Below are 144,179 nucleotides of genomic sequence, written 5' to 3'. Positions count from 1 at the left end.
ATGATACACTTACACTTGGCTAACTGGGTCAAGCTACTACTTTCTAGTAGTTAGCCAAAACCTAAGTTGGACACACGCCCCAAAAGGAAAGTTTTTTTGTCTATTTAGATTATTAAGCTTGGACTCTACCCAAAAGGCCAAACATTTTTTGATTATGTCAAAGGGGGAGAGAATTAGAAAAAGGTTCAAGTTTAATAAAATAAAAAATTTTTAAAAAATTTTTAAAGTCAAATTTTCAAAGTCAGAATATTCAGGAGGATAATGAATTCAGGGGGAGAGTAATGAATTCAGGGGGAGTGTTGAAAAACCACACTTGAATTGCATGCATGTAGAATTTTTTATGCAAATTTAATTTGATCTACTTATGCAGATTTATGGTTTGAACTTAACTTGAAACCTTAAGTTGCCATAATCAAAAAGGGGGAGATTGTTGGTGCAGGAAGCACTAGCAGATCGAACCAGGATTTTGATTATGGAACTAGGATCAAGTTAAGTATATGATTGTGCTAATCATGTTGAACTGAGTATACAGGAGACACAGGTTAAGTCCTAGTGGAAGCTAGGCATGAAGTCTTGGCAGAGTCAAGTGCACCAGGTGAAGTCTGGGCTGGTCAGGAGGACCACGCCGCAGCAGAAGTCTGGGCTTGGTCAGGAGGACCAAGTTGCAGCAGAAGACTGGGCTGATCAGGAGGATCAGTTGCAGCAGAAGACTGGGCTGATCAGGAGGATCAGTCGCAGCACAAATCCTGGGGGCCGAGGACAGAGCCGAGCACAAGTCCAACGAGTCAGGAGGACTCGGTTGGCAATCAGGTAAATTCTCCCGAGAGGAGTGGGTGAGGACGCGTTCCCAAGGGGAACATTAGGCGTCGGTCTAACCCAGGGTCTCACTGGAGATCCGAAGTTAAGACCCTTAGTTGGTTCTGAGAACTGACTTAAAATGATTATACTTTGCATGTTATTTCACTAACATTCTTTGCAGGAAGGAAAAATCGAACGAAAGCTAACTCCGGGTCGAAAAGCTGATTTTTCGGGTCTGGAGTCGACTCAGATGATGGCTGGAGTCGACTCCAGCTGAGTCAGCCGAAATCCGGAAGTCAGCACGTCGATTTTCCGCCAACTCGGCCTGGAGTCGACTCAGGTGAGGTTTTGAGTCGACTCAGGCTGATTCAGAGTCAAAACTTATCGCAGTTGACGCCACAGCGACTGGAGTCGACTCAGGAGGCAACTGGAGTCGACTCAGAGAGGATAACGGGCGGAAGCGATAAAACTTCATCTGCCACGCCAGCTGGAGTCGACTCAGATAGGCATTTGAGTCGACTCAGGTGCAGTATAAAAGAAACCCGCGAGCAGCAGCCGAGCAATCACTTCTTTCCGCATCCAAACTCCGTTCTCGCGACTCCCAAGCTCTTATTCTTCGACGTCGGTGCCGTACACGATCCAAGCACTCCGATTCACACCGAGACGCCGAGATCTTCTTCCGGGGAGCTACTGCGCGAACTCAAAAGTCGGTAAAAGTTAATTTCTTTTACTTCTATTGTACCGAGCTTTTGTAAAAAGATTTTATATTTGTATTTTCGATACACTTGCTGCCGAAAGGGGGCAAGTGCCTTAGTGGATTTGCCCAAAGGAAACGGTCAAGGACCGTGGGCCTTGGAGTAGCAGTCTAGGGCTGTGAACCAAGTAAAAAAAATTGTCTTTACTTTTTTGCACTTATTTACTTTTACGTAGTTTCTCTTCTTATTCCGTACGAATTTTTGTTAACGCTTCCGCACGTACTCGTAAGATTTATGAAAATCGAAAAGCGTGCAACACGCTATTCACCCCCCCTCTAGCGTGTTTTCGATCCTACAAAGATCGGTGCCTCTTCTCAAGGTTCATTTTTAGCTAGTGGCGACTTGGAAAGGAGAGAAAGAGAGGAAGTTCTTGTTGGTGCAGAAAGCACTAGCAGATCGAACCAGGATTTTGATTATGGAACTAGGATCAAGTTAAGTATATGATTATGCTATTCATGTTGAACTGAGTATACAGGAGACACAAGTTAAGTCCTAGTGGAAGCTAAACATGAAGTTTTGGCAGAGTCAAGTGCACCAGGTGAAGTCTGGGCTGGTCAGGAGGACCACGCCGCAACAGAAGTCTGGGCTTGGTCAGGAGGACCAAGTTGCAGCAGAAGACTGGACTGATTAGGAGGATCAGTTGCAACAGAAGACTGGGTTGATTAGGAGGATCAATCGCAGCGCAAATCCTGGGGGCCAAGGACAGAGTTGAGCACAAGTCCAATGAGTTAGGAGGACTCGGTTGACAATTAGGTAAATTCTCTCGAGAGGAGTAGGTGAGGAAGCGTTCAGGGAACATTAGGCGTCGGTCTAACCCAATGTCTCACTAGAGATCCGAAGTTAAGACCCTAAGTTGGTTCTGAGAACTGACTTAAGATGATTATATTTTGCATGTTATTTCACTAACATTCTTTGCAGGAAGAAAAAATCGAACGAAAGCTAACTCCGGGTCGAAAAGTTGATTTTTCGGGTCTAGAGTCGACTTAAATGATGGCTGGAGTCGACTCCAGCTGAGTCAGCCGAAATCTGGAAGTCAGCGCGTCGATTTTTCGCCAACTCGGCCTGGAGTCGACTCAGGTGAGGTTTTGAGTCGACTCAGGCTGATTCAGAGTCAAAGACTTATCGCAGTTGACGCCACAGCTACTGGAGTCGACTCAGGAGGCTACTAGAGTCGACTCAGAGAGGATAATGGGCAGAAGCGATAAAACTTCATCTGCCACACCAGCTGGAGTCGACTCAAATCAGCATTTGAGTCGACTTAGGTGCAGTATAAAAGAAAGCCGCGAGTAGCACCCGAGAGGACATATTTTTTTCCGCATCCAAACTCCGTTCTCGCGACTCCCAAGCTCCCGTTCTTCGACGTCGGTGCCGTACTCAATCCAAGTCACTCCGATTCACACCGAGACGCTGAGATCTACTTTCAGGGAGCTACTGTGAACTCAAAAGTCGGTATACATTTAATTTTATTACTACTATTATATCGAGTTTTTGTAAAGGTTTTGAATTTGTATTTACGATACACTTGCTGCCGAAAGGTGGCAAGTGTCTTAGTGGATTTGTCCATCGTAAATGGTCGAGGACCGTGGGCCTTCGAGTAGCAGCGTTGGGCTGTGAACCAAGTAAATAAAACGTGTCACTTATCGCTTTCATTATTCCGCACGCATTTCCGCAAGTTTAATATTAATCGCTCTTGCAATTAATTAGTAATTGTTTTTAATTATAATCGTTTCTGCACTCAGCTTTGTTTTCGCTTTTGTACGCACTCAAGATTTACAAAAATCGAAAAGTGTGAAAAGGATTCGGCCAAGGAGAAGAAGAGAAGAAGAGGAAGAGCAAGAGTGTCCAACAACCCCTTCATCAAGAGCCTCTCACCCTCTTTTATAGCCCACCATGAGATATAATGGATGAAGGGGAAAATTAATATAATATTAATTCCGAAATTAATATTTTATTAATTCCAATGCATCTCATCCAAAAGATCTTTCTCCTCTTTTAATGAAAGATCATGCATCTCATGCATGGCAATCTTTCTCTTCTTTTAAGGAAGATAATGCAGCTTTTTAATTATCATGCATCTCATGCATGATAACCATTTAATCAAATTCGAATTTGGCTTGTGTGACTTGAGTCCAACTCGAGTCTCACACAATCTGGCTGACTTGAGTCCAACTCGAGTCCAACTCGAGTCCAGCTCAATCCGAATTGACACTAAGGGCTAATTTTAACATGAAACACGCTATTCACCCCCCCCCCCCCCTCTAGTGTGTTTTCAATTCTACAGTTCTCCCTTGGTTAGTGGCGGCTTGGAGAGGAAAGGAAGAAAGGAAGAGAAGAAAAGAGGAAGAGGAGAAGATGGAGACTCTACCATAGGTTCTCCTTTCTTTTATTGTCATCGGTTTGGAGGAGAGGAAAATAAGGAATTGGGTGGAGTCATCTTGGTAGATCATTGCCCACACAACGTCTAAGAAGAGAAGAGGAATACAGCAGAAGATCAAGAGGTCTTCGGGTATGTACAATCATCTACACAACCTATAAAGAAGAAAGGTACAACTACTTCATTCCGCTGCATAGTTGTTATTGTTTTCTTTGTATGGATCCTGAATACCAACACAAGAGTCCAATGATCTTATGCATCGATCAATCACATGATTGATCGAATATGAGGGTTGCTTGAAAAGAATCTGTCTCCAGAAATTTTTTTATTTGGCAAGAATTGAATGGAACGGAATTCCAAGGCTCCATCACTCTTTGCCTTATCAACCAAATTTCTCCAACCTACTTTGCCATCCTGCTAACTTGAACATTTTAATCGAGTCTCGCAAGACTACCGCTCCTTGACTCGACTCGGAGGAGGGGACTTATGATACGGTCATTATCTTGTTGGACCCAAGTCAGCATGATGCACCTATGTGGCCCCACCTTGAGTTGTTGAGTCAGTCCAAGTTGTCATGACCTCTTCAGTTGTCGACTTCCTAACCTCTCGAGATCCCGACTTGCTGACCTATCAAGCCATTCTGACCTCCCAAGTTCCCAACTTGCCGATCTGACCTCATAAGTTCTTGACTAGCCGACTTGTTGAGCAATTTGACCTCTCGACATGCGAAGGAACATGACGGTTACCATAATGAGAAGGGATGTGGTGGTCACAATGGAACTCTTTAAGGAGGTGCATCCCTTAGGCTTCTCTCTTGGATGTTTTTTTCTTGAGCTTCTCTCCCTATATAAGATAAGGGATATGACTCAAGGGAGATGTATATGTGGTGTCATCTATTTTTTCTGCATTTTTTACTTCATTTCAATTTTCTATTATACTCTTATGGGGCTTCATAATGACTTAGGAATTAGAGAGACCTCACTATGTTACTCCCGATGAACCCTTTGATATGTATTATTTTCCGCAGGATCGATTATGCCACGTCACAAGAAAAAAAGCAAAGAGAAAACTTTAATGTTATCATCCAAAATAGATTCCTATAGTCTGTCATTGTGGTGAGATTTCAGTCCATAATTAATGATATTAAAGAGTTTTTAAAATCTTGGTTTTTAAAATTATTTTAATTCAACTGATCATATTTTCAACTATAAATAAATATTACAAAAACGTGCGAATTTCTTTCAGAATGTCTTTGCATTTGTTCAATTAAAACGTCATTTCAAATTTAAAATAATCAATTTTTATACTGAACACACGCATCAAGAAGTTCCACGCTAACTTCTTCTCGTCCAAAATCATTTTTTAGTTAAGTGATTATACCATAAAATTTTCATTTTCAAATTAACCAATTTTAATAACAAACCGCTCATTAAGAAAGATTTTAAAAAAATCTTGACATCTTTTGGCCTCTTTTTTACTTAAAATAAAAAATTTTTATTGGGCAAAATTTAAAAATAAATTTTTTTATTGTTATAAAAGGGCATTCAACTCTAATTTTTATTTCAAAAATATCTATATTAGAACAAAATTAATACATGTGCATAATTATTATATTTAAAGACTATTTATTGAGTTGATTAAAATTGTTCTAATGTGATTAAAATTTTTAACTTTATTAATATCATTTTAACATATTATTTAATAGTTATGAGCAATAAAATTTGGATCATATATTAAAGTGATTTGATTAAATTAAGTAATTTTAATAAAGTTAGTAAAAATTATTTTAATATAATAATATTCTATAATAATAATTTTAATACAAAATATTAAATTAAATTATTTTCAAAACAGCTGAAAACAATATTGTAATATATATTTTTTTAAATGAACAATATTATAGATATCTTTTAAATGGAAGGCGGTTTTTTTATATTTTACTGATTCAGCGCCCGCGCCCTTCGCGTAAGCAAAGTAACCACTAGCCTGTCCAAGTTCAATTTCCACGAGATCCATAGGATTCTCGTGCCTAGGATTGCGATTAGCGAGAGAACCGCGTTTTAAGTAACCAACAAGGAACGTTGTTGAACCGCAATCTTCTCTCCGTTGTATATTACAAGAGAAGTAGGTCCCCATCACACCTTAATGGAATAATTGGTTTTCGATTTTGTTCCCCCCTATCTTTATCCCAGTAGCCCAACTCTATTTCCTTCCACCTTCCATATATTATTTAATTTATAATTTCTATTTATTGCCCTCTCTGTCCCTATATCAGATCCGGCGTGGATGCAGAGTCTCCTGTTTCCATTCCCAGCCCCAAACAATAACGAAGCAACCACCCTCCACCACCGCCACCTCCTCCCTTTCCCTTATATTCCTTAACGCCTTCCCTTCTACCTTCTCGGCAGCGATTTGGTTCTTCTCTCAAGGTATGATCCTTTTCCTATGTGGTGTTGAATTTTCTAGAGGGATTTCGCGTGTGGATTCGATTGCCTTTGGCCGAAAGCAACGGATTGATCATCCGTAAAGATAAAGATTTGTTTGTCTAAAAAGGGTGGAGATTTTGGTGGCCGATCTTTTTGCTGATGTTGATTTTATCTTTGCCAGTTCATAGATCGACTGATCCGGAAAGGTTGGCGAGGAGGATGGCGGAGGAGCAGCGTTTCCAGGAGGGTCACCGCCTTTGCGCGAACAACTGCGGTTTCTTTGGTAGTCCTGCGACGCTCGACCTCTGCTCCAAGTGCTACCGCGATCACTGCGTCAAGGAGGAGCAGCGGCGACAGCTTCAGGATTCAGCCGGTGTTAAGGTCGCCGTCGAGAGCTTTCGCCCCATCTCGGGTCCCTCGATCCCGAACGCATCCACGACCCCTGCCGCGATAGCGGTTGCAGATAAGGTGGAAGATGTGGAAAAGAAGGAAGATAAAGCAGCGGCACCAGCTGCGGCGGGACCAAGCCGGTGCGCTAGTTGCCGTAAGCGAGTGGGGCTGACGGGATTCCAGTGCCGATGCGGCGCCACCTACTGCGGCACCCACCGCTACGCAGAACAACACGGGTGCACCTTCGATTTCAAGGCGGCTGGTCGCACCGCCATCGCCCGCGCCAACCCCGTCGTCAAGGCTGAGAAGCTCCGGAAGATCTGAAACGATTTCCTCCGTCTGCCCCTACCAAATTGACGGTCGGGATATCGCCTTTCCGACGAAATGATGGATCATGGATGAATCATGGGTGGTTGTGCTTTCTTCTCATTTTTATTGTTCTAGTGGTTGTGGTGAAGGAAAAGTCTGATAAACAAACCTGTCCTATTATTAGATTTTTAATTTAGTTTATTGATTTTCTTTTAGAGTATAATTTTTTATTCGATAATTTATCGAACCACGTCGGTAAGATTTCAAAATGCTTAAAACGTTAGGTTACTTTTAAAATTATCAAATCACGTATCCTATTTTTATTTTACTTTTTTTCATAAAAGCTCATCGACATCGCAGTATTGTCCAAACCAGATTTATATGATCCTAACAAGTTTTGTATTTTTTTTATTATAAAAATTTAAAATTTCAATGTCAGAGTCATTTTCTACATGTGCAACAATCTTTTTTTTTTTTCGTCTTCCGATTTCCCATTGATCGTTGTTGGCTTCAATGATTAATCTTAACATTGTCGACCGAGCAAAGCTCCTATACCACTCACTTCTCTATTCTTTATAACCACCTTCACCTCAATTCCTTTGTTCTTCGACAGTATCACTTTCACTCTGACTTTTCTATTCACGGACAACACTATCTTAAACGTTTTCTTTGTTCTCCGTCAGCACCACTTTCATCGGCTTCTATTCACAATCTTCTTTGTTCTCCGTCATCATCACCTTCACCAACTTCACCACCATCAACAATTTTTCGGTTCATCGATTTCACTTCCTTCAATGACTTTTCTTTTTTCTAGGAGCACCACCTTTATCTTCACCACATTTACTTTGGGACAATGTTGAAGTTTGAAGATTCCAACTTACCATTATCTACAAAGCTATTTTTTTTTTAAAAAAAAGTATATGTTATTTATTTTTGCATTGTAATTATCTTATTATTATAACGTTAGGATTGGTGGGATCGAGAGAGTGGGTGAATGTCGATCATTCACTTTTATTTATTTTTTATTTGTTTGACCTTCGAATGGTGATGTGATCCTCTCTGTTTAATCTGATTTGGATTATCAGATTGCTTCGAGCAACTGGATACGGAATCGGATCGTAGATCCTTTTTCGGATTGCTTGTCTCCCCACTTCGACTAGTATCGAAGCTGGGACACGACATGTGACTCAGGAAAGTCATCTCGAGGAGATCTCGGCATAGATACCAGTAGAGGCAACCTTGCTCAAGGTTGCTAGTTGATGTTGTTTCCACTTTGCATCATCCAAAAGATATAAAATTATTTATGTCTTATTTTACCATTATATTTGTATGCGTGTATTTCCTTGAATAGATTTTATCCATAGTTAGTGATAAAATACTTATTATGCTTCTGCTACATGTTTAGTAAAATATAAAAAATTTTAAATTACGCATATCAGAAATCCAATAGCAGTATTAGAGTCACAACGTATTCAACATAGATCGTAGATCTTTGTTTAACATTTATGGATTGTCTAAAATTAGATTTTAGATATGTCAAGATATTTTAGATTAAGAAATTATTTCCTCATCCAATATAAATTTTTTTTACATTTTGAAAAGTTTTCAGATTTATTTAGAAATTTAATTTTAGAAATTATTTCCTAATATGATTAGGAAAAAATTAATTTTTAAAATAGTTTTCTAATTAAATTAAAAATTTTTAGATTTGAAATTTTTTCTAATATATATAATTAAATTTAAAAATTATTTCTTAATTTAATAAAAGAATTGTAATTTATGAAATCAAATTCTTTAACATATTTGTGTCCAAAATTAATTTAAGATAACGAACAACATAATTTGTGCTATAATATATGTCATGTCATATGCATGACTAATATGATTAACGCATGCTATATTAAAATGTCATGATTATGCATGTAAATTTTTTTCTATGTTGCATGTAGTTGATGATACCTAATATGAAAACCTTTGTTTAAATTTTGTAGCTTACACCTTCTATTAATATGGTCAAGAATCAGAATTTAATTTTAAGCATGGGTTGTTGGACTCTGTCTAAGATTAATTTGAAATTAAATATGCTCGACCATTGAGGTATGATCTTATGATTAATGGGTCAGCTTTAACTTGAGCGTTGATTTGTTAGACTCTCTCCAAGGTCAATAATATGAATAGGGGTGAAATTGATATATATATATATATATATATATATTAATGAGTTTACAACTTGATGTTTATACAAATATTAATTAATTGATAGCATAATGTAATAGTTATATATATGTATGATATATAATTGGTGTACTTGATACCTACAACTAGAAATAAGAATGACTTGTTGGGCTCCTGAGATAGGGTTGAGTTGGCTACTGCGAAGTAGATATTACTACAATAAACAAGAGTCGAATCTCAACAAAATTGAGAAAATGCCCTACCTATAGTGGCCAACTATAACTTCTAAATTTACCTCCTTACAAATGGTCATGGGAGCCAATTGTATGGGGCTGCTAGGGTGGCATATTTCACCTTTTGCTACAAAGAATGATTTGTTGGAATCTCTTCAAAGTTATTTTTATCTATAGTGGATATCAATCTACTTAGAGAAAACCTACTATCTCTCCAATTCAAAGTAAGGGTTCTTGAATTTGATAAGTAAGTGAGACTCCCATTTATGTATGTGAATTATTTGTATGTGAATTGTTTGCATTGCATAATAAAATTCATCTATCTTATGTGTGTATTTCTATGTTAAGAGAATCAACATGACTTCTTTAAATTTGCGTTCGATTTTGGACACCAATACATTGACTAAACCAAACTTCTTAAACTGACTTTAAAATTTAAGAATTGTTCTCAAGGTTGAGAAGATAGCCTATGTCTTAGATACACCTCTTTCTTTAAGACTACCTGATGATGCAACACCGGACTAAATGTTGGCCCATCAGAAACATACGATTGATTCTAAGCTTGTTAGTTGCATCATGCCTCCAGAGATCCATGCGAATGTAGTATACATGTTTGATCGAGTTGTTACCTTTATTGCGTGAACGGTGTTGGAATCTCTTATGCGAAAAACAACAATATACACAGCAGAAAATATGATCCATTCCAATAATCCATGCGAAAAATTCATACAAAGTCTAACTAAGAGCTATATCTTTGTTGTGTGCCCTTAGCGTATCCTGCCAATCCTTGATTCACCGGATCTCTGCATTATTAGAATGACGTGTCTCTAATAGTATCCACACGAACACGATCTCAATCTCAGAGATGAACCACCTTAGTTGTGCTAGCAACTTGGCATGGTTTATAAGACAAGAGGACCAAAAACACACCTTGTGTGTTTCGGATAAGAAGAAGGAGAGGAGGAAGAAGAGGGATGATGAGCACTATTTTTATCTCAAAATTGTAAGAAGTCCTTTTGTATTCATCCAATGAATACAAAGGTCTTTGCCCCTTGTGCTTCCCCTCCACTTAATGCCTATAAATCATAATGAATATAAAAACTCTTGGTATTCTTTTTGACTCTTCATCTTCTATTCATCTAATGAATAGAATGTCTATTGGCCGTTTTCTTTAATAATATTTCATTAAACCTTTTAATGAATATTATCTATTATTAAGTAGTTGAGTCTAATCTAAATGAGTCTAACTCGGATTAGACTCAATCTCATAATTCAATTGGATTTATTTGAGTTTAACTCAATTAATCCAATTTCGGATGATATTTTAGTCAAACTAAAATCAACTTATCTCTGAAACTTCATGTTCTTTATGTGTGACTGAATAGGTTCTTGTAACATTGACAATGTATCTAAACCGCTTTAGACACATAAACAATGAGTGGTATCTAGTAATACATCATTGCGACGCAAGTGACGAGAAAGTCGAGATCCGACCTAACCTTTCTGTGTCCATTATAATGTGTGACTTTGTCCTTCTATCCTTGATATTAAGATTGATCAATGAGGCATAGACCGTGTCATCCTCTTATCAATCTTTGTGTTTCTTGATCCCCGAGTAGACTCACTCAAGCAAATGAGCTTAATATCTCATATTGATTTATTTGAACATGATCATGCGTTTTAGTAGTCCTTACTCGATCAAGGGTGCACAAATATTACTCCCATCATATGGGAGGGATAGATCACATCTACATCACTTACATCTCTCCGCATAATTTATTGCATACCTAGTGATCGACTTTATATTCTACCCTGTTACGGATGACGTTTGACGATACCAAAGTATACAACTCATTATGTAGGGAATCGTAGTAACTTGAGGTCTAAGGACTATTCATACTAATAATCACTATGAGAAGGTTTATCACACTCATATAACGGTCCATGATACTTTCTCATGGTGGGTCAATTCAGTATATATTCTCTAATATATATCCAAGTATCAATGTGATATCTCATATCCATGACTTGTGAAATTAAGTCATCAATTGACCTACACACTAGTCTAAATGCATTAATATTGTCCTTGTATATTAATGTTTAACTAGGAATAGTTAAGAATAGTGTTCTCTACATCATCTCACTATTAATTCAACCAATTGATGTGATACATATTAGAACCTATTACCCAAGAACATTATTATACTTATTTATTTGGCACATATATAAGTAAATATAATAACTAAAATTTTGCTTTAATAATAAAATATGATACAAAAAGTTACCTAGTCATTTATCACTTAATTGGATCTAGGGCTAATACTCAAAATGCAACAATCCCGACGGCAACTTGATTTGGTAGATCTCAACACGATCAAAATGGCCGCACCTCTTCGGTATACACATGAACACATCCTTCGTTCATTGTACGAGCATAGCCTTCGGAGAAGAACCACTTTCGTTGTGCTAGCTACTTGAATGGTTTTGCCAAGAGTAGAAGAAGAGGAGACTAGAAAGATCATCCACCAAAGGTATTAAATTGACCTTTTGTACTCATCCAATGAATACAAAAGGTTATTCAATGAATACAAAGAGTTATCTAATGAATATAAAGAGTCATCCAATGAATACAAAAGGTTGTTGTCTTTTGCTCTCCTTTTCATCAATACTCCATTAATCTCTATTAATGAATATTAATTCTCTTTAGTGGTTGAGTTTAATCCAATGAGTCTAATTCGGATTAGACTCAATCCAATAATCCAATAGTTGGATTCATTTGAGTCTAACTTAGATTAGACTCAACCTTATAATCTTCGGATCCATCATATTTTAGTCAAACTAAATTATACTCATCTCCAAATCAACATGTTCTTTGTGTGTGACCCAATAGGTTCTCATAATGTTGGCAATGTATCTAAAATAACATTTTAGATACATAAGCAATGAGTAACATCTAGCAATGCATCATTGCTACTCATGTGATGAGAATGTCGACATCCGACCTAACCTTTCTGTGTCTATTATTTTGTATAACTTGGTCCTTCTATCCTCGATATCTAAATTGATCCATGAGACATAGACTATATCATCCTGACGTCGGGCGGGATAGAGATTATCCCGGGGGCACTATTGAATCCGTTGGTTCGACTGTGAACACCGGAAACAATATTTTAAAACCTATTAATTCGAAAGAATAACAGGAGATAGGGAAATAAACGGCATTGCTGAAGTTATTATTAAACTAAAACTTCTTCTCCTAAACATCAACTCATAACATGTTTATATATACTCAACTCTAAGAAATATTCATAATAAAAAAGAAAATTTTCTTAACAAATTTGAAAAGAAAGATTCCTAATAAAAAGAAAAATTTCTTAACTGACTCAATTCCTAAAAATCCTAAACGGATTTAAAAAATTCTAAATTAAAAAATAGAACTTTTCAAAACTACTCTAAATACCAAAAACTCTAAAAATAAAAATTATCAAAATTAATAATAAAAATCTTTGGATGCTTCTGCATCAGTCGCCCCAGGTTGAAAGAAACTCGTCCTCGAATTTAGAGTGATGTCAAGTGATCGCCCAGGAAGAGGATTGTCTTACACCAAATCAATAAAGTTCACTAGTAGTTGCTGGACTTTAGAAATTCTCGTCGATCCGCTAACAAATATGACATTAGGAGGCCACGCATTGATCATCTTCCTTGTTGGTAGCCTCAATCGTCCTTCTTCAAAGCCCAAAAGAGTGGTTGATTGCCTCGATTTCTTCTTATCACAGCTCAAAGGAGAATATAATTGTATCGGAATACATAAAGTAATCATGTTGCTAGATGCTCCTGCATCAGACGGCCTAGGTTTAAAAGAACTCATCCTCGAGTTCAGGATAGTGTGTTGGATCTCTTGAACACGGCTAGAGAGGGGGGGTGTGAATAGCCGTCCACACTTTTCGCTTTACTTGCTTAATCTTTGGTTATGCAGCGGAAATAACACCTTAATCAGAGGCAGATGAAGATCAGCAAGCTAAGACGAGGATTTACGAGGTTCGGAGATAACTTGCTCCTACTCCTCGGCGTGTCCGTAAGGTGGACGATCCCTTGATCTTTCGGCAGATCAGACCCCGGTATAACCGGCTATATTCTTTCTCCTTCTCGGTGGAGGAACCTCTCCACAGCTTTGTCTTAACAGATATGAAAATAAAGCACAAGACAAAGGAGAACTAGAATGCGTCAAAGACTAAGGATGAGAAGAACAACAAAGACCGCCTGCAACTCAGGCCTATCTCTCCAAAAACCAGGACGTTGCTCTTTTTCTTCCTCTAGCTTCGACTTGCAGATTGAGCTCAAGGTTTCTGAACAGCGCTTACAAAGAATGAACGTTCAAAAGTTACTCCTCAGCCTCTTTTCCAGCTCCTTTATACTTCTGCTTAATTCCAGTACCCAACGGACCTCTGCAAAAAGCTGCAGCTTCCATTTCCTGCCAACTGCAGATTCTGCCACCACCTTGCGTCCGCCGTTTACCTGAAATTCTCTTTGCAGAAAAAACAGCTCGAAAGTTGCCTTGGAACTTGTAGTGTTTATTTGAATTTTTCCCGCAAACTTGTCCTGTATACCTGCACACTCAAAAGCAGCATTAGAACATTCTAATATCAGGACAGAATATGAGAAAAGGCAATGTGATAGTTATGCACGAGACCAGCTACCAAAGCATTCTCGGATCAATCAGGAGACCGAGCCACCAAGGCCCTCCTCCTGAACACTCAGCTGAGCCACCAAGGCTCCCTGAGGAATCTGGTTCTGAGCCAACAAGGCTCCCAGAGGAATCTGGTTCTGAGCCACCAAGGCTCCCAGAGATCGAGCTATCAAAGCTCACGGTCCCGAGCCGAGCTACCAAAGCTCTCTCGGACCAATCAGGTTCTGAGCCACCAAGGCTCCCTGAGATCGAGCTATCAAAGCTCTCGGTCCCGAGCCGAGCTACCAAAGCTCTCTCGGACCATCCCGGCCATTCGCACCAAGCTCCCGGCCTAATCAGTTTCTGAACCACCTAGGCTCCCTGAACTCGAGCTATCAAAGCTCTCGGTCCCGAGCCGAGCTACCAAAGCTCTCTCGGACCTGTCCCGGCCATCAGCACCAAGCTCCTGGCCAAATCGGTCCTGAGCCACCAAGGCTCCTTTTGGATCAATCCGGAGACGAGCTACCAAAGCTCTCTCCATTCGCCCATGAGCACCAAGCTCTCGGCTAGTATGGTCCTAAGCTACCAAAGCTTCTTCTGGACCAATCCGGTTCTGAGCCACCAAAGCTCTCTAAGATCGAACTATCGAAGCTCTCCCAAAAACGAGCACCAAGCCCTCACAAAAACGAAGCCAAAAATCAAGTCAAAGGGGTGGTCGACCACGTGGTCGACCACAAGGGGCTGGTCGACCACGTGGTCGACTAGCATAGCACTGGCTGCTCTCCCTCTCGGCTCTTCTCTCGTCACGGCAGATCTCATTCGGCTCGGCAGATCCCATTCGGCGATTTCCATTCGGCCGAGTTCATTCGGCCAACTCCATTCGGCTAAGTCCCATTCGGCCAATCTTTATTCGGCCGAACATTCGGCTTTGTCTCGCGTCTCGGCAATATAGACCTGGTCGACCACATGGTCGACCATGCCAAGGCTTGGTCGACCAATTGGTCGATCAAGGCAATTCAAATTTCATGCATGCATCACATGCACGTTAACATGTAATTAATCACTCCACATTACATTACTTCCCTACTTAAGTATTCATGCATGCATCACATCAATGCTTGTTCTTTAGATTCGGTGATGCACATCACTCCCATATCATAGTATATAAGTCTTGGCAAACTCGTAGGCTCTCGTCTCGGCCAGACTCCTAGACTCTCGTCTCGGTCAGACTCCTAGATTCTCGGCGAGGAAGTCTCGCCTCGGCAGACTCTATCTCTCGACAAAGTAGTTTTTCTCGACTCATCAAAACCCCTAGGTCGTTCTCCATTCGGCCAACACCATTCGGCCGAGCCAGATTTTCCATTCAGCCCATCTCCATTCAACAAGCTCTCCATTCGGTTAAAGACTCCATGCTCCATTCGGCCATGTCCATTCGGCCATACCACCGAGCCGTCCATTCGGCTATACCGCCGAACCGTCCATTCGGCCATACCGCCGAACCATCCATTCGGCTTTCCATTCGGCTTTATCTTACATCTCGTCAAAACCCTTCGGCCAATCTTCATTCGAGTCTCCATTCGGCCAGATTTATTCTACCGTCTCTCTATTCGGCACGGCTTCATCCCATTCGGCAGCAAGCCCATTCGGCCAACTTCTACCATGACTTCATTTGACTAACTCCTTTCGGCCAGGTTTCCATTCGGTCGGATTTTCAATCGGCCGGTTCTACATTCGATCATGTCCCTATCCGGCTGGCCAGGTTCATACTCTTATTCGGCCGAGTTTCCATTCGGTTCGGCCGATCTCCAGTCGGAGTTTCGGTTAATAAAGTTTAAGCGATAGAGTGGTCGACCACGTGGTCGACCACAAGGACATGGTCGACCACGTGGTCGACCAAAGAGATCTTGGTCGACCATATGGTCGACCAAGAGGATTAATGCTTCACGTTCAAGGATTAACGCTCACTTACAAGGATTAATGCTCACGTACACCATGCAAGAGGATCAATACTTTAAAAAGATTAATGCTTTAAGTGCCTCACTTATTAATACTTTAATTAATGCTTTAAGTACTCCAATAATTAATGCCTCAATTATTAATGCTGCCTCAATTATAATTGCATGCCTCATTTGAGGTTTAATTTCCCTCCTTGAGCAATATTGTTCATTTTACAGAAGGCCTCTCATCTCGGCAGGCTCTCCCTCTCGGTACGGTAATCTATTCTCTCGGTCGAAAAGTTCTCCGCTTAGCACTCGGCACGGTCAGAATAAATAGTTCGGCTCGGCCAGAAAACATCTTGCCGTAAACACTTCTCGTTTTACCTCTCGGCTCGGCTAGACAAACGACTCGGCTCGGCTACAACTAAACCTTTGTCAAACAACAAAACAGACTTACATCTGACTGGGGTCAGACTGCATCAACAGAAATATTGTCTAGGAGGAGAGAAAGAAAGCAGAGAATAGAGAACAAAAACGTTCTCAGAAGAAGCACAAAAGAATGAAAGAATGGCAAAAAGATTGAGTTGTTCTCGTGCAGGCTTCTTTTATAATCTCTGCAACATCAGTCGACTGCTGGCAGGGCCAGTCGACTGATGCCTTCAATCGGCAACAAAATCTCGCATTAAAGCGCATTAAATGCTTGCCTATTTTCTGCAACGTTCAAATAGCAGTCGACTGTCCAAGACCAGTCGACTGGAAACAGTCGACTAATCATAACACCAGTCGACTGACCAGTCGACTCCTGTCTTCCTCTGGCTCGACTGATCTGTCTGTGTGCGTCTGATTTATGAGCAGTCGACTGCTGGCAGGGCCAGTCGACTGGTGAAGCTGAAAAATCCCATTTCAGCTTCTCTTGACCTAGACCTCGGCCTTCAAACACCTCCCACAGCCTCATGTTGTTGGATCGGGTTGGACCGGCTAGAGGGGGGTGAATAGACGGTTTAAGTAAAGTCGCAGAATAGACACTCCTTTAAAAAAAACTTGGTTGCAACTCGGTCGTTGCTTCCAAGGCAATTGACGCTAAAACAAAACTCCTTTAGGCAGAGAAGTCTTTACACTTGTAGAACAGAGACTTAGAGAGAATGACAAAAGTAATTGATGATTTAACTCTACAACTCTAAGTCTATTTATAGCCCAAGAGTAGATCTAGATCGTTGATCGTAGATAAACTTTCTCTTGGTCGTTGATCCGTTGATGCGATCCTAACCGTTGAGCAGAGATAGGCTTGATCGTAGTCGTTGAGTAAATAAAGATAAACTTTATCTTTAATAAAAGATTAGACGTTGGAATAATTCCATGACTTGTCTCTGTTGATCTTCAAGTATCTTATCTTGGGTGCTACGATCACAATGCGAGACTTCCTCAGCCAGAACCTGTCTTTCATAACCATGATCACGAACCTCACGATCTTGCACCACTAGACGCTGGAACAACTCCGTAACTTGTCTCTGTGCATCAAGAATCTCATCTTCGGTGTTACGATCACGGTGTGAGACTTCCTCTACCAGAACTTGCCTGTCACGACCACGATAACAACCTTGATGACGATCCATCGAATCTTGAGAGCTCTGATACCAACTGACGCCGGGTGGGATAGCGATTATCCCAGGGGCACTATTGAATCCGTTGGTTCGACTGTGAACGCCGGAAACAATCTTCTAAAACTTATTAATTCGAAAGAATAACAGGAGATAGAGAAATAAACGACATTGTCGAAGTTATTATTAAACTAAAACTTCTTCTCCTAAACATCAACTCATAACATGTTTATATAGACTCAACTATAAGAAATATTCCTAATAAAAAAGAAAAACTTCTTAACAAATTTGAAAAGAAAGATTCCTAATAAAAAGAAAAATTTCTTAACAAACTCGAAAAGAAAAATTCCTAATAAAAAGAAAAATTTCTTAACTGACTCAATTCTTAAAAATCCTAAACGGATTTAAAAAATCTTAAATTAAAGAAAATAGAACTTTTCAAAACTATTCTAAATACCAAAAACTCTAAAAATAAAAATTATCAAAATTAATAATAAAAATCTTTGGATGCTTCTGCATCACATCCCCTTATTAATCTTTATATTTCTTGATCTCTAAGTAGACTCACTTAATCAAATAAACTCAATATCTCATATTGACTTATTTGAGCATGATCATACATTTTAGTAGTCATACTTAATCAAGGGGCTTATAGTTATCACTTTTGTCATATAGAAGGGATAGATCTCATATCACTCACATCCCTCCGGATAATTTATTGTATATCTAGTGATTGATTTTATGGTCCATCTTGTTATAGGTGACGTTTGTCGATACTAAAGTACACAACTCCTTATGTAGGAAACTATAGTGACTTCAAGCCAAAGGATTATTTATACTAATAGACACTATGAGAATTTTTATGACACTCATATAATGATTTATGAAACATTCTCATGGTGGATCAATTTAGTACATATTCTCTAATATATACACATGTGTCAACTTGATATCTTATATTTATGAGATTAAGTCATCGTTTAACCTATATGCTGTTGGTGCAAGATGCACTAAGATCTTGCCTAGAGTTTCGATGTTTGACAATACACCTAGGTCTGGTCAGTTTTGACCAAGGGGTGATCCAAACAGGACTTGATGTTTGGAAGTGTGGAAGTGAGTAAGAAGATCTAGTCGGTTAGACTAGACAGTGGAAGTCCTAATCTGGAAGATTGGGCAAGGGAAGTCCTGGTGAGAGAAGCTGGGCAAGATAAAGTCCTAGTTGTAGGCTAGGCAAAGGGAAGTCCTGATTTGGAGGATCAGGCGGAAGTCTTGGCAGAGTCAACGTGCACCAGGCAAAGACCTGGACTTGGTCAGGAGGACCAAGTTGCGGAAGGCTGGACTTGGTTAGGAGGATCAAGTTGCAGCGGAGGACTGGACTGATCAGAAGGATCAGTTGCAGTCAAGTAGAAGAGTGGACTGATCAGGAGGATCAGTTGCATTCCAAGTCCTGGGGGGCAACGACAGAGCCGAGCACAAGTCCAACAAGTCTGGGTGACTTGGTTGGCACAAATTCTCCAGAATGGAGTGGGTTAGACTAACCCAGGATTTCGGGAGAAATCCGAAGTTAGACTCACAAGGTAAAGTTAGGTTTGATTCTTTGTATGCATACTTGTCGTTGCAGGAACCATAATGTAGACTGAACTTCAAAAGGTCATAACTTTTGACTCGGAACTCGGAATGAGGCAAACTTGGATGCGTTGCGAAGCTCTTTCAGAGATCTACAAAAAAGGTTTTTTGAGTTTTTTCGGATTCAGGCTGGAGTCAACTCAGAATGCCACTTGAGTCGACTTAGGAAGGAGATAACGACAAGGATCAAGTTTTATCGCTGGAGTCGACCCAGATTGACATCTGAGTCGACTCAGGACCATTATAAAAGGCCGTGAACGTGCAGAAGCAACTCCATTCAAGCCAGAAACCTCCCAAGTCATTCTGTAGTGCTGCGAAACACAAAAGAGGCCAGACGCTTGCAACCGGGGAAGATCCAGGAGGAGTGCGCGGCGCTCAGGACTTCCGGATCGGCAAAAAAGTGTTTGCTTTTAATTTTATCTTAATTGTTCTGTGTATTTTATTTACGGACTGTAAGACGGGTTTCTCCGCCTCCGAACGCCGTTCGGAAAGGAGACCACTAGTGGACGGGCGCCTCCCGAATTAGGCCTTGGACGTACTAACCCTGGGGGGTTAGGAACCAAGTAAATCCTGCGAGTCCTTTTTACTGTGTTTCTAATATTCCACTGCTAGTCTTTGATAGTAAACAAAAGAATTTAAAAAGAAGCCATATATACGCGCTATTCACCCCCCCTCTAGCGCGTATCCTGATCCTACATATGCTAGTCTCAATGTATTAATATTGTCCTTGTATATTAAAGCTTGACTAGAAATAATTAAGAGTAGTGTTATATATATGTATCTATAGTCTCCCACTATCAATTTAACCAATACGTTGTAGACTAGAACCTACTACCCTAGGACATTATTATACTTATTCATCCGACATTGATTTGAAGTAAATATAATAACCATAAACTTTGCTTTTTAGTAATGAAATATGATATAAAAGTTTCTTTGTCAATCATCTCATAATTAGCTCTAGGGTTAACAATAATAATCTCCCACTAGCATTAGTGCTAATCATTGAAATTTTGCAATGTTAGTATCAGTCGATACTCTGCATATCCTCACATCTCCTCTATCGATGATCTCTCGAATGAGATGAAACTGCCGTAGTATTGTTGGTAACTTGGAATTTCGTTCCGTTTAATTCTTGCCAGACAAAAATTTTTCGGAGACGGATCTTTTTCAAGCAACCCTCATATTCGATCAACTATGTGCTTGATCAAAGCATAAGATCATTGGGCTTTTGTGTTGGTATTCAGGATCCATATAAAGAAAATAATAACAACTATGCAGCGGAATGAAGTAGTTGTACCTTTCTTCTTTGTAAATTGTGTAGATGATTGTACATACCCGAAGACCTCTTGATTTTCTATTATATTCCTCTTCTCTTCATAGACGTTGTGTGAGCATCGATCTTCCAAGATGAAATCCACCCAAATCCTTCTTTTCCTCTCTTATATCTGAAGGCAACAAGAGAAGGGAGAAGCTATGGTTGAGCCACCACCTTCTCCTCTTCCTTTCTTCCTTTCTTCTTTTCTTCCTCTCTCCTTCTTCTTTCCAAGCCGCCACCTTCTCCTATCCTCTTCTTCCTTCTTTGGGCGCCGACCCTAGGAAAAATCAAGGAGAAAACTACTAGGTTGGGTGCCGACCCTATGAAGAACCAAGGAAAGCTTTTCCTTTTCTTCCTTTCATGGCCGCCCACCATCTCCTTCTAATTCTTCCTTCTTTGGGCGCTGGCCCTAGGAAGAACCAAGGGAAGGAGAGGCTAGATAGGTGGATGAGGGATTACTTCTTGTAACAACCGCCCTTCTTACCCCAAGGCGATCCGTTACTTATACTTGCTAAAATTTACTATTAATTTAAAATTTCTTGCTATATGATACTTGAGTAAACACATGCTTTCAAATGGGTAATATAAAGTCTAACCATCCTAATATCAATGACCCCAATAAACCTATAGTTAAGTTCTACCACATGTATTAAATGATTCTCGACTATTAAACAAATATCTGCATGGCAATTAAACATACTTTAGCAATTTCTAAACATGGATTTAGAAACCTAGCCAGGGTATCAACTTGGCATTAAAACTAAGCAATGCTAGCATCTGAATTTATCCTAAATAACATGTTGGCATCAATATGGGTAGAGGCACGACCTTGTGAAGTCTGAGACAAGGCCGTGGCTGGGCCGTGGGTATGTGAGGCACGGTCATGCCTGGTAGGCATGACCGTGTTCCACTTTGTTGCTCTTTCTTCTCCATTCTCCATTTCTTCGTGTTTTCTACATAAGAGACTCGCCCATGACAGCGAGCACGGCCAGTGTGAGCCTCTTCTCTCAACTTCTTGCTCCACCATTAATAATGCATCGTTTTAGCTCTAGATAGCATCCTGTCAAGCAAAATATACAAAGAGCAAATCTTCGAGCAAGAGAGTAGAAATATACAATCATAAAAGAATAAGGTGTGACAAAGTAGCATATGCAATGAATTACAAGTAGATGAACGTTAAAATAAGGCTAAAAATCATATATGACCTACGCTCATCACTCGATCCTCCAGATCGCCCAGACTTCACCAACCCTCTAGTCCTCCTGATCGTACCCGATTGGACTTTGGCCATGCTTCCTGGTCCTCCTGACACTGTATAGATTTGCACCTGGTGCACTCGACCTGCTAAGACTTCTACCTAATTCTCCAAATCAGGACTTTCCTTTGCCTAGCCTACAACTAGGACTTTCCCTTGCCTAGCTTTACTCACTAGGGCTTCCCTTGCCCAATCTTATAGATCATGACTTCCACTGCCTAGTCTAATCGACTAGGACTTCTCACTAGTCATTTGGTCTGACTAGACTTCACTCACTTCATCCAAACATCAGGTCTTGTTTGGATCAACCTCTTGGTCAAACTGATCAAACCTAGGTGTATTGTTAAATATCGAAACTCTTAGGCAAAATCTAGTGCTTCTTACACCAACAATCTCTCCCTTTTTGATGTTTGATAATTTCTTAAGTTAATATGGGTCAAGGTTTAACAATCTGAGAAAATTCTATATTATTAACTTAAGTCTCTTCTCCCCTTTTTCACACATCAAAAAAATATTTTAAGTTTAAGTTCATTCTCTCTTGCACCAATAATAATGGTATTCCTATGGTCACAACTTAGTCTTGACACTTCTTGAAAGTCTATAGTAATTAATTTTAAAAATAGTTTTTAAAAAAATATTTGCATAATTTATTATGAATTTTCAAATCATGTTTTGATAAGATATCCCATAATATTTTTCAAAATAATCACTATGATTTTTTTAAGTATGCTTTTCAAAATAGTTTTAGAGCATAAGTTTTGAAAAGTTTTTTCAAAAATTTTAAACTAATTTTGTTAAGGGATTTCATAATTATTTTTGAACGGATTTTTCAAAATAGTTTTCAAAAGTATTTCCAAACTAGTTTTTCAAAAGTGTTTTCAAATAGGTATTTTTAAAATAGATAGTTTTTAGAAAACTAGTCATTATTCTTTTAAGTCAGAATCTCCCCCTTAACCTGACACATCCTCAGAGCTCTTTGTTAACCACAAAATAATCTCCCTATGTGTCTTAGGGTTTGATCAAAATTTAAAAGGATAATGTATAATATTTAAAATAGTTTTTGAAATAAGGTTTTAAAATAATTTTCAAGAATTTTAAATATTTTTTAAAAACTAATTTTGAGAATCTTATAAAAATAGTTTTAAAATAATTTTACTCTTTCGATTTGGACCTCCCCCTAAATCTGACACTTTCTTAGGACTTATTGTTAACCACAAGGCAAACTCCATAAGTGTCTTAGAGGTTAATCTAAATCAAATAGAGTAAATAGTTTTATAATTTTCAAAGTATAATTTTAATTAAACTTTTAAGCTTGGACTCCCCTAAATCTGACACTCCCTTAGAGCTCCTTGTTAACTACAAAGCAATCTCCCTATGTGTCTTAGGAGCTGTTCCAAGTTAAAAAAATATTTTATAAAATATTTTATAAAATAAGATTTTTTAAAATAATTTTAGAATTTTTTTTAAAGTTAGTTTTAAGAGGTCTTTAAAAATAAGATCTTTCAAGAATGACCTCCCCTGAATTAGACACTTTCTTAGGACATCCTTGTTGACCACAAGGATTTTCTACCTATGTGTCTTAGGTTCTTAGACTTAGTGTTGACCTAAAAGTTTGTGTCTAAGTATTGATCAACTAATTTTTAAATAATAATCTAAAAAATATAGTATAGGTACACACAGCAAGTATGAATTTCAAGTAAATATCAAGTTTTCAAAAATAGTTTTTATAAAAAGAATGATTTTTGACAACCTTTTTTTTCAAAACATTATACTTTTTAATTATCCTTATCATCTCACCCATCTTAAGTGTCGCAATACATGGCATACAAAGGTTATGAGTTTTATGAGATGAGTTATTAATTTTATCTTTATTAATTTTAAAGTTAAGTTCTATTGAATGTTTGACCTTGTCTTAGATTTAGGTTTAACCTTCAATCAATTAAGTCCACATTTCAAAAATTAGTTTCCAGGTAGTGGCGAGGCACAGAGCTCTTCTTGGGTATCGTGTAAAATACCGAAACTTTTAGGGGTTAAATTATAAATAATTTAATCCTAATTGGGTATGATTAGAAATTTTATTAGTGGAAGGGAATGAATTCGTCTTATGAAGACGAAATGAACGAAAGTGGTTTCGTTCAAATCAGAGGTCATTTGGTTGGTGAACCAAATGAACCAAGATTGAACCAAATTGAACCAATTTGGTTTGGTTCGTAATAGAAGAGGTTTTGATAAAATAAAAAGGATGAAAAGATTCGTCTTGTGGAGACGGATCAAACAAAATTGGTTTGAGTCAAATCGGGGTTCGATTGGTTAGTGAACCAAGCGAACCAAGGTTAGTCCGGTTTGCTACAGTAATGGCCTGAACCGAACCCGGTCTGAACTCAACTCTTAATAGGTTATTGGGTTATTGGTTCTGGATCCGAACCCGTTAAGCACAAACCGCCCATTAAGAAACCGATAAAAGGCTCGAAGTCGTGATTTTCAAGATCGCGATTCTTTCCTCTGCTTCGTCGCCCTCTTCCTCTGTTCTTCCTTCTTCGTCCCGATCGCACGATTTCCGGCGATCTTCGGTGGAGCCGCGGACGAAGGAGAGCAAGACGACCAGGGATTCAATCACTGAGGGCTTGGTCTCGCCGAGGCTTGGCTGGAAATCCGAGAGGCGACGGCGAAGGTCGGCGAACGGGAGAGATCGGGAGAGGTAAGGACTCATTTGATCTTTGATGCCTAGGGTTTTCTAAAGCCTAGATCGATGATTTCTGCCGGTTTCTATAGGTTTTTGAGTTGGATCTTGATTTGGGATCGGAGCTTGTTGTTGGATCCGGCCGCGAGGTTTGGATTTGTTCGGTCGAAGCTGGGAAGAAGAAGAGGAATCGGAGAAGAACCGAAGCAAAGATCTAGAGTTTCAGATCTAGAGGTAAGTTTTATTGATTCCAATCTGGATGTCTTCGATTGGTTATGGATTGGATGATGAGTTTGGATCGGTTTCCTTCCCACAGCCTTTGGTGTCGGCAGTAAGGGAGAAGAAGGATCCGAAGCTGATTTAGGGCATAGATTGGAGGTAAGATCTTGAATCTTAATTTCCTTGATTGGATTTTCAATGAATTAAACTGGATTTTGGGATTAGGTTGGATGTGTAGAATGGATTCGGTCCATTAAAGTTTGGATTTAAGGTTGATCTGTTGGGATTGATTGATTAGCATTTATTTAGGGTAAAAGGATTTGAGATGTTGAGTTTGTGTTGAACCCATTAAGGATTGTTTGATCTGGTTGATACCAAGAATTGATCAGAATTTATATGATGGGAATCTTGAACCTAAGCTTTGATTTGATTAGTTGATTCGGTGATGTTAATATCTAATAACCTAATGTGGGTTAGCTTAGGGTTGATTAAATAGGAAATTAATTAGATTAATTGATTAATGATATTAATTAATTAATTAATGACATTAATTCCTTATTAGTATCAACCTAAAGATTGGATTAGTCTAACCTAAGGTTGATTGATTAGCTTAGGTTTGATTAAACATGAGGTTAGTTGTATTGATCGATTCGATTAATACAATTAATTGATTGATTAATTAAACCATGTTAATATCAACCTAAAGGTTAGATTAATTTAACCCGAGTTAGGTTAACGAGATTGAGTTAAACTAACCCTTAAAATATAACTTAGGGTTTATCTGATATATTCTGATATTTAGGATGTGATACTGTGTTGCAGGTCCTTGATTGATTTTGGGACTTCGATATTATACGGGAGTATATTTTCTGGAGGTTCTTATTTGATCTACGGTTATCAGGTGGATAGTCTACTGTATTTAGTCAATACAGTCTTTTCTTATTTTAGTGCATGCTTCCTTTCATTTCTAGTGATTAGGTTACTTATCATGCTCTTATACTTGATATAGATTAGATGCTTTCGATACTCATGTTTATCACATGCTTGATCTTATTTCTTTGACCTTATTATCAGTTCTGTTTATACTCTGATGCTTGAGATCACTGTTATCCATGTTTATGATTACTGTCTCTATTTCAGTTATGTTATCATCATGTTGATACCTGTGATCAGTAGGACTTTTCATTAGTACCTACACATGTTAATTAACACGGTGTTAATTAACATGGTAGAGGATGATTATTCGGACTTGATCATGTCATCATGACGCATGAGCTCGATTGTAAATCCCAATAGGGTGTATCGTGCCGGTAGTTGGCCTATAGTGATATAGGTGGTTATTACCATATTTCACCAGGTACGGTGATGAGCTGTATGGCCTTCACGCTGCAGCTGAGTCAGTGGCCTGATCTCGACACCTTGATGGTGTTACTCGGTCTGGCTATCGGAGCTGTATGGCTTTCACGCTGCAGCCGTAGCCCGGTTGTATGGCCTTCACGCTGCAGCCGAGGGTATTTACTCTGGACGAGTAGTGAGGACAGCACTGGCCATAGGTATTGTACGTAGCTCTTGACGGGGCTACCTACTGAGGGTGCTACCAGGCTACTTTGTTGTAGTGCTGGATTCATAGCCCGCTATTGTCTTACACCTCCGACTCATTATACATGAGGCGCTGGAGCCAGTGTAGACTTGTCATACACCTCCGACTCATTATACATGAGGTGCTGGAGCCAGTGTAGACTTGTCATACACCTCCGACTCAGTATATATATATGAGGCGCAGGAGCCAGTGTAGACTAGTCATACACCTCCGACTCATTAGACATGAGGCGCTGGAGCCAGTGTAGACTGATGCATTACATGCACATATTTGCATGATGAGATTTATATACATGCATTGGACCGTATGGGTGTGCATTACATTATGAAGTGATTGTGTACTTGTATTGATACTTGGTTGACACATTGCATATATGATCATGCATATGGACTACTACGTGTACCTGAGATATGACATTGCTTATATGATACCTGTAGGAGTTCTGATACCTTATATTGTTCTCCTGTTACTTACCGTTATGCTTCTTTCATATCTGCTCTGTCATATTTTACCTTATTGAGCATGTACTTCTTTCTGATTATCCACTGAGTATTTTTATACTCACCATTTGGACTCTGGGATTTTTCTGTCTTCCCAGATATCAGGTAGGAGTTTACAGCTGATGCCGAGGAGATTCTGCCAGTCATGCTATCTCACAGCAACTTATGGTTTTTTGTATTCGTGGATGTATTGTATTATTTATGAGCTGTGTAGTTTCGTGATTTTATTTGCTTACCGTTCGAGTTTATGCACTTATATTGTACTTTGGATTTTTGATTTCTTTCATCGTATATGTGTATTACGGATTTTATTCTCTTTCGATTTATCTTTAGTATATTGTGTTTCCGCTGCATATTATCTCTTTTAAAGAATTGACGAGTTTTATTCGTTAATATTTTACGGATGCATTTCACATATAGTAGGATGTGTTGAGTGGCCGTGTGGGTCACATTTACTTTTATTTCCTTGTATAAATCCATAGTCTGTTATGGATTGGCCGTGTGGGCCTTATATATGTGTATGTATCCAGGGAATTGTCATAGATTACAGGGGAGATGCTGCCGAAATTTTTCGGACGGCCGTCTCTCGGGTCGTGACAAGACCGACACCTACTGTTCCCTTTGAGAACGCGTCCTCACCCACTTCACTCAGGAGAATTTACCTGATGCCAACTGAGTCATTCTGACTCGTTGGACTTTTGCTCGGCTCTGTCCTCGGCCCCAGGGTTTATGCTGCGGCTCGGTCCTTCCCGATCAGCCTAGTCTTCTGCTGTGACTCAATCCTTTTTGATCAGTTCAGTCTTCTACTGTGGCTTGGCCCTCCTGACTAACACAGACATCTACTGCGGCCTGGTCCTCCTGACCATCCCAGACTTCACCTGGTGCTCTTGACTCTATCAAGACTTCATGCCTAGCTTCCACTAGGACTTAACCCTGTGCTTCCTACACATTTAGATCACTCGTTTAGTCCAATAACACACTTAACTTGAACCTAGTTCCATTATCAAAACTCAGGTTCGATCTGCTGGTGCTCCCTGCACCAACAATCTCTCCCTTTTTTGATTATGGCAACTTAAGGTTTCAAGTTAAGTTAAAATCATAGGGGTTTATTTGTAAATAAACCTATTTAAGGGGTTAATTGTAAATAACCCTAATTGATTTAAAAAGGTTAAGGGGCTTGATTAATTAGGGATTTAGTTTCTTGATGTAGGTTAATTAAAATCCAATCAAATAATCCCTAAAGCCCTATTAAAGAGATCAATTAGGCTGAGCCCAATTAGCCTAATTAAAGAAGCCTAATTAAGGCCTAATAAGCTTAAAGGGTTAATTGATTAAAGGTTAATGGGTTATCGGATAGGTTTTATACCCGTTAACACTGAATTCGCCCGTTAAGAAACCGCTAAGAAGCCTTTTTCCGCGATCTCCTCTTCCCATTTCGCGATTTCTTCCTCTGCTGCACGCCGCGACTTCTCTGTTCCTCTCCTTCGTCTCGATCGCGCGACTACCGGCGATCTTTGGTGAAGCCGGCGACGAGGAAGCGACCAGAGAGCTGAACTTCCACCCTGGGTCTCGTTCCATTGCTAGAGGTGGCGTGGTTGACAACGAGTAGCGGCGGCAGATGCGACGCGATCACGGCAGGAGATCAAGTTTTGGAGGTAAGATCGGTTTAGATCTTGGGTTCTTAGGTTTCCTTGTTTCGAGATTTCTTTGTGATTTCGAGATTGGTTTCAGATCTGTGATCGGAAATCAAAGTTGATTTGGAATTTGGGTTGATCCCTTGTCGGCCGCGAGTGAAGAAGAAGAGGGAGAAGCCGACTCTCTAAGGTAAGTGCAATGGTTTGGATTCTAGGGTTCATTATAGGATTAAGTTTTTAATTCTTGATTGTATTGAATGGTAGCTTGATTTGAGATCCAATCATTCGGATCTTATTGAAAACATCCGAAGCTATGGAGAAGGAGGAACCAATTGGTAAGGAATTGATTCGTAGATCTTGTTTGTTCTTATGGTTTCCTTGAGATCTTGAATTCAGATTCTTGAGTTGAAATTGAATTCACAGCTAGGTTGAATTCCTTCGGTTGATTGAGCTACATACCTTGATTGTTGGATAGGAAGAAGCAGAGACTTCTTGTTAGTCTCGGGCACAAGGAAGAGGGCAGTGACTTGATTGAGCTAAGCTAGAGCAAAGGATCTAGGGTTAGGCTCAATCTGAGGTAAACCTTCAATGCTTCTTGTATGATTTATTGATTTGATTTTGATTAGTAGATGTGTTATGATCTGATGACGGTATGGAGTTTAAGGTGGTTGGTAGATCTGATTAGAAATAATCAGGTTAACAATTAGAATTGGTTGGTTAACTAAGGTTGAGCTTCTCCCTTAGATTAGGTTATGGATAACCTGAACTCGGATCTAATCAACCACAATTGGTTTGGTTGAGTTAGTGCCTATTAATCTAATGTGGGTTAACTTAGGGTTGATTGAATAGGAATTAATTATATTAATTGATTAATGATATTAATTAATTAATTAGTTAATCCCTGTTAGTATCAACCTAAAGATTTGATTAGCCTAACCTAAGGTTGATTGATTAGCTTAGGGTTAATTAAACATGAGGTTAGTTGTATTGATCCATTCGATTGATACAGCTAATTGATTGATTAGTTAAACCTTTGTTAATATCGACCTAAGGATTAGATTAGTCTAAACCGAGTTAAGGTTAGTTAAAGAGGGTTAAAGTAACCCTTAGAGTTTTCTTAGTTGGATCAGGATTTCTTTGATGTATTATTGCATTTAGAGTTGTTATTACTCGTTTGCAGGTCCTTGATTGATTTGGGACTTTGATATTATACGGGAGTATATTTTCTGGAGGTTCTTATTCGACATACGGTTATCAGGTGGATAGTCTACTGTATTTAGTCAATACAGTTCTTTTCTTATTTACAGTACATGCTTTCTTTCATTCCTAGTGATTAGATTACTTATCATGCCCTCACACTTGTTATAGATTGGGTACCTTTGATATTCATGTTTATCACATGCTTGATCTTACTTCTTTGACCTTGTTATCAGTTCTGTTTATACTCTTTGATGCTTGAGACCATCGTGTATCTATGTTTATGATTACTGTCTCTGTTTTTGGTTATGTTATCATCATGTTGATACCTGTGATCAGTAGGACTTTTCATTAGTACCTACACATGTTAATTAACACGGTGTTAATTAACATGGTAGAGGATGATTATTCGGACTTGATCATGTCATCATGACGCATGAGCTCGATTGTAAATCCCGAAGGGGTGTATCGTGCCGGTAGTTGGCCTATAGCGATATAGGTGGTTATTACCCTATTTCACCAGGTACGGTGATGAGCTGTATGGCTTGCACTGATGTGCTTCCGCAAGTGCACGGAATATCGCCAAGTAATAAAAAGATCGAATCCACAGGGACCGTGGAATTACTTACTACACCTAGCACAATAAGGTGGAGAGAAAACTGTTCATGAGTTGTGTGGGGGAGATCGGAGTGTTCTAGAGTGCTTAATCCTAAAAAGCAGAGAAGGGGATCGACTGTGACACTTATGGGTGAAGCGATCCTAGGATTTCGGACTCCTCAGAGAATGGATTAATCGACTTGGATCCTCTACCTTTCCTCAATAACTGTTCAATTGTAGGAATGTCAACCAAATTATCCAATTCAACCTCGTCAGGTATCCTCGAATTAAATCATTAGGTTTCTTACGTCACTCGCTATTGGTTTGAAACGGTTCTAGAAGCCCGGTTCAAGGCATTCCCGTGTCACTCAGGCGCCCCGGAAATACTAAAAGAACCTTATCCACTGTCACTGGATACCCTTTTACGGATCTCTCCCCAATAACGAATGACCGCTAACTATTCCTCATAAGAATCCACTACGCATTAGGAAACCCCTCGGAATCTCGCCCGGTTCAAGGCATTCCCCATTACAGAGCGCCCCGGTATACGGCCTAATGATTCCCCAATACATAGCAAATTCCTACCCTCATGGATTCACACATACACAAGTTATCATCAATGTACAAGCACAAATCCACAAAACAATGCACAATTACATCATAGAAAACGGTAGATTATCAAATCCAAGTACAATCATCCATTACATCTGATTTATCCTACATCCTAGAATCTAGGGAAATCTACTCCATATCGAGGAGAATACAAACCAAAGGAATGAAGAAATACATTTTGTTCCCAAAGATAAACAAATAAGTGCAGGAAACTAGACTTATCTTCTTCCTTGGAGTGCAATCTCTGCGTAGATGAGATGGAAATGGTCTGGAGCAGTCGGATCGGTGATGGATCGTCGAATCTCCTCCGAAATAGGCGTCGGCGGCTCAAGAACAACTCCGGTGGCTCTCCTAAAGGCTCCCCCCCTTGCTAGGTCTCTAAAGAGGCCTATTTATAGTGCAGGGTTCGGTAGCAGCTCGCCTCCGTGCACACGGCCGTGCCTGGGAGGCACGGCCTTGTGTTGGCTTCGGGCACAAGGTAAGGCACGGCCGTGCCTGGGAGGCACGGCCTGAACTTGTGGGCTCTCGGATCAGAGGCACGGCCGTGCCTCTTAGGCACGGCCCAGAATGGTCCCTCTTCTGTTTGATGGCACGGCCGTGCCTGGGAGGCACGGCCACACACTGGCTGGAGCTGAAATGAGGGACACGGCCGTGCTTATTAGGCACGGCCAGCTGCTTGGGCGCTTCTGTTCTTGCACACGGCCGTGCCTGTGAGGCACGGCCTTCAGCTGAGGCTTGCTCCAGGATGAAGACACGGCCGTGCTTTGGAGGCACGGCCATGAACTGGCTTGGTTCTGTTTTGAAGCACGGGTGTGCTTTTGAGGCACGGCCTCTGGCTGATGCTGAGGGGATTTGGCACACGCCCGTGCCCTTTGACACACGGCCAGAAGCTGAATAGACATGGCCGTGCCTATGAGGCACGGCCCTGTCTTGCCTGATCTTCAATAATACTCCGTTGCGCCATTTTTGCTCCATTTTCCATCCTGAAACATGTAAAAACACGAGCAGATCTCCGAACTAGGAAATGTAAAATATATGCCTAAATGCATGAATATGGGATGCAATATACATAAGAATAGAACAATAAACTTAGAAAGATGTGCAAATAAAGCATGAAAACAGGTATACATCCTACGCACATCAATTTTAGAATAGATATGTTTCCGCTGTACGAATCAGTTTTAACGAGTTTTATTCGTTAGTGATTGTACGGATGCATTTCATATATAGTAGGATGTGTTGAGTGACCGTGTGGGTCATATTTGTTTTATTTCCTTGTATAAATCCATAGTCTGTTATGGATAGGCCGTGTGGGCCTTTTATATATGTATGTATCCAGGGAATTGTCATAGATACAGGGGAGATGCTGCCGAAATTTTTCGGACGGCCGTCTCCCGGGTCGTGACAATTTAGTGGTATCAGAGCAGTTCGATCTTTCAGGATTTGTTGCATTTTTGTGTATCTGATACCAATTTATTTAGTATCAGAGAAGTTGGTTTTAGGTTACACAGTTTTTGTTTGGACTTATCGGAGCTTTGGTTTCCATTTTGACCTTGGTTTATTTCGGATTTGTTATTGTATCAGGATTTATCATTGCATTAGGTTTAGGGTTCATATTAGACTAAGCATTAGGTTTTAGGATTTTCGTCATATTAGTTTTAGGATTCCTATGTAGTTTCTTATGGATTTATCATTATATTTTTAGTTTATCTGATACCAATTTATTGGTATCAGAGACGGTTAGTATTTTTGGTATTTGTCATATCTTTGGTCTATCCGATGGTTTTACGATCCATAGTTTTCTGGATTCGTCGTTGTATCGGGTTTATCGGATTTCGATTTACTCGATTCTGTTGTGAGATGGAGCTGACACGGCAAAAGATCTCCGGGCAATAGAGCTGTAAGTATTTCTGGTATATTTCTGTATTTGTTAGAAAATTTATACTGGTTGTTATATCAGATACCATTTTATTATATGACTCTGATAAACCGAGGACGAGGTCGATTATTAAAACGACCTGACAACCTATTACTCCAGTAGAGCTGGAGACTACCTAGCATATTATGCATAGTTAGGAGATACCTTTTACTGAGCTGGTGCCGGCTATAGTTAGCAAGACTGCGAATTTGAGCCGGTTACCATTATGGGCAAAGTCGGTTGAGGACCGATTAATTTTATTCCATGGGGAATCTGACCCATGGTTTGCTCATTCTTAGATGGAGAACCTGACCGATACCTTTGTGTATATCGTTTATACTGAGGCAGAGAAGGTCAGGTTAGCGGTGTACCACCTTCGTGATCCGGTTGTCACGTGGTGGAAGACTCCGAAGACGATACCGGAGAGCGAGTTTTGACCTGGTTATCCTTCAGAGAGGCATTTTGAAACACAGAATTTGAAATGTGAATTGGATTGATAAGGGGGGAAGCGATGAAAACAAACAAACGGGAAATTTTGATATTTGAGTTTGGTGCATTCCCTTTGCGGAATTGACCATTGGTCTTGCTTCCATTGCTAGTTTCTTTTAGGTGAGCTCTAGACTTGGTTTGTACCTTACATGTGCTATTCTCACCAATTTGATGCTCCGTATTCGTTCCAATCTGTTGAGTTATACTCCCTTTGTCAGAAGTACTGCTATCCTTACAAATATGCTCAGAACCTCCTCCTTGAATCTGTTTTTGAGCCAATGGTGTAGCCATGTTTGGAAGAGGCAATGTGCCAAGGGTGTCACTGCTACCGATCAGTTTTTACTCCTCTGGTCAATTATCTTTAGATGAAGTGTGCCAGGGTGTGCCAGTTTCTGTCCAATTCTGTTCACAGAGAGCTCAGGTTGTGTTTCTCCATCAGAATCCTTTGTTTCTTTCTGTTTCTGGTAGTAGGGATTTGATATACCAAACACCTCAACATCTAGTTCTGAGATTGTTACTGATGCTGAACCTGGAGTCATCTTCAAAGGTGGATCTATATTGTTGTCAGGCCTGGTCTCTTGAAATTGTGATACTATATGGCTATGGAACTGTAACGTTGCTTGGAGAGACTTTGAGGGCTTCACTATGCTGCTCTTGTAGATTCTGTGCAGAAATTGAAACCTTGTTTCCTGCGGCAGTGCCTTTTCTTTTCTTACTATTGGGAATCTGATGGGGAGCTGCTGAGAGGTCCTCTAAAGATTTTGCTGGTTTTCTGTTGGGCATTATCATTTCTCATATAAAATTTGTGTTGGGGCAGGAAATAAATCTAAAACTGCCTTCAAAATTGGTTCAGCAGTATTGAATTTCATATTGTGTGCCTCTTGCCAGTTTTGTTTAGCACAGCTGTGACCCATTCTGTTGGTGTTGATCTTGCCTGTTCTGAATATTCTTAGTGTTTCCTCCTCCCCTTCAACTCCCTAGCAGTGTTTCTGATACCTACACTTTGGGGAGGCTCGGTCATCAGATTCAGATTCAGATTCTGAATCTGTTTACTCCTCTGGTTCAGTGCAGATCAGTAGATTATTTAAGATTGCTAGTGGCTCCCAGGCAAATATTTGATTACTTGATGGCAATGTTGTTGGCATTCTGAAATCAATTTTTGAATCACTTTCTTCTAACGATTATCAGATGCTGCTTCTTTTTCAAACATTTTCTGTTGAAGAAAAGAACGAACTCGCTGAATTTCTTCTAGACCCAAGTGGTAAAGTTTACACTGGTGAACAAATAATTTTCTGATTTAGAGAGCTCAAAGAAATTCTTACCACCTGTTGGCATTTCTAATTACATATTGGAGGATGAAAAAGATCAGTAAACTGTAATATAGAAATTGTTAGTTTTGATGTTGTGTGAATCGTGAAAAGCAGGAAATTCTGTTTGTCAAAGCCTGAATCTGAATTCTGTGACTTTAGTGAAGCTTAATTCTGAAATATACTGCACATCTAAATGGGTTGAAGCTTTGGTAGATTCTGAGATTTACATGAATGTGAAAAAAAAAAATTGAAACAACAGAAATGAGCACTAAGAGGTTGCTGAAACTCTGATTTAGAAGACATGCAACTGAGTTTGAGTGAGAATCTGTACTTCCACCTCGTATTATTGAGTTTTATCTTACAATTTCATTGAATCTGAAATAATAGAGAAGCTGATCAGACTTACTTCTGTCACTGCATTGAAGTTAAATTCTGAATTTTAGAAATACACAGCTTTCAGCAGTTCAGAATCAGAAATGCAGGAACCTCTTTAGCTTGGATTTCTTTGGAATTAGATTGATGTGCCTAGTTTCTGCAGTTTTGAAACCTATGGTAGTTTCCTTATTATTGAGTTACTCAAGTAGAGTTCTTGTTGTCTCATAGATAAAAAGGTGTTCTACTTTTCCTAATCCTTTATGCCTCAAAATCTGTTAGTCCTAGAGAACGGCTACTTACTGCAGTTGAACCTGCCAAGCTGTTAAAGATGCTAAGAAAAACTTTCCAATGTTGGTATGAGTTCCTAATATTTGGAATGAGATGGTAACCTTTCTCCCAAGGAAGAACACTTGATCAGAAAAGGGAACCATTAGCTCTATTTGTGGAATTGAAATGCTAAGAATTAAAAAAAAAAAAATTTCTTTGGAAGCATACAAAGAGCTGTCATCTTGCCTTTAACCAGACAGAACTAAAAGTGGAATTTCCAATTCCAATTACTGCTTGCAATTTCATTATTTAGTTGGAATTTCTTTTATGAAAACCTCCAAGCTTCTTCCCTTGAGTTATTCCGTACACCACCAGTTCAGAGACACAGTATCCTCCATAGTATTATCTATCAGTGGTATATCAGTCATATGTGTTGTCAGCAGCCCACAGTCAGAGAGGTCAGAATTAGTTTCAGTCAGAGAGATCAGAATCAGTTTCAGTCAGAGGGGTTACAGATGATATCTCATTCAGCACCTTCGAGTCAGATTCTGACAGAGTAGAGACTTTCTATTGCTTAGCCAATTACATGGCGGTCTTCTAGCATAGAGGTTAGTCATATCTATGCTACCACACGAGAGGAAGCATAGCAAACCGATAGATCGGTTATTCTGGACATGGTTTCAGTTATGTTATACATGCTGATACCTTGATCTTATTATTGATCTCTGATACATGGTATTAGGATTCTTGTAGTTGACCTATATGGTTGAGTTAGCAATGATACTAAGTAGTTTACCTAGGTTATCTACCTAGTTGATACCTTCTATTGTTCGTTGCTTGATGCCTAATGGTGGACCTCGGACTTGTCCATCCCTTAATATTATAGTCTCTATTCTATAGCACTGCCTGTGTGGGTGCTACGCACTGTCTATGTGGGTGCTATCAGTATATCATTTTAGCACTGCCTGTGTGGGTACTACCATGCATTTGCTGTTGTATTACACGGCATTGTTGCTTACAGTATCATTGATTTATGACTGTTGCATTGTATGATCTGATATACATTGCATGTATTCGCATGATTCCTACACCTGTTATACAGTATTGGCCTTCTTTGATTCTCTCCGTTGATATATCGTGTTATATTACTATAGTATTTTTACACTATAGTGTGAAGATAGCAAATTTGGGGACCAAATTTTTGTTAGTGGGGGAGAATGTAAAATACCGAAACTTTTAAGGGTTAAATTGTAAATAATTTAATCCTAATTGTGTATGATTAGAAATTTTATTGGTGGAAGGGAATACATTCGTCTTACGAAGACGAAATGAACGGAAGTGGTTTCATTCAAATCAGAGGTCATTTGGTTGGTGAACCCATTGAACCAAGATTGAACTAAAATTGAACCAATTCGGTTTGGTTCGTAATAAAAGAGGTTTTGATAAAATAAAAAGGATGAAAAGATTCGTTTTGTGGAGACGAATCAAACAAAATTGGTTTGAGTCAAATCGGGGTTCGATTGGTTAGCGAACCAAGGGTAGTCCGGTTTGCTACAGTAATAGTTGAACCGAATCCGGTCTGAACTCAAAATTTATAGGTTAATGGGTTATTGGATAGGTTTTAAACCCGTTAACACCGATCCGCCGATAAGAAACCGATAAGAGCACAGTAGCCGCGATTTCTTTCTCCCAGCCGCGATTCAGTCCTCTGTTCTGCGCGAAGGTCCTCTGTTCGTTCCCTACTCACCTGATCGCGAGGAACCGAAGGTGGGGGCTGTTGGTGCCGGCAAGGAGGAAGCAACTGGAGACTGGATCTGCAATTCTAAGCTCGATCGTTGCTGGATCCGTGCGGTTCGGGCAGTTAACGGCGACGCCGGAGACGAGAGCGATTGAGCGGATCGCAGAGGAAGAAGAGGTAAGATCGGTTTAAATCTTGGGTTTCTAGGGTTCCTGGCTTCGAGATCTCATTGTGATTTCGAATTAATTTCAGATCTATGATTGGAGATCGTAGCTTGATTTGGAGTTGAGTTGATTCCCTTATCCGGCTGTGAGTGAAGAAGAAGAAGAAGAAACCAAATCTGTAAGGTAAGGGATCGGCTTAGATTTCTAGGGTTTAGATCCTTGTTTAGGGATTTCTTCTTGAATGGATTTTAAACTTGGATTTGATTAGCAGATCAATTAGATTTTGATCGGATCAGGTGTGGAATCTTGGTTCGGCAACAAGCAAGAAGAAGAAGAGGAGATAGGTTCTTGCTATTGAATTGACATTAAGGTAAGCTCCCTTGCATTCGTTTAATTTTGGTTGATGTATTGAGTAGTGATTTGACTAGAGGGATTAATCGATTCAAACAGAGGGGGGTTTACTGTTATATTGGTTTGAGGTGGGGATTCTGTTGAGAAGACTTTGACCTATTCGGTTAGGTTGGTCCATTGATGAAGATGATCACTTTGTAATGGAGGGATCAATTGGTAAGAGTTGATAAATTGGGTTGATTTGTTCAGAGTTCTTAAATCTGTTGGGATATGATAATGGATTAAATTGATTGGTTAACTAAGGTTGAGCTTATCCCTTAGATTAGGTTATGGATAACCTAAACTCGGATCTAATTAACCACGATTAGTTTGATTAGGTTATGCCTATTAAATCTAACGTGGGTTAATTTAGGATTGATTAAATAGGGAATTAACTATATTAATTGATTAATAAAATTAATTAATTAATTAGTTAATCCCTGTTAGTATCAACCTAAAGATTGGATTAGTCTAATCTAAGATTGATTGATTAGCTTAGGTTTGATTAAACATGAGGTTAGTTGTATTGATCGATTTGATTAATACAACTAATTGATTGATTAGTTAAACCTTTGTTAATATCGACCTAAAGATTAGATTAGTCTAACCCGAGTTAAGGTTAGTTAAAGAGGGTTAAAGTAACCCTTAGAGTTTTTCTTGGTTGGATTAGGATTTCTTTGATGTATCATGGCATTTAGAGTTGTTATTACTCTTTTGCAGGACCTTGAGCGATTATAGAACTTCGATACGATACGAGAGTATTTTCTGGAGGTTCTATTCGACGTGCGGTTACAGGTGGATAGTCTACTGTATTTAGTCAATACAGTTTCTTCCTTCTTTACAGTACATGCTTCCTTTCATTTCTAGTGATTAGATTACTTATCATGCTCTCATACTTGTTATAGATTGGGTACTTTCGATATTCATGTTTATCACATGCTTGATCTTATTTCTTTGACCTTGTTATCAGTTCTGTTTATACTCTTTGATGCTTGAGATCATCGTGTATCTATGCTTATGATTACTGTCTCTGTTTTAGTTATGTTATCATCATGTTGATACCTGTGATCAGTAGGACTTTTCATTAGTACCTACACATGTTAATTAACACGGTGTTAATTAACATGGTAGAGGATGATTATGCTGACTTGATCATGTCATCATTACGCATGAGCTTGATTGTAAATCCCAAAGATGTGGGTGTATCTTGCCGGTAGTTGGCCTATAGTGATATAGGTGGTTATTACCCTTCCATCATGGTGATGGGGACTGTATGGCCTGTACGCAGTCCGGCTGTATGGCCTGTACGCAGCCGAGTCAGTGGTCTGATCTCGACACCGCGATGGGGTGGTACTCAGTCTGGCTATATGGCCTGTACGTAGCCCGGCTGTATGGCCTGTACGCAGCCGAGAGTTATTCTCTGGACGAGTATTGAGGACAGCACTGGCCATAGGTATTGTACGTAGTTCTTGTCGGGACTACCTACTGAGGGTGCTACCAGGTTACTTTGTTGTAGTGCTGGATTCATAGCCCCGCTATTGTCTTACACCTCCGACTCATTAGACATGAGGCGCTGGAGTCAGTGTAGACTGATGCATTACATGCACATATTTGCATGATGAGATTTATATACATGCATTGGACCGTATGTGTGTGCATTACATTATGAAGTGATTGTGTATTTGTATTGATACCTGGTTGACACATTGCATATATGATCATGCATATGGATTACTACGTGTACCTGAGATATGACATTGCTTATATGATACCTGTAGGAGTTACGATACCTTACATTGTTCTTCTGTTACTTATGCTTCTTCCATATCTGCTCTATTATGATTTACCCTATTGAGCATGTACTTCTTTCTGATTATCCACTGAGTATATTTGTACTCACCCTTTGGACTCTGGGATTTTTCTGTCTTCCCAGATATCAGGTAGGAGACTACAGCTGATGCCGAGGAGATTCTGCCAGTCATGCTACCTCACAGCAGTTTGTGGTTGTTTTTGTATTGTGGACTTGTGATTGTTTATGTCTGTGTAGTGGTTTTATTTTGATTTGCTACCGTTCGAGTTTATTCATCGTATTGCTACTATGGACTTTATTACACTGCTTTCATCGTATATGTGGTTACGGATTTTATTCTCCGTTCGAAATTTTAGTATATTGTGTTTTCTGCTGCGTGTTATCTCTTTTGCGAAGAATTAACGAGTTTTATTCGTTAATACTTTTACGGATGCATTGCATATATAGTAGGATGTGTTGAGTGGCCGTGTGGGTCACATTTACAGTTATTTTACTTGTATAAATCCATAGCCTGTTATGGATTGGCCGTGTGGGCCTTATATATGTGTATGTATCCAGGGAATTGTCATAGATACAGGGGAGATGCTGCCGAAATTTTTCGGACGGTCGTCTCCCGGGTCGTGACATGTAGGATCGGAAACACGCTAGAGGGGGGGGGGGGTGAATAGCGTGTTTGAACGCTTTTCGATTTTCGTAGAAAACTCGAGTGCGAAAGCGGAAGCAAACAAAGTAACGAATACCGAAACGAAATGCAGTAAAGTAAAGAACACAATTTGTTTTTACTTGGTTCACAGCGCAACGCTGCTACTCCAAGGCCCACGGTCCTTGACCGTTTACGTTGGGCAATCCACTAACTCACTTGCCCCTGTCCGGCAGCAAGTGTATCGAAAAATTCAAGTACAGAAATCGATTACAATATTGATATGAATTTAAGTACAAATCGTTACCAAACTTTCGCTCCCCGGACGTTGAATTCGGCGTTTTCGGTGTCAAGGACAGTTGCTTGAGGCAGGCACAGCACCGACGTCGAAGTTGGAAGGCTCGGGAATCACGGGAACGGAGTTTGGAGGCGTTTGTGTTGAATGCTCTGGCTGCTGCTCGCGGAGGCCTTATATAGCCGGCCTGGGTCGACTCAGATCGCCATCTGGGTCGACTCCAGCTGATGTGGCAGATAAAACTTTATCAGCTTCGTCGCTTATCCCTCCTGAGTCGACTCTGATCCGGTTCTGGGTCGACTCCAGTCGCGGTGGCGGCAGCGGCGATAACTTTTTGACCTGGGTCGACTCAGAAGCTCATCTGGGTCGACTCCAGTCGATCTGGCGAAGACCTTGACGCGCTGACTTCCGGAATTGTGCTGATTCGGCTGGAGTCGACTCCAGAGCTCATCTGGGTCGACTCCAGACCCGAAAAACTGAGTTTTTCGTCCGGAGTTAGCTTTCGTCGGGCTTTTCCTTCCTGCACAACAAGTTAGCTCAAATATAACATAGGAAGGAGTAAGTTGGTTCACCGAACCAACTTCGAGTCTTAACTTCGGATCTCCGGTGAGACCCTGGGTTAGACCGGCGCCTACTGTTCCTCGTAGGAACGCGTCCTCACCCACTCCCCTCGGGAGAATTTACCTGATGCCAACCAAGTCCTCCTGACCCGTTGGACTTTTGCTCGGCTCTGTCGTTGCCCCCCAGGACTTGAACGCAACTGATCCTCCTGATCAGTCCATTCTTCTCTGCAACTTGGTCCTCCTGACCAAGTCCAGTTCATCTGCAACTTGGCCCTCCTGACCAAGTCCAGACTTGTGCCTGGTGCACTTTGACTCTGCCAAGTCTTCATGCCTAGCCACACTAGGACTTAACCTGTTTTCTGCACACTCAATTCAGCCTGGTTAGTCAAACCACATACTTAACTTGATCCTAGTTCCATAATCAAAACTCAGGTTTGATCTGCTAGTGCTTCCTGCACTAACAATCTCCCCCTTTTTGATTATGGCAACTTAAGGTTTCAAGTTAAGTTACAAATCATAATTTAAAGCAAATATCACAATTTTGCATAAATAAGCTAAGTATGAAAATTCAATGCATGCATGTGTGTTACTCCCCCTGAATCCTTTACTCCCCCTTTTTCAGGTAACTTATGCTTTTTCAAAAAGATTTTGACTTGAAAAATTTTGAAAAAAACTTGACTTTAAAAAAATTTTAACTTGGAAAATTCTTTGAACTTGAACCTTTATTAACTTGAACCTCAATTCTCTCCCCCTTTGACATAATCAAAAATATTAGGTTCTATGGGTTGAGTCCAAGCTAAATAAATAATAAATATAGTTAGACAAAAAAAATGTTCCTTTGGGGCGCGTGTCCAACTTAGGTTTTAGCTATCTACTAGAAAGTAGTAGCTTGACCCAGTTAGCCAAGTATAAGTGTTTGATCCCAACTTAAAAGATTGTCTTTTTATTTTGGGACACTTAACTTGATCAATTTGAAATTAAAGTCTAAGCTTTTTGGTTTGATGCACTGACTTAAAGCATCTGTTTAGCTTAGACTAGAGGCCTATACATCTCACACCGTTCTAAGTTTTTGCAATCACAAACAAGGTATCTAGTGTGCTTTGTGAGATGTCCACCTAGATCTATAGGTACATGCTTTCTAGGGGGTTTGCATCTAGTCTAAGGCAAAATCTCCATTTGCTTATCTTTGAAAATAAAACTTAAAAAAAATTATTTTGAAAATATACTTAATAGTTTTGAAAGCATTTTTGAAATATACTAATAATAGATTTGAAAAGCATGAATTTTGAAAACAAATTTCTTTTTCCTACTCTACTAAACATAAGCCTAATTTTCTTCTAAGTCATAGCATAAAAATAACAGATAATTGAGTGCTAGACTTTGATAATGAGTTAGAATCAGAAGCAAACAGTAGTATCAACATCAAGTCTGGCAAATAGGAATCAAGTAATAGCAAAAAGTAGCAGCTAATAGCAAGTAAAAGCTAGATAACCTATCTATATGCAATAGCAAGTCAAATATCTAGCCAAGTCAACTATGAGTCAAGTCAAGTCAAACACAAGTACAAGTCATCAGTCAAAATATCATAACAAGTCTGATAAAAGATGTCTAAAGCTGTGGTGGAGATGGTGGATGAGGAGGCTGCATCGCTCTCAACAGCTGAAGGATCTGGGCGATGTCAGCTCCCTGTGCATCAATCCTGGTAGACAGGGACTGAACTGACTCCTCCAGCCTGTCTAGTCTCTGGTCTGTGGTCATCTGTGGAGGTGGAGCTGGTGCATCAGGAAGCTCTAGTAGCTCCTCTAACTCTGCCCCTATGTCAACCTCTGCTGGGTCTGGCTGAGGCTGATCCTGCTGCTGCTGCTCTGGGGCTGAATGCTGAGGCTGTGGCTGGCTGGAGCTGAGGCTGCCTCCATGATAACCTCCCCTCATCACTAATATCTATATGGGCCAAGGTAATATGCCTACTGCCAATACTGTCATAATCTCCATGGGGAATGATCTCTCCTACTGTGGTATCTACCCCTAGAGATGCAAATATGCCTGTCAAAATGTGACAGAAAGGCATATGTACCCTCCTACTGGTGACTACTGATGATGCATAGATGATGGTATGGAAAATAAGAAGTCCTAAGTCTATGTCTAATCTATGGGTAAAGGCATAGAGTAGGAAAGAGTGAAATGGCCTCATAGTAGTAAGATTTCTGGTGTTGATGGGGAGGATGCAGTTTACTATGACCCTATAAAGTACATATTCCTGAACTCTGAGGTCTGTGGAGGAGAAGTTGATCAAACCTGGGGCTCTATCCTGCTGAAAGAAGTATGTATGCATAACATCTAGAGGTAATCTCCTCATATGGCTCATCAAAAGGCATGCAAGAGTGAGGATAGACTATGAACTGGGAGGCTGATGGACGAAAACCTATAAATGTATTAATCATAGCGGGGGTAATGGTGATGGTCCTACGCCCTACCCTAGAGATAATAGTGGTGTCATTTTGGAGATCAAGATTGTTAAAAAATTCTGAACACAGGGTTGTGTTCATGGGGGTAGTGCAAAAGACTAGGCGATCAAGGTGGTAATGAGTGATCGCCTGTACTGATAATGGGCAGGACCTAGCAAAAAATCCCCTATCTAGTGAGCGGCTGGGGAGTGGAAGGTAGGTGGTCTCCTCAAATCTAAGCCTATGCCCCTCAGTGGGGAACCTAGGGTCTATGGAGGGGGCGTTATCGAAGGCAGCCTCTCGTACCCTCTTTCGCTCGTCTAAATATGAAATGCTTCGTAAATAACAAGAAAAAACTACTAGAAAATACAATAGAAATGTAAAAGATCAAGTTAGAAGTGTTACTTGGGACCCATGTTGTAAGTTGAGGTTTTCCTACGGTTGAATCGCGACAAAACGAGAAGAAAAGGAAGTTTTGGGAGTTTGCGGCGCGTGAAGAATCGGCTTCGGCCGATTCTGTTTTATACCGCGTCCTGGGTCGACTCCAGGGTCTTGAGTCGACTCAGGTGGCGGTGTGGGTCGACCCAGAAAGCGGTGGGGGTCGACTCCAGCAGGCGAAACGGCGTTTCCGCGGGAAAATTCCCGCCGTTTTTGCTGACTGGCCCTGAGTCGACTCAGATAATGATCTGAGTCGACCCAGATCAGCTTTTCGGCCGATCCGAGATGGATTTTCAAGCTTTTAAGGTTTTTAATTAAAATTTAATTAAAAATTTAATTAATTTTAAATTAATTTGAAATTTATTATTTTGATTAATTAATTTTGAAAATTTGTTATTTAAATTTTAAGTTAATTAATTTTGAAAATTTGTTTAATTAAATTTTAAAATTAATTTTGAAAATTGTTTAATTAAATTTTTTGAAAATTTTGTTAATTAATTTTGAAAATTTTTAATTAAATTTTTTTGTTTAATTAAATTAATTAATTTTTGAAAATTGTTTAATTAAATTTTAAAGTTAATTAATTTTGAAAATTGTTTAATTAAATTTTGAAGTTAATTAATTTTGAAAATTGTTTAATTAAATTTTAAAGTTAATTAATTTTGAAAATTGTTTAATTAAATTTTAAAGTTAATTAATTTTGAAAATTGTTTAATTAAATTTTGTTAATTAATTTTGAAAATTGTTTAATTTTGAAGTTAATTAATTTTGAAAATTTAATTAATTTTGAAAAATTAATTTTGTAAATTTTGAAGTTAATTAATTTTGAAAATTTGTTAATTAAATTTTGAAGTTAATTAATTTTGAAAATTAAATTTTGAAAATTAATTTTGAAAATTAATTAATTTTTAAAATTAATTTTAAAATTTTGAAGTTAATTAATTTTGAAAATTTGTTTAATTTTGAAATTTTTAAAGTTAATTTTTTGAAAATTTAATTTTGAAAATTAAATTTTGAAGTTAATTAATTTTGAAAATTTTTTAAGGACGGCTCCCCGAGGCTCAATCCTTATTTAAGTTAAATTTGCAAAGGACGGCTCCCCGAGGCTCAATCCTTATTAAGTTAAATTGATTGCAAAGGACGGCTCCCCGAGGCTCAATCCTTGTTATAATTGAGTTTGGTGATTTGATTAATTTTGAAAACTTGTTTGTTGGGTTATTTTGATTTATTACCTATTCATCTCACCCAGTCTAAGTGGTCAATCAGTTAACCTATGAGTTGAATGTGAGATGATTTCAATTTTATCTTTGTTTATTGTGAAGGGTATCTATACTTGATCAATTTTGAGTTAGATTCAGGTTTAGCCTTCAACCAATTAAGTACACATTTCAAAAATTGATTCCCAGGTTGTGGCGAGGCAAGGGGCCTTCTTGGTTATCGGAGCAACGACCACTTCCTAGACAGAATCAATTCAAGAAATTATGGACTTAATCGATTTATTGAAAAACCTTGGTCTAACTAGTCTAGGATGTGGCGAGGTAGCTTCGGTCAGTTCAGTTCGACTCCGTGAACCAAGTCAGGTACTCCTTACCCTTCTTGACCACTTTGTCTAGCCTCCCTGACGTACTATCATCTCGCCCCACCCTGGTACTATGTTGGCAAGAATTGATCAAGTAGTTGGTCCTTAGACTATCCTAATTTCTAATGCAGGAAAATAAATCTAAGTTATGCAGGAAATCAAGCAAGTTATTTTGGTTCCCCCGGGATCGTGCCCCTTGATTGGTCGAACCAAGTGGACCTGATCCTTGGGAACCAAGAATTGGTTCGGTCCGACTGGGTTAACCAGCCGGGACTTCGGAACCCACGCTTGGACTCGTGTTCGATTTCTACGTGTGAGTGCTATGAATGATCTTTGTTTAGCCGCGTATCCGATGCCCGATCGGTTGTATCCAGCCTTCTGCGATCCAAGCATCATGTCCAGATACTTGGACCCGGAGGTGAATTTTTCAAGCGTTCGTCTGAGATCACCGACTTGAGCTTTCAGTTGAACATTTTCTTCCTCGATTTTAGCTCGAGTCGAATCTTCAACCGAATCGGTCGTAGTCGGTGACTCAGGGGCGACTTTCTCTTTGAGGAGTGCTATCTCCTCTCGGAGCGATTCACCCACGGCCTCGGACTTGGCTAATTTTTTACTTAAACTAATTATTATCGAAAATAATCTATTGTAACTTACAGTGGGTTTCGAACCTTCGGAAACGGATACGGATCCGTGGCTTTCGTCGTCCGAGTCGTAGTCGCTTTCGTCTGGATCGTTTTGAGCCGGAAGCGCGAGGAAGCTCTTCGTTGGTTCTTCGTCCGACTCCTCGGATGATGACTCGTCCCACGTCGCCTTGAGAACTTTCCGTTTTTTCTTTTGGTCCTTCCGCGGGCAGTCGGCAATGAAATGCCCCTTTCGTCCGCAGCCGTAGCATTTCGAGTCTTCTTTTCCGGTCATTGGCTGCTTCGACGCGTTTACAACCTTCTTGACCTCCGATCGGCGGACTCCTCGTTTGTTCCGGAACATTTTGCGAACTAGATTTACTAGTTCGGTTGTGACGTCCTCGTTTCCGTCGGTGTCCGATGACTCTGATTCTTCCGGTACTTTTCGTCTTTTTGGCTCGGAACCTGCAATTAGAGCAATACCTTTCTCCTGCACTTCCGTATTAGACTGTTCGTGTAATTCAAATTCGGAAAACAATTCATCTAATTTAATTTTATTAAGATCCCTGGAAACTTTATAGGCATCTACCATTGATGCCCATAAGGTATTCCGGGGAAATGCCTTAAGTGCGTACCTTATTATGTCGCGGTTGTCGACTCGTTCTCCTATTGAGTGCAGACCGTTGAGGATGTCCTTGATTCTTGCATGCAGCCCGCTTGCCGACTCTCCTTCTAGCATTTTTATATTATATAATTTATTGATTAATAAATCACGCTTACTTACTTTGGTGTCGGAGGTGCCTTCGTGAAGTTCGATTAGCTTGTTCCACAGCTCTTTGGCACTGCTGATCGGGCCAACTCGGTTCAGTTCTTCTTTGGTTAAACCGCATTGGAGCGTCTGGGTGGCCTTTGCGTCTGCCTCAATTTTCTTCATCGTGGCGGTATCCCAGAGCTCGCAGGAGAGTGGTTTTCCATCATTGCCAGTTGGGATTGTGAATCCCGTCTGGATGATGATCCACATCTCTACTTGTGTTTTCAGGTGACATTCCATCCTGGTTTTCCAGTATGGAAAGTCGTCACCGGAAAACAGCGGTGGTCGTGCGGTGCTCGAGCCTTCTTGTTGGGCCATTGATATATGCACACAAGAAAACAAGAGAAAAAGAATTCCAAGACTTGGTCTTGGATTAGTAGTGCGGGAAAAAATAAGCGAAAAGAAAAAAAAAAATTGAAAAAGCGTCTTGAATCAGTGGTTGCACTGTTTTCAAGAACCCCCGCTCTGATACCAATTGTAGGATCGGAAACACGCTAGAGGGGGGGTGAATAGCGTGTTTGAACGCTTTTCGATTTTCGTAGAAAACTCGAGTGCGAAAGCGGAAGCAAACAAAGTAATTAATACCGAAACGAAATGCAGTAAAGTAAAGAACACAATTTGTTTTTACTTGGTTCACAGCGCAACGCTGCTACTCCAAGGCCCACGGTCCTTGACCGTTTACGTTGGGCAATCCACTAACTCACTTGCCCCTGTCCGGCAGCAAGTGTATCGAAAAATTCAAGTACAGAAATCGATTACAATATGATATGAATTTAAGTACAATCGTTACCAAACTTTCGCTCCCCGGACGTTGAATTCGGCGTTTTCGGTGTTAAGGACAGTTGCTTGAGGCAGGCACAGCACCGACGTCGAAGTTGGAAGGCTCGGGAATCACGGGAACGGAGTTTGGAAGCGTTTGCGTTGAATGCTCTGGCTGCTGCTCGCGGAGGCCTTATATAGCCGGCCTGGGTCGACTCAGATCGCCATCTGGGTCGACTCCAGCTGATGTGGCAGATAAAACTTTATCAGCTTCGTCGCTTATCCCTCCTGAGTCGACTCTGATCCGGTTCTGGGTCGACTCCAGTCGCGGTGGCGGCAGCGGCGATAACTTTTTGACCTGGGTCGACTCAGAAGCTCATCTGGGTCGACTCCAGTCGCGTTGGCGAAGACTTTGACGCGCTGACTTCCGGAATTGTGCTGATTCGGCTGGAGTCGACTCCAGAGCCCATCTGGGTCGACTCCAGACCCGAAAAACTGAGTTTTTCGTCCGGAGTTAGCTTTCGTCGAGCTTTTCTTTCCTGCACAACAAGTTAGCTCAAATATAACATTTAAAGGAGTAAGTCGGTTCACCGAACCAACTTCGAGTCTTAACTTCGGATCTCCGGTGAGACCCTGGGTTAGACCGGCGCCTACTGTTCCTCGTAGGAACGCGTCCTCACCCACTCCCCTCGGGAGAATTTACCTGATGCCAACCAAGTCCTCCTGACCCGTTGGACTTTTGCTCGGCTCTGTCGTTGCCCCCCAGGACTTGAACGCAACTGATCCTCCTGATCAGTCCATTCTTCTCTGCAACTTGGTCCTCCTGACCAAGTCCAGTTCATCTGCAACTTGGCCCTCCTGACCAAGTCCAGACTTGTGCCTGGTGCACTTTGACTCTGCCAAGTCTTCATGCCTAGCCGCACTAGGACTTAACCTGTTTTCTGCATACTCAATTCAGCCTGGTTAGTCAAACCACATACTTAACTTGATCCTAGTTCCATAATCAAAACTCAGGTTTGATCTGCTAGTGCTTCCTGCACTAACATAATTAACATGTGTAGGTACTAATGAAAAGTCCTACTGATCACAGGTATCAACATGATGATAACATAACTGAAATAGAGACAGTAATCATAAACATGGATAACAATGATCTCAAGCATCAGAGGTATAAACAGAACTGATAATAAGGTCAAAGAAATACGATCAAGCATGTGATAAACATGAGTATCGAAAGCATCTAATCTATATCAAGTATAAGAGCATGATAAGTAACCTAATCACTAGACATGAAAGGAAGCATGCACTAAAATAAGAAAGGAACTGTATTGACTAAATACAGTAGACTATCCACCTGTAACCGCACGTCGACAACGAAAGAACCTCCAAAAATATATCCTCGTATCGTATCGAAGTCCCCAAAATCAATCAAGGACCTGCAAACATAATATCACATCCTAAATACCAGAATGTATCAAATAAACCCTAAGTTATATTTTAAGGGTTAGTTTAATTCCATCTTGTTAACCTAACTCGGGTTAAATTAATCTAACCTTTAGGTTGATATTAACATGGCTTAACTAATCAATCAATTAATTGTATTAATCGAATCGATCAATACAACTAACCTCATGTCTAATCAAACCTAAGCTAATCAATCAACCTTAGGTTAGACTAATCCTATCTTTAGGTTGATACTAACAGGGATTAATTAATTAATTAATCAATTAATGTCATTAATCAATTAATATAATTAATTCCCTATTTAATCAATCCTAAATTAACCCACGTTAGATTTAATAGGCATAACCTAATCAACCGTTTGCTACTAATCAACCAACTTAAACCCAATAGAACGGTGGATTAAATTAACAGATCAACCAATAACAAATCAATCACAATGATCCTCAACCCTTAATAAACTTATTCATCACATTCCACCACAAAATTCCTATTGGACAGGGATAAACCAAAGGCAAGGTAAAAATCTCACCTCTAATAGCAGTAGATGCCTTAGATTCGTGGTCTCCTACTTCCCCTTCTTCTTCTTGCCGAAGCCCTAGCAAAACTCCAATCAGAATCAAACACCTTAACTCCCTGCAGAATGCAAACCAATCCAACATCACCCACTAATTCCATGGTTTAATACCTATAACCAAGTTAAAATCAACAAGAAAAGCCGGAAACTAGGTTTCCCTTACCTCTCGGCTCCATCTTCACCACACCGCCACCATTTCCTCTTCCGAATCAAAATCTCAACCAGATTAACTCTTCTCAATGAGCTGTGGGAGAAAGAAACAATCAAGATCTAGACTCAAGAAACCCTAGAGATTTCAAGATCGGCTTATCGTTCCTCTTCTCTTCTTCTTCTTCACGGCGAGACCGAAACCCAACAGCCGCTGCACAACCGGCCAATTCCCGAATCGAGCTCCTGATTCAAGATCCGAAATCAAGAAACCCTAGATCTAAGCTCGAGAAACCTAGATTCAAGATTTCCAGCTTACTTACCGAATCTCTCCTTCTCCGCTTCACCACCGCCAATCGCCACCGAGAAGAGACGCAACCGCTCCGAGTGATGCTAGCTCCGGTCACCGGCGTCCTCCAGCTCCGATTTGGCACCGGCGGTGAAGAAGGCGACCACGCGAGCGTCGGAGGCGAAGGAGCAGAAGCTGTCGCGCGCGATCGGGAGAAAAACAGAGGAAGTTGCGGCTTTAAACCGAGATAGCGATTTGGGTTGCTACTGTAGCATTCTTAAAGGGTGGTTTTTATTCTTGCCTTAACGGGTTAAGCTCCAATACCCAATAACCTTTAACCCTATAACCCTAAAGGGTTAATTAGATTAAATCAAGTTAATTGGGCTTTCTATTTTGGGCTGGTTACTTGGCTTTAGGATTGGTTTGATTAATCCTCTTTAACTCTTCCAATAACCCCCAATCTATTACCAATTAAATTAGGTTTTAATTAAATTTAATTGGCTTATTTAAGCTTTCAAAACTTAGGGTTTAATTAATTTTAATTAACCCCAAAATTAGGTTTATTTACAAATAAACCCCTACCACTAGGGATATTTATGAATAAATCCCTAGAAGTTCTGGTATTTTACAATAAGAGTTTGAAGTATCTGTTCACTCAGAAGGAGTTGAACCTCAGATAGAGACGTTGGATGGAGTATCTGAAGGATTATGATTATACCATTAACTATCACCCAGGGAGAGTTAATGTGGTAGTTGATGCATTAAGCCAAAAATCTCATGGGATTCTGACTAGTCAGTGGGTGATAGTTACTAATCTGGTCCGACAGTTTGTTGAGTTGGGATTGGTGGAGCTTGGCCAGACTCAGCGAGGAGTGTTGATATCTATGATGGCGCAGTCACCTATAGTAGAGAAGATCAAATCGGCACAGGCTAGCGATTAGCATATTCAATTTATCTGCAATAGGGTGGACTCCGGACAGCAGTTGGGGTTTTCTTGTGACGATGATGGGATACTTCAATTCCGAGGAAGACTTTGTGTTCCAAAGCAGTACCCGATTGAGGAGTTATTGCAGGAGGCACACCATTCTAGATTTACGATACATCCTGATGGTACTCGTATGTATCGAAATCTGAAACGCTCTTATTGGTGGAACGACATGAAGAGAGGTATCGCAAAATTTATTGTGAGATGTTTAGTGTGTCAGTAGGTGAAGGTTGAACACCAGAGATCAGCTGGGTTACTTCAGGAGATATCAGTACCTGAGTAGAAGTGGAAACATATCACAATGGATTTTGTTACTGGTTTACCCAGAACCCGGAAGGGGTATGATGCGATTTGGATAATCGTTGATTGGTTAACCAAATCCGCTCATTTTCTTTCGATACGTCAGACTGATTCGCTGGATCGTTTGGCGGATTTGTATTGTAGAGAGATCATTAGATTACATGGGGTACCTATGAATATTATTTTGGATAGAGATCCACATTTTACCTCATAGTTCTGGCAGAGTCTGCAGTAGGCACTGGGTACCTAGATTTGTATTAGTTCGGCGTTCCATCCATAGATAGATGGTCAGTTGGAGCGTACTATTCAAACCCTTAAGGATTTACTGAGAGCTTGTGTTATGGATTTCGGTGGCAAGTGGGAGGATCATTTGCATCTGATTGAGTTCGTGTATAATAACAGCTATCATCCTACTATTCAGATAGCTCCGTTTGAGGTTTTGTATGGTACACCTTGTCGATCTCCAGTGTTATGAGAGGAGGTTGGCGAGAGGCAACTGTTGGGTTCGCAGGGTATTCAGCAAGATGCTGAGCTTGTACACGTTATCAAAGACGTATGTTAGATGCTCAGTATCGACAGAAGAGTTATGCGGATCAAAGACGGAGGCCTTTGGAGTTTTCTATGGGGACCATGTGTTTTTACGTGTATCACCCACAAAAGAAGGAAAGAGGTTCTGTTTGAGGGGGAAGTTGGCTCCGCGCTACATTGGACCATTTGAGATATTGGAGTAGATTGGCAAGGTGGCATACTGCCTGGCATTACTGTCGACACTTGCTGGTGTTCATAACGTATTTCATGTTTCCATGCTGCAGAAATACATACCTCATCCTACTCATATGCCAAAGGAAGTACCTATTCATCTTCAATCGGACGCGCCTTATGAGGAGATTCCAGTGTGGATTCTTATCATAAGGAGCAGCAGTTGCAGAACAAAACCATTCGAGTTGTAAAAGTCGGATGACAGCACCATATAGATGAGGAGGCCACTTGGGAGCTGGAGAATGCTATCCGGCCTCGACACCCTCATCTTTTTACTTAAGGTATGATTTTAATTACTATGATATTTCTGCACTGTAGTATGAAAATAGTAAATTTGGGGACCAAAGTTTTGTTAGTAGGGGAGAATGTAAGATACGAGAAATTTTAGGATTAAATGAGATAAATAAACTTTACCTCTAATAATTGTCATTAAGGGCTAAATCATTTATGGGTTTGGGCTCAAACTTAACCCAATTAAGCCAGCTCAAATATAACCCCATTAAAGCCTAATTAAAGTCCCAATTAATAGCCCATAGGGTTAATGGATCGGGTCGGGTTAAACTCAAAACCCGTTAAGAAATCCTTAAAACAGTGATTGCAATCGCGATCACTGTTCTTCCCCTCGCGCGCGACTTCTCTATTCTTTTTCCCTTCCCCGATCGCGCGATCGCGTCATCTGTAGCCAGTGCCGATGTCAAGGTGAACCGCCAGCGATCAAGAGCTTCGGCCATCGGGCTTGTTCTCACCGGGGGGCTAGAACCGGTCAGGTAGCGGCGATCGGCGCAAAGCGACGAAGGAGCTCAGAGTTGAAGGATTGATCAGTAAGAACTCGAATTCTTATTTTCGTTAAGATTTCTTGGATCTTTGGGTTCTTCGGATTCCTAAATTTGGATTGGGATCACAAATCAATTTGAAGATCGATCTGTGGGATTGGTGGCGATTCTTAATCGAATGAAGAAACAAATCAGAGCTTGATTTAGAGCACGACCGGGTCTATCTAGTGTAAGTGCTCTTGATCTGGTTAGTTCTTGTTCAATAACAAGTTTGATAGATTGTTTTGGGATTTCTGAGTGATTTTGATTTCAGTTGGGTTTACTATTCTATTCGATTAGGTTCTATCAGATTGGTTTGTGGTTACTGGGATTGATCAGATTTCATGGATGGGTTGAGATCCCAATTTTGTTAAGTTTAGCTTGATTTCAGTTTGGCTTTCATGGTTGGTCTTTCTCTGTTGGATGTCGAGAATGGTGATTGGGATTTCTTGTTTTGGTCTTATTCTGTTGCTGTTGAAAATCTGTGGAGATTGGAATTGTTCTATTGGGTGGATTATGGTTATATTATGGAATTTGTTGGTTAAGTAGGGCATGAGTTCTAATTAATTTGAATTAAATTGATTTACGTGATTAATTGGGAATGAAATTAACTTGTGTTTACTTAAGATGAGTTGGATTGGGATCAGATTAGCTTGGATCCGGTTGTAACCAATGAGATTATGGATTTAATTGGTTTGATTAGGTTAGATGGATTTTGATGTAACAATTGGATTATGGATCCAATTGAATTATAGTTTTAATTGAATTATGATTAGGTTAGTTTTAGGTAAAAGTAAATATATTGTTATATTTAGTAGTGTTGTATTTTATAAATTTTAGGACCTTGATTGTTGATCTTGCTATATATACGGAGGTTTATATTTTTAAGGGTTCTTATTGATGAAATTTAGCTTTGGTATTAACTTCAAAACTTGTTACAAAATAGAGTAGTGGTATATTTATATTAGGTGGTTATGATTCCCCTATTTCCATCATGGTGATCGTGGCTGTATGGCCTGTACGCATCCAGTCGATGTGCTGGCCTTGACACCGGCGAGGGGTGGTACTCGGAGAGTATAGGAGTGATACTCAGGGATGAGTATTAAAGGACAGACATTGACCCTAGGATGCACGTAGCTATAGATGGCTACCTACTATTGGGCCACCAGGCTACTTTATTGTAGGGTTGGATGCATGACCGTTAGATGTCGGACACCCTCAGTCTCATATAGACACATGAGTACTGGAGCGAGTGTAGGCAGTTGCATTATGCATATGCTTGCATCATGTGCATGATATATATGTATTGGACCGTACGTATACTGCATTTGGATGTATACTTGGTTGACTCTTGATTGATGCATCATGTGTGATATTGTCATTCATACGGATCATTGCATTTTATGAGATCCTTTTTGGTATATATACTACCTGCAGAGTTATTATTGATCACATGTTAATTCCTGTTATTCGTTATATATCTGTGCTCTTGATTATATACTTTGATCATGCATTGTCTTTTCTGATTATTCACTGAGTATCCTGTACTCACCCTTTAGACCCTGAGATTTTCTCTGTCTTCCCAAATATCAAGTAGGAGATTACAGCTGATGTCGAGGAGATTTTGTCAGTTATGTCATCTCACAGTAGAAGATACTTCTTATGTTTTTGTGTGTGGATGTATTAGTTATAAAGTTGTGGAACTTTTTGTTTTGCCTTCTTTACTTTCGAGTTTATGATTTGTATCGGTATTTTTGAGACTTTAGTATGTTCCTTTTTGTGGTGCTTATCCATATTTTATAGTCGTATCCATTTATGTTTCCGCATGCGTAATTTTTGATTTTGTAAACTTTTCGAGTTTATTCGTTGGTGGTTGTGTAGATTTATATTTACATTGTTATGCATACGTAGGATGTGTGAGTAGTCAAGTTGGTCACATTTCTATTGTTTAGTTGTACATAAATCCATATTATGTAGTATGGATAGACCATGTGAGCCTTTATATATACATTTATTCAAGAAAATTGTCATTGTTACTAGGGAGATGCTGTCGAAATTTTTCACACGACCGTCTTTCGGGACGTGACACAATCAATATTCACCCCCTCCCTCTATTGATCCACAACAATCCTACACACAATATAAGAAAGGTAATAAAATTGATATGAGTCAACTACGAGTAAGTTAAAACAAGTTCAAACCTCAATATTAAGTCATGTAAAGTTAGCAAGTAAGAATAAACTAAATTCAAATTAAGTTAACGACTAAGAATTAAGTAACTTTGAAGCAAAAAGTGAGCAATCAAATAAGTAAGTCAAAGCTACTCAAACATAGTCATCAAATAGTAGTCAAGACTAGCACAGCTAATCAAATCAAATTAATATCTAAAATTTATTTGATTATGCATAAGTTGAATCTTCTCCTAAGGTTACTAAATTTAGCTTCTATTAAAGACTTGGTAAAGATATAATCTATATTGGACTTAGATTCAACGTACTTAAGTGTAATATCATCATTTGTTATATGATATCTAACAAATGATGTTTAAATTCTATGTGTTTAGTCTTAGAATGATGCATAAGATTTTTAATTAAATTAATTAAATTAATATTATCAATTAATACTTAGACTTTTTTATAGTTAAATCCATAGTTTTTTAATGTGTGTATCATTCATAATAATAGTTGAACTACGCATCCACCCATCCATAGTATTTGATTTTAGCAGTGAATAAAACAACACAATATATTAAATGTTGAATGCTAATGATAGAGAAAAGAAAAAAAAATCGGTACGTATTGGAGGAATAAAGGAGAATCAAATGCGCCTTTTTAGAAAAATAAAATTTCAATACGTCTTTTAAATATTCTCAAATTTAAAATGCACCATGTGAGAATTTACCAAATTAATTTTATTTTTTATAGTAGCGTGCGAAGTTATTTATTGCCACGAGAAAGATAACTTGCGGCTATAGATATACTCGTAGCCCTGATATTCCATTAGCTAACAACAACAAATTTGCTAAAGTTTGTTTTTTTTTCTTTTCTTTTTAATTTTTTTAATTTTTTCAATCTGTTTTTAACGTAAATAAAGCATAAATTAAATAAATGAGGTGTGGCCGTAACCCGCCCGCGTATATCGAATTTATGGCAGCCCGATTTTGAGTCGACTCGGTTGCGACGGACGGATCGAACCGTTATAATGTCAATTCCACGTTTGAAAGTTAGCACTTCGCCGACGAAGCCTTTTCTCCGCACGCATCTCCTCTCCCGTCTCCTGGTCGCCGTCTGGTCTTGCCCTAGATATCACTACGGAAGAGAGAACCACCGACTCCAGTCACCGGCAGCCTAGATCGGCCTTCTCTCCGATGAGGTACATTTTAAGCCTTCCTATTTCTTTCTTTTCTCCAGTTACTGTACCGTTTCTTGAAATCAACACGCCTCATTTCCCGCGTCTGCCTTCTTCAAGCACCTCCTCCTATCGCCTTCAGTCACCTCCTTTCAATTTCCTTGCTTGTGCTTCTTCCTCTCTGCTATGAACGTTGAAGAGCGCAAGAAGCTAACGATCGGAGAAGGAAGATATTGTCTCGGTGAACAAGGCAAACGAACCCGGCCAGTAGGTCTGGATAGATCTGAAAGAAACTTCGGAAGAGCACGTTACTAGGAAATTTTAGCCGACACAGTCGCGACCCAAGCGATGCCCGCGCCACCCTCCTCCGGATGAACCCACCGGTTAGGGTTTCCATCGGGAGGCACGCGGCTCGTTAACAACCTGTGTTTGCGGTCTCTAGCAGATCACCTCATACTGGACTGGCTCCTTCTCCATTCTTGTAGGTTGCGGTCCAGCTCCAATGGATTCACGCCAGATTCGCTAATCTTGCCGGTTCTTCAGAAAAAGGACGACAGCATGGGCAGAGAGAATCCATCAGCCTCGCACCTGATGCTCGTGGACTCCATCCTTGCCCAGGGGGCTTTCTTCCTTTTCTCCTTGCCTTCTCCAATTGCATACTTCTTTTAGCGAATCCTGACTTATTATGTTTGTTGGTTTGCTTCATCCATTCTATTATTTCCATATTAATCTTAAAATTTACATGTTTGATTTAGGAAACTGCTTTGCTAAACTTCCTTTTTTTTACAATCCTCTCTTTCTAGCGCTAATTTTCATTTGGGGGTATATTGGTACCAAAGAGTTCATAATTAGCTTATAATTCTTCTCAACATGAGGAAATCTATTCAGACCTCCATGTTGCATGTTCTGATTAACTGGGCTTTCTAATTGTTATTAGCTTTTATATTATAATTTGTTCTGTATACTGTCATTGATGTCAATTGCTAATGGAGCTAAGCACTTTCATACTCAGAAGTGCAAAGATCAGTTGTTCTGCAGATACATTATGACCCTTAATGGAGCTAACACAATTGTACTGTTTTGGTGATGAGATACACACTAGGTTGTGCTTCCCACTATATATATTCTTCTTCTTAGTTTGGTTTTTTTTCTTAATGTTTAATGCATCATTTTGACTATAAACAAACTAAATGTTCCTTAAAAGCTTGGTACATGGTTGAATCCTGTACATGTTCATTTGGAACAATAAATGAACATGCTAATTGTTTACTAGTCTTGGATACCAAAACAAACGAAATATGAACGTAAGTAAACTCATCAGCGTTCATGAACAATAATCAAGATCATTTAAAAGTTTCTTTAGTGTTCAATGTCATTTGATACTTGATATTTTTATGTGGTGTAAAGTAAATTATGAATTTGAAGATGTATTAGCTTGTACAATATATAAGTAAAAACGTGTATTGCATAAAGGATTAAAGATGAAAGATTATTGATTCATTGTAGCACATTGCATATATGTGTTGATTATTTTTTTATCAAATTTGTTATGCACATTGTAGCATCAATTTATATTTCTTAAATTCATAAATAAGTTTAAAAGTGGGTTATGAAAGCTTAAGTTTGTTTAAAAGTATTTATACTTAGTCTCTTCATTCATTTGAGTTCTAGCATAATTATGAACCTCTGCTTGATTTTAATTGAGAGATGCGAATGTTCAATCTCAAAAACTATCGGTATCAATCTAAAGCATGAACCTTTGAGCATGGTTGAACTTGGGCTCAACACAAACTCATCAATATTTTTGTCATGAGCAAGCTTCAGCGTTGTTGAGCCTTACTCATCTCATCTTGTTTATGAGCCCATATACAACATCCTAAGTAATCTATGATGTTCTTGATAACATAGGAAGAAAAGTCAAATTGCAATATTGTTTATAGTAGAAGCAAGTAAGGTAAGAGTGTACATTTTACGCTTGAATACTGGCAATCAACTTGTCCATTTAAACTGGGTAATATATATGTTAAATACTACATGAATATGTACAGACTAATGGTTGCCTTATTTTTCATTAAGGGATTTTTTTTTTCCTGTGACACTGCTTCTTTTCTTATATAACTCAACAAGCTTAATACAATGCTATACCCTGTTTAACAATTCTGAAATGTCACAATGAGGCTTGTCTGACCAATCAGTAATTTGAATTTGGAACTGGTAAGAGGAATTTTAACTATCAAGTAATGTCAAATATTTTTCATGATTCTGTATCCCCTCTAACAGAAAGCTTTAATATTTTAATCACAACTTTATGCCTTATGTTAGTTGACTGACTATCTATCTAACTTGTGTGCAGCTACTATTTTTTGCTAGCTCTATAGTCTTCACTTGCAGTTTCTACTTTTCTTTTTTATTTATCAGGAAGTTTGTTTGTGCAATCTTCCAGAAATTTAAGTAATTCAACTCCTGATTGTTTTTTTTAAAGGGCTTAGTCGCATCAGTTTTAATTGAAATTGCAATACTTGAATTTCATGTGATAGGGCAGTAAAGATGTACGATCAAATGACACCATCTAGGAGAGAGATTCAATAGACAGTCTCCTACTTTTATTTCAATTATAATGCTAAATTCAAATGCTAGAATTATGTTCATGTATGTGTCAAGATTTAAGCAAACTATGCACTTAGAACTTTAGGATCCTATGTATCCTTTGTGACAACTTAAAACAAAATAACTAACAACACTTTAACACAAGGTAATAGAGCTAGACTTAACAATTCATGGAAATCTCGACAAAATTTATGGAATTTCCACTTAAGCATGAAATTTTAGAGGATGAAACTTTGAATTGTGGATCAACTCTCTACAATAATACAATATGTAAAGAAAAAACCTTACACCTCATCTTGTGAGATGGAAATTAACCCTAGGTGCGATGGGAACATAACTGAGAGAGCTTGCGATGAGAGGATGAAATCTTGAATAAGTCTTCTAAAAGGCCTCTTGACAATCTCACTTTAACAATGACGAAGAAAAGCTGGATGATTTTTCATGCAAGTCTTTGCCAGAAAAATTATGAGGCTTTAAAATGAAGCCAGATGGTTATATATATGTGTGTATATATAGATTTTGCTTTGTGGGGTTATGTTTTTCGTTTTTGGTCGACCATCAAAACCTTACCTTTGGACGACCAAAAACTTGCCATAAATGGCTGTTGGAAGCCAACATTCAAAATCTTGGTTGACTTTCAAGCCTTTGATCACCTTGGACAATATAGGCCGACCTAACTTAACATTTTGTAAATTAAGTTGTATAGTGGGTAATCTTTGGTTGACCAACACAAAATTTAGTCACCTAAACCTTGACTACTAGTGATAGATTCTTTAAAAGGTTCATAGATTGCCTTAATGAGCTGTTTGGTTGCCACTCTTTAAAGGTGTTAAAAGGTGTTCTCAAGCTCTTTGCATAAGTTGGTCTGACACTTTGATTAAAAGTTGTGAAAACAGTGTTGAATATTCAAATAACACATTTGTTGTAGTTATTATGTTACACTGGTGGGGCATACAATGGGTTTGTTTTGTTAACCTCAAGGATTCATATCCGGCTCTGGTTGATTTCGACCATGGGCCGATTTGCAGTTTTCAGGCAACTATCTTGTTTGCCTTAACAACTTTGGTTTGGTCAGAATGTGGGTCGCAGATATTGGTAAGCTCATAGTGCAGTTTGATACTGTACAGTGCTGTGAAGTGGATAGATGGTTGCCATTTAATGGGGTTGCATCTTTTGAAAAGACAAATTTAAGTGATGTTGACCATGGTACCAATGCCATAAATATTAGAGCTTTCAGAAATTGGTGGTGACTTCACACTCATTGCATCTAGCCATAGTCGATGTGCATGGGGTAGTTTATTTAGTTTATGCTGGTGACTATATCTCAGAAAAGCATCATAAGCCTAAACAATTGACACCTCATTCTGAGCACTCTGATCTTTGGCTTGTTGTCTGGTTGGAAGGTTGCTGGTTATTTTGTAGGTGCTCAACAGTCATTTATTGGTCTATCTGGATGCCCCGGAATTTTCTGATTCAATTGTGCTAGGTTAATATTTTGGAAGTACAGATCAGGTTAATCTTAAGCAAAGAGTAAGATTCAAAAAATAGTTTGTAGGTGAAGAAAAGCAATCACATACTTTTCAAAGTGGTTTTGGTGGTACTAGTTTACCAGTAAATGATTGTAGAATTGGTAATTGTGGATCCAAAAACTCTGTTCCTATGCGAAGAATTATTTTACCTTTAGACAGAGTAAATGATGACTGTATATGCCTTTCACCCTTTGGTTTTGCTAGGGTTGTCAAATGTTGCAATATGAAGGAACAGAAGGGGCACAGAGTTGTCCACACTGACATCCACATGAATTGTTTGGTACTTGACGAAAGAGACTTCTATTCACATGGGAAATTCAGAAGGTGCTCTTCTGTTATAAATCACTTGGTTGTCTTTTTCAGGGGTTCTTGTATCTGGTTACTTCACATGGCCTTTCTGTTGTTCTCCCTTCAGTTTCAATTGCATTGTTCCCCTATATAGCAACTAGATATTCACCACCATGTGATTTTGCTAGTTGCAACTTTGATAGTAGAAGTATACTGGCGACATGCAAACCTAATGAATTGTTGAGGCCTTGGCAAATTGCAGTTTTAGATAGAGTTTTAATATTTGATGGGCCTAGAGAAGCTCAACATGTCTGTTTGGAGAATGGTAAGTACTACTAGCTATGTACTTGATATTTTTTGTTTTTAATCAAATATTAGTATTCCATGTTGGTCTTCACACCCACATTGGTTTGCTTACTCACAAATTATGAATCTTAAAATGATACTTTTATCCTTTTTTAGCTTCCGGAGTATCTACTGTTAGAGTTCCTAGCCAGCAATTTACTAGCACACTGGGACAAGTTTGATATTATTTAAGGAGTTGTTACAAATGGATTACTTCTAGATACTGTTTCTGTGACAACTATAAAAACTCATACTACGTAAGCTGCTATAATGGGTTTATTTCCTTTTCTCCATAACACATTGATCGTTAAACTTCACTTGGGTTTGCTGGTGTGCAAAAACTATTTTTTTCTTCGCTATGCTCTTTATATATAGCTATCTGTCTTTGGTTATTAATTTATTCCTATGGATTTCCTAATAATTGGTCTTGCAGCTCCTTGTTGTAGCCTTTCTAACAATTGATTACTAATGACAGGATGGGACCTCAGAGAGGCTTGTTTTTGTCAGATGTAGTTGGCTCTGCAGCACTTAAAATATGATGTAATACAACAGTAAGGTTCTATTTTAGTTCTCTTTTCCCCTAAATACAAGCTAAGTTGGTTATATTGGTACGGTAAAAGTTTCATTAAATTGCATATACCAATGATTTTTTTGTTTTGTGAAAGATTTTGCAATAATGATTTCCCTACATCTAATAATTTTCACAGTTTATAGTTTAATGGTGCACTGTCAAATGATTCTGTTGTTACTCTATCAAATGATTCTCTGTTCATTATCCATGAATGCTATTAATAACTATTTTTGTAAATGTTTTAGTTTTGTCTAACTTCAGTTCTTAAAGCACGTTTCTGGAGCTACATGAGTGTTAGTAGTGTTTAGTTTTTTATCCTTCCTCATGTGGTATGTATCCCTGTACTTTGAAGGGCGAGTTCAAGATTGATCCTCTACTACTTGAGAGCAAGAATAAAATGTCCCCATCAAAGTTCCAAGAAGATTTAAATATTACTAGCGGCAAGAAAAATCCCAATATAAAGGCTACAAGAATATTTTGGTTATTAAATAAATAATAGCGATGATATCTTTAGTCAGAAAGTGTTGGAACCATACCTGTATTAGAGTCAAAATCTTTTGTTATAAATTTCAGAGTCATGCTAGTTTCTTAACTATAATTTTTCTAGCTCCTAAGTTTCTAGGCTTCCTAGTTTGCTTAACCTATTTAGTTAGCCTATAGAAGGGGACTTGTATCGCACTTTTTGGAATAATGAATGGTATTCTAGAAAAGTAAAGATTTCAGCTTATCGTGTAATTGCCAATCTAAGTGTGTTTGTTTGGAGAACCCTAGGTGCCATTGCCTAGAACCACTCCAACAAAAGAATAAGGCTATCCAATCAAGTCAACATGTATACTGGAACTGATATTATGATATAATATTTCTTGCACCCTGTTACCTATCACCATGAGAAGTGGCTTATCATCATCATGATCGCCGGTATAACTAACTAATCTAGAGAGCAAACATCCTACTCATTTCTGTTCTGATCAAAGCTAAATGCCATCTTATGTATATGACAACACTGATTGAACTAGGACAAGTAGGACAAGTGAATGAGCTTCAGTATTTAGTGATAAGATAGGATGAACTCTTCCCCTAAGCGTTTCTTGCTTAACTGGTTTTTAGACATGTGAAAAACATTCAATATTTCTTTCTGCAATGTTAGTAAAGTGACCCTTCAAACTATAGAAACTAGTTATCCCAATAGTTGATATATTATATAAAAATGACCAAATCAATCTCTCTTCTCCTTTTGCTTTGTTTTTTATGTCAAGCGCCATTCTTCCTCTTCCTTTTTAAAGCTAGGATCACTTTACCTTTGAAGAAGATCATGCATTAGTTGGTATTAGAGCAGGGCGACATTGTGCCAGCAAGAATAGGGAGAACTTTCACAAGAAGAGTGACTTTCATTAAAAGAGCTATGTTACTATTGAAGCTTGTTGAAGAGATAGGAAGACGGAACAAACTTTGACAGCCTTTGAGTCTCCAATGTGATATAGCAAATAAATCAAGAGGGGACATCATCTGGAGTTCCATTAAACTCGGAAGGTTAAATTTGAGTGGTAACAAGAATATTAATACAATTCACCAAGAAGCATGAGCCAAGAGCTAACTTACTATTGTAAGCTCCTCATCATTTTGATGTCAAGATACCTTATCTAAATAAATTTTGTTCTCAAAATGCTAATAGATACATCACATGGAAGGTGAAAGTTGATGTTCTAGAGTTTGATGGAAGACATCTGAAAAGAGCTATTGATTAGTTATTTGTAATCGAAGAATATTTTGATTGGTATCACATGGCATATGGAAGTCTAGTTTGATTTAACAAAGTTGGAAAATTTGAAGGACTCTTAAAAGTGCGGTTGAAGCTTGAAAGGTATTGAAGGCTATATTAGAAAGTTGGGGAAGGCACATTTTCTACATGACAAGATATGAAAGCAAAGCTTAAGGAGAAACCTATACCACCAAATTGAAGTTTGAATATGCGAACAACTTGTCACTCTTAGACACAAAGCAATAAAATATATGCAAAAATTTAATAACATCAAAACTTGAAGCCATGTTGTGGAAGATCTTTACCTCTCTTTCGTTTTAACTGAGGCCGAACTCTTTATGCAATCTAATGCAACACTAACTGTAGAATCGTTAGGATGTGCTAAGGGGGGGGGGGGGGGGTGAATAGCGCGTTCTTGATTTTTGTTCGTTCGTTCTATTACAGAGACTTAATAACGGAATTAGTAAACAATGCAAGGACACGCGGATTTACTTGGTTCCTAATCCTCCAGGATTAGTACATCTAAGACCTATGTACAAGAAGCGCCCATCCACTAGTGGTCTCCTTTCTGGACCTTTGTCCGGAGATGGAGAAACTCATCTTACAATCCAATCAATAATAAATGAAAACACAAATGTAATACTTAAGAAAAGAATAAATTAAATGCGTGTAATAGCCGATTTGAAAATCTTGAGCGCCACACACTTCTCTTGGAACTTCTCTGGTTGAACGAGCCTGGCTCTATTCGCGTTCAGTAGCACCACATCATAAAGAGTATGGTGTAGAGAAGTTGTTCTTTGGTGCTTCACACTAAAACCTCTTATATAGAACCTTCAGCGCGCTTGGATTCTTATCCGGGCACCTGGATAAGATTCGATCCGATCCGATTTCTTCGATTTTTATCGGGATCGATTCTTCTGGATCCGGGCATCTAGAACCTCTCCGGGCGCCAGGAGATTGAGGTGTTCCGACCACTAAAACTTTGGCACCTTATCTGCCTCGCTGGCCCGCTCGATTGACGTCCGGTCGTCTAGAACCAATCCGGGTGCCTAGATCATCAAGTGGTCTGGAGTAACATCTGAGCGTCCGGATCCATTGAACTTGGGTTTGACCTAAGTTGATCTCAGACTTGATTCGACAACTTCTGTTTGTTCCTTTTATGCTTCCTCTATTTTGCTTCCATCTTTTGGTCCTTGCAAGATCAGCATACAAATAAACAAACAACCTAAACCTATCTGTAGTCCGCCTGACCTACTAGGCTTATCTAACTCTTACCTTGTAGGTCTAATCTACTAGCTTACCCATGCTTACCTTCCCGTTAGAATTAGTTATTTCCATAGGTAGAGATTTTCCATCTGCCAAACATCCTATTTGGACTTTCCCTTGCCTAACCTCTAGTTAGGACTAGTTACTTCCATAGGTAGACTTCTCATTTGTCAAACATTCGGTCACCCTTGGTCTATTTGGACTTTCCCTTGCCCAACCTCTAATTAGGACTTCCTTGTCCAATCCTCCAGATCAAGACTTCCTTGTCTAGTCCTCCAAACCAGGTCTTCCTTGCCTAATCCTCCAGATCAGGACTTTCTTTGCCTAACCTCCGACTAGGATTTTCCCTGCTTAGTCTCCAACTAGGACTTTCCTTACCTAGTCTCAACTAGGACTTCTCCTTGCCTGGTCTAATTGACTAGGACTTCTCGCTAGTCTTCTAGTCAAATTGATTTAACTAGACTTTACTCACATCTAAATATTAGGTAATGTTTGGATCAACCCTTAGTCAAACAGACTAAACTTAGGTGTGCTGTCAAACATCGAAACTCTAGGGGCAGATTAGTGCTTTTTGCATCAATAATCTCTCCTTTTTTGATGTTTGATAATTTCTTAAGTTAATTTAGGTCAGGGTTTAACAATCTGGGAGAATTCTAGATTTTTAACTTAAGTGCGTTTCTTTCCTTTTATCACATATAAACAAGATTTTTAATTTTGCACCAACAATAAAGATTTTTTTATGGTCATAACTTAGTTTGGACAATTTTTGAAAGACTATAGTAGATGTTAAAAAGATTTTAAAATACTTTTTAAAAGAAATTTTTATCATAAGTTTTGAATAGATTTTCAAAATAAGTTTTCAATGAATTTACCAATTTTTCAAAGGATTTTTAAATGAGTTTTTCAAAGATTTTCAAAATAACTTTGAATATATGTTTTTTGAAAGAATTTTTCAAACATAAATTTTGAAATCAGATATTTTAAAATAAAAGAATTTTGAAAATTATTTATTATTATTTTAAATCAGAGTCTTCCCTTTTACTTGACACGTCCTTAGGGTTCTTTGTTAATCACAAAGCAACCTCCCTATGTGTCTGAGGTACTGACACTTCCTTAGGGCTCCTTGTTACCCATAAGGCAAATTCTCTAAGTGTCTTTGAGGGTAATCCAAGTCAATAGAGCAAATAACTTATGATTTTTCAAAACGTTTAAAAATAGGATTTTTAATTGAACTAAGTTTGGACGACTCCTCTATCTGACACTCTCTTATGGCTCCTTGTTCACTACAAGACAATCTCCCTATGTGTATTAAGGGATATTCTAAGTCAAAAAAACAATGTTCAAAATATTTTATAAAACATGAGTTTAGAAAAATATATTTTAAATTTTTTTTAAAAAAAGGTCTATTGAAAATCAAGTCTTTCAAGAATACTCTCCCTCTCAACTAGACACTCTCTTAGGTTCTGCATATGTGCTATAGGGTTCTAGACCTAGTATTGACATAAAGGTTTTGCGTTTAAGTGTTGATCAATCTATTTTCAAAAATTTATATTTTTGAAAACCATAATATAAGTACTCACAACAATAATGAATTTTAAATAATTATCAAATTTTTGAAAATAATTTTTAGAATATAATTTAATATATTTGAAAATATTTTTTAAAATTTTATACTTTAATAGTCTTTAACATTTCACCTATTCCAAGTGCCTCAGTACATGACATACAAGGGTAGCCTTAAGGGTGTTGTGAGATGATTTATAAATTTTATCTTTATTAATTTTAAGTTATGTTCTATTGAATGTTTGACTTTTTATTAGATTTATGTTTAATCGTCAGTTGATTAAGTTCATATTTCAAAAATTGATTTTTAGGTCGTGGCGAGGCAGAGACCTTTTTGGTTATCGGAACAACGATTACTTCTTTAGATAAAACTTTTTAAAGAAATTATAATCTTAATCAACTTCTTAAAAATTTTGGTCTAACTAGTTTAAGATGTGACGAGGTAGCTTCAGTTAGGTCAACTTAGTTCAACAGATCAAGCAAGGTACTTCTTACCCACTTGACTACCTAGATTACGTTTTTCTAACTTAGTTCAACAGATCTAGCCTCACCTTGGTACTATATTGGCAAGTGTCAACCAATCATTTATCCTTAATTGACCATTCTAGATTATACAGTAACATGATGATATGTCATCTGTGTATAAAATAAGACATGCATGTACATGGCGGTTATGCATGAGTCAAACAAGTCAAATAATTTTTAATTTCTAATAATGTATTAAAATTTTGATTTGATATATTTCGTGTGGATCCGCGAATGTGCCAATCCACTTTGACACAATTTGAATTTGTTTCATTAGGTAATATTTTAAGTTAATTTTATAATAATGAATATTTTATTATAATTAGGTTTATGACTTTTAGTTATGTTTGTTTAAATTATTATTAATTTATTTTTGAATTTTGAATATGTTTTGAATTTTAAATTTGAATTTTGAATTTAGTTTGAATTTTAAATTTGAATTGAATTTTGAATTTGTTTTGATTTTTTAAATTTGAATTGAATTTTGATTTTGAATTTTTAATTTATTTTGAATTTTTAAGAGGATTTAATTATAGATTTAATTAAGTTATGTTTCATAATTAAATGGAACTTGATGATAATTAATTTTATTTTTTAAATTTGAGTTTGTAAAATTTAAATTTGACTTGTTAACATTTATAAATTTATCTTCTTGAATTTTAGGATTTAATTTTGAATTTTATAAATTAATTTTAAATTTTTTAAATTATTCATTATTTCATAATTACATGATACACGATTATAGTTAATTTTATTATTTAATTTTTAATTTATAATATTTAAATTTGAATAATTATTTTTAAAGTTTGAAAGTTTAATGTAAGAATTTTTAAGATTTAATTTTGAATTGTTCATAAGTAAATTATTAATTTTAGTATTTATTTTGCTTAATTTAATTTTATCTTATTATTAGGATTATTTTGATTATTTAATTTTGAGTTATTTTTAAAATTAAATTATTCGATTTATCTGGATAATGATCAATTTTATTTTGTTTGATTGATTTTTATTAATTTTTAAATTTATTAAATTAATTAAATTTGAATTATTAAATTTATCATTATCTTGATTAAATAAGTTAAAAAATTAATTTAATTTTTTATTTATTTAAAATAAATCTAGAGTAATTAAATTTGAATTATTAATCATTGAATTTGTTAAATTTGAATTAGTTAAATTATTATTTAATTTGAATTTATTTCAATTAAATGAATTTTCACTATTGATAAGTTTTATATTTGAATTTTTTAAATTATTTAATTTTTTTATTTAATAAAATGTCAGATTTATTTAATTTTTTAAATTTGTTAATTTTATATTTTCTGAATTATTTGAATTAGTCTAGATAGATAATTTTGAATTTGTCAAATTATTTAAGTTTGAATTATTTAAATTTGAATTAGTCAAATTAACTAAATTTTCTAAATTATTTAGAGTTGAATTTTTTAAATTAATTAAATTTTCTATGGTTTCAGAAAAATTAATTAAAATTTCTAAATTACATAGAGTTGAATTTTTTAAATTAACTAAAATTTCTAAATTATTTAAAAAATTAACTCTAGCATGTAAAATTTTAGAGGTATTTTCGTAATTAATCATACTTATCAGAATTGCATCTAAAATTTTGATTTTTTCTCCGCTGTCTTCCTCTCTGTGTATCGATTCTTATAGTGTTTGCGTTTCTAGCACTTGAAGCATCTGATATGCTCTTTGTTCCTTGCTTCTTGTCCGTCGGTGGTGTACTCCGAGTCTTACGAGTAAGACACTAGTTTTTGTAGTGTCCTCTCTCCCTACACTTAAAATATATTATATGAATTTTAAAATGAGCATTAAAAATTTTACCTCGTTCCTCCATCTTTGCCATCTTGCTCCCGTGGCGGTTAGTCCTTATCGAGAGCATGCCTACTCTGATACCAATTTTATGATCATTAGGATGCACTAGTGGGGGGTGAATAACGTGTTCTTCGTTTTTGTTCGTTTGTTCTATCACAGAGACTTAGCAGCGAAATTAGTAAACAATGAAGGACACGCGGATTACTTGGTTCCTAACCCCCAGGATTAGTACATCCAAGGCCTATGTACGGGAGACATCCGTCTACTAGTGGTCTCCTTTCCAGATTTTTGTCCGGAAGCGTAGAAATCCATCTTACAGTCCAATCAATAATAAATGAAAATACAAATGTAAGATTTAAGAAAAGAATAAACCAAACATGTGTAATAGCTGATCCGGAAGTCCTGAGCACTATACACTCCTGTTGGAACTTCCCCGGTTGCACGAGCTTGACTCCGTTCGCATTTAGTAACACTGCAAGATGAAGAGTATGGCATAGAGAAGTTGCTCTTTGGTGTTTCACATTGAGGCCTTTTATATATATCCTTCCGAGCGCCTGAATTTTTATGTGGGCGCCTGGATAAGATTCGATCTGATCTGATTTCTTTAGTTTTTATTGGGGTCGTTGCTTCTAGATCTAGGAGCCTGGAACCGCTCCGGGTACCTGGAGGTTGAGGTATCCCGACCACTGGGACTCTATCACCTTATCTGCCTCGCTAGCTCGCTCGGTTGACGTCCGATCGCCTGGAACCAATCCGGGCGCTTGGAACTAATGTGGGCGCCTGGACCGTCTGGTCGCTTGGAGTAACATTTGAGCACTTGGATCCAGTCAACTCGGGTTTGACCTGAGCTGACACTAGGTTTGGTTCTACTGCTTCTGTTTGCTCCTTTTATGTTTCCTTCATCTTGCTTCCAGCTTTTGGTCTCTGCAAGATTAATCTACAAACTAACAAGCAACCTAAATCTATTTGTAATCCGTCTGACTTACTAAGCTTACCTAAGGCTTACCTTATAGGTCTAACCTACTAGCTTACCTGTGCGTAACTTCCCGTTAGAATTAGTTATTTCCATAGGTAGACTTCCCATCTGCCAAACATCCTATTTGGACTTTTCTTTGCTTAACTTCTAGTTAGGACTAGTCATTTCCATAGGTAGACTTTTCACCTGTTAAATATTCGGTCATCCTTGACTTGTTTGGACTTTCTCTTACTCAACCTCTAGTCAGGACTTCTTTGCTCAATCTTCCAGATCAGGACTTCTCTGTCTAGTCTTCCAAACTAGATCTTCCTTAGCCAATCCTCTAGATCAGGACTTCCTCTGCCTAGCCTTCAATTAGGACTTTTCTTGCCTAGTCTCCAACTAGAACTTTCCCTGTCTAGCCTCAGCTAGGACTTTTCTTTGCCTGATTTAACTGACTAGGACTTCTCGCTAGCTTCTGTCGAACATCGAAACTCTAAGGACAGATTAATGCTCATTGTATTAACAATCTCTCTTTTTTTTGATATTTGATAATTTCTTAGAGCATCTGCAACGCTCGTGGCGTTATAACGCCTTTAACCAGTGGTCGATTGGGTCCACTAACACGTGGTTGAGTGGTGGTCGACCAGTGGTCGATCACCACGGTGGTCGACCACCACTCACACTATGCAGCCTCTACGAACGCGTTAACATTAAAAAAATAAAAATAAAAAGCACGGGCCCACCTATTAACGCGTTCAGAACTCTGAACGCGTTCAATACCTCACTCCTCTCTCACTCCTCCCTCACTCTTCCACGTCCTTCCTTCGCTCCTCCACGTCTGCTATTAACGCCCGATTAACAGCGCGTTGCGGATGCTCTTAAGTTAATTTAGGTCAGGATTTAACAATATAGGAGAATTCTAGATTTTTAATTTAAGTGCCCTTCTTTCCTTTTTTTCACACATCAAAAAGTTTTTTAATTTTGCACCAACAATAAAGGTTTTTTTATGATCATAACTTAGTCTGGACAATTCTTGGAAAACTATAATAAATGTCAAAAATATTTTAAAATACTTGTTTAAAGAAATTTTCAATATAAGTTTTGAATAGATTTTTAAAATAAGTTTTCAAAGAATTTATCAATTCTTCAAAGGATTTTCAAATGAGTTTTTCAAAGATTTTTAAAATAATTTTAAATATATATTTTTTGAAAGAATTTTTCAAACATAAGTTTTGAAATCAGATATTTTAAAATAAATAAATTTTGAAAATTATTTATTATTTTTTTAAATTAGAGTTTTCCCCTTTACCTGACACGCCTTTAGAGCTATTTGTTAACTACAAAGCAACTTCCCTATGTGTCTTAGAGTTTGACCTAAATTAAAAGAATGATTCTAAAATACTTTTGAAACATGATTTTAAAATAGTTTTCAAAGATTTTTCAATTATCAAAAATAATTTTTGAAATAGTTTTGCTTCATTGATTTTGGACCTCCCTCTCCATCTGACACCTTCTTAGGGTTTAGGGTTTAAGGGCACGTTTGGTTGAGGGTTATCTTTAATAACCTTGGTTATCTATCCAAGGTTATCAATGTTTGGTTCAGGTTATCAACGATTCCTGAGTAATACGGTATTACTGCCACGTCAACAAAATGAGTTATAACCCCGGAATCTGATAACCTTGGCAGGGTAAGGTTTTTTCATAATTCCGAGGTTAATAATAAATTTATCTCAAAGATACCCTTCAATATTTATCATTTAAGATAAAAATATCCTTATATGTGTATCAAATATCAAACTACCATAAATCTATTTTAGCCGACTCTCGAATCGCGTCATTTCCAAATCGCAATTCCAAAACCTTAGTGGATCCTTTGTCTCTGTTCTCCGCTGCATCGGACGAAGGGAAACCCGCGGCAGCTTGCACGAATTTCCGACGTTCGGGATTAAGACGAGGCAAGGCGAAACTGGGAAACGCAGGCGTCGTGGGAAAAAGGAGGGTTTCACCGAGAGGACCGAGGTTGGGCCTGGGGATAAGGGAAGAGGCAGGATCGGCAAGGCGGAGGCGGTGACCACCGGGAGGAGTTGGCCGGCGGCAGAGTGGGAGGGGAGGCGGCGGAGCGGTGATTACATCTCTACTGATGCGTGTGTATTTCAAGGGAAAGGTGAAAGCATAATTGAGCCCTAATAATGGCTAGATAATTTTTTGATTACATCTCAACGGTTCCATCTTTCATGAATAATATACCCGTGACAATTATTTCTTTGGTTTAGTTTTTAGAATAGAATGAGTATAACTTATTTGATTGAATATATATTAAAATTTTATTTTTAAATTTAATTTATTTAAAAAATTAAATATTAAATTTATTTAATTATAAAAATGTCTAGAATTAAATCAAGGGTAATATAGTAAATGTTAAACTAAGGTATACACTAAAACCTCTAACCAAATAAGTTTTTATTATATTATTTAGAATTGAACCAAACAACATAGGTTATGTCTTATTCCTTATAACCTTGGTTATGTGATTACTAGGTAATCACATAACCAAGGTTATACATGATAACTTGAACTAAACAATCCCTAAGTGTCTTAGAGGTTAATCCAAGTCAATAAAGTAAATAATTTATGATTTTTCAAAAGGTTAAAAATATGATTTTTAATTTAACTTTTTAAGTTTGGACTCCTCCTGAATCTGACACTCTCTTAGAGTTCTTTGTTCACTAGAAGACAATCTCCCTATGTGTCTTAAGGGATATTCTAAGTCAAAAGAACAATGTTCAAAATATTTTATAAAACATTAGTTTTTAAAAAAATATTTTCAAATTTTTTTTAAAAAAAAGTCTATTGAAAATCAAGTCTTTCAAAAATATTCTCCCTTCCAACTAGACACTCTCTTAGGTTTTGCCTATGTGTCATAGGGTTCTAGATCTAGTGCTGACCTAAAAGTTTTGCGTCTAAATGTTAGTTAACCAATTTTCAAAAATTTATATTTTTAAAAACCATAATATAAGTATACACAAAAATCATGAATTTTAAATAATTATCAAATTTTTAAAAATAGTTTTTAGAAAATAATTTAATAATTTTTGAAAATATTTTTTAAAACTTTGTACTTGAATAGTCTTTAACATCTCACCCATTCTAAGTGCCTCAGTATATGACATATAAAGGTTGCCTTAAAGGTGTTGTAAGATGATTTGTCAATTTTGTTTGACCTTGTGTTATATTCAGATTTAATTGTTGGTTGATTAAGTCCGTATTTCAAAAATCGACTTTCAGGTCGTGGCAAGACACGAGCCTTCTTGGTTATCGGAACAATAATCACTTCCTTACACAAAGTTTTTTAAGACATTATGATCTTAAACAACTTCTTAAGAAACCTTGGTCTAACTAAGATAGGATGTGACGAGGTAGTTTCAATTAGGTTAACTTAGTTAAGCAGATCAAGTAAGGTAGTCCTTACCCCATTTGACTACCTAGATTATGTTTTCTTAACGTATTATTATCTCGCCTTACTCTGGTACTATGTTGGTAAGTGTCAACCAGTCATTTATCCTTAACTAACTATTCTAGATTAAGCAGTAAGTAACATGATGATATGTCATTTATGTGTATAAAATAAGGCATATATATCTATATGATAGTTAAGCATGAGTTAAACAAGTCAAATAATTTTTAATTTCTAATAATGTTTTAAATTCTCGATTGGATACATTTCGAGTGGACCCGCGAATGTGTCAACCCATTTTGACACAATTTGAATTTTATTTGAATTCGTTTCACTAGGTAATGTTTTAAGTTAGTTTTATAATAATAAATATTTTATTATAATTAGGTTTATGGCTTTTAGATATGTTTGTTTGAATTATTATTAATTTATTTTTAAAATTTTCATTTGTTTTGAATTTTGAATTTTAAATTTGAATTGAATTTTGAATTTGTTTTGAATTTTTAAATTTGAATTGAATTTTGAATTTAAAATTTGAATTTGTTTTGAATTTTTAAATTTGAATTGAATTTTGAATTTAACTTTTGAATTTGTTTTGAATTTTTACATTTGAATTTAAATTTTGAATTTTTTTTTTTTTTGAATTTTTAAAATTGAATTGAATTTTGAATTTGAATTTTTTTGAATTTTTAAATTTTAATTGAATTTTGATTTTGATTTTGAATTTATTTTTAATTTTTAAGTGGATTTAATTTTAGATTTAATTATGTTTGATAATTAAATGGAATTGGATGATGATTAATTTCATTATTTAAATTCGAGTTTGTAAGATATAAATTTGACTTGTTAAAATTTATAGATTTATCTTTTTATATTTTAAATTTTAAATTTTAAATTTAAATTTTTAAAAATTAATTTTAAATTTTTTAAATTATTTATTATTTCTTTATTAAATGGTACACGATTGTAGTTAATTTTATTATTTAATTTTAAATTTTTATTATTTAAATTTGAATGATTATTTGTAAAGTTTGAAAGTTTATCGTAAGAATTTTTAAGATCTGATTTTGAATTTTTCATAATTAAATTATTAATTTTAGCATTTATCTTGATGGATTTTTATTTTGTCTTATTATTAAAATTATCTTAATTATTTAATTTTTAGTTATTTTTAAAAATTAAATCATTCGATTTATCTTGATAATTATTAATTTTATGTTGTTTAGTTGATTTTTTATTAATTTTTAAATTTATTAAAATAATTAATTTGAATTTTTTAATTTATCAATATCTTGATTAAATAAATTAGTTAATTTTATCATTTACTTTTAGAATTTTAATATTTAAATTTAAATGATTATTTTGAAAGTTTGAAAGTTTATTGTAAGAATTTTTAAGATTTAATTTTAATTTTTTCATAATTAAATTATTAATTTTAGTATTTGTCTTGATGGGTTTTGATTTTATGTTATTATTAGAATTATCTTGATTATTTAATTTTGAATTGCTTTTTAAAATTAAATTATTTAATTTATCTTGATAATTATTAATTTTATCTAATTTGGTTGATTTTTTTATTAATTTTTGAATTTATTAAATTAATTAAATTAATTAAATTAAATTATTTAATTTGTTATTATTTTTATTAAATATGTTAAAAAATTGATCTATTTTTTAATTTAAATTAGTCAAATTGACTAAATTTTTTAAATTATTTAGAATTGAATTTTTCAAATTAACTAAATTTTCTATAGTTTTAGAAAAAATAATTAAATTTTCTAAATTACCTAGAGTTGAAAATTTTAAATTAACTAAATTTTCTAAATTGTCTGAAAAATTAACTCTAGTATGTAAAATTCTATGGCTATTTTTGTAATTAATCATACTTATCTGAATCATATCCTCTAATTTTGATTTTTATCCGCCGTCTTCTTCTCCGTACACTAATTTTTATAGTGTCCTCTCTCCCTGCACTTAAAACATATTATTTGAATTTTAAAACGAATATTAAAAATTTTACCTTGCTCCTCCATCTTTGCTGTCTTGCTCCCATAGTGGTTAGTCCTTATCGAGAGCAGGTTTGCTTTGATACCAATTGTAGGATCGTTAGGATCCGTTAAAGGGGGGGGGGGGGTGAATATGCGTTCCTCATTTTTGTTCGTTCGTTCTATTACAGAGACTTGGCAGCGGAATTAATAAACGATGCAAGGACATGCGGATTTACTTGGTTTCTAACCCCGGTTAGTACGTCCAAGGAGACACCCATCCACTAGTGGTTTCCTTTCCGGACATCTGTCCGGAAGTGGAGATACCCGTCTTACAGTCCAATCAATAATAAATGAAAGCACAAATGTAAAATTTAAGAAAAGAATAAACCAAACACGTGTAATAGTCGATCCTGGAAGTCCTGAGCACTGCGTACTCCTTTTGGAACTTCCTCGGTTGCACGAGCCTGATTCTGTTCGCGTTCAGCAGCACCGCAGGATGAAGAGTATGGTATAGAGAAGTTCTTTAGTGCTTCACGTTGAGGCCTCTTATATAGATCTTTTCGGGCGCCTGGATTTTTATCCGGGTGCCTGGATAAAATTCAATCTCTTCGGTTTTTATCAAGGTCGATTCTTTTGGATCTGGGCGCCTAGAACCTCTTCGGGCGCCTAGAGGCTGAGGTGTCCTGACCACTGGGACTCTGCCACCTTATTTGCCTCTCTGGCCCGCTCGGTTGACGTTCGATCATCTGGAACTAATCCAGGCACTTGGATCGTCTGGTTGTTTGGAGTAACATCTGGGCGCCTGGATCCAGTCAACTTAGGTGTGACATGAGTTGACCTTGGGCTTAGTTTGACTGTTTCTGTTTGCTTCTTTTATGCTTCCTCCATCTTGCTTCCAGCTCTTGGTCTATGCAAGATCAACATATAAATAAACAAACAACCTAAATCTACTTGTAGTCCGTCTGACCTACTAGGCTTACCTAAGTCTTACCTTGCAGGTCTAACCTATTGATTTATCCGTGCCTAACTTCTCGTTAGGATTAGTCATTTCCATAGGTAGACTTCTCAACTGTCAAACTGTTGGGATCGTCCCGGTGCAATGCGCGTGTTTATACGTTTCGTAAACGTGTGCAGCGAAAATAAATAAAGAATTAAACTAATTATTATCACAACATACGCAGGCATAATAGAAAATAACAGTGTACAAGGCATGACAGGAAATTAAAATTTTCAGAATAGTAAATTATTCTAAACGTGTACCTCGTGAATGATGACATTGAGTAGAGTTGACATCAATTGAGTGGTCCTCGTCGAAGTCTTGCCTTTACTGGTGATCCACGCCAAGCTCTCGTCTGGACGGCTTCGAAAGCCACGAGTCGCATCATCATCTTCGGTACTAGCCGATGATCGATAACGATCGATTCGAGAGAAGCCTTATTCCGGAAACCACGCAACAACGTTTGTCGCGATCGTTCCGGGGCCTTCTAACTATCATCGAGAATCATATTCTTGATGTAGTTTTGGTGGTTAATTATTGACTGCCAATTTAAGATAAATTGGTCGAAACATTTTCGACGTTGATGGAAAAATCTCCAGAAACTTCACAAGTTTCCGGGGCTAACCTCAACAATAGCGCATGGCCTTTTCGGTGATTGAAAACGTTCGACAATGGATAATACACCGATGGTGAACGGTAAGCTTTGACCGATCGCTACAATAGCTCGACAACTTCACAAGTTCCCGGATCGTATTGCTTCACACGGGAAGCAACCAAAGCGATGGTTGGCTAGGAATAGAACTGTGCATTCCCTGTTCTCCTCTGAAATCATGATCAGGACGATTGAGCGGCGCTCAGCCGCCCTTGTTCTTCCAACCGGCGACGCATCTTCGCAAGGAGGAAACCAATCGCCTGACGCTCACGCGATCAGCCACGTTGAGGAAGCATGATCATGATTGGGAGAAGTCGCGCAGTCTCTAGTGTGTTCGTCGGGCATGGGAGAAGAGGCACGCGATCGGGGAAGGCAGAAGCGGCGTCGGCTAGGAATTCCCCAATCACTCAAGCTCCGCAAGCAATCGGGAGAAGGAGATACTACCGAATATACAAAACCCAGAAGTAGATCTCCTATCAATGGGAGATCCTGCCGAATCTGTATCAGAATACCCTATGACTCGAGTATGTTCTTTGTCTTCGTACAAAAGATCCTTTCCTAGAGCGCCTTTAATATATCGGATAATACGTGTTACAACATCCCAATGTTCCTTGCATGGAGAGTTGAGAAACTGACTTACTACACTTATTGCAAATGAGATATCCGGACGAGTAACAGTAAGGTGGCTTAGTCTCCCTACTAATCGTCTGTATCATTCAGGATCTGGAAGAAACTTCCCTTGATTTGGCATGAGCTTGACATTAGGATCCATGGGGTGTCAACTGCCTTTGAGTTTAACTTGCCTGTTTGTTCTAGAATATCCATTGCATATTTCCTTTAGGATATGATAATCCCATCTTTGGACTGTGCTACTTCTATTTCCAAAAAATATTTGAGTTTGTCGAGATCTTTTGTTTGAAAATATTTGAAAAGATGTTGTTTCACCTGTGAAATCTCGAGATGATCACTACATGTGATAACAATATCATTAACATAAACTACTAAGTAGATGTAACCAGTAGATGATTGACGATAAAAAATAGAATAGTCAGCCTCATTCCTGAGTCATGTCAAACTGTTGAATTACAGTACTAAATCTACCGAACCATGCTCTGGGAGACTGTTTGAGGCTATATAAAGATTTTCGCAGACGATATACAAGACTAGAAGACTCCTCCTGAGCAATAAAACACGGAGGTTGCTCCATATAGACTTCTTCGAGCAAATCACTATGTAAGAAAGCTTTTTTGATTTCCAACTGATAAAGAGGCCAATGTCAAATCGCAGCAATGGACAGGACATGCGCACGGAGGACATCTTGGCAACAGGAGAAAAAGTGTCTCCATAATCTAATCCGAAGATCTGAGTATAGCTTTTAACAACGAGGTGAGCTTTAAGCTGGGCAACCTTTCCATCTGGACTAACTTTCACTGTATATACCCGTCGACAATCGACAACTGACTCCCCTAGTGGTAGAGGAACGAGATCTTAAGTTTCATTGCTCTATAAGACACAATTCATCGAGCATAGTCTGTTTCCATCCTGGATGGGCAAAGACATCACCTGTAGTCTTCGGAAGAGAAACAGACGACAAGGAGAAAAGATAAGAAAAATAGGATGGAGAAATACGATGATAACTCAAAGAAATATAATGAGGAGAAGGATTACGAGTGGAACACATACCTTTCCGAAGTGCAATAGGAATATCAGATTCAGGAGATGACATCAGAGGACGAGGCGAAAGATTTGACTCTAAAGATATGTCCATGGTAGCGTCAGTGGTGGGCGGCGGCAAAGCAGGACGAGGACGACACTGATAAATATACAATGGAGGAGATGTCTTCGAAGGTGACAAAGACTCCTCTGGAGGATAAAAGATAACCATCGGTGTAGGCGTAGAAGGAGAAAACTCGGACGAAGATCCATTAGGCCCAAAAAATGGAACCGAATCAAAGAACGTGACATTAGCAGAGATGAAGTACCGATAAAGAGTAGAGGAATAACACTTGTACCCTTTTTGAGACCGTGGGTACCCAAGGAAGACACATTTATGAGATCGGGGAGAAAGTTTGTTAATGCCAGGATCGAGAGCATGAGCAAAACATATAGAACCAAAGACCTTAGGTGGTAAAGGATGAAGAGACTGATGAGGATAAAGAACATGGTAAGGTATTTGACCTTGTAGAGTGGAGGAAGGCATGCGATTGATGAGATAGCACGCAGTAAGTACAACGTCACTCTAAAACTGAAGAGGAACATGAGAATGGAGAAGAGTTCGGGTGGTCTCAAGAAGATGACGATTCTTGCGTTCGGGAACTCCATAAGTACAACGGAAAAAATCGTCTATAAAGGTAATAAAATATCGTGATCCCAATGTAGAAGAAACACAATACGAACCCCAAACATCGGAATGAACCAAAGCAAAAGGTGACGTAACCTGACTCACAGTGCGAGGAGAAAAAGAACTACGAATATGCTTTCCTAATTGACATGATTCACAAGACAAAAACTCTAAGTGAGGAAGACCAGGATGTAATTGTTTCAATTTATCAAGATCAGGATGTCCCAACTGAGCATGAATAAGAAGGGGAGATGCCGCCGTCGAACCAACAAGAGAGGACTGTTGAAGCTGATATAGGCCATGAGACTCATATCCGAAGCCAATCATTCTCCTCGTACTCCGGTCTTGTAAGAAAATAGAAGATTTAGTAAACGAGATGACACAATCAAGAGATTGAGTAAGCTGACTAATTGATAATAAATTAAAGGGAGCACCGGGAACATAAAGAACATTATAAATAGAAAGAGATGGAGAAGGATGAACAACACCAACACCTTGGGACTAAATTTGAGAACTATTTGTCACGGTGACAAAGGGTAAATAACCAGAAGTAGAGAGAAAAAAAAAAGAGATTTATTATCAGTGATATAATCGGTGGCTCCGGAATCAAGAACCCAAGTACTCGAAGAGTGAGATATGCCAGCAAAGGAATTATCAGTGAGTGCAACGGCAACAGGGGAATCAGAGACCTTTCGATCCTCATACCATTTCAGAAAGTTGTCATACGAAGATGGTGGAGTTGGATCTGGTGACAACTATGAAGTGGAAGCTTAAGGAGCGACAGAACTCTGCAGAACTCTGGACGATCTGCGCAGCACGGGGAGGTCGACCATGTAGACTCCAACATTTATCAATCATGTGTCCAGGTCGATGGCAATGATCACACCAAGGGCGCCTTTTGCCACCCTTACAAGGTGGAGGTCTGTTATTGTTTCGAGAGATCAAAACTGATGTGTCCAGGTCGATGGCAATGATCACACCAAGGGCGCTGCCACCCTTACAAGGTGGAGGTCTGTTATTGTTTCGAGAGATCAAAACTGATGAGACCAAACCTGCATGGGCCACCATCTTCACAAATCTTCTGCTCACAGATCTGTTGCTGTCTAGGGTTTATGGGGACATGCTGCTCATAGCACGGGGTACTCAGATCAGATCAGAGGAAGCAGATTAGAGGAAGAGAAGACCACATCAGAGGGAGCAGGCATGCTCAGAAAACGGATTTCTCGTCCTACCAAGTCTACCACTTTTTTTAGTGGCGGCGCCGACGAGCAGGCCGAGAAAACGAGTGGTGGCGGCGCTGGCGTGGACAGCCTCCCAGATGATGTTGTGGGTCTCGGGCGCGAGACCCGGGGAAGTCTTCAGCAGAATCGGAGGAGGTCGCGGTCGACAGCCGGCCTGAACTTGATCTCGGCCTCGATCTAGTTGCAGGCAATGCCAGGGGGCGAGGTGAGGGTGGCGGTGCTCGCGGAATTTGGAGAGGCACGTGACGACGAGGTGAGGGCGCTCGGCGGAAGAGGAAGGCTCTAGCGCTGCGCTGTTGACGAAAGAGGAAGGCTTGTCGGTGGCGTACCTGTGGCTTGTCTTCTTCTTCTCCTTCAGGGTGATCGAAATGGAACCAGCGAAAGACAAGCCGGTGGCGGCGGAGGCGACACACTCGCTGGTTCCACGGGGGGAAATCATAGTGAGTGGTTGAGGGACCGGTGGTGGAGGCAACGGCTCGCTGACCTGGGGGCCTTGGTTGGGGCCGAGAGACTCACCGATCACGACGGAAAGCGGCGCTGAAGAAGCGGAGGAGAAACCTCGGAAGGGATCGGCAACGGAGCGTCAGTGGACAGGAGATGCGCGGCTGCAATGGAATGCCGTTGGGTTCTCGCACGATAGGGAGGAAGACCACTGTCGGAGGAAGACGGGGAGGAAGACCATCGTCGGGTTCGCGGGCGGCTGGAGAACGCGATCGAGGAGGCGGCGTTCGGGTTTGCGGTCGGTCGGAGAGCGTGGTGGGCTACAGAGAAAGGAAGGCTCGTGCACGGGAGAGAGGCGTGCGGTGGAAGAGAAGAAAATCCTAAAACCTAACCTGACTTTAATACCATGTAAAATAATATAGGAAATCTTATTTTATTACAAGAAACAAGGGCCTATTATATACCAATTTAGGGACTTATTCTAAGAGAACTATTCTATAATATATATATATATATATATATATATATATATATTATATATATATTTTATAGGTTAATATCCCTAAATATTCTAACATCTTCCATTACCATAACTCGTTTTCAGAAGGGAGGATTTTCCATACTACATTTCATATGCATGCTTGCAATTTTATCAATATACTCAATTCTTTTCTCAGTTCTAACTACCTAATATGACATTGAGGTGTGGTCTTTTGAAATCAAGGCCTCCCTTGTATGTATCTAGGGAAATATCTCCGTGATTTTCCTCTAATGAAAGCTAAACTGTCACAAGAGAGTATAGTTTTCCACCATTTTGATGATTTCTGACATCTAATTTAGTGATCCAATGACTGAATCCTAGTTTGAAAGAGTTGTTATCTCTTTGCAGTTGTTTCTTTGCTGACCTTTATTTATAATTGAGTCAGGCCACCATGATTCCTTGAATATCCCTACTTGAATACAAAGTTGAAACCATTGTAATTAATTTGCCTACCTACTTGTGTTAGAGCTGCTATCATAGAGTACCACTTCTCCTGTACAAAATTGAAGCTAACTTTTCAGCAGAACATGCTAACTAGTGATCGTAGCTATTAGATAAACCTAGTTCTATGGTGTAAAACAATATACCTAGTTCTCAGGAGAAGTCTTACTTTTTTCATGAAATTGCCTCAAGTTTGTGTTTCTTAAGAAAGTTCGTAACGAAACATTGATTTTGATAACATAGGGTGTGAGTCATTTAGAATTCATAAATTTTAGTAAGTGTATGCAACTCTTGTTTGTGTGGCTTGATATTGCACTGTGATCCTTTATCATAATATTACCAAATATTGCTGATGTAACAAATTATGTTCTTCCTGGCACTCCCCTTGATGAAGAGGCTTCCCAGAGGGGCACATCAGTTTATCTTGTTGAGAGGTGGATTGACATGCTTCCCAAATCTTTGACTGCAGGTTCTTCTTCCCCTTTTTCGGTTTATTGTCGATTGATATTTACAACTAACACATATTTCTTGTGTAATTAGGAATGAGTTGGTTTGAACTGGCCTCTAGAGTAGGGAAACTAACTGAATTCTCACTCTTGTGTGTTGTTTCATGTAGACATTTATTCTCTAAGTTCTGATGTGGAGAGGCTGGCTTTCTCTGTCATATGGTAACTTTGTTTTCATTCTACCATTTACTGTTAAAGACTATTAAATCCTTTTTTGTGCTCAGAAGGAACCACTAAGAGAGCATTATGTGTCCTAATTTTGTTGATTATCCATCTCATTGTTTTTTTCATGTACTGAATTTTGTAAGAACAATGGAGATACCAACTATGGCATGTACTTCCACTATTTGTGAATATGTAATCTGAGGTATAGGATATTGAAAAGTTTCTTTGATTATATTGAATATTGATATGGCTGAAGGAAACATATAGAATCTTTTTTTTAGTTGATGACTTGGTATGCACTACTGGTATTTGGTACACAAGGTTCTTAACAAAGTCAAGGTTTGACCAAATTCCAAATGCCAGATAGTTTAATTTTGTATCCTTAGTTGGTATTATGAAATGATATGCTGATGGCTATAATGTCAATGGGTCCTTTTTCTTTTCAGTTTTGATTTTGGAGCACTATTGGGTAGTACATCTGGTTATGATCAATATTTGGTTCATTGTTTGAAAACTTAGCTTTACTATTATTTTTCTTTAAATTTATTTTGTGTACTTGAATATTTAATTCTTTGTGATATTGAGTAATCTATCCTACATGATCTTTAATACCTCTTTTTATGGTAATGAGTTGTGTACTCCATTCATGTTGGTTGAGTTGCTTTCTACTTCAACTCATAAAAGTTCCTTTTCCTTCCATGGCAGGAACTAACACTTGATGCAAATATAGTATCAACTAGATACACAAAAAGTGCTATCAAGTCATATGCTGCATTGTTGTATGTTGAAGCCCAAGCGAGGATGGATGATAGGTTTCTCGTTTTTCTTATTTCCACTAATATATTGATCATTAACCATAAGTATAATTTAAAGACTTATATGGATCTTCTTCATTTTACTTCTGAGCTAGTTAGCCCTTCTAGCTCATTGTTCAGAATGAGTCCAGTAATGATATTTTGAGTAGTCATCCTGATACTTCTAAAGCTTGGCACTTCCAAAACTTTCCACTTTAAAGGGAATTGATAGAGTTATCTTTAGTTGATAAATGAAGACTTCTGCTGTTAAGGAAACTCTTTAACCATCCATTGATTATTGATTCAAATACTAGCCATTTCCTATATTTAGTATTTTTCTTTTTAATAGCAATAGAAATGATGTTCTTAACCTGAAGCGCCTAAAATAATAAGCATAGATGATTAAATAAATTGTTAGACCACTGGATTAATTAGTTTTTATTGCCTGTATAAATCAACGATAGCCATATTGACTTTGCTCTCTAATAACCTTCAATATCTCTTTTCAAATTTATTGGAACGATTTACCTTGTTTGATTGATGTCTGCCCTTGCTAAACTTCTTGTGTAACTACTAAGAATAGAATGCTTCTTACGGTCGGTTGATGGATCCACTAACCACTGATCTGCGAAATTTAAATTCATTAGCAAAGGCTAGCTTATCTGGTATAATTATTTACTGCCGTTAGGTGGCTATTTTTTTTATAAATCTGATTTCGAAGATCAATTTGATGGTTTGAACATAAATATTTTCTAGCTAGATAGACAATGAGACTTTGACGAAATAAAAGAGGAGCAATCACTTGCTTCACCTGAAGTCAATTTCAAACTGACACTGAAACTCACGATCCCCATGACATAGGTATATATGGAATTGTTTCTTTTCTTTCATTTCACAGAGCATTTTTTTTAGGTATGTACCAAATTCGTGAGGCTAATCAGATGATTGAGGAGTTTATGTTGGCTGCAAATATTTCAGTTGCAGAAAAGATCTTGAAACATTTTCCTTTATGCTCGTTATTAAGGTATCCATGATTTATCATATCTAGTTTGCTATTGAATTTATATGTTATTTCTTTGGAAGTTTCTGCTCAATTTTGTTATTCATCTATTTGTGCATTTTTGCCTTTTATCTTATGTATCTTTTTTTTTCTTCGGTTCTCTTAGGTAAGATTTGTTCATCAGAATCAAGTAGGTGGTAATAGGAACAAGTAGATAATGGAATAGCTATCTAGGGCACATTTAGTACTTTATTGATTTAACAATCTAAACACAATAATGGACTTGTTTGTTTGATTTTTATAACTGAGAGTACTTATGTTAATCCTCTAGAACCTTTTAGGGATTTCAGCAACAGCTACTTTCTAATAATTGAGAACATTTTTTCTGGTTACCTTTGATTATCTAGCGTATTTTTGAGGTTCTCAGACGTTTGTTGATTGCGTAACTTGAGCATCATTTTCCTTGCAAATATTATTTCTCTAATTCATCTAAAGAACAAATATACATGCATTATTGAAGTAGTGACTTAGCATAAAAAATATAGAATTTTGTTGTGTTAAGAAAAGTCAAATGGGTTATCCAAGCATGATAAGCAATTGCTGACTCCTATAAGAAACTAGATTTGTAACAAGCAATTATTTCTTTTAGTGTATCTTATTCACATAGTCTGGAGAGAATAGTGTAATTTTTTGCCTTTGTTTTTTTACATCTTTAAAGCTCTCTCTCTAACTTGTTTTTTCCTAATATATAGATTGTGAAATTTTTTATGGTGATTCATTGCTTGCTCCATTAGCCTATTTGCTTTAGAAGGTCACCTTGATTGGATCATTCCACTAAAATTTCCATCACAATAAATTCTTCAAGCTCCAACCTATTTTTGGAGAACTATTTATTTATTCAATGAGGAAAGACCTATTGAAAACTAAAACCTTATCATGCATTAATATTTTAAACCTTGATATTATATATCATCATTCTTGCTAATTTTGCTTGTGTTCCTTGTTAACGTCCCTATTCTTGTTTGATATTTTTTTGATATTTTCCATCATTTTATTTAATATTACATTTTTTAGGTGAGAATATATGTGTTGCTCTACAAACAAATATAAAATGGTGTGATACTCCAATATTCAAAAGGACACTTTTCCAAGCTAATGAGATCATAAAACTCCATCCCATGAAAATTGTGCTTGAATTGTCTTCTAGATCTACTAAAGAATCACTTTGTTGATCGATTAAGTAGAATTTTTTGTTCATTTGATTTTTCTATTTTATCATGTCTATTCATATCATTGAGATGATTTTTGTATTCCACATAGAGTCATTCCCTTTTATAGTTGATACAAGCTCAGTGCAAAATAAAATAAAATATGCTATATCTACATCTTTGTGTTATTTTTGACTAAATAAAACAAACTCGATACAAGAAGTGTTGCACTTTATATGCATGTCGCCTTTTTATAAAATAAAATTTTGTTGGATACTTCTAACCTCATCAACCATTAGTTACATGTTAGGCAATTTTAAAATATGGTAATTGCATGAGTTTATTCCTTTGAACATAGAAAACAATACAAAAATGGTAGCACAAATCGTCATTATCCTTTTTTAGTAGATCACAATTTTATGATTGATAAAAATATTCATTCTCTATGTGAATGACGGTGGCACATGACTTAGTGGTATAGTCAAAATCTTCTTTAATTAGATAAATTTTTATTTAAAATGATATAAATATTAGTAATTTAGGAAAATTCTTTTAGAATTTTCTAAAAAATCAAATATCTATTGAAAGAGTTTATTTTTACAATTTAAGAAAGTAATTCCTCGATCCAAAAGAGCAGCTAAATTGAGTGCTTTTTCTCATTTATTAGTGGGATTACTAGAAGTACTTGTTTTTCATGTGGTATATATTCTCTTATTCCTCTATGTTATCAATATTATGAATTGCTTATTGTGGTTATTGTTTTATGTTATTTTGGCTAATCTAGTTAGTGATCATGATAATTATAGGATGTTAATATATGAATTTTATATTTTCTCTTATACTCATATTGTTTATGGATTTTAATATGTCTCTAGAGTAAACACACATTATCATATAATAAAATACCTCACGTGGTAATTCAATTCCTAATATTGTCTATGAAAGATTTTCTTTATCTGACATGCTAAGACTTATTGAATATATTCCCACCCTTAGTAAAGTAGGATTGTCATATATTTCAATTAGGGAGCAATGCCAGTGTATGTTTTAATGCAACCAAGGATTCTGCAATCAAACCTTAACTAGTACATATATATTTTAAGTTTAATTGAGTCTATCAATGAAACCACAATCAAATGTATTAAAATAAGTGTTCATTCAATATTCTCTTTTAAGATGCACTCCATAATAACTAAGACATGTTTGCTCATCATCATCATGCAATCAAAGTTAGGATATCCAATGACACATTTTCTTTTTTGGTGCTCATGATTTATTTTATTAGGTTTGCAGGAGTCCAACCCCATGCTTCTTTGTGACGAGGATTGCCTCTGTTCTATGCTATAGCTTCAGGTCATTTTCAATCTTTTTCTGCGAGGTGATGGTGCAATATTATGTTAATTCTTTTGCCCTTTTTCAGTGCTTTCCAGGTTAATTCTTTGTTGTTTTTTCAATTGGAAAATTTGCTTAGGATTCGCTATGACATGTATCTAGATGGAGTGGCCATTATTGTACATCTCTAAGTTTTATGATCATCTTTTATTTTATTTCTTGTATGCTTAATAAACATCAATGAAAGTGGATCAATATAATTTAGGTATAACTTCTAATCGTAGATGCATCAACTCATTCTATCCAATGATAGATTTCCTTTTAAGTGGGTTGCAGAAGCATAAGGTGGAATGATAAAAAATATAGGGTGGTAATAAAAGTAGCACACATATATACTATAATATATATTGAGTTCAAAGTCTATATATAGATTGAACCGATCAATTCTGTTTAATTGAGCCTAATTCATGCTCAAAGATCATTTGGATGGTATGGTTTAGTTAGAATATATAAGTCAATTGTGCTTTTTTCTCTATGTAATTTGGATGGTATTTTTTCTTCATATGTCGTTTCTCTCACAATTTTTTTTTGTTAAATTATTACATTATTTGTCCATCATTTACTAGACATCAATTTTAGCAAATCAAATATAAGTTTACAATCATATTCCTAAATGATCAGCAATTATCGATAAGCATACATGCTCATTTACTATCATGTTCCCAAATGTCCCTGTGAATCAATGCGAATGGCTTTGATGAATAGTAAGATACACTTGGATAGATAGGATGTGTGATTAGCAAGTTGACAAATCTCATATTTAAACAATTTTAAACTTTTATTGATGAATAAGTGAGGGAACAACCTTTTGAGATAGATTAGGTTTGGATGACCTAATTGATAGTGCCATAACATAATTTTTATTGATACTTGAATTAAAGACAGTACTAGAAAAACAAACTGACTTGCCTTAGATAAATCACTACTCACCACTAAGGTTTCCCTAAGTTAAAGTGTGTTGAAAAGATAGAGTTCAAAGCTAGTGTTGTAAATGACGGTAGGTGGTGGTGGGGCGGTCAATGATCGCCTTGGCCGCCTAGGCGGTGCTTATGTGGTTGATTTTTTATATATAATATTATAATTAGTCATAATTCTTTATGATATTTATGGATAAATAAGTTTCGTACAATACAATTTATATAAAGTACAAATAAATATATAAATGAATTAATAAAATAATTAATATAAATTCATCACCATAATACTAAAAAAGTAATATTATTACTTTTACCAAAAGTCTTTCAATCCAACATGACAACAAGCGAACAAGGACTAGACTAAACATAACTAATCTTTTTAACCATCTATACATGCACCATCAACTACATCCATAATCCTCTCATCATTGGACTCAAAATTAACATTTTTTTTCATTCTCTCTTGGTGTATCTAAATCCTCATCAAGTTTTCTAATGGGGATGCTCCTTACACTTATCCTTGGTTGTAACACTTCATATGCTCCTGAGGCCTCCGCCACCCTCCAAGTAAGTCCCGAACTCGACTTGACCTCATCTTCATCACCACCATTAACAAGCCAACCTTGAGCATCACTAGCTTGAGAGGATAGAAGCAAATCTCCACTCATTTCTCTTGTACTCTTCTTCTTTATAAGATTAACGTTAAATTTAACATATACAAGATCATTCAATCTTGATATTTCGAACCCATTCCTCTTCTTAGTATGTATCTAAATAATTAGAAAATTATTAAAAACTAATAAAAAGGAAAAAAATAAATAACATAATTTATGAATTACTATTTACCCATTCAAATTGGCTCCAATTTCTTTCACACCTTGCTGAACTACTTGTCAAAGAAATCTCATTGTCATTTTTTGTTAAGTGTGGAATGTCACCACCATAATTGGACCACTATCCAACTTGAAAAAAGTAAAGAGATAAAAAATAATAAATCAAAAAATAGGTGAAACAGACATATATATTAGTGAATAGAAATAAAGGAAAGAAATGTACCCGAATCAAAGTCATGGTACACATCCACTTTCTCATATGTTGCGACCACCATTTTTCTTCCAAAGGTTCTGGATTTATTATTATACTTCAATAATTCATTATTAGAAATGCTGGATTGTATGTCATCGTTAGTGGGGAAAATTCTCTCAACATAATTTAAGAACTCATTCATAATATTAGTGTCATTTTGTATGCTTGGATCTTTAAAGTAAAAAAAATCATATTCAACAAGTAAGCGACATAATGCAAAGGATTATCAAGTCTACCCTTATACTTCTCATGAATAATCTTTAAAATAGGAGTTACATTTTCTTCTTTTTTGAAAGTCTTTCTAATCTCTTCCTTGGCTTGTTAAAGTCTACCCAATTGTCACCATCAACAAGGCGTAAACTTTCACTAAAGGGGTGAAAACATTCAAAGTCAAAGAAACATCATTCAAAAAAAAGATACTTGTTATCGTCACCTTCGCCGCTTTCTCCTTCACACTACTCCTTAATTTTGTTTTGCTCCACTCCTTGGATGTAAGCATAAGTCTCAATTAATCTTTTTTGCTTTTGAGACTTTCTAAAGAAAAAAATGAAGTAGTAAATCTAATCACTCGGGCCTCACAATATCCCTCTTCTTGGTATATTTTCTCATAATAGTTAAAGTTCTTTGATGTGCATAGACAAATATTGTTAGGGCTTTTACTTTCTTAAGAATTCCACTAAACTTTGGTAGCTTTTCAATTACTTCAAGCATGGTTTATTGTATGAGTCGCACAAGGTTTAAAAAATTTAAGGGTGTATAACCTTCAACAACTCTGTCACCGCCATATTGTTTGTCACCTTGTCTGTCACTACTTGAATAACATGTTGAGGGTCAATTTCGTTAATGTATTTTTCCACAAACTAAGCCTCGGTGTGTGTCTCCATGGATTTTTCAATAGAACCAAGGAATGAAGTGTCTAGTTTGCAATTAACATATAAATTCATAATGCTCTTACAATCCATCCACGCATTAGTCATAATTGAGCGTCTATTTCATCCACTTTTCATGCTTTTTTCGAGATAATTTGGTTCTCTCAACTTCTTATTTCAAAAGTAGCTCTCTTAGAAGATATTAACTTAGAAGTTTGTAGCCCGAGTCAAATTAGTCAATTATCTCTAAAAATTATCTAAAACTTTGATCGTCAATTGCATGAAAAGAAATTCTTGTCTCATACATCCATCTTGTAAGGTACTCATGCACATCATTTGTAAACTTTAACTTCAATGTATCATTTATGTTTTGTTGTCTTGCCTTTGTTGGATTGATTGTGGATGCCCACTTATCAATAGGCCCGAGGCACTTTGACTTCCTTTTAGAATAATCTTCTTCCACTTGACAATTATTATTCTCTACATCAACACCTATATTTACTTCCACCCTCTCTTTTTTTAGTTCTTCTACTCTTTCTTGCTTCTTATTTTTGCTATTTTCAAGATAAATTTTTACCATAGCAACAAGTGCAACAACCACAATCATATAATAACAAGTGCAACAATCATAAATGCAGAAATCAATTATCAACAAATACATGCACATATGATATGCATGGTCACTGTCTGCACTCGCCACCCCTATACATCCACCCAGTGCAGTGAACTGGGGCGCACGACAAGATAACTGTACACGCTCCAACAACAAACCACTACTAATCAAGTGGGGAGCGGGCAGGATATCGTAGGAGGGCTATCTAGCCAGTCTTGGTTGCACCCAATATAGTACAACAAATGCTCTCACTCTTGTGCCATTATCATACAATGTCAAGTGAGTGCTAACAACAACAACAATGATCAATACACCTTTTATCATGTATATGTCATGATGCTCGATTCAACAAGGCATATATCTATGCAGACATAATCAACATCAACTGAACAAGTCATCACTCACAAATCAGCAATAAAATGCGAATGTATGGAAGCAATCAAAAGATCATATCATGATCACTCAGCAAGGTATCAAGCAACGAATGTAACAAGGATAACAATAAGGTAATTAACAACGAAAATAATCATGCGCTACAAATAGAAACCTGTGTTGACAAAGCACAAGAGTACCCATCTGGTATGATGACTACTGATACAAGAACCCACAGAAAAATACTCCTCATATGTAACACAATCAACAATCAAAGTCTTGCAATTATAATAACATTCACTAAATGCCAGAATATATTTTAAATCTCGCTGCAAAGTAAACTCTACTTAACCATTAACCTCAACCGGATCTAATTCTAACTTAACCCAAATCCAGTTAGATCGATAATCTAATAATTACATCGGATCCAAACCAACAGCAGGCTAACAAATCCGACCAAAACCAACAGCAACCAAGATCTGATAGATTCCAAACGACCCTTTGGTTCAATTTGATTCAAAACTAGACCCTTTGGTTCACTAACCAAACGACCTCTAATTTAAATGAAATCAGTTTCGTTCATTTCGTCTTCATAAGACAACTTCCATCCTTCATCACCAACAAAATTTTTTCGTATCTTATATTCTTTCCCACTAATAAAAATTTGATCCTCAAATTTGCGATCATCAAATTATAGTGTAGAAATATCATAGTAATTAAATCATATTTCAAGTGAATAGATGAGGGTATCGAGCCCGGATGGTATCCTTCAGCTTCCAAATAGCTCCCTTATTTGTATGGTGCTGTCACTCGACTTTTATAAGTCGAATGATTTTGTTTTGCAACTGCCACTCCTTATGATCAAGGATGCGCACTAGAATTTCCTCATAAGACGCATCCGACTGAAGAGGAATAGGTACTTCCTTCAGAATATGCGTAGGATGATGTACATATTTTTGTAGCATGGAGACATGAAATACGTTATGAGCATCAGCAAGTGTCAGCGGTAATACCAAGCGGTATGCCCCCTCGCCAATCCGCTTCAATATCTCAAATGGTCGAATATAGCGCAGAGCTAACTTCCCCCTCAATCCGAACCTCTTCACCTCTTTCGTGGGTGATACACGTAAGAATACATGGTTGCCCATGGAAAACTCCAAAGGTCTCCGTCTTTGATTCGCATAACTTTTCTGTCGATCCTGAGCCTCTGACATACGTCGTCTGATAACGCATACAAGCTCGACATCCTGCTGAATACCCTGCGGACCCAACAACTGTCTCTCACCAACCTCCTTCCACAACATCGGAGATCGACAAGGTCTACCATACAAAGTCTCATACAAAGCTATCTGAATAGTAGAATGATAGCTGTTGTTATATGCGAACTCAATCAGTTGCAAGTGATCCTCCCAACTTGCCATCGAAATCTATAACACAAGCTCTCAGTAAATCTTTCAGAATCTGTATAATACGCTCTGACTGACCGTTTGTCTGCGGATGAAATGCCATACTAAAACGAAGTTCTGTACCTAGTGCTTGCTACAAACTCTGCCAGAACCGTGAGGTAAAATGCAGATCTCTATTCAATATAATATTCACAGGAATTCCATGTAATCTGACAATCTCTCTATCATACAAATTCGTCAAACGATCTAGCGAATTTGTCCGACGTATCGAAAGGAAGCGAGCAGATTTGGTTAATCGATCAACAATTACCCAAATAGCATCATGCCCCTTCCGGGTCTTGGGTATGCTGTAACGAAATTCATCATAATATGTTCCCACTTTCATTCAGGTACTGGTATCTCATGAAGTAACCCGGCTGGTCTTTGATGCTCAGCCTTCACTTGCTAACATATTAAGCACCTCGCAACAAAATCTACGATATTTCTCTTCATATCGTTCCACCAATAGGAGCATTTCAGATCCCGATACATACAAGTACCCCAGGATGTATCGCAAATTTGGAATGCTGTGCCTCCTACAATAACTCCTCCTTAACCAGATACTGCTCTAGAATGCAGAGTCTTTCTCGAAATCAAAGTATTCTATCTGTGTCACAAGAAAACCCTAATTGTCGTCCGGAGTCTACCCTACTATAGATAAACTGAATATGCTAGTCGTTAGCATGTGTTGACTTGATCTTCTCTACTATGGGTTGATGGCGCCTGAAATTTTGTTCTGTTGAATTCTTGCCAGACAAAAATTTTTTCGAAAACGGAATCCTTTCAAGCAGCCCTCATATTCGATCAACTATGTGCTTGATCGATGCATAAGATCATTGGACTCTTGTGTTGGTATTCAGGATCCATATATAAAGGAAACAATTTACGCAGCGGAAAATAAATTGTACCTTTCGTCTTGAGATTGTGTAGGAGGTGTTCTTTACCCGAAGATCTCTTGATCTTCTGCTGTATTCCTCTCCTCTTCTTGGACGTTGTGTGGGCAATGATCTTCCAAGATAACTCCACCCAAATTCTCTCTTTTCCTCTCTTCTAATCCGGTGGCAAGAATAGAGAAGTAAGCCTTCTTCTTCTTCCTTATCCTCTCCTTCTTTCTCTTCTTCTTTTGCCTCTCTTGGCCGTCGGCCCTAGCAAGGAGGGAAGCCCCTTGTGTGGTGGCCCTAACAAGGAAAGGAAGGGAAGGCTTAGGCAAACAAAGGAGAAAAGGGAGTCTAAGAGGGGCGCCGGCCCTAGCAAACAAAAGGAGAGAGTTGTCTCTTGTGTGCCGCTGGCCTTAGCTTGCAAGGAGGAGAGAATTGTTGTTTCCCTCTCCCAATCCTTCCCTTTTATAGCTGTCATCCTAAAAAATTTAGAAAGAATCTAACAAACCTTTCTTATTCAGATTTAGTTAGAAAAATCTAATAAAAGCTCTTGATAAGATTTTGTTAGTTTCTTAATAAATTTTCTTAATTAAATTTTATTATTATCTTAACAAAATCTCTTAATAAAATTTCATAATTAAATTTTATTATTATCTTAACAAAATCTCTTAATAAAATTTCATTAATTTCTTAACAAAATTTCTTAATTAAGTTTTATTATTTTCTTAACAAAATTTCTATAAAAAAATCATAGAAAAATTTTGTTTAGGATTTAGAAGAAATAGAATTCTTAACAGAATTTCATAACGAAAATTCTTAACAGAATTTTTTATAGGAAAAATTATTAACAGAATTTTCTAACCGAAATTCTTATAAATTCTCTCAGGTGGATACGAGGCTTTATTTAGAGGCTACAGTAGGGGCCTAGAGGAGGAATTGATTTTGATCTCCTGATGGGCTTGGGCTTCCTGTGTTCTCCCTGAACACCTAACTCAAGTCCATCAATAATAACCCATACCACTAAAGGGTTATTATTGAACTACCGCATCAATTCCATATTATAATATGAGTTCCTTCTTATCATGAGTGCATTAATCTCCTTGTGTTTAAGATATCGTATACCTGTCAATTAATTGAATTACTGACAACTCAATTAATTAACTTCTAAATTCAAGAGTAGTACCACTCAATCTTATTATCATGCGGAACTAAGTCCATCTGTAGGGTTTACATGATAATCCTTATGAGCTCCTCAAGGGGACATCATCAGTCTAAATACTATGACACAGTTTTCTTCTATAATCAACAACACACCATATACATAGTATTATCTCCCAACTCATCGGGTCTATTGATTTAACGAATAAATATCACCCTTTGATGAATTAAAGAGATACATACTAAATATATGTGCTTGTTATTATATAGGGATTAAGAGCATGTACATCCATAATAACTGAGGTCTAATTTGATTATATAGTCAGTATAAATCGAATGATCTCAAACGGTCCTACTCAATACACACAAAGTGTACTAGTATAATTTAATAGTCAAGATAAACTAATATTAATTACACTACAACCATTTTAATAATTTGTTCCAGTCCATCTTGGTTGTGAGTTAGTATTTATAATTACAAGGAACCGATAACATGATCTTCTGTGTGACATTACACACCATGTTATCTACAATATAAATTAAGTGAACAACTGCATTAACAGAAAATGCAAACATTTGACCAAAGTGATTCTCATTTCAATATTATTGCAAAATAGATATTTATACAAAAAGCAAGGTTTATAGTGCGTCATCATAGAAAATAACACTTCTCGTTGAGTCTGGCCAAACTCCACCAATCAAACTCAAAAAATTGTCGGACCAGATCAGTAATTGTCACCCACTGACTAGTCAGAATCCTACGAGATTTCTGGCTTAGCACATCAGATACCACATTAGCTTTCCTTGGATGGTAGTTGATGATACAATTATAATCCTTCAGACAATCCATCCAGCGTCTCTATCAGAGATTCAGCTCCTTCTGCGTGAACAAATACTTCAAACTCTTATGATCAGTGAAAATTTTAAAAGTAATTCCGTACAGATAATGTCGCCACCAGCAACTTAGGGTCGCCACCAGCAACTCGGGGTCGTCACCAGCAACTCTGTCAGAGATTTCCTCTGCTTTTCGCGTGGAAGAAATCGCCACCAGCAACTCGGGGTCGCCACCAGCAACTCTGTCAGAGATTTCCCCTGCTTTGTCGCGCGGAAGAAATCGCCACCAGCAACTCGGGGTCGCGATCCTTGTACTTGTGAGAGAGGGAGGTGGCGCTCGAGGGTTTCCGTTCGAGAAGGAGAACCGGAAGCGATGACTGGGCTGCAGGCGTCGGCTGCTCGATCTCGATTGTGGAGACAGAGGATCGCGGTAGAGGAACACCCACCGATTGCGAGCTTGGGCAAAGGGGAAGAATCGTGGCCGAACACCAGCAAAGGGAAACGACATGGCGAGCAACGAAGGGCAGCGTCGCGTCGTGGGGAAGAAGGAGACGCCATTGTGGGGTTTCTGTGAGCAAGATAATGAACAGGGGATGCCCTATTTTTATCGTGCGGAAGAGAAACAACAGTGAGGCTAGGGCATTAAAAACTGGGAGATAAAGAAGCCATACTAGATTTCAATTTCAGGGTTCACTGTAGCAAACCAGCGAGTTACTGTAGCAAATCGGGTTTGTTTTTGGTTCGTTTGGTTTACTAACCAAACGAATTTCGATTTGACCCAAATCAGTTTTACACGTTTCGTCCTCACAAGACGCAACTTCTCATTGCATCTGTTCTGACAAAATCTCTTCCATGACGAACCAAATCAAATTGTTTCAATTTGGTTCAAAACTGGAACCTTTGGTTCACTAACCAAATGACCTCTAATTTGAACGAAATCAGTTTCGTTTATTTCATCTTAATAAGACAAGTTCCATCCTTCATCACCAACAAAATTTTTCCGTATCTTACAAATCCAATGTTTAGAACGCTTAGCCCACACTGAGAATGCAGAACATGAGTTACCTACTATACATGCATGATGGTGATGAGAAGAGAGATATTTGTAGAGTTTTTAGAATTTGAGAGAGCAGATATTTAATTGGAATGAGAAGATACTTAAAGGTAGAGTTGGTGTTACGACCCGGAAGATAGCCGTCCGAAAAATTTCGGCAACACCTCCCAGTATCACTGACAATTCCCTGAATACAAACACATATAATAAGGCCCACACTGCCTATCCATACTACAAAATATGGATTTAGACAAGTAATGAAAGTAAAAGTGACCCACACGACCACATACACATTCTACACAATGCATAAGAATGGAATTCTAATTCTACACAACAAATAAGGAATAAACTCGTAAAGTAACGAAAATCCAAAGTTTTGTGAGCGGAAACGTAACAAGTACAAGTACGAAATCAAGAATAGAAAACATGCTATAGTTTCGAAAACACTTGACGAAATCAGAAATCCGATAGTGCAGAAATGTAAACAAGTCATATACATGATACCACAACACACTACAACCATGTCCAACACACACACAAAGTCTTCGTCGTGAGATGACATAGCTGGCAGATCTCTGACATCCTCTGTAAGCTCCTACCTGATATCTGGGAAGACAGAAAAATCCCAGGGTCCAAAGATGTGAGTACAAATACTTAGTGGGTAATACAGAAAGAAAGTGCATGAATAAAGTAAAAGCAAGAGGATAGATACATACCAAAGGTCAACAAGGTATCAATAAAGTCTCTGCTGATAATAACCAACTAACATGGATCTCATGTAATGCACCATATGAATGACATGTTAAACATAGTGCAACAGTCAAGAATCAAACAAGTAGACAATCAAAATGCAGTATCAGTGCGGTTCAATACATATATATCATGCACATGATGCGCATATGCATGATGCAACTGCCACACTCACTACAGAACTCGTGCAAGCATCTGAGTCTGGGAATGTCCGACATTGGGGAATCAGTACTCCGCGCCCTACAACAAAGTAGTCCGGTGACCCAAATCGGGGATCAGTGCTCCACGTCCGGTGATCCCGTAGCTATGATAAGCTACAAATCCTATGGTCGATATCTGTCCTCTAATACTCATCACCGACGTACCAACCATGTACTCTCCGAGTACCACCCCTATCCGATGTCGAGGTCAAATCATCGACTCGGCTGGGTACACTGCCATACAGCCGTCGACTGCGTACACTGCCATACAGTCGCTATCACCGCGATGGAAATAGGGTATGATAACCACCTAAGTAGATATACAACTAAAGTCATCTACCATTACGATAGACCCACAACATTCGGATTTACAATCGTTATCATGCATCATGATGAGATGCTCAAATCATAGTAATCAACACCTACCATACTAATTAATAAGCGTAGGTATAAGTCATTATGATCTCAGGTATCATAAGAAAGAATTATACCAATAATGATCACAAATGTCATATCAAGGATAGAAACAACAGTCAGGAATAATAATCCAAGATCAACAGACATAAGGTCAAGCATAATATGAACATGAGTAATATCAGGAGTATACACATAACAGATAGGAATAGATTCAATATATCAACTACAAGAACTGTCAAAGAATCATGCACCGAAAATAGAAAGAACTGTATTGACCAAATACAGTAAATTACCCACAAGCAGGTATAGGAGTGTAATCAACAACAGAAAAAGAAATCATGCACTGAAAAGAGAGTAGATCTGTATTGACCAAATACAGAGATTACCCACCTGATATATCGCAATTCAATCAATAGCACTCCTATAAATATCCTTGTAAGTAACTGATAAAAATTCAAGACCTGCAAAAGAAATAAACAGTATTCATTAATAAACATATAGATCTTAACAAATTTAAGATCTACATATAACCCAAATCCAATTAGATCCATAATTCGATTAATTCATGTTAATTAAACACGAGTTAATTTCATTAACTCTAATCAGATTTAAACCAACCTAACTAATCTAACCATACTCTAATCAGATAAATCCTAAATTATAATGTAAATCCATCAAAATCCTACATTCAATAGTACAACCTATTCTAACCACACATCAAATCCAACATAATCATCAACAGCTTATAATCTCCATCCTAACCATTGATCACAAACTGATCAAGGTAGTAACCTAACCCTAAAACAAATCCATTTTTATTTAAATCAACCTAACAGCCCCCACATGTAAAACAACAAGTAATCAAACCCATCATAATAAAAAACTCATACTAACCAATGAAATCTAGAACCCTAATACCTAATAGTAAAATTCTTTCCTAGCTTTAACTAAGGATTTACCTCAGATCTATTAGCAAGAATCTTGCCCATCCATCTTGTTCCAATCCGCAAGAGGCGTCCACTTCTTTACAATTGAAGTTCCTGCACCATAGACATCGATCGATCAGAACTTCAAGCCTGAAATGTTTCCTCGGCAGCAAGAACATAACGAACCAAAGACTCTAAACCCACCTCAGATTTGGCTGAAAGCTCCAAGGCTCGGTTCTTGAAGGCGATCACAAGCCCCCTGCTCCGATCGATCTCCAATAGCTCGGTAAATCCAAATCCGAATTTAGAATCTAAAGAATCGTAAATTAATCCCAACGCGAACAGAAACTGCGACTCTTACCATCGATCTTCTCTTCTGATCTTCTTGTTTCTGTTGCCGCCGCACCAATCCATCGCCACACCTGGTTCTAGCCCATCGATCGAAGATCCTCACCGTCGGCAGCTCTCTTCCGACGGAAATCCACCTCTGATCGCCGACTCCTCCTTCCATCCTTTCCTCTTTGGTTGCAGCCGGAGTGCGCGATCGAGCGAAGGAGAAAGGCACAAGGCTTCGGCGTCCGGCATGGAAGAAGAAGAAGCTTGATCGCGATGGAGAAGAAGAAGGGAAGGCAGATCGGGAGAGGAGAAGAAGAAGAAAGCTTGCGTCGGGTCTAAACGGGAGTAAGAACGCGATTTGGAAGAAAAGATTTCAGTTCGGTTTATTAGCTTAATGGATTTTAAGAACCGGATCCAATAACTGATACCCAATAACCCTATTAAGCCATAATCCCTTATCAAATAGATTAGGTTTCAATGGGCTTTATTTGGGCTCCCTTTTAAATCCAAAAATTAAACCCATTGGTTGGCTTAATGGGTTTCATTTAACCCAAATGAAACTCAATCCCAAAAATACCTAACCTTTAATGATTAGTTAACCTTTTGTTAACCAATTAGGGTTATTTACAATTAACCCCTTAAATAGCTTCATCAATTCCCTTTTAAACCATAATAATTAGGGTAAATTTGTTTGCAAATTACCCCTTAAGTTTCGATATTTTACATTCTCTCCCACTAACAAAAATTTGGTCCCCAAATTTACTTCATACTATAGTGTAGAAATACCATAGTAATATGCTCTAGCGTCTCAGATCTCGCTACATCCGAATACCACTCAAATGTATCGCAAATCTAGAATGGTGTGCCTTATGCAACAACTCATCCTTAACCGAATACTGCTCTAGAACATAAGTCGTCCTCAAAATCGAATTATTCCATTCTGCGTCACACGAGAACTCTAACTATTGTCCAGAGTCCACTCTGCTGCGGATAAACTGCAGATGCTGATTATTAGCCTGGGCCAACTTAATCTTCTCCACTATAGGTGACTGAGCAACCATCGAAATTAGAACACCATGCTGAGTTCGACTATGCTCTATCAGTCCCAACTCGGAAAACTGCCGAATCAGATCAGTAACGGCTACCATCTGACTAGCCAGAATCCCCCGTGACTTCCGACTGAGTGCATCTGTGACTACATTAGCTTTACCTGAGTGGTAGCTAATGGTACAACTGTAATCCTTTAAATATTCCATCCATCGTCTCTGTCTGAGGTTCAGCTCTTTCTGGGTGAACAGATACTTCAGGCTTTTATGATCGATGAAAATCTCGAAGGTAACTCCATATAAGTAGTGTCGTCAAATCTTCAGAGTGAAGATAATAGCGGCAAGCTCCAAATCATGCACAGGGTAGTTCTTCTCATGGTCTTTCAACTGACGAGAAGCATAAGCGACTACTCGGTCATGCTGCATCAATACCGCACCAAGTCCCTGGAATGATGCATTCGTGTAAAATGTGAATCCATCCTCGCCAGAAGGGATCACGAGAATCGGAGCGCTCACCAACCGCTGCTTAAGTTCTTGGAAGCTAGTCTCGCAGGTCTCTGACCAAACGAACTTCGCTCCCTTTTTGGTTAGACGAGTCAGCGGTGTAGCAAGACACGAGAAACCATCAACAAATCTCTGATAATATCCTGCTAAACCCAGAAAACTACGGACCTCCTGAACTGTCTTCGGCTACTCCCAACTAGTAACAGCCTCAATCTTCTGAGGATCAACAGAAATCCCTCTGCTGGATACCACGTGCCCAAGAAAACCCACCGATGATAATCAGAAGGCACATTTACTGAACTTTGCGTACAGTTGCTCCCGTCGTAAGGTCTCGAGTACAATGCAGAGATGCTGCTTATGCTCTGCCTCTGATCGAGAATATATCAAAATATCATCGATGAAGACAATGACGAACCGATCTAGATACTCTAAGAAAATCCGGTTCATCATATCCATAAATACGGCCGGAGCATTGGTGAGACCGAATGACATCACCAAGAACTCATAGTGTCCGTACCGAGTGCGGAAAGCTGTCTTCTGGACATCCTCGTCTCGTACTCTGAGCTGATGATAGCCAGATTGCAGATCAATCTTAGAGTACACACATGAACCTTTTAGCTGGTCAAATAAGTCATCGATGCGAGGCAATGGATACTTGTTCTTCACTGTTACCACATTCAACTGGCAGTAATCAATACACAATCGCATAGATCCATCATTTTTCTTTACAAATAGGACTAGGGCTCCCCAAGGTGAAACACTCGGACGAATGAAACCCCGGTCTAATAATTCCTGTAGCTGGACCTTAAGTTCCTCCAGCTCTTTCGGTGCCATCCGATATGGAGCCTTAGACACGGGTGCCGTGCCTGGAAGCACCTCAATAGTGAACTGGACTTGCCTCTGAGGTGGCAAGCCAGGAAGCTCGTCCGAAAAAATATCCTGATACTCCCGGACAACACGAACATCGGAAGGACATGAAGTATCGTCTCCCTCTGTTTGTTTCAGAAACAGTAGATAACCTCGGCAACCGCTGTCTAACATCTTCTGAGCCTGAATAGCTGAGATGATAGATAATCCATCACTTTGCGTACCAACGAATTTCCAAGCGGGTTGATCCGGAGGTCGGAAGGTAACCACTCTCGCTCAGCAATCTACTGTAGCATGGTAAGTGGCCAACCAATCCATACCCAGAATGATATTAAATTCTGCCATATCAAGTACCTGTAGATCCACTGTAAAGGTATGACCGTCGAAATCTAACAGACATTCCTTAATCTGCTGATTGGTAGTCAGCACTTCACCGGATGGTAAAGATACTACTAGACTACACAATCTAATCATTGGAATTCTACCAATTTTCCTCAAAAATACTCTAGATATAAAAGAGTGAGAGCTACCAGTATCAATCAAAGTATCTGCATATATGGAATAGACAGAAACCATACCCCTGATGACCGATCCATTGGCCCGCTGTGCATCCTCCCGAGTAATCGCATAGACACGTCCAACCTCAATGCTGGACGGCTGCTTAATCGGCTGAGAGGTAGAAGGCCGCCACTCCGTCGGAACCTAAGTTGGAGGAGCTGGAGTCGGAAACTGAGGCTGCTGTTGAGGTAGCATGTATGACTGAGGTACGGCTGATATTGTGTAGAATAACGTATTTCTGGACCAGTAGAATACTGAAAAGTTGTCGGTGGAACTGCTTGGTCTCTCCCCTGAAGTATATACATCTGTGGCTGGGGTGGTAGGGGTCGCTGCTGCTGATGTGCTCTGGGTCTCTGTGTCCTCTGGATCGCTGCTGGGTAGGACGTCCTCCTGAAGATGCAGCACCAGTAGGTTCCAGCTGAGCCTTCAGAGTACACTCTCTGACCGTATGACCCGGAAGTTTACAATAGTAACAGATAGGATGATCCAGTGGGCAATCACCTATCATATGACTGGATGATCCGTAGCGATTACACTTCCTATTCTGATCTTTCTAACTCGAATATGAAGTATTACGGAACTGTCCTCTAGACAACTGTCTAGTCCTCTGTCGCTTCTGAACAGTCGGCTGAGAATCCCGACCCCTCATTTTATTGCGAACGTTCTGCTTCCCAACCTCTTTCTCTTTCTCTTTAGATATCTGCTGCCGAGTCAACTCGATGGTCAGTGCCCGGTATAAGGCCTCTCTGTACGAGCTAATAGAAGACCCTGACATCCTGTCTCGAATGTATGCAGCGAGGCCCTGCATAAACTGTCACATCCGATCCTCGTCCTGCGCCACCAACTGTGGACAAAACTCTGAAAGTTTCTTAAATTCGGAGTTATATTCCGTAACTGACCTTTCTCCTTGCTTCAGACTGAAGAACTCCTGGCGGCGTGACATGCGAAAGGTCGCCGGGAAAAACTCTCTCTCAAATGCCCCTCTGAAAGATGTCCATGTCACCTCCTGCTCGCCAAATACAATCTTCTGAGTCTTCCACCAAGTAAGAGCCTCATCTCGCAGGTGATAAGTAGCTAATCCGATCTTCTCTGCGTCCGTAATATCCATATACTCATACATATCTACCAGATTCTCCATCCATGATCGAGCTTTCCACGGATCAGATCCTCCGTGAAATAAAGTGAAACGTTCCTTGGCCGATTTGGCCAAGGTCATAATACGGCTCTTAGCAGCCGGAACAGATGTAGGCATATATGGAGGAATCCCCTGGGTCTGACCACTCGGCTCTCCGATCGGAATATTACGGTTTTGATCCTGTATATCCCTCTCCTGAATAAGATCGGGCTCCTCTGACATATCAGGTCGTCCTAAGTGCCGACCTCGTCCTCGGCCTCAGCCTCGAGGTATAGGGGCCATATAATCAAATATACCTAGTACACGATCAATATAAATTTTCTACCCAACTAGAGAAATATACTAAAATACTTATAGGTTTTCGCCAGAGATCTTTGCCATGTCATTTCTATCTCATGATTTGGATCGAGCAACTCAAAATTCGATAAATCCGATACGACGACAAATATGACTTTTGGTTACTCGATACAAAAGAATTCCGAACAAATGCTAAACCTAAGTCCTAAAATACAACGATTAATTCTGGAAAACTAATCGTAAAACCATGCTCCGATAGACTCAAAATGCGACAAATAAAACGTAAATCTACGCTCTGATACCACTAAATTGGTATCAGATAGACTCAAAAATACAACTAACAGAACGTAAACCTACGCTCTGATATCACTAAATTGTCATGACCAGGAAGATAGCCGTCCGAAAAATTTTGACAGCACCTCCCCAGTATCACTGACAATTCCCTGAATACAAACACATATAATAAGGCCCACACGGCCTATCCATACTACAAAATATGGATTTAGACAAGTAATGAAAGTAAAAGTAACCCACATGGCCACATACACATCTTACACAATGCATAAGAATGAAATTCTAATTCTACACAACAAATAAGGAATAAACACGTAAAGTAACGAAAATCCAAAGTTTCGTGAGCGGAAACGTAACAAGTACAAGTACGAAATCAAGAATAGAAAACATGCTATAGTTTCGAAAACACTGAAACGAAATCAGAAATCCAATAGTGCAGAAATGTAAACAAGTCATATACATGACAATTTATTAATATGCTATTAACACAATTTAATCACACTAATTAATTAGCTGTATTAAATATATTAATACAACTAATTTCGTGTTTAATCAACTCGTCCCACATTTCAAACCAAAACCAACAGATCAATCTAATTGGATCCGACCTTGCTCCTAATAGAAACCAACCGATCCAATTAAATTAACACCTGTTAATTTGGTTCATGTCCAGGACCAATTAAGATTCAATAATACTACCAAAACTAATTAACCTAACTAACCTAATTAACTTAACTCTAATAGATAAATACTAACCTAATCAATAAATCCAACATCAACAGATAAATCTCCATCCTAACAACCCTATCCTAACCATAAATCAAATCAATTTTATTTAAATCAAAACCTAATAGCTAATGAAAATCCTACAAGAATCGATTTCAATACAAAATCTAGAATACATCCTTAATCATTCGATCATGATCAAAGAAATGGTTAACTAGATCAGATTATACCTCAGTTAGAATCCAAGAAAATCCCCTTGCGTTTGCTCATCCTCTTCCTGCCCTTGACCTTGAGAAACCCTAGGTCACAGACACAAGGGATATCGGTGCTGACAGCTTCATCCCAAATCACAAGATCCGGCACAGGGAAAAAAAAAACAACCAAGATGAACAAGAAAAGAACTCAAATCCAATAGAGAAATTCAAGAATAGAACCGAGAAATCCTACATGCATCGGTTCCATAGGCTTACCTTAAATCTATCTGTCCCTTTCCTTGTTCTTGGATCGATTGCAACAGAGGATCGGTTGTCTTCCGAGAATCAATAGCAACCATCCAACTACATGAAATCCAAATAAATCCTTAAGAACCGATCGTGATTAAGAAATAACCAAATCAGATCCAAGGCTTACCCAAATCCAAAATCCCTAGAATCCCAAGTTCAGCTTCAATCAGCGGCTTGAGGAAGAAGGGAGGCAGTGGCGTTGGTTGGCAAAGGAGCGGCGACTCAGCTCCAAGGAGAACCGCGATTGCTCCTTGGTGATGACGAAGAATCGTCTCTTCCTTGTCAACAAGACGATAGCAAATCCACGGACGGCGACTGGCTCGTTCGACGGCGGGTACGCGTGGCAGAGTGGGGAGGGAATCGCGATGTAGAGGAATCACAGCTTCGGGCGTGGTTGGAAGGAGGAGATTGCTGATCGTGAAGGGGAAGAGGAGGAGAGGCGGCGTCTGGTGTGGAAGAGGAGATCGCGAGGCTTCGGTGAGGAATTGCGAAATCGCGATTTGGGAGGAGGAAGAAGAGAACGCGAAGAAGGCTTCGGTTTTCTTACCGGGTTGATGAGTTTCTTAATGGATTGGGTATCAAACCAATAGCCATTAAACCATTGATCCAAAAAGAACTCATCCAATAGCCATATACCATAATCAATGGGTTGGGCTTATGTTAATGGGCCAATTTAATTGCTTTAATTGGCTAATAATTCATTAACCAAAGTTTGAGCCCACCCATAAAGGATTTAACCTTAATGATAATTATAAGAGGTAATAATTAACCCTTAATCCTCAACCATTAGGGTAAACTTTATTTACAAATTTACCCCTTATTTTTCCGGTATTTTACATCAACACCGCCGTCGCCCTCCTCCCGTCCAACTACGACTTCGAGGTCCATAAGACCGGACACCCCATCACTTCTTCCGGCACACGCTGCCCCGCACTCCAGCTCCCCGATGGCCTCTCTTCGCGTGTTGTCGCGAGCCACCGTCGCTGCCACGCCTCTGTTCGTGTGACCGCCGCCTTGAACCCCTAACTTGAAGGAGTGATCAACTGCCGACACCTGGACTTCGCGCGATCGCCCGTAGCGTCGGAGAAGCACGACAATCGAACCCTAGGAAGAGAGCGAAGACACGGGCGCCATCCCCTATTTTGCTCTGTTCCCGTCGCGCCGGAGGAGGGAGGAAGCTTGAGCCGATGCTTTCTTCCTCGCGATCACCGCCTTTGTCTAGTTGTGCTGCGACGTCACCTCCTTTGTGATACTCTGCTAGCTGCGTCACCGGTCGAGGGAGAAGGAAGTTGAATTCCAAGTTCCAATTCTTGATTTTTCCCGAGCTCAGCTTCTCGGAGCTTGCCTCCACCGCCACCGTTTCTTGCTGCCGAAAGAGAATTCTGGCTGTCGGAGAGAAGAAAGCATGTAAGAATACTTGGAATACTAGGGATGTTCTAGCACAATGGAGTAACCAGGGAATCAGGTTAACTTGCAAATTTATCCATTTCTGATTATTTTATTCATTTGCTGCATAGGATATCTTTTGAATCATCATGCGTCAGTTGTTCAATATGAATCAGTGTCATTGACCTTGACTTGTGGATCCTGTTATATGGAGAGGTTCTTATTTCGATGATTCGTCATATCAGGTGGATAATCCTTGTATTTGGTCAATACAGAGCTATTTCTTTTGTAGTGCATGTTATCTTTCTTTTGTAGTTGATTGGATACCGTAATCATACTCCTGTTTGTTAGTTGGATACCTTAGCTGTAGTCCTGTTTATTCTATGCTTGTCCTTGATTTGATTGATCTTATGAACATCTATATTGTTGCTTGTCCGAATCCTTTGTTATCTATGTGATTATTGTTTATTATCTTTGGTAATGTTACCTGTGATCAATTGAGATCTTACTATCTATGCATGTTAATTTAGCCTAGTAGATGTTGGTTATTAATTACATCATAATGCATGTGACGATTATAACTCTTAATGTTGTGGGTCAATCGTCATTAATAGTTGGCCTGTAGTGGCAAGTTATAGAATAGGTGGTTAGAAATTTCTTATTTCCATCACTAATGGTGGTTGTATGACCTGTACACAACCGAGTCAATGTCTTGTGTCCCCGTCACCGCGGAGTGGATGGTGGTACTCAAAGTATGGGAGTGATACTCGTGGAGGTACTCAAAGAGTATAGGAGTGATACTCAGGAATGAGTATGTAGGACAAACATTGGTCATAGGATGTATGTAGCTATACATGGCTACTTGCTGTTTTGCCACCAGACTACTTTGTTGTTGTAATATACGAGAAATTTTAGGGTTGATTGTAAATAATCGAACCCTAATAGGTAAGGATTAAAGGGTTAATTGGTCATTTGAGGCTTGATTAATTAAGGATTTGGGTTTTAAATTAGGGTAATGAGGTAACCTAATTAATCTAACCCTTTAGTCTAACTAAGAGGCTAATTAAATGAGCCCATTTAATCTCTAATTTTATGCAAATGAATCAAGTCATTTAGCCCAATTAAAGACCAATTAACTTGAGCCCATCTTGCTGTGATCCTCCGCCGTCGCCATCTCTTCTTTCTCAAGCCACCGATCGGAGCTGAAATTGGGATTCTAGGGATTTCGGATTTGGGTAAGCCTTGGATCTGTTGATTCTTGTTGGGATGGTTAGAGTAGGTTTGTGATGGAGGTTAGATTTCTTTCTCTTCTGCTTTTTCTTGCAATCGGTTGATAATGCATCTGATCGGTTGGGTGATGTCCTGGTTGTTTTGATTCTGTTCTTGAACCGAAGAAGAACAGTGACAAGGCAGGAGAGTGGTCAGGTTCTTGGAAGGAATCAAAGCTGGATTAGGGCAAGCAATCTGTAACCTGAGGTGAGTCTCCTAATTTGATTCCTATTAGAGTTGGTTGTGCTGTTCAACTGTTTGTTCTATTTCGGGATCGTTGATTAGGTTTTGGCAGCAAGATTTATCAAGAACCGGAGCTAGATTCTAGGGCAAAGACTAATAGATCTATTGAGGTAAGCTTCTTATTGATTATTTGTGATTAGTAATGGATTCTGATTATAAACCTGCTGGATTTAGATTAGATTCTGGTTAGCATTGGACTATTGTCTTATGTTTGGAGGTTTTAAATAATTGAATTGTTGTTGATATAATTAGAGATAGGTTTGACTTGCTTAGATTAGGATTTATTTGTTAGAGTTATGTAATTAGGTTAGTTAGGTTAGTTAAGTTAGGTTAGTTTAAATCCGATTAGAGTTAATGGAATTAACTCGTGTTTAATTAACATGAGTTAATCAAATTATAGATCTAATTGGATTTGGGTTATATGTAGATCTTAAAATTGGTTAAGATCTATATGTTTATTAATGGATGTTGTTTATTTCTTTTACAGGTCTTTGATTATTGATCGGTTACTTACGAGGATATTTTTGAGGATTCAATTGTTGACTTACGATACATTAGGTGGGTAATCGCTATATTTGATCAATACAGCTCTATTCTTTTTCCAGTGCATGATTTCCTTTTCTATTGTTGTTGATTAGGCTATTGATCATTCCTATACCTGTTGTGGGTACTTTACTGTATTTGGTCAATACAGTTCTTTCCATTTCCTATGTATGATTCTTTGACAGTTCTTGTAGTTTGATACCTTGATGTTATTCTTGCCTGTTATTTGTATACTGCTTATGTTACCCATGTTCATATCATGTTTGACCTTATGTTTGTTGATCTTGGAGTATTATTCTTGACTGTTGTTTCTATCATTGATATGACATCTGTGATCATTATGGTTATGGTTCTTTTCTCTATGATACCTGAGATCATTATCAATTATACCTACGCTTATTGATTAGTATGGTAGGTGTTGATTATTATGATTTGAGCATCTCATCATGATGCATGATAAACGATTGTAAATTCCTTGTGGATCTATCGTGATAGTAGATGACTTTTAGTGCTATATCTATATAGGTGTTTATTATACCCTATTTCCATCACGGTGATGGTGGTTGTATGGTAGTACGCAACCGAGTTGATGATCTGCCTCGACACCGAGTAGGGGTGGTACTCGGAGAGTACATGGTTGGTACGTCGGGGATGAGTATTAGAGGACAGATATCGGCCATAGGATACGTGGCTTATCATAGCTACTGGATCACCGGACTACTTGATTGTAGGGCACGGAACACTGATCCCTCGATTTGGATCACCGGACTACTTTATTGTAGGGCGCGAAGTACTGATCTCCCGATGCCGGACATTCCCAGACTCAGATGCTTGCACAAGTTCTGTAGTGAGTGTGGCAGTTGCATCATGCATATGCGCATCATGTGCATGATATATATGTATTGGACCGCACTGATACTGCATTTGGATTGACTACTTGTTTGATTCTTGATTGTTGCACTATGTTTGACATGTCATTCATATGGTGCATTACATGAGATCCATGTTAATTGTTTATTACTTGCAGAGATATTGTTGATACCTTGTTGACCTTTGGTATGTATCTATACTCTTGCTATTTACTTCGTCATGCACTTTCTTTCTATATTACCCACTGAGTATTTGTACTCACATTTTTGAACCCTGGGATTTTTCTGTCTTCTCAGATATCAAGTAGGAGCTTACAGAGGATGTCAGGGATTTGCCAGCTATGCCATCTCACGACGATGAATTGTGATATTTGTGTGTGGATGTATTGTATTACTTGTGATCATATGTGTGTAGTTTGTTTACTTTCTGCACTATCAGACTTTCTGATTTCGTATCGGTATTTTGAGACTTAACATGTTTCCTATTCGTGATTTCATACTTGTACTTGGTACGTTTCCGCTTATGAAACTTTGGATTTTTCGTTACTTTACGAATTTATTCCTTAATCGTTGTGTAGAATTAGAATTTTATTCTTATGCATTGTGTAGGATGTGTACGTGGCAATGTGGGTCATTTTTACTTTTATTACATGTCTAAATTTATATTTTGTAGTATGGATAGGCCATGTGGGCCTTATTATATGTTTGTATTCAGGGAATTATCAGTGATAGTGGGGAGGTGCTGTCGAAATTTTTCGGACGGCTATCTCCCGGGTCGTGATAGTTATAAGGCTGGATTTATGACAGTTTGATGTCGGACATCCCTAGCGTCGTATATACGTGAGTACTGGGACGAGTGTGGCAATTACATCATGCATATGCTTGCATTGTGTGCATTATATAGGTAATGGATTGTATATAGATCCTGCATTTGGATGTATACTTGATTGATTCTTGGTTGTTGCATATGTGTGACACTTTCATTCATGTCATTCATACGGATTACTGCATTTTATGAGATCCATTATAGACTATATGCTACCAGCAGGATTACTATTGATATTACTTTATTGGTAGTTCACTGTTAGTACTGATTATTAGTTAATTATTGTTGTTCCTTTGTATATCTTTGCTCTAAAATGTATACTTTTGAGCATGTACTATCTGTCTGATTATCCACTGAGTGTACTCACCACTCAGATCCTGGAGTTTTTCTATCCCCCCAGATAGTAGATAGGAGATTACTGCTGATCTACTAGTTATGCCATCTCACAGCAGGAGAAGTATTTTGGTTGTGTGGTTTTACCTTGTATGAGCTTGGGTTTACATTTCTGTTTCAGTGAACTTGTTTAAATTCTAGTTATGGAGTTTTTGTTCGTATATGTGGTTTTAGATTTGTATCCGTATATGTGAATTTCATTGTTATAATTCCGCTGGCACAGTTTTCTATTATCGTAGACTTGTAAAGTTTGTCGCTTGTTTTATTGTAATGCATTTTAGTATGCTTTAAGGTTTTTCATATAATCGTTATCAGTTTGTCATTATGGTGATACATCATTGGTTTGTTATTTGTGGTATGCTATTTTACATGCATGTGTTGGATTAGTGTGGTCGTGTTAGTTTTTATTCATACAGTTTAGCAATTTAAATACATGTATTGTATTGTTGAGCGGCCGTGTGGACCTTATGTTAAATTGAATTCAAAAAAGTTGAATTGTTACAAGGAAGATATTGTCAAAATTTTTCGTACGATCATCTCTTGGGACATGACAAATATTGTATTTGCTTTTTTATTATATCTTATGATGTGTTTTCAAGAGGTACGGTTAAGTGCGCACAGTGCAAAGCCTATTGTAAGCTGAGTTTGGAAGTTTTATTTGGAGTTTAAATATTGAGATGTAAGTGTCAAAAAGTTGAAGGATAATGCTAAATGCTCTTGAAGTCACCAAAACGAAACCTAACGTTAGCTTTCTTTTGATACAAACATTTTCTTATGCAGTGTTCACTAGGCGAAATGGTAGTGAGATAGGTAAGTAGTAAATTTTTCTCAAAATCTTTCAATGGGAGAAATTGAAAGGGCTAATAGAGAAGAGATTGTAGTTTTTTGACCGGAAATGTTTGCTTATATATCTTTTTTATATTGGTATAATTCTCTTTTGGCTTGTTACTCCAAAAGGACATGATTGGATTGATGTGTTTGCAAAATATAATCAGAATAAAATAAAAAAATGTACTATATGACACTATTATGGTGCAGAATGCAAATGGGAATAAGATGAGATGTGTGAGTTGAATTTCTTATCTAACTCAAAATTATTTTTGTCTTATTTAAAAATTTTATTTTGCTCATGTTTTCTTGCTAAGCTTGATATATATATTGTTCAAATGCAATTTATAACAAATCATGATTTTATCTTTGAATGAACGAAGAAAAAGTTACAAGGCCAAGGACATTTTGGTTAGTTTCTCATCAAGTAGGAAGAATCAATCATTTTTTTAGGAAAATCATTGACACTTTAAACAATTTTTATTTATATTGTTCTTTTATCCAAATAAGCTCTAATCTAACGAGGAGTGAGGGTAGGAAGATTGGTGTATGACGCTAATTGCTATTGAAGTCGAACCAATGTAGGTTGATAGTAACCTTCATTGTTTCTTTGTCTTGCCTCAAACAAGTGACCTTCATTTCACTTGTTTCGATGCACCTTCTGTTTTCCTTATTCCTTTTCTCTATAATAAGATATCTAACTTACATGCTTGTTGTTCATTTTGAATATTTTCAATGATTTTGCTCTATTTTGGTTAGTATTATTGTATTCTAGAATTTCAATCATGATTATTAGAGGTGAGAGAATTTTAAGATCCATTTTATAGAAAACATATTAAATTATTCTTATAATTTTTAATCATTCATCTTAGTGAATATGAATACCCAATACCATTTTATATATTCCTTGTTTGTTGTGAAAATTGATCTAGCTTTCAATATTTGTACAATATTTGCAACTTTTTTTTTAATCTTGTAGGACATGTTGACTCTCATTAAGTAGGAAGAATCAATCATTTTTTTAAATGAAAATCTTTAACACTTTAAACAATTTTCATTTATGTTGTTCTTTTATGCAAATAAGTCCTAATCTAACGAGGAGTGAGGGTAGGAAGATCGGTGTATGACGCTAATTGCTATTGAAGTCAAAACAATGTAGGTTGATAGTAACCTTCATTGTTTCCTCTAACTTACATGATTATTGTTTATTTTGAATATTTTCTATGATTTTGCTCTATTTTGGTTAGTATTATTGTAATCTAGAATTTCAATCATGATTATTAGAGGTGAGAGAGTTTTAGGATCCATTTTATAGAAAACATATTAAATTATTCTTATAATTTTTAATCATTCATCTTAGTGAATGTGAATATCGAATACCATTTTGTATATTTCTTGTTTGTTATGAAAAAATTGATCTAGCTTTTAATATTTGTACAATATTTGCAACTTTTTTTTATCTTGTAGTGGTACTAACTGTAAACTTACATTGCTCCCTATTGCAACACTCTAGATCATTTAATTAACAGTTGAGTGATCATTTTATTGGAGTGCTTTTACCTTGTTGAGTTTTGACCTAGTTCTTTTTTATATTATTCACTCATAATATTTGTGTGGTGCAATGTTTGTACCTTCCTTTTCTTTTTTTCTTTTAGTAGTACTAGATGTAAAGCATTCATAACTTTGGGTACTACTAGTATAGTAACACTTCATATCTTTCACCTAGCAGTTGAGACTTTATTGTAGTGAAGTGATTTTAACCAAGTTGAGATGTGGCTTTAACTTCTTAGTGGAAAATTCAAGTTAGTGCCTTGATTTGAATTACCTATGTTAGGAGGATGGAGTTACTTGAACTTTTATTATGCTATACTTGAGTGGTCCAACCCTTGTAAATAGTCTATCCTAATAGAGATAGTTAGAGAGAACTCCAACTAGCGGCTCTGATACACATCAACGAGCTATTCTCAATAATGTACATCAAGGGACTATTCATCGACTTAAGGCTGAAGCTACGAGAGATTATTTGTCACTTCCAAAAGGTTCAGTTACAAGACTTTGAACAAAGCATTCAAGGAAGCACTAAATGGCCTAATTGAAGTGTTGATAATTAACATGTCCATTGTACCATAATAAGAGTAAATAGTATTTCCTTGTAGTGGGAAAATATCTTAGTTTGATAATCATCATAAAATTTTACCTTTGGAGCACCATTTTAGGTGAAATAAGACAGAGTTCAAAATGAAGTAGTCAGAAAATTTTCGCCTATAATCAAGTCTGGAGAGGAAATCATTGAAGAAATAGATAACTATGAATTTGATTCAGTAACTCAAATGAGTTCTGATGATTTAAACAAATACATTGATAGAGTGTGCAAGTGTGTGGAAGAAACGGAACATGTAGAGCTAGTGTTTAGAAATATTTACTCATTCAACATAATTTAATGTGATGCATCATGTTTTAAAAAAATTTCAATAATAATATCAATATTGTGATGAATGTTTCAGGAAAAACTAAAAACATAGTAAAATCATGTAAGAAATTAAAAGAATTAGCTTAACAAACCTGAGTTGCATCAGAATAAAACAACCAATAAATTTCTATAGGTTTGCTATACATTGGACAAAGAAAATAAATAGGCATTATTAGTTGGTTGAAAGAAATCAAATTCTCTAATGGGTATGCCTCGAATATGACTCGATGCATGGATATGAATAAATTAAAAATATTTGAAATAAAGAGTCATGATTATCACATGTTTATGCAAAGACTTATTCCAATCGTCTTCATGACTACTTTCTAATAATATTTGGCAAACACTCATAGAATTGAGTTCTTTAAAAAAATTTAACATCGAGGGTTATTATGACAGTGAAAATATTTTGGCTCGAAATAAAAATATCTTTATACTTTGTGAACTTGAGCGTATATTCCCATCTAACTTTTTTGATTCAATGGAACATCTACCAATTCATTTAGTTTATGAAGCACGACTATTTAGTCCTGTACAATACAGATGGATGTATCCATTTGAATATTTTTTTAGGAGATTGAAGAATAATACACGTAAAAAGCAAAAGATGAGGGGTCAATATGTAATGTTTATTTGGTTGTCTATTTTCAAGAGTTTCATGATAGGCCAATTGGTGCATCTGTTTGTAGATGGTTAAATAAAAGGACCATGTAGTAAGAACATACATACTACTGAACTGTGAGGAGGTCAAACCCTACATAAAGTGAGTTAACTTCTATATTTAAATATTTATCCCCTTATATTTATTTGTTATACCATATTTCTTAAAATTACATTCCTTGACAGCTTGTACGAACAACAACTACAACTACAAAATCCATCAATAGGTGCAAGTGAGGTAGAGAAAAAGTTAGAGATAGAATTTGCATTATGGTTTAAAATCTATGTAAGTTAGAGACTAAATTATTTTCTTCAAGTGTATTATATAATTGATAATTTATATCATAACTACTTTTCTAGGTGAAGGACCATAGATCAAATGGGCAAGATGAAAGGATAATGGATCTTGCATCAGGACCTCTCTGTAATATAAGAGTTTTCTCTGGTTACTATGTTAATGACTTCAAATTTCACATGGCACAATGCGATTCACATACACTGACCTATAATTTAGGTGTTTGTGTAAAAGGATCTATCAACAATACTAATACTGAATTTGATTACTATGACAGACTTGACGAAATCATTGAGGTTGAATATCCTACTTTACCTATAAAAAGGTGTGTGTTATTCAAATGTTCATGGTATGATCCAACTCCAAGAACAAGTACTAGAATACATTCAAACTATAATTCAATTGAAGTTAATGCAAATAAAAGATTCAACAAGTTTGAACCTTTCATTTTCGTGGTACAAGTTGGTCAAGTTTTCTATATTGAATACCCGATGAAGAGAAGAAGATCTAGTGAATGGTTAGTAGTTTGTTAATGAAGCCTCACTCTACCATAGAAATGTTGAACTCCATCACGGTCCAAAACCATGATGCATTTCAAAATGAGGAAGTGGAGATACATTCAGTTGATTCATAAATTCAATCCACATCCCAATTACTTGTAAATGTAAATGTCACTTACGAGAAAATAGATGATGGAGAGATGTCCAACAGTGAAGAGCTTGATGTACTAATATAGTCTATGAAGACTTAGAAATTGTTAATGTTAATGATTCAGATTGTAATGATGATTAAATTTTAGAATTAATGTTATATTATTCAGTTATGGATATGCTTACTTTTTACATATAAATCTCACTAGTTCTACCATATAAGACATTATTATTTTGATTTGATTATTAGTTGGACTGTGTATGTGTTATAATGTTATTTTGTAGATATAATCATGTCAGATAGTGCACCAGTACACGATGGTCAGATTATGTTGAGGATTATTGGGGATTGGTAAGTATTGATATTATTAGTAATTTAAATTTATCTAATCTTTTATTTATTATTTCAAAAAATAAAATTTTTTCATGCAATTTTATTCCCAATGGTCATAGTGTATCTGCGTATATCACCAAAAAAATTAAAGAATATCAGTGCGCTTTTGGTTCTACATGGAGGCATGTAGACCAAGATCTTAAAGATTTTTATTATTATGAATTTTTTTGATAAGTAATTTGAATATTATTGATACTGTATAATATCTTTATACTAAATTTCTCGATATTATTGCAGAAAAAATATACTTGGGAGGTAGGACATGAGAAGAATTTAAAAAATATAGAATAATTATTATAAAAAATTATATAAAGACTTGTTATACAAGTGGAGAAGAAAGGAAAACAAAGTCATCCTATGTACCAATTGAGATTTGGGATGCATGAAAGAACATTTGGACGGCAGAAAAATGACAGCAAAATTCATTGACTGTTGGAAACAATAGACAAATAGGGTTGCAAATTAGAATTTATAAATTTATCGAAAACCCACGATAAATTCAAACAAATGAAGTATAGGGGCCTCGAGTCGTATTTTTCCAAGGGCTAGTAGGAAATTTGTATAATTGAGCTTATCGTGTCGTATTTTTGGGGTTTTCTAAGGTAAATGGGGTTTTTTGTAGTTTTGAACTGAAATGTAAATGAAAGATTGGCGAATGAATGAAAAACACAATTAACTAATCTAAAAATGAAATTATTGAACCAAGGTATCAAACAAACCTAAGTTGCAATTCAAAATCCTATTAAAACCCTAACTGTTCAAATCCTAAACCTAAATGCAACCTAAACAGAATTCAGTGCACTAGATGACACACAACCAATATCCAAGGTGCTTAGACAAGAACAAAGGTTGGCACAGCTGGGAGTTTGGCACGGAGAGGTTTTTGTGGCACGGAACAGTAACAAGCAAACTCAAAATTCAGCAACCATACGAAGGATTAAACCAAGCTAATGAGGCTCTAAAGCTAGGCAAAATCAAAACACAACTAAAACATTAAGCTGATAACCAAGTGCACAAAGTTTTGATTTGAACACAAACACAGAATCAAAGAAATTCAGAAGCAGAAACAAGCTAAAACTGGGAAATGCAGAAAAAACAGTAAAACTCATCCTCTTCTCCCTTCTCCGATGGTTCTCCTCAGCTGGGTGTCAATCCAGCCTTACTGAGCAATTTGGAGTCTTCCACGCGGTCTTCGGGAGGTTTACTAGCTGCCCGACGCCTGAAAACCCTGGAAAAACCCTCGCCGGAGCTGACAGAACGCCGCACAGTTCGCGCGAAGCTGGCAAAAACTGGAATCCTCCGTTTCTGGTTGCTCCGATGATGTTTCTGATGACACAGGAGAGCTCAGCGATCCCAGGAGAACCCCTCCTTGAAGCTCTGGCTCGTGTTGTGCCACAGACGGCCGGAATCGCCGGAAACAGAGTTTGGAAACGCCGGAAAGACCCTCTCCGTCGCGCCCTTCCAGTCGCCGGAAAAATACCCAATCGGCCGGCGTTGGACTCTTCGTTGATCAAGGATCACAATGGGATAGGTTTGGGAGGACGGGAGCTCGCCATTTGGTACGCTCCTCAACAGAGGAGGCGTTGTCGCGGGGACGAAGCACAGTGTCGGGGGCGGCTCACTGTTCATACCGAAGGTTGAGGTTTATATACTTTTGATTAATCAAGCGATCTGGGCCTTTGATTTTGAATCCGACGGCCAGACTTGATCTGAGCTCTAGGGCTTCTTAGGGCTTCCAAAAATTTGAGAAATTTTGATCAAGCTCGATCTAAGTCATGTCCTCCATGTTGGCTTGATCGGTTTGGCAATTTTGACTTGAGTTGATCACGGTTTAGCTCGAGTCGGGTCCGATTTAGCACTTAAAATCAATTAAAATCCAATTAATGCCAAAAATTCACCATTTAAATCATAAAAATTATATCAAGCCTCAATTTAATCAATATAGGACAATTAAAGTCAAACCGATCCATTTTATAATTTATTTAAATGTAAAAGCTCAAAATTGAATCAGTTTAAACTATAAAAATCCTAAATCATCAATATGCCTGGATCACGATCTCTATTGTAGGCATGCAATAGACTTAATGAGTTTACAATAAAATTATATAAGGATTTTATAATTATTAATCAACTTAATTTATTTTATAAAAAAATTATGTATGCAAGCAAATTCTTTGCACAAACTTGGCAATTGTTGGGAAGTATTTTGTAATACCCACAAAAAAGGATGGAACTTTTTTCGATGCTGAATCAAAGGCCGTAAGAATATAAACTTTACCGTTCATTTTAAAAATGACTAGCTTTATTAATTATATATTAGATAATAATAATATTTTTTTACATAGGACGATATGAGTGATTAAGTTACACATGCGTCTTAGCCTACTATAGAGGAAGAGGACTTATATACTCTATCGCATGATGCTATAAATGATATATATGAGGTTGTCGGTGGAAGGAAAGAGAACTCCCTCTATGGCCTTGGCTTATAGGTAAAAATTATATATGATCATGTGGTGAACCCTAGGCTCAGAGGTCATTCTAGTTCTTCATCTACTTATAAATTGCAAGCATTAAGACAAGAAAATAAAGAAATGAGGGATCAAGTCATGACATTACAGCAGTTAATGAAAGATCAAGTCACGATAGTAGAACAGTCGATAGAAGATTAGGTTAAGCCGGCAATAGAGCAACAAATGTAAGAATTCATATCTCATTATACATTAATGAGTTTTTTTTGCTTTTCTAACACCGCATGATTTTGATTTACATGAGACTCAAAACCCGAACGCTATTGACAAGTAACTTATAATAACAACAATTCTTTTTATGTGTGTTGACCTTCAACTTAATTTTTTTAATTATCACTCATAAAACATATAAAATTATTCTGTTAATTTTGATACTATAAACAACTATAATTGTATTACATCTTTTCAGGATCAATATAGATAAAAGGTCAGCACTTGAAAAATTAGATTTAATATTATATATGAGGTATATATTATTTTAATTAAAACATGTTAAACTTATGTTTATCGGTTTGTGTATTTTTTTGATAAGTAGTTTTGACTTTATATATATCTATTTTAACTTTAGATTCATATATATGAGCAAGATTCTTTCAAAATAAAAAATATAGTGAAGTTTAAACCATGTGCTTATTTTTTTAATATCCGATCATATTGTACTTATAATATAATGAAGTTTAAATCATGTGCTTATTTTTTTAAATATCCTATCATATTGTACTTGTAGGATGGGATGATGATAAATGTACTAATTTTGTAGGATGGGATGATGATCAATGTATTAATTTTTTAGTAGGATGGGATGAGATGTGATGGATTCGAACTATATATGTGTTTGTTTTTGTGATGAAAGTGATGAATATATTATTTTTAAATCATGTCCTTGTTTTTAAATATTGTTTTAATTTGTTGTTAAATATATGTTTTGTTTTAGAATGTTGCTTTGTTGATAAAGTTTCTTTGTTGAATATATCATGGATGGTTTGTAATGTAAATAGTAATTTTGATCATTTTGTTGAAATTTGAATGTAAACAAGATTTAAATCAGGAAATTAATGATTGTTGCCAAAATTTTAACTTAATTTAGTATAAATTTTAATTCCATCACTAAGTTCATCAATGATCAAAAATTAATGACAGTTAATTTTCATCGCTAATTTGCTATATCTCTTGTATAGTAGTGTAGGCTAAACAACATGAGTGCATACAAACCACCGAAGCAATTAAGGAATTAGAAATACATATAATTTATTATAAAATTAGATCCAAAATACATGATTAATAAAGACAAAATTTGAAGTACCTATTTATTAAACAAATTTAGTCGCATCTAGGCTCTAATCGGTTCTAGTGTTTTAAACCATATAAATAGTAAAAAAAATATTGAATGTAAGTTTTGAAAATTATTATGGTCAACCCGATCGAGGTCCAAACACAAACCTGGCCAGCTTATTTGCTCGACGGCATATGAATCTCCAAGTCAATCTATCACATGAAACATGATCTTGATATACTTCGATTGGAAAATACAAATGCAAGCTACGCTTGATAAGTATGTTCGAGTCAACGTTGACTTAACGTTTCTATCATTGTTTCACATGCTCTTGCACTACGTTCCCACTCGTCGTTGACTTAAACATCCGAGTTGATTAATGGCGAACCAGCCTTGCTGTTAATACTACTGAGCTACTCCGGCGCGATTATAGGTGAAAATGATGGATTAAGTCTTAAGCTCCTTCGTAAACGAGCCCCTTAACGACTATTTTGCATAACAAGATACGAAATGCCATAATTGACTTCGTCGTTATTTGTAGAAGATTTCGCCAAGTTAGAAACCATTAATTAAAATAACTCAAAATTTACTATTTTTAAAAATATAAAAATATTAAATATCGTGGGGCCCACGCACATAGTTGCCATTTTTGTTTATTTCCTCTCAATTTTATTGGCTGTTGGAAACGCCAATCGGACTGGCATTTTTTTTTCTTTAATAATAATAATAATAATAAAATTACTTATTTCATTTTATTTTTTAAAAATATTTCGCAGAATAAATAAATCGACCGCTTCGTCGGTTCTGCTCTGCCAGTCGAGGGAGAGGGGAAGAGGGAGGACAGCGGAGAGGAGTAGGTGGTCGGGGCCATGGAAGGTAGGTAATTGAGCTCAAGTTTGGGTTTTTTTCCCACTTCTTGTTCTTGCGGCTACCACTTGGGTTAATGCGTGTCGATGCAGGAGGCATTGCGGATCTGTCGACCTCCTTGGCTCTCTACTTGGATCAGGCTTCCGATTTCATCTTCACTTCCTTGAGCCGGGCGGCGCCGGTATGGGAGGCGGTGAGGGCGGCGGTGCTGCTGCCGCTGATGAAGACGGCGGTGGTGCTGTGCTTGGTTATGTCGGTGATCCTTGTCGTCGAGAAGCTGTCGATGGCGCTCGTCGCTCTCTACGTGAAGGTCTTCAGACGGACGCCGGAGAAGGTGTACAAGTGGGAAGAGATGCCGCAGGATCCGGAGCTCGGCTCGCTGCTCTACCCCATGGTCCTGGTCCAGATCCCCATGTTCAATGAGCGAGAGGTAAAAGTTATTATTCTCGGCGGATTCCTAGAGTTCTGTTTTTTTTGCACTTTCTCTTTTAAAAAGAGCTCATTTTTTTTAACACTGGATCGCCACTTTGGAACTCAGACTAGTTTGTTCTTCCTCAAAACGCGCATCAGAAGTTACAGATCATCTTGAGCATTGTCGAAAGATGAGGAACATTTTTTTTTTTTTTGTCCTTTTGGTGTGTGTGAACGTTTGAGTACAGTCATCTTCACCAAAGTCTGCAATCTTTCCTCTCTTTCAGTCATCTTTTGCACAGTGAACCAAGACCTAGCATCTTCTCGAAAGGCACTCTTTTGATCGATCAATAAGGCTTATAGCTGGTTACTCCAGTGGTTTTGGACTAAATTACCCTTATTCGAGAACTTAGTGCTAGTCAAATTAGGGTCTTTTGGTTCTACGTTGGGTCTCAATTATATGTGTGAGTCACTGCTGATTTTGTTAATTTCTTGATGTGGACCACTGCAATGTTGGCATCCATCTGATGTGTGGAGGATGCTTGCTTTGGTTGGATTGGATCTGTGTGTCTCACGTTATAGCAGCAAAGTTTGTTGAATTTTTTATTCATGTGGTGGTGCTCAAGACCCGTCTCTTTTTTGGAGTGGACCGAGTGGTCTTTTTCATTGTAGGACCGAAGAAAATTAAGCATCAATTTTCTCTCTGATTTAGGCTTACTAAATATCAGAATTTAAAGGTTAGACATATTATTAATTAACCACAAATATAGGATAAGTAGAATGGAGTGCGTTATGGACTATTTAGAATCTTGTATGACAATCCTAAAAATCATGAAATATGGTTGGAATTTTTTAATGCACTCAAATGTTAATCTTTAGACAGGTTAATAGGACGACAGGCTGCAGCTTTGTGCTTGGTTATGGGTGCAGCCATGTAGGGGCTAAAAACGTGTTTGCCAACTTTCCATTTGCCTAGAGTTGCTTTACAATTATTGTATGCAATGTGAGGTGTGACCTTTTATTTTACTTCTGGATCCTCAAATCAAGTACATCCTATCTTCACGCGATGGACCTGAATTTTATACGAAGATGCAGCGCTGTGATACAACTATTATGGTAGAATACTTTGGCAGATCTAGTTTATTTTATTTTATACTGGCTCTGTTCTTAGAGAGGCTGAGTCACTAGATAGAGTAGGGCACATCTTCATTGTTCTCGGCTGAGACAAAAACCGACAATTCTTTTCTCTTCGTTTTTTTGGGTACTGTCATGGTGTTAGGTTCTGCATTTGTAAGACCTTCCAAACCTTTTTTTACATCAGGCAAAGTTAGTAACATTTAATCTGTTTCTTAGCTCTAAGCATGTAGCAGTCAGTAACATGTGCACACAATTATCAAGGCATACAAATTCTATTTACAACTTCCTCTCAGTTGGAATGTCAACTCAGGCAATAAAAAAATTATACATCGTGGATCAAAGTAAAGCCAAGGGCTGTCTGTAACTAAACAAGTGTTAACTGAATGAAAGTTCAACAATGATGGTGTAAACTTGGATATCGAAACTTGGCTTTGCCAAGATGAGACCTTGTCCTTTAGTCTAAGATGATGTCAGTGTTGCTATATGGCATCAATTAAGGAAAAATGCAGGAGTTTGTGTTGTTCAAAAAAGAAAAAAATGAACAAAAATAATGACCATAGTTTATGTTCCACGTTCTGTTCCCTTTAACGTATCAGGTTACATCTATGCAGGTCTATCAAATTTCAATTGGAGCAGTTTGCACACTTGCATGGCCAAATGACAAACTCATAATTCAAGTTCTTGATGATTCGACAGACATCACAATTAGGGTAAGTTTCCTCTTATTGTTGACTTCCTCCTAAAAGTTGCATTTTAAGATTTTTTTTTTTACTTACGTCAGTGCTAAACCCAAAATATTTTGCAGGCTAAGAATCACTTCCTTCTAAAAGTTGCATGTCAAGATTCCTTTACTGTTATAACAGTGCTAAACCATATATATTTGCAATTACTCATCAAAATTGATATTAAGAGAAAAATATCAATGTATATTCAGGAACTAGTGCAAGAGGAATGTGGAAAGTGGCAGAGAAAGGGTCGGAACATACATTATATATCTAGGGATAATCGAAATGGATACAAGGCTGGTGCTCTGAAAGCAGCAATGGAACTCGACTATGTGAAAGAATGTGATTATGTTGCAATATTTGATGCAGATCATGAGCCCCCAACTGATTTCCTTTTAAGATCCATTCCTTTCCTCATGCACAATCATGAGATTGCGCTTGTTCAAGCACGGTGGAAGTTTGGTAAATTTATGCCTAACCAATTCTCTATATCTGTTCTACCAAAACAGAGAACTTTTATCCTTATTTTGCATCAGTTGAACTAGCAAACCGTCATCCTTACGTTATATTGAGGCCATGATTAGCATTAATTATCCTCTAATGCTTATAACAAAACCTTCATAATATTATTGATGTTAGAGGAACATTCCAACTTAGTCCAAATAAAATAATTACAAATATTGCATACCAGAAATTTTTTCTGAGCCTTCCATTTACTGTCCACATGTTTCGTTGACTTCTCAGTATTGGTTTTGTCTTTATAATCCATGACTTGTATGCGTAGACAATAGACATAGAACAAGGGAGAAAAATTCAGTTGTTTTTAAGTGATAATTTGATCAACTGCTGGTTAGTTCATCAACTATTGTGCCGTCTCATTCTCATTACATCACTGCCACTACTTTGGTAATGTTGTAACATGCAGGATAAACTTGAAACTTCAATTCATTGACATACTATTTTTGTATTAGGACCCACAAATTGTATTTAGTAAACCTGATTAATATTTGCATTATTGTATCCTCTATAGTGAATGCCAATGAATGTGTAATGACAAGGATACAAGAAATGTCATTGAACTACCATTTCAAAGTGGAGCAGCAATCGGGTTCGTCGACTATGGCATTTTTTGGATTTAATGGTAAGTTATCCTTTCTATTGCCACCATAAACTTTCACCATGAAATCTGCACATCTACAAGACATCATAGAATGAGGCTCATTGGAAGGCTTGTTATGAGAGAATTTTCTCAAGGACTGTAAATTATATAGTCAAAATGAATTTCACAAAAATGCTTGATTACTCATAATGTGCTATGACATATCTTGCAACACCTAAATGACATAATCATGGATATTTTGCCTCTGTTCATTTTTCCTGTATCAAGAAAACAAGTATGGACTTAACCTTCAGTCTAACTGATCAATTGATTTGTTGATTTCTTTCCAAGGAACTGCTGGTGTGTGGAGAATTCTAGCTATTAATGAAGCTGACGGTTGGAAAGAGCGAACTACTGTTGAAGACATGGACTTAGCAGTCAGAGCAACCCTTCGAGGCTGGAAGTTTTTATACATGGGAGACCTGAAGGTTTGTGTCTACATAATAAGTTAACGAGTAGCTGTACTTATCATAATGAATGCATAACTAGTATGAGTTTAGAACTATGCTGGATACGGTACTGGTTTTCTTTGTCAAAACTATTCCATGAAGGACTTGGATATGGCACGGGGTGCAGTTAGAACAGACCAACATGATAAATTTATGAACTGTACATATGGGATGGCAAAACCCACACACACACACCACAGGCCCCAACTCAAAAGAAGCACATGATGTTGCATGTATTTAACATATCTAGTAGTCTTTTGTAGATGCTAATGTATTACATGCCTCAATGAGATTGAAGCTTTATGTGACATGATGTGTGAAAATGATATAGTTGGATACAACTAGCATTCTAAAATTTCCATGTTTTGTGGCCTATTGTGTTTCTTAAACATCTATCACCTATTGGTACAACTTAGCTGTGACATATTATTCAGTTTCTCAACGACTATTGTTTCCATACCCCATTTAAGGACCTTTTCATCTACAAGAACGTTTTTTTTTGAATATTTGTGATCTTCCCTGGACCTGCAAAATATTTGTAGCTTTGAAGCAGGGAAGTATTCAAAATATTTGCAACTCAATAACAACTTTTTTCTTCAGATAATATCTAACCGAGGCAAATTTTTGGTTTTCTAGGTCAAAAGTGAGCTACCAAGCAGTTATAAAGCATATCGTTATCAGCAACATCGTTGGGCCTGTGGACCTGCAAATTTGTTTAAGAAAATGGCATTAGATATTCTAATGGCTAAGGTTAGTGCTAGCTTGTTAATTGTAATGTCATCAAATCCATGAATCAGTGATGATTGTGCCAAAACTATATAGATTTTCTTGAGATGCCACTTTATGGCAGAATCAAGAAGAGAGAAATCATCACTCACTCATGTGAATGATCCTAACTTGTCAGTTAAGTAGTGTTAGTAATGTACTTCATTTTACTTGGTTTCAACAGAAAGTGACCTCATTGAAGAAATTATTTTTGCTCTATAACTTCTTCTTTGCAAGAAGGATCATATCCCACAACGTGACTTTCTTCTTCTACTGCATCATCATCCCATTGTCTTCTTTTTTCCCTGAAGTTGTGATTCCAAAATGGGGGGTGTTCTATGTTCCAACTCTCATTACCATCCTCAATTCAGTTGGAACTCCAAGGTTTGTCACATTTACATTTACTTTTTTTTTGAGCTTATGAACTACAAAAGTGAAGTTAAAAGCCAAAAGCCGGAAAATGAGGCTGAAATTCTGTTGGCATGGTGTCGTCTTAAAACTATTGGCTTATATTGATTCAATATATTTCCTTGGTAGTATTCTGAAAACTGAAAGAAAGAGGTTAGATATGTTTTTCCTTTTTCATCATTTTTCACTTTTTTTTCTCTTTATTTTAACAGGTCTTTACATCTAATTGTCATCTGGGTATTTTTTGAAAATGTCATGTCCTTGCATCGATGCAAAGCTGTTTACATTGGTCTTCTTGAAGCGGGAAGGGTAAATGAATGGGTTGTCACGGAGAAACTAGGGAATGCATTGAAGACTAAACAAATTTCAGCAGTTGCTAAGAAATTCCCAAGGAACTTGTGGGAAAGGTAATCTTGATAACATATCCATAAAATTAACTTCCACATGGCTACCCAAAATTTATGATTACTAATTAACCTTTATTACTTGGCAAACAGGTTCCTATTCTTAGAGTTGGGCTTAGGATTATTCCTCTTAATCTGCGCATGCCAAAATTTCTTCTTCAGAAGAAATCAGCACTTCTTTTTCATTTTCCCTCAAACTATTTCCTTCCTCTTGATGGGGTTTGGATTTGTTGGCACTCATATCCCACAAACCAAGTAGCTGAACAAAGCCAAAACATTACATTGGATTGCGCTTCCTCGGTCACCTTTATCTATATATCTTCTAATTCTTTCAAGATTTATTTATGTAACATTTCTTGAGAATAAGGTCATTTTAGCATCATGCTGTCGGTAGAGATTAACTGATTCCACCATTAAACATCCCACCAAATAACATGAAGAAATGCAGAGAACTTGTTTGGGAACAAGAGGCAGACTACATCCAGTGCAAGATGAGGCATTCAGAGTTAAAGAATGCAGAATGTAGCTACTAAATTATCAGTGTAAAATTTTCATGGTGATAAGTGATGGATTCATTCAAATGTAGTGATGGCAAGTTCTTTGGTTTTTTTTTTCCTGGTTCTAATCACATGTCAGGGAAGAGCCTCAATTTCAATTTCAATTTCAATTTCAATGGTGGAATGTAAAAGAGATTAGAAAACAGAAAATAAAATCTTTAGTTTCAAGTATGTAGACATTTTTGCCAATCCAGTATAAATTGATTACAATGGTGAGTAAATAATATGTGGAGTGTGTTTGTTGCTTGATGTAAGACTAAACTGCTAGAAATTTAATGCAATTTCAGTTGAACTACATTGAATTTCTTTTGCTCATAGAGAAATGGTGAGTAAATAATATGTGGAGTGTGTTTGTTGCTGGATGTAAGACTAAATTGCTAGAAATTTAATGCAATTTTAGTTGAACTACATTGAATTTCTTTTGCTCATCGAGAAAAAAAAATATCATCACCAAGCCATTTCATCCAGTTGAGATGGATTACATGAATTTTCTCTCCATTGATTCTATGCAAGATTATATTTTTAGTCAGTGATGGTTCATTTTTAGACGACCTCCTAGTTATTCTTTGAATAGAGGTACTCTACAATCAATGAATTAGCTTTATAGAAAGTGAAGTTAAGATTGACATTAATCGGTTTAAATAAGTTTTGACACTAGTTGTTTTGAGGTAATACAACAAATTTTTAGCACTAACTAAAAAATTACATAATGTATTTTAATACTTGAAATTCAATTAAAAGATAATTGCGTGTATAAATAGAGGTAATAATGTAAAATTTTAATGAGTCATAAATACTCAAGGATAATTGCAGCGAATGTGTCTCAAAATCCTGGGTAATCATTGATCTCAAAATCCATTCATTCACTTTTGGCTTCCTGGAACACTTCACCTCCATTTCTAGTCTGCATTCCAGTCAAAGAACGTGAACTTAAAATTATATTTGGTTCAAGATTAACAGAACAAGCAATTAGAGATGACAAGCACCTGAGCAGCATCATTAGGAGCTAACAGCTCTCTCTCCAATCTGAACAAAACAAATCTCAACACCCAGAAAGAACAGAACAATTGCGTTTAGATTTTTTTTTTACTTGATTTCTTTCCTATGATGATGGTGCAGCAGATGACTACTTGTTGTTGGAATTCCATGGCAGCATGAAGCAATGAGCTGAGAGAAGGCCAATGAGATCAGTAACACCTAAGGCAGGTCGGCCTCTCCATAGTAGTGTCATGAGGACTCCTTGCAGTGCCATTGATGAACATTCCATCAAAGTTTTTGGATGTTTTTATGGGAGAATTCCTCTTCTATTTAGCTAAATAAAAGAACTTTTTTTTCTACCTACCTAATTTCTATATATATATATCTTTCCTTTCCAGCTACTTCCACTATAGGCACTATGCTACTCAATCAACTATATATCCTAGCAAATATATGAGCTCTTAACTGGTTGAATGGTTTGCTGATGCATGCTGAGTCCAGAAAGAGAATGCACATCCAAAAGAAAAGATCGTGGGACGAGATATTTAGGGTGTAGGAAGAAGGGGATGAACCAGGTTGGAGTGCAATGTAAGATCTTTTCTCAGAGCACCCAACACCACTACACAAAAACAAGTGTATTTTATCTTATTGCTATGCAGCAGATACAACTTGCAATCTCTGAATGCCACTTTTCTCTTGGTGTTTGGCATCCGTTTTTATCTTTTTTCCTTTTCAAACTCTGATGGTTGTTCTAAACAGGTCATTAAGGAGAAAAGTCAATTCGATGACTGAATTTAAGAATGCTTAGCTTTGCACAAGTCTTTTGGCTGTTCTTGGTGGATTGCGTTAGGTCTGATACGGCTAAGATTCGTCATGCTAAGCATGATGGCGTGTCTTGGGCTGACTCAACAAAGATTAAATTAAGAACAAAAACTCTTGTACGAAAAACTCAATGTTATGGCGCCAAGGCAATCCACCGAACACCTCGCGTGCAAAGCCATGGAAAGCAAATCCTACTTGAGCTGCTAGAGATTAAACACACGCTGTTCCTAACCATCTCACTCGCCATCATCAGCGGCGCGAGGACAACGCGTTCAAGCCTGACGAAGAGCAAGAAAAGCAAATGAAAGATCAGTTGTACGGAGGCGCGTTGGCATCACTACTTGAGAAAAACAAAGTGAGAATGGAGGAATCAGTTTCTATCCCATCAGTATCCAACGTTCTCCTCCTGGTCCAGTGGTCGGTCCTTCTCTCAATGCGTTCTTCTAGAACCATCTCGACCTTGTCAGCCATGGCCGATGGCTTTTGTGCCGTGGGAGGGCAGGAAACCAGGGACTCCATACGCCCACAATAAATACCACAAATCAGTGGGCAGAACAGCATGCTGTGAACTAAGCATGTGGAATTTGATAAAAATTGAAGAATTAAAATTTTAAAATAATTATTTAAATTTATTTTAATAAATTTAAAATTTTAATTTGAATTTGATTGGTTTATATATTATCAAACTTTCCATTCAAATTTACTGATGGTTCAAAATATATATATATATTTTGATATTCTGCGTGATTCCCTTGTGCGTGCTCGTGCGTGACACGCGATCCACCGTTCATCACACGATCGCGTGCCAGATCTGACCGTCCAAATGTGGAAATGCATAGTATTCCGCCTCCCCGACCCCCGCCGCTTTCGGCCGCCCTCGCCGCGTCGTCCGGCCACCGCCGACCGCCGGCCCGGGCCCGATCGACGCGCTACTCGTCGACACGTCAGTCGGAATCTGATTCCGACCGGATTGCGGTCGGAATCCGACGCAATTTGGTCGGAAACGTGGCCGGCAGTGGCGCGCGTCGGTTTCTGACCAAATCGCGATCGGATTCCGGCCAAATCGCGGGCGGAGACCGGCCAAGGAAGGACCGCCGTCGCACACCGGCCCTTTCCCGGCCGGTCTCCGACTGCGATTTGGCCGGAAACGGCGCGTGCCACTGCCGACCGCGTTCCGACCAAATTGCGTCGGATTTCGACTACAAGCCGGTCGGAATCCGATACTGGCCGACGCGTCGGCGAGTGGCACATCGATCGGGTCCGATTTGACGGCCGGTGGTGGTCGAACGGCACGACGAGGGCGGCTGGAAACGACGGGGGTCGGCTATGTCGCGCACGGAGTCGCGCAGCGTGGGTCACGCAGAATATCATATATATTTTGCATCACTTTCTATACCTACTTTGTCAATTTCAAAGTTATTTTGGAGTTGACAATGTGATTACTCTGACCAATAAGTATAATTGAAAGAAAAGTTATAATAAAAAACATATATAAAGTCAACCTCTGTTGATCTATAAATTCTACGAAAGGGAGAGTATAAGAAATTTAATAGTACGGCCTATAGACTTTTTTTTGAGTGTCTGATGGATGATATTCGAATTTTAATAGAATTTTGCAAAAAAAAACAAAGGGATAAAGTTTAACCACAATCTCCTCAAATCTAAACTTAAGGTATCTAGCCAAAACCTTCTTCTAAATTCTATTTTATTATATCAAAGAAATTGATATTCTTACTCAAAAGGATAGAACAAAAGGACCTAGTTGGATAATCAAATTGGTTAATTGTAATAATAAAAAACTTTTAAATTTGTCATTTATTCTTTCTTTTTTCAAGAAAATGATAGGAGATATATTCCAAGTTTGAGTTGGGAAGGAAAAGGTCTAAGGAGCCTCCTTTTGTTCTTTTCCCTTCTCTCCATGTGGCCCTTGATAAACATGACTGTGCGGCTTATCGGTTATTGATCAACTTGAACTTTGAGTTTCGATCGAACCGATCCAAGTATGATATGTGATTCAATTGAGTGAATCGATCGGGCTGACTTGATTTTGAAAACATGGTCAGCAACAGTAGCTGGGCAATTGGTCGAGCACTAAACACTTTACTTTGGTGGCAAAGGTTTGCTCCAAAAGTAAATGGTGAGGTTGGAGAAAAAGGCATAGAGAATCAAATAACGCCCTCCCAAGGCCACAAAGGAACTTGTGGCTCAAAATCCACTCTGAGTGCTGACCTGGCCCTCCTCTTCTGATGCAGTTAAACACTGAGAGAGCTGAGGAAGAGACGAGCGGACAGAGGAAGTCAAATTAGAGGGGAGAGAGAGAGAGAGAGAGAAGAGAGAGAGGTGAAACAAGGAAGTTAAAACAGGGGAGGCTGAAAACAGGGGAGGAGGATGGCTGAGAGGAGAGACTCTGCTGCAGCGATCAAGCTCTTCGGGAAGACGATAACGTTGCGCCAAGGAGCAGTTGAAGAAGGAGGGAAGGTAGTGATTCTTTTTAGTTCTTGTGTTATACGAAAGATTGTTTTTGGAACAAAAGTTAGATTTTTTTTTTTTGGCTGTGTCGTTGAGGAAAACAGGGGAGTCAGCTCTTTCTCGCGTTCTCAAGAACAAAAGATTGGCTTTCTTTCCTCTTTGATTACCTAATAGAACCTATTTCGGATTCAAGTTACTTCATATAAATTCAGTATAACTTTTTTTGCTTTTCGTGTGCTTTAGAGGAATTCGTTTCTTGGATTTGCCAATAAGTCAACTTGTTCATACCATAATTGAAGAGACATGCTTTGAATCTTTATATCAATCTCAGAAGATCAAAAGTAAAATAAAATTAACGCTCCCACTGCCAAACTAACACGATTCTGTTTCAGCCTGAGGATCCACATGAGGAAACTGCTCCGAAGACAAGCCAAGAAACAACAGATTCACAGGAGAAGAATGAGAGTGCCACCTCTCCTTCGGTCGACCAAGAGGATGCCTCTACCAAGAAGTCGAACTGTGATGAACAATCGATCGAAGGAAGCAACTCAAAAGAGAAAACTCTGAAGAAGCCCGACAAGATACTCCCGTGTCCCCGGTGCAAAAGCATGGACACCAAGTTCTGCTACTACAATAACTACAATGTGAACCAGCCCAGGCACTTCTGCAAGAACTGCCAAAGATACTGGACTGCAGGAGGTACCATGAGGAACGTCCCCGTAGGAGCTGGTCGACGCAAGAACAAGAACTCGTGCCACTACCGGCACATCTCGATACCTGAATCTGCTTTCCAAGCTCTTCGCTCCGACGAGCCATCAGCTCACTATCCATGTTTAGCCCCAAACGGCAGTGTGCTCAGCTTTGGTTCTAGTGCGCCTCTGATCAACGCAAACAAGGACGACACGTCCGAAGTTGCACTGAGCGGCAAGGTCCACGAGAGTTCTCAAGAAGCAGGCACTCAACTTCCATGTCTCAGTGGATCTACCTGGCCATATCCATGGAACACAGCACTTCCTTTTTGTGCTCCAAACGTTCCGATTCCGGTTTATCCTGCTGCAGCCTATTGGAGCTGCGCGGTTCCTCCCGGAACATGGAACACCCCGTGGCTATCTCCTATGACAACAGCCGGTTCTACCTTAGGCAAGCATGTGCGAGATGGAGAAGACGGATGCGAGCAGATGAATCTTGCCAAAACATTTAAGATCGATGACTCCGAAGAAGTATCCAAGAGCTCTATATGGACGATGGTCGGTATCGCGAGTAACAAAAGTAGCGCGAGCAGTGGTGGAGGACTCCTCAAGGCCTTCCATCCCAAGGGCAGCATCAAGAATCACGGATTTGAGGTGCCATCTCTGCTGCATGCTAACCCTGCAGCAATTGCTCGATCTCTGCACTTCCAAGAGACCTCCTAGTCAGACCACAGCTTGAAATTTTCATAGGAGGAAGAAAAATGGTCAGGAGGAATTCTAATAACATCAGGAAGGAGATGCCATTACTAATGTAACAGTAGAAGTTTAATAGTTAGTCTTCACTTTAATGGTTTGAGTAGTTTTCTGCATGTAAATAGATAAGAAGTGAGGAAGAGCAAGAGAGTTCCTTTGAACATCATAACTTTGAGAAGTTGATTGAAAAGAAAATGATTTAATACTTTCATCCTCTTAAAGTCTATGAGTTCAAGGATGAGAATGTCTAGATGGAAGAATTATAGGACCAAATGGATCAAGGAGAATGTCTTGCTTATGACAAGGAAGGGAATATAAGGGTGAAGGAAACATTCAGTTAATAACTAATGTGCTTGCAATTATAAGAGGCACAACTGAAAGATGGTTCTACTTTGGCCCACCTTTCCTCCATTGAGTATAGACAGACAAGCATCTTCACTTTCTCAAAGGCCACAACCAAGTTGACTCCTATCAAAAGCTAAAAGTGATGGGGAAGATAATTGAGAAATATCATTGTTTTCACAATGACAAGTAAACAAAGTGTAGCTATGAAAATTGAGCTGAAAATTATATTGACTGAATTTTGGATCAATAGTTTAATGGTTAGACTAGTAAATCAATTAGTCAAACGATATGTCAACCTAAACCTAAATAAGGACTCAATTGAGTCCATTGATCAAAATAGAGGCTATCTAATTGTTGAACTAAACTTTCAAGTAAGAACATGTTTAGAACATGTCTCCATGTTAATTTCTACTACCTCATCTATAGTTTTTCAGGCCACTAATGAAAAGAGTTGAGCTTCTTTTGACTTTACGGTGCATTAAGCATTTAGCCACCTCTTTGTCATCTACTGATTGGAAGCTTCATGTGTCATTGAAGCACTCAGATTCATAAAGCTAATACACTTGGGCAATGCATGAGTGTTCTTCCCCATCAAAGACAAGGAAAAAGTTGCAAGCATGGCCCAAATGACCTCAACATCATGCCTAGTGAAGTCTGAACTGAGAAGATAGCTAGGCCATGTACATGGGGATAGGAACAAATCACAAGCAAAATAATCCAAACTTGTAGATTTTATTTTAGTCTTACTTTTATCTCATAAAGAAGGATTTGCTAAGACTATACTTTAGCTTGCACAAGTATTAATAAAGATATAGATAAATCACACTTTTATCTGTATATATATATATATATATACTTTATGACCTTATCTAGTTAGGTTGTTAACCATCTGATAACCATAGTGATGTAGCCTAGGTGAACTCGATTGGGTAATCGCCCTATCAGGACCTTGTATACTCGGCCAACGCTCTCCACAATAACAGGGTCCCATCAAACCTCGACCTCCTCTACTCATGTGGTCATAATGGTTTTGGGATGATGAGGAAGCTTGGTCGAGTAGGCTCGTTCTAATCTTAACCTATGACAGTCCTTGATATAAAACTGACCCTGGTGAGACTGCCTACTTAAAAAGTGGCATCGGGCTAATGACCAGAAGTCACCAGGAGTACGGACCAATGACTATTGCCCCTAGCACAACGGTCCGTTCATGCGGTTGGCTGGTGGACGATACCTCTCTCATGCAGTTGTCAACGTGACCCACTTAAGGCTTGCGTGGCTATCTACGTGGATCTTCTACCTCCGCGGCTATATAAGATTCCGCGAAGGTAAGTAAAGGTATGATTTTTTTTCTCTCACGCAAAGACTAATCTTCTTCTTTGAGTTCTCTCTCGTGCACGCGAGACTTCCCTTTCGGCTCATTGTTGACTTGACTGTCAGAGAGGTCATGTTGGCAACATTGGCCCTTAACTAATGCACTTTGATTTGTAGGATGTAGACAACAAGCACATTAGAGGACCCACCTCGACTGCAGTCCCGAAAGAAGAAGGAAAAGATCCTGAGTGGGTGCAGAAGGACACCATTAAATTGACGCTATTTGTGAGAATGAAGACATTACCTAGCTAGGAAGGCTGCCAAGGGTGGTTCAAGAGAATGCGGGGGCACACCCTCAGTCTGTAAAGCCATATGGGATGAGAGGAGAGAGGCAGCTCATTAACAATATCAAGTTGCCCTAGGGCCCGACTTGGCCTTGTCCTAGCGGAAGATGAAGTTAGGAGCTCCCTAGGATCAAGGGTGACTTCTTTTTGTTTGTGTCTGACAACTAGCTCCTTCAGTGTATGCATACGTCCAGACATATCAATATGGCTAAAAGATGATCAATCAACACAGTAGGAAGAAACTTTTAATAAGCAAGGATAACAAAGGACATACAAACCAACCGCAGTAACCCAACAGAAAAAACCCTAGCTTGAACGAGTAGGACTGTTAAGTCACTCGGGCATTATGGCAAGAGTTGGGTGGTTATGAGTCTACACTAACTCGCCTTTTTGAGGACCTATTGCTCACTTGAATACAGTCTGCGACGTCCTTAGCAATGTGATAGATACTTGTGACTCGAGTGTGAAAGACAAAAAAGAAAAACTTACACAGGAAGTATAAGAGGCTCGAAGGAAGTTTGGCAATGACCAGAGACCACAACTTGTGTTACAAGAGATGGAAAGTGAAACAATGAATTCTTATAGCATTTCACTCACCTTTTATAGTCGCGCCCATCGTGACTTTTAAAAACATGAACGATTGGGATCTTGCCCGCCTTTTTCGATCCCATTTGATAGCTGTGGTAGTAGCCACTTGATGAATAATGTTTAGCTACATGGCTGTTCCAAATGTTTGAGAATACGAAGTGGCAGATATCAAACAACCAACACCAAACATGTATAGTAAAAGCGCACTACCTAATGGAACCTCGAGCGTTGAGTCGACTGACGCCAGTGCCATTAATGTGCAAGATATATTAGAAGGTAAGGCGGTAGATGTGACTAGGGCATGTGTCGATCACATGCCAGGGATACAAGATGTAGAAAAAACAACCCGAGCGATCAATAGAAGGGGGACATGTGATGTATCCACACCTTCCAACTGTTGATGCCCCGGTTAGTTTTGATGTGATCAACTAGATTAAGTTAGGTCCTGTGTTGTTCTAATCCCTTTGCTAAGTGTGCAGGAACTTAGGTACAGAGGAAGTCGAGCGTAAGACGTAGCAGACGAGAAGGATTGCGCGGGGAAGTGAGCCGACGGGCTCGGTGCAATCCGAGGGATGCGGAAGCTACGGAAGAGTACGCTGGTGAAGCGAGAAGGGCGTGCACGAAGTCTGAGGGACGAGAATCTGGGAGGAAGCACGCTCGAGGGGCAAAAGGCCGGAGTCGGGTTCGGGGAGCCTAACTCCGGTTGGTCAGAAATCAACGAATCGAAGATTCTACAAAAAGTCAACAAAAGTCAAACTATTAACTTTGACTTTGACCATTGACTTTGATTGTTGACTTTGACCGTTGACTTTGCCCAGAGAAGAAGACTTAGACTTGGATCGTTTGGAAGTGACGGTTGAAAAAAAAGAAGAAAAAATAATAATAAGATTTATCTTTTATCATATAAAAGATAAATACTTATTTTTTATTAAAGATAATTCTCTTTATGTTTTATTAAAGATAAAGTTTATCTTTATTTACTCAACGGCTACGATCAATCCTATCTCTGATCAACGGTTAGGATCGCATCAACGGATCAATGACCAAGAGAAAGTTCATCTACGATCAACGATCTAGATCTATTCTCTTGGGCTATAAATAGACTTAGAGTTTTAGAGTTAGATCATCAATTACTTTTGTCATTTTCTCTAAGTCTCTATGCTACAAGTGTAAAGGCTTCTCCGCCTAAAGGAGTTTTGTTTGAGCGTCAATTGCCTTGGAAGCAACAACCGAGTTGCAACCAAGTTTTTAAAGGAGTGTCTGTTCTGCGACTTTGCTTAAACCGTCTATTCACCCCCCTCTAGCCGGTCTAACCCGATCCAACACCAACTTCCTGAGAGGGTGAAGAAGGAAGTTAAAGGTTGACCTCCTGTAGTAGCTGTTCATCCCCAATCCCATGACTGAGTCGAACATCTGAACTACACCAGCCAACTTGATCATCAATATTCAGCTATATCCTTGCTTCAGCGCTAACCAACCTAGGGATCAATATTCAGCTATATCCTTGCTTCAATTCACATGCAGAATATATGATGCTCACTTTCTTACTAAGATAACTATCAAAACTTGGTACAATCCTTATGACCGAGGGATCAAAATTTTCTCCCTTGGTCAGGGTGGGATTTGTCCTATTTTGGTACAATGCTCACAACCATAGGATCATTCCTCTTTCTGGTCGGGATAGGATTTGCCCTATACTTAGTAAATCTTCACGACTAAGGGATCAAGTTTCTCTTCCTGGTTGGGGCAGGATTTGTCATATTTTAGTACAATCCTCATCATCGAGGGATCAAGTTCCTCTCCCTAGTTGGGATGGGATTTTCCCTATTCTACTTCAATCCTCAAGATCATGGGATCTCTCCTCTCGTTGATTGGGATGGGATTTGTCCTATTCTCACTTGGTACAATCCTCACGACTATGAGATTGCTCCTCTCCCTAGTCGGGGCGGAATTTATTCTATACTCGGTATGATTTTCATGATCGAGGGATCATTCCTCTCCTCAGTCGGGACGGGATTTATCCTCTTCCGTTACAATCCTCACGACCATGGGATTGCTCCTCCTTGATCGGGATGACATTTACCCTATACTTGGTACAATCCTCATGATTGAGGGATCACTCCTCTCTCCGATAGGGGCAGGATTTACCATCTTCTGTATAATCCTCACAATCATGGGATCACTCCTCTCTGATCAAGGCATAATTTGCCCTATACTTGATACAATTCTGACAACTATGAGATTGCTCCTCTCCTTGGTCGGGATAGAATTTGCCCTATACTTGATATAATCCTCATGACCGAAGGATGGCTCCTCTCCCCGGTCGGGGCAGGATTTACCCTCTTCTAGTACAATTCTCATGATCATGGGATTGTTCTCTTTGGTCGGGATGTGATTTACCCTATACTTGGTATAATCCTCATGACTAAAGGATCGCTCCTCTCCCAATCGGGGCAGGATTTGTCCTCTTCTAGTACAATCCTCACGATTATAAGATCGTTCCTCTCCCTAGTCAGGGCAGGATTTGTCATATGTCTGGTACAATCCTTAGATTATGGGATTGCTCCTCTCCCGAGTTAAGGTGAGATTTGCCCTCTTCTGGTACAATCCTCACGATCATCGGATCACTCTTCTCCCTGGTCGGAGTGAGATTTTCCCTATACTTGGTACAATCCACAAGACCAAGGGATTGCTCCTCTCCCCAATTAAGGGGGATTTACCCTATTCGAATTTGACTTTATTATTATTATTATTCCTAACGGTGGGATCAAGCTCCTCTCCCTGAGCCACACTAAATGGATATCTTGATATTCTATGCTTTCTTACTATTATTATTCCTGACCGCGAGATCAAGCTTCTCTTCTCCAGTCTAAACTAAATGGATATTTTGATATTCTGGACACTCTTATTATGATTATTTCTGGCTGTGGGATCTCCTCTTCCCAATCCAAACTAAATGGATATTCTGATATGCCTGTCATTCTCCTAGAAATCTTTATAGGCATCCGGCTATAGTATTATCTTCACAAAGGCGATTAACACTCAATCAGAGGGATTTACAGTTGTAGTCATATTATAAAGTAATTTATGATTTTACTTCTAAAACTCTAACTCTTAGTTATAGCCCAAGAGATCTGGATCGTTGATCGTAGATAACTTTCTCTTGGGGCAGATAACCTTTCTCGAGCGTTGGCTTATGGTATTCTTAGCCAAGCTTTTATCCATTTGGGCATTCTTATAATTGTTCCTGGGTATGAGATTGAGCTCCTCTTTTGGTCTTACACTTTCTCCGTAACTGCACACATAGGATATTAACTTAACCTGGTATTTTGGGTCTTTGGCATCCATAGTATTATCCTCACAATCGTACCTTCTCCTTGGTCGGGGCATAATTGGAATGGATATTATGGTATTTTATTTTGGGTCTTCTTGCTAGTACTCTTGGCCTTCCCTTGGAAAATTTGGCATTCTTAATATTATCCTCACAACCAAAGGATCGAATTCCTCTCCTCGGTCGGGGCAAGATTGGACTTCTAGAATTTTTGAGTCTTTTATTATCATCCTCTCGACCAAGAGATCGAGTTCCCCTCCCCAATCAGGGCAGGATCTGATTTTTAGTATTTTTGATTGCTTATATTAGTGTTTTTGTGATCGAGGGATTGAGTTTCTCTTCTCGGACGAGGTAGGATGAGACTTTTGGTATTATAGGCATTCTTTTGATATTTTGGGATTTGAACTAATATTCTCATGGACGTAGGGTCGAGTTCCTCTCCTAGGTCGGTTAGAGATCCATCTCTTTACAACTTTATGGTTGGATGAGGCTTTACACCTTATGCAATACCTAGGTGAAAAGGTTACTCCACCCTTTCACTATAATAACCTCCTACTCCATGGACTTATTGGATTTTATTCGACTTGGTTCCTCAGTCTAACTCGGAGGAGGGAATGTGATGTAGCCCGAGTGAATCTAGTTGGATCGTTGCCCTATCAGGGCCTTGTACACTCGGCCAACACCCTCCACAATAACAGGGTCCCATTAAACCCTAACCTCCTCTACCTATTCGGCCATAATGGTTCTAGGATGATGAGAAAGCTTGGTTGAGCGGGCTCTCTCTGACCTTAACCTTTGATAGTCCCTGATGACAAAATCGACCCCAACGAGGTTGCCTACTTGAAAAGCGATGTTGGCATAACAACTAAACAACACCAGGAGTACAGACTAATAGTTGTCGCCCCTGGCGCAATGGTCCATTTGTGTGGTTGGCTAGTGGATGACGTTTCGCTCATGCGGTCACCCACATAACCCGTTCAAGACTTGTATGGTGGGTTTATGTGAACCTTCCATCTTCGCGGCTATATAAGGTTCCAAGAAGATAAGTGAAGGTATGATTTTTTTTCCTTTCATGTGAAGGCTAATATTCTCTGTCTCCTTGGATGAGGGTCGGTTAGAGATCTTCTCTTTATAACTTTTGGTTGGACGAGGCTTTACACCTTATGCAATCCTCGGGTGGAAAGTGTTGGTGCAATATTTGCCCCAAGTGCATTGAGTTTCAATGTTTGGCTAAACCATGTTTAAAGTTAGGCAATACTTGTGATCTAACATGTGTGATGCAAGTTTGCAGGAAAGTCCAAGCGTAGTCTTGGCAAAGAAAAGTCCAAGTGGGAAGTCTTGGCAAAGGAAAAGTCCAAGTGGGAAGTCTTGGCAAGGAAAAGTCCAAGTGGGAAGTCTTGGCAAGGAAAAGTCCAAGTGGGTAGTCTTGGCAAAGAAAAGTCCAAGTGGGTAGTCTTGGCAAGGACTTGACATGACGAAGCTGATGGAAGCATCTCAGGCTAGTGCAAGGATGATGGAGCATCTAGGGAAGGAATGAGGCTATGGGAGATGTTTGAAGGCCGAGGTCTAGGTCAAGAGAAGCTGAAATGGGATTTTTCAGCTTCACCAGTCGACTGGCCCTTCCAGTAGTCGACTGCTCATAAATCAGACGCGCACAGAAAGATCAGTCGAGCCAGAGGAAGACAGGAGTCGACTGGGCAGTCGACTGGTGTTATTGGAGTCGACTGATTCCAGTCGACTGGTCTTGGATCAGTCGACTGCTATTTGAACGTTGCAAAAAATTGGCAAGCATTTAATGCACTTTAATGCGAGATTCTGTTGCCGATTGAAGCCATCAGTCGACTGGCCCTGCCAGCAGTCGACTGATGCCGAAGAATTATAAAAGAAGTCTGCTCGAGATCAACTCAAGTATTCTGCCATTCTTTTATTCTTTCTCGCTTCTTTTGAGAACGTGTTGTTCTCTGATTTTGTGCTTTCTTCCTCTCCTCCTGAACATTCTTTCATATCATTTTGAGGAGATCGAAAGAGTTGTAAAGGTTTCTCCGCCTTCGAGATTTTCGAGAAGGAGAAGATTCATAGTGCATCGGGTGTGTGCGTGCGTGTGGATCCTTGGATTAGTCACCTCTGCGGAGGTGGATACCAAGTAAACAAACCGGGTTAGCGTTGATCTATTGTTTTCTCTTTTATATTTTGCTTCCGCTAACACTCTTGCAGAGAAACAATCAAGAAGAATTGAAAAACGCTATTCACCCCCCCTCTAGCGAACCAACCGATCCTAACAGAAAGGTTACTCCACCCTTTCACTAATAACCTCCTACTCCATGGACTTATCAGAACATTTGACTCGTTCCTCAGTCTAACTCGGAGGAGGGACATGTGATGCAATCATGGTGAACTCGATTGGATCGTCGCCCTATCAGGACCTTGTACACTTGGTCGACGCCCTCCACAATAATAGGGTCCCATCAAACTTTGACCTCCTCTACTTGTGTGGCCATAATGGTTCCGGGACGATGAGGAAGCTTGGTCGAGCGAGCTCTCTTTGATGTTAATCTTTGACAGTCTCTGATGCAAAATCGACCACAGCAAGATTGACTACTTGGAAAGCGACGTCGGACTAACAACTAGACAACACCAGGTGTACAAACCAATGGTTGTCGCCCTTGGCACAATGGTCCACTTGTGCGATTGGTTGGTGGATGGCATCTCGCTCATGCGGTTGTTCACGTGACCGGTTCAAGGCTTGCATGGTGGGTTTATGTAGACCTTCCACCTCCGCAGTTATATAAGGTTCCGCGAAGGTAAGTGAAGGTATGATTTTTTTTTTCTTTCATGCAAAAGCTAATCTTTTCTGTCTTCTTTGAGCTCTCACGCTCTTTCGCGCGCATGAAAGAATTCCCTCTCAGTCCATCACTGACTTGACCGTCGGAGCGATCATGCTGGTAATGTTGGTCCTTGACTAACACACTTTGATTCGTAGGATGCAAATAACGAGCACACTGGGGGATCCATCTCAACTGCAGTCCCACAGAAAGAAGGAGAGGAGGAACCTGAATAAGTGCAGAAGGACACCATCACGTAGAATTCTAAATATATTTCAGGAAAATCGTAGAGTAATAAAAAAAATGTTCATAGCTCGCAAAAGGCATCATTATTACTGCTCAAAAGAAAATTTGTTGCTAAAATTATGGCATTTAAAGAAGTAGAAGACTACAACACATTCAAAGCATACTATTGAAATGTTCTGTAGCTATAAAAAATTCAAAATCATAAGCACAGAGGTCAGATCCAACATAAGCCCCAGAAAACCTTAACAAGTCAGCATTCTTAAGCATTCTCATTTCACCCAAATTAAAGGCATGGAGAAGCTTTCCTACTTATGGAAGGATTTTCTCAAAGTTTTGAATTTCATTGAACTTTGTATTTACACAGAGGTCAGAGATGGCAAACAGACTTACCTATGATTTGGCAGATGGTACAAAAACTCCATTGAGCATCTAGAATTTCCAAGATATTTTCAATGGCTGCAGTTGGATAGATTTAATGCTAGATGAGATTGATCTACATAGATCTGATTTAGGCATGCACTTACAGGAATTGCAAGCTTATAAGCACAAGGAAGAACGTTGACAAGAGTCGAGAAGAAGAATCAATGAGCTTACTTTCCAATAAAAATGCAGAGGGATTTGGTTAAATGAAAATGGGGTATCAATGGCCAGTTTCCAGCGCCATCAGCTTATTAGGCTATGCTAGAAATGAGATGTTCTTGGCCTGATTTATTATTTTAGATTTGGAGTTCGTTTTCACAAACTAAAACCAAAATTTTCATCTGGTCTTTTCAGATACAACATGTGTTTTCACTCCCAGGAAACTTCAGATCACCCATTCAGAGATTGCAGGTACACCAGATAGGTAGAGTAGTTGGTCACAGCCATTATAGGCCTTTGTCAATTGCTAGAGAGGAAGCTAGAGGAGTTGAGGGGAGAGCGGCAAGTCCATGGGAGAAGGAAGAATAGGATAGGTAGAATATGAGATTACTACTACATGCATTAGCAACCAATGATCCTTTTTTTTATCGAAAAGTCTTTTTGAGATGGCAGGAATACAAATTTTTAGCTTGATAGATGGAAGGACGTTACATCATAGAAGTCTAAGTTCACCAACGTTTTCAATAGTTGCACTGATTTGAGTATCACAGTATATCAGCTTGTTACGGAGCTGGACAATTCACAGCAGATTCATTCTGATCAAGCTGCTGAAAATGAAATGACATGTTGGGTGAACTGAATTTGAGGTTAGCATCAAACAATAATGACGCAATTCACTAACGATGAAATTCAGATGGAGTAATCATTGTTAAATATAATCAGCTTATATGTTTGCTGTGGAAGGTGGCTCAACAGAGGGGAAGGAATAGCAGTCTGCTGTTCTATCAACCTAAATCTACTTTTCTCGTTGGGCGAAAGGCCTTTATCAGACCTGCCTTGCTGAATATCAGCAGGTCAAATCATGTATTTTAATCGACCGTAACAGTTTATATATTTGTATTTAGCCATCTGAAATGTTATTGCAGACAGAATGAACAACGACAAGCGACTGAAAGTTCAGATTCAGCTTTTGCAACTTTGCAGAGTTCCTTCTGGGTATACTATTGCACTAAGAACTGCCCTATTCACTCTGTTTTGTTTGTCCCTTGGATATAGATCCGATCCGACCACTATTTGAAATCATCTATTCCAACGTTTCAAGAATATCGATCCTTAATCTTAATTTTTAAAGCACGATTCAGAAATATCAATTTCTATTTGATTCATAATACAGTTCAAAATTTATTATTAATTTTGTTTTAAAAAATAGATACTATATATATATATATATATGATGTTAAAATAAATAATACATTGGTATTATTAGTATTTTGTGTAAAAAATGAATATAAAAATTTTCTATATTGAAATGAAACTTATACACAACACAGATGACAACGATTGAATCCACTTCAGTAGAAATTTTCTGTATTTCATTTTATTATTTTTATAAAATTTACCTCATTATTTTATTATACTAGGATATGATCATAAATAAATAATAATAATTTTAATTATTTTAATTTAATTTAATAAAAATTTTAATTCATTTTAAATGTATAAAATTAAAACGTGACATACACAACGAATATGAAAAAATAAATCATCATCGACATATAAATTTAGGTTCGTCAATACTTACAGTATTAAAATTAATATTATTAAATGATATTAAAAATATTTTAAAAGTTAATTTATATTTTTCTAAAATTAATGTTATAAGCAATGAGTATTTCATAAAAGACTCGATATGTTAATAAATATTTTAAAATTATTCAAAAGTTAAATATTTTCTGATAATTCATACTTATATATGAATGAGTTTGTCAATGATCATTACAAATATCAGAATATAAAAAAATTATTATTTAATTTATTAAAATGTTTCATTTATATATCGCTTCAGTAGGAATTGTCACTCAATTGAAATTTATAGAAGACTTAATAATACTTATATTTTACACATATTTCTTTTTGATAAAAGAGTTATTTTCTTAAAATATTTAGTAAAAATATATACTTTTAAAGGTGGAGTATCCCAAATCTTAGAAGTTTTGATACTTCTTTGTGTTCTTACTATCAGAAGTTGTTCTGGTTCATCATTAGTAAATTGAATACCGTCAAGATCCACATTTGTTGTGATTATTTTCTTGCTCTTCAAAGGGATGAACTAATCCTTTCAAAGGTGGAGTATCCCGAACCTTAGAAGTTTTGATACTTCTTTGTGTCTCGATTGTCAAAAGTTATTCTGATTCATCATCGGTAAATTGAATACCATCAAGATTCACATTTGGAGTGACTATTTTCTTACTCTTCAAAGATCAGGATGAACTTTTTTTTTCTATTAGAATTAAAAAAATTAAAATTGAAAACGATCAAGATATTAGAATTTAAAGACAAGAATAGAGAAGATGATGTAAAAATAATAAAATGAACAATCTATTTATAAAATGTAGTGAATAACAATTGCTTAATTGTAATCATTGATGAAAAATGATTAAATAATTTCAACCGTTTAAAAAAATAATAATAATAAACTTTTAAACAGTCGGAACTATCGGTTCCAACGGTCAGAACCGCTAATGTTCCAACAGTGGAAAAAAAATTGAATTAACAGTTCAAATCATCGGTTCACGATTAATTTGGGATTGGAAATCAGATCGGTTACAATTCCGACTTATTTAATTGGGTTAACGGATAATCGATCAATTGACCCAATTAAAGCCGAATCTGGTTCGACTTGAAACATGCATGCATGGTCAGTTCTACTTGGATACCACCTGCTCACCCCACAAAAGGGACAACCAATAAGATGTCACAGCAAGCGTCCATAAGGCATATTTGTAACCTTGTCTGCTTCCAAAAAGCTCGAGTTGGTAGTATCTGGTGTAGAGACAAGACCATGTGATCAATGTAGATCAAGGCAAGCATGGAAAGCTGTTCTTCGGTGGATCAAATTTGGAATGAAAGCGGCTTCATCAAATAAGACAGGAATCTTCAAACAGACACACAAATTAAATACAATTGTGTTGTAGTTCTCTCTTCTTTCAAGTGTCTCCTACTCCAAGAAAAT

At 37.9% G+C, this 144,179-nt stretch overlaps 5 protein-coding genes and 2 long non-coding RNA genes across 9 annotated transcripts in view; 6 read left to right on the top strand and 1 right to left on the bottom strand.

Moving 5' to 3' along the window:
• Positions 1 to 6,219: 6,219 nt before the first annotated feature.
• On the top strand, positions 6,220 to 7,267 carry LOC141845072 (zinc finger A20 and AN1 domain-containing stress-associated protein 5-like). Its single transcript, XM_074733107.1, has 2 exons — positions 6,220 to 6,356; positions 6,535 to 7,267. The coding sequence occupies exon 2, from the start codon at positions 6,573 to 6,575 to the stop codon at positions 7,065 to 7,067; it is 495 nt and encodes a 164-aa protein (XP_074589208.1). The 5' UTR covers positions 6,220 to 6,356; positions 6,535 to 6,572; the 3' UTR covers positions 7,068 to 7,267.
• A 17,437-nt stretch (positions 7,268 to 24,704) lies between these two features.
• Positions 24,705 to 27,016, top strand: LOC141845664 (uncharacterized). The gene is made up of 4 exons (XR_012603258.1): positions 24,705 to 24,774; positions 24,857 to 24,918; positions 25,582 to 25,660; positions 26,958 to 27,016. It is a non-coding gene; the product is annotated as an uncharacterized LOC141845664 (long non-coding RNA).
• A 1,301-nt stretch (positions 27,017 to 28,317) lies between these two features.
• LOC141845663 (uncharacterized) lies at positions 28,318 to 39,574 on the top strand. Its single transcript, XR_012603257.1, has 6 exons — positions 28,318 to 28,514; positions 28,591 to 28,683; positions 28,758 to 28,828; positions 28,917 to 29,070; positions 29,674 to 29,751; positions 39,484 to 39,574. It is a non-coding gene; the product is annotated as an uncharacterized LOC141845663 (long non-coding RNA).
• A 16,405-nt stretch (positions 39,575 to 55,979) lies between these two features.
• On the top strand, positions 55,980 to 109,284 carry LOC141845071 (uncharacterized). Of its 3 annotated transcripts, XM_074733106.1 has the most exons (12): positions 55,980 to 56,211; positions 60,528 to 60,603; positions 60,687 to 60,936; positions 61,432 to 61,512; positions 81,922 to 81,996; positions 82,144 to 82,195; positions 82,904 to 83,010; positions 83,905 to 84,016; positions 86,486 to 86,578; positions 107,763 to 107,833; positions 108,846 to 108,874; positions 108,985 to 109,284. In XM_074733106.1, exons 1-4 carry the CDS (start codon positions 56,207 to 56,209, stop codon positions 61,467 to 61,469), a joined length of 369 nt encoding a protein of 122 aa, XP_074589207.1. In that variant the 5' UTR covers positions 55,980 to 56,206; the 3' UTR covers positions 61,470 to 61,512; positions 81,922 to 81,996; positions 82,144 to 82,195; positions 82,904 to 83,010; positions 83,905 to 84,016; positions 86,486 to 86,578; positions 107,763 to 107,833; positions 108,846 to 108,874; positions 108,985 to 109,284. The 3 variants fall into 3 exon arrangements, 1 of the variants encoding a protein (XP_074589207.1); XR_012603215.1 differs by lacking the exon at positions 55,980 to 56,211 and having other exon boundaries at positions 57,791 to 60,936; positions 61,432 to 61,496; positions 108,985 to 109,274; XR_012603214.1 differs by lacking the exon at positions 55,980 to 56,211 and having other exon boundaries at positions 57,791 to 60,936; positions 61,432 to 61,507; positions 108,985 to 109,273.
• A 10,545-nt stretch (positions 109,285 to 119,829) lies between these two features.
• Positions 119,830 to 126,005, top strand: LOC141844743 (putative glucomannan 4-beta-mannosyltransferase 11). Its single transcript, XM_074732738.1, has 10 exons — positions 119,830 to 119,883; positions 119,967 to 120,304; positions 122,034 to 122,132; positions 122,357 to 122,609; positions 123,178 to 123,288; positions 123,598 to 123,734; positions 124,392 to 124,505; positions 124,705 to 124,904; positions 125,141 to 125,335; positions 125,426 to 126,005. Exons 1-10 carry the CDS (start codon positions 119,877 to 119,879, stop codon positions 125,589 to 125,591), a joined length of 1,620 nt encoding a protein of 539 aa, XP_074588839.1. The 5' UTR covers positions 119,830 to 119,876; the 3' UTR covers positions 125,592 to 126,005.
• Positions 126,006 to 130,024: 4,019 nt separating this feature from the next.
• LOC141845453 (cyclic dof factor 1-like) lies at positions 130,025 to 131,745 on the top strand. The gene is made up of 2 exons (XM_074733504.1): positions 130,025 to 130,167; positions 130,551 to 131,745. Exons 1-2 carry the CDS (start codon positions 130,078 to 130,080, stop codon positions 131,568 to 131,570), a joined length of 1,110 nt encoding a protein of 369 aa, XP_074589605.1. The 5' UTR covers positions 130,025 to 130,077; the 3' UTR covers positions 131,571 to 131,745.
• A 12,408-nt stretch (positions 131,746 to 144,153) lies between these two features.
• Positions 144,154 to 144,179, bottom strand: part of LOC141844662 (transcription factor MYB105-like) — a 670-nt gene continuing 644 nt past the window's right edge. Inside the window, exon 2 of the mRNA XM_074732666.1 lies at positions 144,154 to 144,179. This exon is cut by the window's right edge and continues 381 nt beyond it. Coding sequence (XP_074588767.1) covers positions 144,154 to 144,179 — 26 coding nt within the window.

Source organism: Curcuma longa, chromosome 14, assembly GCF_044706935.1.
Source record: "Curcuma longa cultivar G26 ecotype Majalengka, Jawa Barat chromosome 14, ITB_CL_G26_1.1, whole genome shotgun sequence".
Lineage (NCBI taxonomy): Eukaryota > Viridiplantae > Streptophyta > Magnoliopsida > Zingiberales > Zingiberaceae > Curcuma > Curcuma longa.
Note: the sequence above shows the minus strand (reverse complement) of the source record. Positions and strands in the feature narration are given on the sequence as shown.

Coding starts and splice junctions, on each gene's coding strand:
- LOC141845072 (XM_074733107.1), top strand. CDS start 6,573: ATGGCGGAGGAGCAGCGTTTCCAGGAGGGTCACCGCCTTTGCGCGAAC.
- LOC141845071 (XM_074733106.1), top strand. Junction 60,604..60,686: donor ACATCCACATGAATTGTTTG/GTACTTGACGAA, acceptor TGTCTTTTTCAG/GGGTTCTTGTATCTGGTTAC. Junction 60,937..61,431: donor ACATGTCTGTTTGGAGAATG/GTAAGTACTACT, acceptor TACTAATGACAG/GATGGGACCTCAGAGAGGCT.
- LOC141844743 (XM_074732738.1), top strand. Junction 122,610..123,177: donor TCAAGCACGGTGGAAGTTTG/GTAAATTTATGC, acceptor TATCCTCTATAG/TGAATGCCAATGAATGTGTA. Junction 124,506..124,704: donor TAGATATTCTAATGGCTAAG/GTTAGTGCTAGC, acceptor TGGTTTCAACAG/AAAGTGACCTCATTGAAGAA.
- LOC141845453 (XM_074733504.1), top strand. CDS start 130,078: ATGGCTGAGAGGAGAGACTCTGCTGCAGCGATCAAGCTCTTCGGGAAG. Junction 130,168..130,550: donor CAGTTGAAGAAGGAGGGAAG/GTAGTGATTCTT, acceptor ATTCTGTTTCAG/CCTGAGGATCCACATGAGGA.